At 45.9% G+C, this 144179-nt stretch overlaps 1 protein-coding gene across 1 annotated transcript; it reads left to right on the forward strand.

The window, feature by feature from the left end:
• The first annotated feature begins 637 nt into the window (after window positions 1-637).
• Window positions 638-105007, forward strand: LOC146870881 (butyrophilin subfamily 3 member A2-like). The gene is made up of 4 exons (XM_085599718.1): window positions 638-749; window positions 32827-32961; window positions 62996-63343; window positions 100775-105007. The coding sequence occupies exons 2-4, from the start codon at window positions 32889-32891 to the stop codon at window positions 101083-101085; spliced, it is 732 nt and encodes a 243-aa protein (XP_085455844.1). The 5' UTR covers window positions 638-749; window positions 32827-32888; the 3' UTR covers window positions 101086-105007.
• Window positions 105008-144179: the final 39172 nt, after the last annotated feature.

Here is a 144179-nt window from a genome sequence, read left to right on the forward strand (position 1 = left end):
TTATTAATGGTGTTATCTGTGGTCAAGTCTACTCAACGTATTACTTGGTCTGGTTCAACTCTGTTTTTCGCACAAGACTATGCCAAGGTCACTGCTAACAGACTTAAAGCTTTCCTTGACATGAGACCAGCTCTCCGATCTTTGGGTGCCCGCTACGGTCTTTCCCACCCATGCCTGTTTAAGGTTACATACAACAACAGAACAATTACATATGATGACCCAGCAAGGCTGCAAAGTTTCATTAACTCTTGCAATTCAAATGCTATGGATACTCAACGGCCTTCCTCTTCGAATCACAGATGACTCTATGATTTTGCTGGAACAATATAGGGCCCAACTCATGTGGATTAGTTGTTACAACTCCTCTTAGTCTTTACCTAGACTATGTTGCTTGTTATTTGATGGTTTGCTATGTTCTCATTGTTCTTTGTTCTCATTGTTCTCTTGCTCATATTGTGTTTCAATAATCTCCTCCTTTATTGCCGCCTTTTAAGTTTATGGATGACACATTGATGACTCGTTTGGTCTAGTTTGCCAGTTTACTGCTTTCGTTCCTGTTATTGTTCGGTCCAACATCTGCCCTTTTGTATGTTTAATTATTTATCCTAATCCTTGTTATTCATCGTCCTTACAGATTCCCTATCCTGACATCGTGGTTTCTCCTGGGCCCTCCGTTCGTCTCGTCCCGGACATGTCGTTTTCTCCATGTGGTTCCATCCCCCCTCACGTGTTCCCTGAATCTTCCTTTTGTAAGTACGTTGTTTGTTTGTGTATTATTTGTTCAGTCCTTTGTTTTATGTTCTGCAAATTCTTTATTTATCTTCCTGTTCTATCATTACGATTTCACACTTATTTCTTCTCAGGTGACTTACTTTCTTTTCCATTTTCGTCTCTGCTTTTCTATTTTCTACATTTCTCATTTTCCTAAGCTCGTTTCATTCCGCCTATTTTCTTATCTCTCTCTAAATATCTTTCAACTTTTTTGCGTGGAATTGAACTTTAACACTACAAGTTTGGATTCTTTTATTGCTGACCTTTCCACTTTATTGAATTGGAATGTTGCTAGGAAATGTTTCTTGTATTTTGATTTAGTATGTCATGCCACTTAAATTAGTTTCATGGAATATTAGGGGTTTAAATTCTCCTATCAAGAGACAGAGGGTTCTGTCACATCTAGCTAAGTTAATCGCTGATATTGTTTTCCTACAGGAAACACACCTTACGGAAAGTGAGTCCTTGAAACTGAAAAGAGGTTGGGTAGGGGAAATTTATTTTTCTCCCGGGGATGGTAAACGCAACGGAGTTGCAATCCTATGCCATAAATCTCTTCCAGTTACTTTACGATCGCAGGAAGCTGATACTGATGGGAGATGGCTTATTGTTCAATTATTACTAAAAAGGGGGGGAGGAGCCTAGCGCTTGACCAAGATGGCCGCGTGAGCTTAGAGCTCCCGAGACCCTCGCGCCCTCCGTCGACTATCCTGTCTCTAATCCTGATTGTATGCATGGCATCGTGTCGCTGAGTTGCCAGGGAGGCGATTGATGCTGCCTGCGGTCTGATCGTCCATCGGGAACCGGACTTATGACTGGCGAAAGATTGCGGCCTAACTCCCGGAGATGCCAGGGGCTAGAGTTGGCAGGATGCCCGACTCCTAGTTGATCAACAACGGCCTGGTGAGGTGTGAACTGTCGGACGGAGGCCCTCGCTCTTTCACTTTCGGTTTCGTTCCCTTTGTCTGCCCGGACACTGTAGTGCTCTGGGTGGCTTTATAACCCCGGGGACGCTCGGCGGGCTACTTTGGAAGAACAAGGCGGACCTGCTCACTCTTTATACCTCTCTCTGAGAGGGGACGGTCTTCACTGCATTGGACTGCCTGGAGTCCATTATGTCGGGCAAGGCAGAAGGAGATCGGCTGAAGACTAAGTCCACCAGGCGGGGAACGTATTCCCAAGTCAACAGTATGGACCGATACGCCCTCCTGAAGACATCGCCGAGTGGATCGAGCCAGGCGCCGGATGCCCAGAAGGAGGACTCGCCTGGGACACCGGAGCTCTCCCTGCAGGATGTCATGGGCGCGCTTGATGGGATGCAGACCTCGATGGGGCGGCAATTCGAGGCCCTGGCACATAAGGTGGATGCCATCCTGGTGGATGTCAACTTGATCCGCTCGGACCTGGGCAAGACAAACGAACGCGTTAAGGACCTGGACCACAAGACCACGGGCCTCACTGATGAGGTTGCGGATCTGCAGAACGAGGTCCGGAAGCTGAGGGCCGAGAGTGACCTCGCCGCCCGCCGGCTGGAGGACTTCGAGAGCCGGTCCAGGCGCAACAACGTGCGCGTCATCGGGGTCCCGGAGTCCTCAGATGAGGCTTCGGTGGACCTGCTTGTGGAAGATTTGGTCCTCAATCATCTGAAGCCTAAGGGCCTTGGAAAGTTTTTTGCGGTGGAAAGGGCCCATAGAGTGCCGGGCGGACGGCCCAAGGCGGGTGCCCCGCCGCGGCCGATTGTCGCCCGGCTCTTTCATTTCCGAGATCGGGACGCTATCCTGCAAGCTTCGAGGGTGACGGGCCCAGTCCCCTTCCAGAATGTGTCGGTGAATTTTTATCCGGACTTCACCCAGCAGGTGCAGAGACAGAGACAGAGCTTCCTGGGGGTGAAGCGAAGACTTCGGGAACGGGACCTAAAATATGCCATGCTTTTCCCCGCCAGACTACGGGTGGTGCATGAAGATCGGACATTCTTTTTTGACTCTCCTGTTATGGCCGACGAATGGCTGGACGCTTTGCCCCGGCGACGGACCGGGGACGACACAGCTGAGCATGGAGACAGTGGCCGGGATGGACAGGGCTGATATCTCAAAGCCGGCCTGACTTGATTTGACCATATTTGAAGATTTGAACAGAGTGCAGTAACTGTGGAGGGTTGCGGGAGGACGAGGGGTGCTCTTTTCCTCCCTTGGGGTACTTTTTGTAGATTTTTGTTTTTGTAGGGCGACAGGCACACTGCAAGTTGGGGGGGCTTTTTAAGCTGCAGCAGGGGTGCAGGGTGGGGGGAGTTATGGGGAGTTTGAATTTGTTGTTGGGGGGTTTATTTCTGCAAGGCATGATGATTATCCTCAGGGTTGTTCCATGGTGGCGCCTCGGGTGTGGGGTGGGCCTCTTTCCGTTTGAGGATGGGGGGTAGAGGCCTAAGTGTTATAAGCTGGAATGTTAATGGTTTGGGGATCGCATTAAGAGGGGGATTGTTTTGCAATTTCTGAAACGCTCAATGCCAGACGTTGTACTGCTGCAGGAGACGCATCTCATAGGCAATACGTGCTATGCCCTGAATAGGAAGGGGTATAAATTCATTGCACACTCGGGATTTTCTTCTGGGTCCAGGGGTGTGGGCATCCTTGTTAGAGCATCGCTGCCCTTTGAGGTGGACTCCACCATTGTTGACGATAGGGGGAGGTTTGTGGCGGTGGCGGGGCGGTGGGAAGGAAGGACTTTGGTTTTGGTTTCGGTTTATGTCCCGCCGGCCCTGCAGGCCGCCACATTTGCTGAATTGGGCAGGGCTTTGCTGACTCTCCCGGGGGGCATGCTGGTAGTGGGAGGGGATTTCAACGCTGTGGGCTCCGGACTGCTGGATAGATACCCGCCCAGGGACACAGGGGGGGCTCAGAAATGGCTTCCAGACCTCCTGGACACATTTGGCCTGATAGACTGCTGGAGGCTCCGGCACCCCACACAGAGTCAATACACGTTTCACTCCGGGGCGCATGGTAGCCTCTCCAGGATTGACTACCTGCTCACTCTGGCCGCACATGCCTCGTTGATATCCGAGGCGAGGCACATGGCACGTGGTATCTCTGATCACTCGCCAGTGTGGATCCGGCTGGATCTCGGTCGGGAGGGAGGAGGGAGGGTGGCCCCCATTAACCCATGGTATTTCCGAGACCCCAAGATGCGCAGCGCCCTGGTAAAGAAGGTAGATAATTACTTTAAGGACAATCTGGGAACCGTGGACTCGGCGATCTCGCTGTGGGAAGCTTTTAAGACCGTGCTTCGGGGGGAGGCCCTCTCCCTGGTGGTGACTGCCAAGAATCGGAGGGATTGCGAAGTGCGGCAAGTGGAGGAGGAGATTGCGGCCCTTGAGGGGGATATGGAGGAGGAGGTCACAGAGGCCTCATTGCATGAGCTTTGCTTGAAGCAGGCGGAGTATAGGGACCTGGTGACAGAAGCCGCCAAGACCCTTAGCAGGGAACAACAGGGCCGTCTGTATGATGTTGGAGATAAGGCAGGGAAACTCCTGGCGTGGCTGGACAGGAAGGAACGGGTCAATAGAGTGGTGCCAGAGTTGATTGGAGAGGGGGGAGAGGCGATTGTGGAACCTGAGGGGATTGTGGAGTGTTTTGCGGAGTATTTTCATAGGGTTTATTCCTCTGTGTCGGACAGGCCGCCCGAGGACTCGACTGATCTCCTCCGTGATATCGAGTTGCCCTGCCTCTCTGACATAGATAGGGACGATTTGGATGGCGACATCACGGTTGATGAGGTGGCGGGGGCGATTCGCGCGTTGAATTCGGGTAAGGCCTCTGGACCGAACGGACTGCCGATCGATCTGTACAAACTGTTCCCGGATAGGGTCGCCCCTCACCTGCGCGCCATGTTTTTGGAGGCGCGGGGGGATGGGATCCTTCCGTTGGATCAGCGGTTGGCGTCGATCGTGGTCATACATAAAGAGGGTAAACCCCGAGATAGATGCGCTTCCTACCGGCCCATTTCACTCCTCAACGCTGAGCCGAAAATTCTGGCCAAACTCCTGGCCACCCGTCTGATTAGGGTACTTGGCGATCTGGTCCACCCGGATCAATCTGGCTTTATCCCGCACCGAAACACAGCATTGAACCTTAGGCGTCTTCATGGCGTCATCGCCAGGGCGGGCACGCTGCGTGAACCGGCTGTTGTGGCATCTCTTGATGCCACGATGGCCTTTGACACGGTGGAGTGGGCATACTTATGGGCCGTGCTGGCCAAGTTTGGTTTCGGTCGCGGGTTTGTGAGTTGGGTCCGGTTGCTGTACGAGGGGCCACTAGCGAATGTTGTGGTGAATGGTCGGGCGTCTACTCCGTTTCAGCTTGGTAGGGGTACTCGGCAGGGCTGCCCCCTGTCGCCTCTGTTGTTCGCCCTCGCCCTTGAACCGTTGGCTGCGTGGATACGTTGGCACCCGGATATACGGGGCCTTCGGTGGTCGCCTGATCACGAGGACCGTATTTCGCTCTATGCCGATGATATCCTGTTGTATCTTGCCTCACCGAAGAAGTCACTTATAGTGGTCTGTGACGTACTCGCATCGTTCGGTAGGAACTCGGGGCTTGTGATTAATTGGGGCAAATCGTATTTGTACGTTCTTAGTGGCGATGTCCCACCGATCCCTAGAACATGTTCGATACAGGTTGCCCAGCAAGGTTTTGTGTATTTGGGGATTTTTATATCCATGGATCCTGTTGTGCGCTATGAGAGGAACCTGCTCCCCCCCTTGGCACGCTTGAGGCGAGATGTTGAAGGTTGGCGGAGGCTGCCGCTCTCCCTTGTTGGGCGTGCGGCCCTGTTCAAAATGATGTCCCTTCCCCGCTTCCTCTACGCCCTCCAGAACACCTTGGACTGGGTACCGGCCAAATACTTTCGGGAGGTCGAAGGCCTCCAAAGGACGTTGCTGTGGGATGGGCGGCCGCGAATAGCTATTTCAAAGTTGACGCTCCCATGGTACGATGGGGGCATTGCGCTCCCAGACATCCGACGGTACTATTGGGCCACGCAGCTGAGCGCGATCAACCATGGGTTTTACGGCCCTGCCCTTAGCCCTGGGTATGCCATGGATAGGTGGCTGCTGCGCGGAGGCAACTACTACAGGGCGTTGTATTCGCGGTCCCTAGACTCGTCCCTCACGGGGCCCACAGGTGTGGCGGTGCGCGTATGGAAGATGGCGACCGACTCGCTGGGCTGGAAGGATAGGCTCACCCTCGCTACCCCATTGTTTGAATCGGAACGGTTGGGAAGACTCTGGCACACGAAGGGCTTTGATAAGTGGGACCTGATAGGTATATCCAAGGTGGGAGATGTGCTGCATAAGGGGAGGGTAAAGTCCTTCGAGGAGTTGCGGACTGAGTTTGAGCTAGGGCCTTCAGAGTATTTTAGGTATATCCAGCTGCGTCACGCCCTCCGATCAGTCCTTGTGGAGGGTGAGAAGGTGCCGGAGTCCTCTCCCCTTGAGGACCGAGTTCTTGATGGTCATATGCCCGAGAGCACGATTTCGCTCATATATAAGAAGTTGATAAACGTCCGGGCAGACTTGCTATTGGGACTGAGAGAACAGTGGACCAGGGATGGCCTCGAGTTGGATAATGAGGACTGGCAGTCAGCGGTCTCTTCGCCTAAGGAGGTTGCGATCCCGTCGCGTCTGAGGCTGGTGCAGCTTAAAATACTGCACCGGGTGTATGTGACGGGGCCAAGGCTGGTCCACATGGGATTCTCGGAGGACGGCCTGTGCAGAAGGGGATGTGGTATGGTGGGTACTTTCCTGCACATCATCTGGGAATGTGGTGTCATTGTGGAGTTCTGGAGGAGAGTCCATGCAGTTATGGGGGAGGTGACGGGCATTGTGGTACAGCCGGAGGCGCGGTGCTGCCTCCTGAACGTCTGGGGCCCCACTGATCTCGATGAGGCGCAGACCCAATGGGTGACTCTGGGTAACATGGTAGCTAAAAGGGATATCGCGCGATTATGGGGCTCCTCAGGAACCCCTACACTGACCGCGTGGAAGGAGAATATGGATTGGAGCATGTTTAGGGAGAAGACGGTCTACTGCTCTAGAGGTCGCCCCCGGAAGTGGCATGCCATCTGGGGGCGGTGGAACCAATACAGGGGGGGAATATGTCTTGCCCCGGACCTGGAACCTCCCGAGGAACAGCTTTCCCCCTGACCTACCTTCCAGCACAGTTTGGTTTTGGTAACCGTTCTGGGCCTCTGCTGTTCCCCTTCTTCCTCCGCACACAGTCTTATACTTAGTAGATGAGTGGGGTCCTGCCTCCCCTGGGGGCTTTCGCCATGGGATTTCAATGTTTCTGCCTTGCTGGGGTTTGTTGTGTGTTTTTTCTGTGTTTATTTAAAATTGGACCTTTGCATTACTCATCGTACTGTATCTGGGACACATTACTGTATCTAACTTGCAATGCTGCCGAACCCTCGGGCTGTCGGCTGAATAGCTGTGTCCTGAATTTCGAAATAAAGGTTTTCAAAAAAAAAAAAAAAAAAAATTATTACTAAAAAATATACCAGTTTCTTTTCTTAATGTTTCCGCACCTACAGGTGGAGATGTTTCTTTTTGGCCTGTCCTAACAAAGAGAATTTCGAATTGTGTTGAGGATAATTTTATTTGGCTGGAGATTGCAATCAAGTATTAGACCCTTTTCTAGATAGAAACTCTAAAGTGGCTTTTATACCCAGAAAAACACATAAATCTTTTGCTCAAGCTATATCTCAATATAAATTGCTTGACGCCTGGAGCCTTTGCAATCCCACCATCAGGTAATATTCCTTTTATTCCTCATCACATCACACCCAATCAAGAATTGACTATATTTTTGTTTCCCATAATATTTCGCAATCCCTCACGTTTGCAGACATTGGTCCTATTCTCCTTTCGGATCACGCACCTGTTTCCATTGGCTTCAATATATTGCCTAAAACTAACTCTCCCAGAAGATGGCGTTTTAATAACGCTCTTCTCCTACACCCCAAATTCTCTGCATCTTTTATCCCTTTTTTTACCGATTACTTTGAAAGAGTCCCTATCACCCGCAATTATCTGGGACGCATTTAAGGCATCAGCGAGAGATTTTATTATAAACTTTGTTGCGAAAAATCGAAAGTCTGCACGTATGATTACCACGCCTCTACTACAAGATATTAAGGCACTAGAACACTCTTATTACACATCACAATTGGAGACTTGTTTGAAAGCCCTTATTAATGCTAAATTGGAATTTAACAAAAAATCAACAGAAGATCCTTCACTTTAATTATGAAAATCTAGTGCAAAATTTTATGGAGGTAAAAACAAAGAAGGGAAAATTTTAACCAACAATCTAAAGATCCGTCAAAATAAATTAAATATAGATTCTGTTTTTGGTGAGCACTCAGTCTTAAAGTTTAAAGATGTTGAAATTTTAAATGAATTCTCCCTTTTTTACAAATCCTTATACTCTTCAGAAACCCAACCCACGAATCATTCATTATGGCAATTCTTCTCTAATATCCTAAAACATCCACAGGCACCTCCAGATTTATCTCAATTAGAATCTGATCTCTTCCAGCAAGAACTCCTACATGCTCTCCAAAACCTTAAAGATAAAGCACCCGGCCCTGATGGTTTTACTGTTGAATTTTATACACATTTCTTCAAGTTTTTAATACCCAAATTGCACTCACTTATAAGCTTTTTTTCTTCCTCAAACAGCTCCTCTGGCTCCTTCTCGGAAGCCCACATATGTCTTATCCTTAAGGAAGGTAAAGACTCCAAGCACTGTAAAAATTACAGGCCTATCTCATTGGTTAATATTGACTACAACATTCTTTCCAAAGCCTTAGCCATACGCTTGGATTCCTATTTACCAAACCTACTGGGGAAAGAACAATTTGGTTTTGTTAAAGGGCGAGTTATCACGGATAATACACGGCTCTTTTTTGATGTTTCATCCAAATCATCACATCTTAATCATTCCTTGGCGGCAATAGCGTTGGATGCCGAAAAGGCTTTTGATAGGGTTGAATGGAAATCCCGACCAGAAGAATCTATTCCTGCTTTTTTAGAGGAGGTGCAATCCTATTCTCTCATTTCTGGATATAAATTAAATAACCATAAATGCGAAATATTGCCCTTAACAGAATACACTTTCAGTTCAGATTTTCATCCTTCCCGATTTAAATGGATTCCAAAAAGCATTAAATATCTAGGCCTACATTTTACGCCCTCAATCTCAGAGGCAGTAACATTATGTATGAATAAACGTCTTCAAAAGATCTCAGAATTGACTTCTAAATGGCACCCTCTGTATCTGTCATCGTGGGGCCGTTTGGATACAATCAAGATGATGTTATTACCCATAGTTTTATATACCATTTTGAATATCCCAGTCCCAATCACAACCAAGTTATTTAAAAAAATCAACTCCACTTTCTCCTCTTTTTTTGTGGTGCCATAAAAAACCCCGTATGTCTTTGCTAAAATTAATCCGCCCTAAGTCAGAAGGAGGAGTTAATTTCCCGGATTTTCAGGTTTATCAGAAAGCCTTCCTACTGCGCCAGGCACCTCTCTGGTTGCTTGATTCTACAGATGACTGTCATCTCTGGACTTTAACCGAGCGCCTTTTTTGATCTCCTTATACATTTCGTGAATATCTCTCTTTCTCACGCAAACCACAATCCATTTCAAGTCCTGTAATAAAACACACTTCAAAATTACTTGCTTTATTTCCTCAATCTATTCATGATTCCAGGGATTCCTTTCTTAACTCAACAATTTGGCATAATAAAAAATTGTTGGTCCATGGTAAACCTTTTTATTGGAGGGCTTGGAGAAAAAGGGGTTTGGTTTGGATCCACCAACTATTCTCAGAATCACAATTTATACCTTTTCTTATGCTCAGACAGTTATTTAATCTGCTGACTTCTTTTAACCATAAATATGCCTTACTCAAACACACTGTGATGGAGGCCTTCTCCCACCTTTCTACTCTGCCTGCAACCCCCAATACCTCTGACTCCCCTTCTAAACTCCATGCCTTGTTAGCAACTACACCCAAAGCTTCTATTATTTATAAATATTTGCAAGACACAGCTACTGTAAGACAGAAGACAAGAATTGAAGAGGCATGGGAGCGTGACTTCACCACTTGCTGGCCGTTAACTCTTTGGGAGGGTATATGGACCAAACTGCGTAAAGCCTCCAGCGCAGCAAATATCACTCAACCACTATTTTCTGTTTATTATAGACTTTTATTTACACCAGCTATTTCATGTAAACGTTTCCCATCCAGCACGGATACATGTTGGACTTGCTCTTCCCCTAACGCTGATTTGTTTCATACGTTATTCACCTGCTCACATGTACAAAGCTTTTGGAAACAAGTATGGTCTCAAATCAATTTAATGTATAATACAAACTTTTCCTTTTCTTTTACACACATTTTCTTGTGTAGTCTCTCTTCCATCTGGAATGATGTGACACTTAATGTCAAGATTATCGATTTGTTACTAGCAATCGCCTTCCAACAACTTACTGTCAACTGGAAAGATTTTTCGAAAATCTCATACAGGGCCTGGTGGTACTCTGTATGGCATAATCACAGACTAGATACTGCCTTTGTTTACCCATCTCAAATGGCCTCAAAACGTGTTGATTTATGGTCGCCTGTCACGATATTTATCGATATTAGTGCTAAACATCATTTCCAACCTTCACAACAGGAGGTCTCCAAACCTCCCTGAATCCCCTAATGGTTCCATTAGTTTCGTTCTAGTACTTAACATACATATGTCTCTTTTGATATGCATTCTTTTGTTTCCTCTTTGTATAATCCACCCAATTCTGCTACTCTCTATGTAAGGAGCTTGGATTATGATGTTGTACAATTTATACTGTATATTGTGTTGGTCACCTCAATTCTCTCTCAATAAAATCATTTGAACTTAAAAAAAAAAATTAAATCTGCACACACATGGGTGCAGATTTACAACTTTTCGTAATTCACAAACATTTATCGATAGTATTCCTAGGAAGCAGCGCTAGTCACAAGTCTCCGGTCTACTTCCAGAAAGTATTTGTGAATTCCTCGTCACCGCTGTGCATTGAGGATTGTGCTGGAAAATATTTTGAATCCTTACAATGCACCCTCATGAATTCTGGAAACGTTTGCTTCTAGTTTACACCATGGGCATGGTTTTACTCCTGCCTTTGTAAGAAGTAAATGAAAGGATTTGAATAGCACACTAACATACATGACAACATTTTAGAAGCGGAAAGTATTTCCCCCATTGACTTCTATTGAAGCAGAGTAAATTTCAGGCAGTTTACAGCCAAAATAAAGCCATGTTTGCCCTCGAAAATCGTGAGTCTCACGCCTGTATCGGGTCTTTTGGCATTTATGCACCATTTGTGTGCTGGAAAGTGGATGGAGGGGAGTTTGTGAACGCCCACAAATGCCCAAACGTATCAGAGAAACCTCCTCCTCCTGGAAGGCCCGTTGCCCACGGCTTTAGTAGGACTTACTCTGGCGCAATATTGTACAATCCTGGGATGGTGCTGTGTTTGACAAATGGTTTTGATACCTTGGACTCATAGGGCTAGCCATTTTAAGCCATACTTATACAAGACAATGGCTTTGTGTGTCTATCACCTGTAGAGTTTAACAGGACATCTTTACTGTTACTGACTTTAAGTACTGGTGCTATATAATGAAGAAGCTATTAGGAAATGCCTAAAGGCCCATAGGAATGAATGGGAAACCATTCGCAATTTGTGATTACCAAAGAGGTAATCGCAAATTGTGAATGCAATTTTAAGGGTGATAGGGGGCCAATAGGCCACCCTGATTCACCCCCAAAACTGGCATGTGTGCACATGTGGCGCACACATATGCCCTAATTTTGCTATTACCTGTTTTGCGATTGGGTTTTGGTTTAATGCATCCCAAAAGGCAAAATACCGGTTGCAAGGGGCAGATTCTGCGAATCGGCCCGTTTGCGACTGGTATTTTGCTTGATGCATGTGCCCCGTAGTCTATAGTACTCATGCACCTGTAGGATCTCAAAAACCGAGTTGTCAATTATGGTCTGAATGGACTTCAGTACGTGTTTCCTTGAGGTTTTATCCAATTGTTTGCTTAAGTTGTTTGTGGGTAGACAGCCAGTGGGGGGTCAATCCTAATTCTCACAAGTTAAAATTCCTGCAAATTATTTAGTGGTTCACTTGGTCAGATTTTCGCTTCTCTGGCTCAGCCTTTTCGCTCGCGCTGAGCTGGAGCTGTTGAAGTAGATATTAATCAAAAGAATCATAATTAGGGAAGATGTTGTGATGAGTCTTTCCAGTGGGAGCACTTGAAGCATCTCATCTTGATTTGCTATTTCTGTCACTCTTAGTTTCAGGTTGACATAAGTTGACCGCCCTCCCCCCCCCCCGGCCTCCCAAAGATAGTATGTTTTCCTTGCTGCTTGATGCACCCCTTGGAAGCCAGTAATTGTTAGGGGTTAGTCACCATGTACGCAGAGTACGTCAGTTGCCATTAGGGGTGATTTTGCGTATTCAGATTTTAGTCGTCTTGATAGCCCGGCGACATTCCCTGTCAGGAGCTTTATGGGTTCTTGTATCTTGGCTGAGCGCGTCTTAATGCTAGGAGCGGTTCATTGCCTCTCTGGGCAGGTGAGCGGAACCCAGCTCCAGTCAGGTGTATGCTCTCCCCCTATCTTTCCTGTCGCGACTTTACTGGTGGCGCCCCTTGTTGGTGAGTATACAAATGCCCAGTCCCCCTTAATACCTAAAGGGGCAAGTTTTTAAGTTGGGTGGGTCTTTTGACTTTTTTAATGGTGCAGGATATTTGGGCGCCCCTCAAGAATAGGCTTTGGTTCCAGTATAGCTTCTGCCAGTTGGTTTGTTTTTAGGGTTAAGACTATGGCTTCCGTTTCTACACTCTGGCATAGTTTTGAACTCTATGCTTAGAATGTCTTCAGGCATAATTTTTAACTGCTTGGGGATGGCATGAAACAGCCGTAATAGGTTGGAATGGTTCACGACGTCGTGGCTCCCCTCTGAGGGGTAATGTGGGATGAGTACCAGCTTTGTTGGTTTGGCGTCACTTGAGTATTTGCCAAGTTGGCCTTCATTGCAAGCTCGGGCAAGGATGAAATGGTCTAAGGAGGTTGATCTACTCCTGTCAGGTCATCATTTTTATTTGCAGAGGAGGTTACATCCTGCGCAGCTACTACCGGTGCCTGACCAGATGGTTGCTGCACCCTCTGTGTGTAGCTATTGGTCGCTGTAGCTGAAATTAGGTAGCTTTGACTTGTGGTGGAGCCAGTGTTTTGTGTGCATGAAAAGAGTGCTGATATCTTGGTACCAGGGAATAGGGGGGCTGTCGATTGAGCTGGTTCTTTCTTCTTGTTTCCTTCATTTATTGGCAGAGCTTCCATCTGGTCCTGGATGCGTTGTTGCGGTGTCCTCTGTAGATGGGTTGCTATGCTTCATGCCTCACTAGGGTCGGTGTTAAACTTAGGTGAGGTGGGTGCTAAGGTCAGAATTGTATCGAGTGGAAATGCGGTCAATTGCGCTGGTTTTCGTTCGCTCTTCTCTTTTTCGCTGCCTTTGAACATTGGGTAAACGCTAGGCGTATTTTTGTCAGATGTCTTTTATTTGGGATGGGGTGAATTTGAGAGTCGTTCTTTCTCAGCTTTGCTTCTGGCCTTCTTTTGTCTTTTATTTTGCTCTTTTTGATAAGGCGACAGACCATTGGTTTTCTCTAGGAGTTGTGCTGTCCTTAAGATGACCATGGGGGATTTTGTCCATATCTTCTGAGTCCTGTTCCTGCTCTAAGGGGGGTTGTGACGCATCCTCATTGATGTTTCCTGTTAGGGTGGGCAGAGAGATGTTTGGGGAGTTTTTAGGGGGTGGCGTCGTGCTCTGCAATGGGGATGTTAATGTGATTATCTTGCCTACTGGCTCCAGTGTATAAGCTGCTTTTTGCTAACTTTGCCCGGATCCCTTGTCTGTTGGTTTTGTGTCTGGCCTCCTAGGGCAGCTACATATTTGTAGTTATAGGGACGATTTTATGTCGGTTATTATTAGATTTAGGTCCTCTGGCAGAATGCAGAGTTTCTCCGCAATCTGGTGGCAGATACGCGAAGAGCACGATATGGCCTCCTGCATAACTAATGTTACCGCCTGCCCGAGCTGCAGGGTGGGAAGGGCTTTGTCCTCGAGTGGGGTACATGCTTTCTGCACATCAAGGGTGGTGAAAGCCTTTGACGCTCACCACCTTGAGGACTGTAATCACTAGCCATCCTGGGAGGGTAGAGGAGTGACCTCCTTCCTGCCATGGACTTTTCCTCCATCCTGGGGAAGTGCTAGCACATCCCACCTGGAGGGCAGATGCTTGTCATGGCGGCAAAAGGCTTGAAGAAGCCTCCCAAGACATTGGAGCATTGTATCTCAGGGAGGCACTCACGTAGGGTGGAACCTCGGTGCATGCCAGCTCACCCTCAACGTGAAAATAATGTTGGAGATGAAAAATCACAATATTTGATGCCAAATATTACACATTTCGGTCGTTCCATAATGGAGCTGGCTATCTTGAGTTGGCCTGGTAGCCAGCGCATGTTACTCTATGGAAGGCTGGTCACTTACAGTAAAACCGTGTTTTACAGGGTTACTGCAGAGGTATATATGTGGGAACATATATATCCACACCGTTAATATAATGCACTCTACCCCCTGGGCTCAGGTGGGTAACCTTAAGAGCGACTTGCATATAATTAAGGTAGTGAGATTGGCTCTGCCGCACGTGATGTGTGCCAAGACCTTCTCGAGCAGACTGATACCAGTCCGTCAGCACACTAGACGGTGGTAAGTATTCCAGGGGCATCTCTATGGTCCCTTCTGGGTGCACACCATAATAATTTCAATACTGGAATCAGTATGGATTTATTAAGACCATGTGTTTGTAGCAAACAACATTGTTTTTAGTGAAGCCATCATGTAGCTGGGGAACTCGTAATGACCAGTGCCCAGTACATACACTTAGGATGGATTCTCTGTTCACTTGCAATACCTAGTAATAGAACTAGACATCACAGGGGCATACCTGCTCATGCAGATATGTCCTCGCATGTAATATTATGCCCCCTTCCTTAAGGCTATAAGGCCTGCTGTAGAGGTGACATATATATATTACCTACTGGCCAGTAGCTGGTTATAGTTAGAACCTAGTTTCCATAGGAAATGCAGATTTTGATTTGCTAATAACTTTGGTGTCATTTGACAAATCTTTGTGAAATTCTCTAAACAAAAAAGTCTATCCAGGTCAGCTCCTATCCTGAAAGTTTGGGGGTGATTCGCGAAGCGGGGGCTGAGAAAAAAGGGGGGGTCCCAAAACGCATTTTCCCCATGTTAATTTCTATAGGAAATTTTGCGTTTGAGCTACAGCCTGAACTGCTGAACGGAATTACCCCAAATTTGGCAGAAAGGTAGAGCTTGGTTCAGAAAGTGACCTTTTTTTCAAATGGTGTAAATCCGTTCAGTCGTTTTTGAGAAATTAAAAAAATAAGAGTCAAAAAATAATTTTCCCAAAGGAAACTTTGTGCAAGGCTACAGCCGAAACTACTGAATGGAATTACCCCATTTGGCAGAAAGGTAGTGCGTGGGTCAGAAAGCGACCTTTTTGTTTTAAATGGTGTAAATCCGTTCAGTAGACAACAGGATGTGGGAGCACACCGCTGACCTCTCACGCAAGGTTCGCCCCTGGCATTCTGGGTAATGCAGTCTCTTGTAGATCGCTCCGATATAGTTGAGTATTTCGCCAAGGTTGGCGCAGATAGTGCTCATCTCTAGACTCGTGTTTCGGGTTAATTAACCGTCATCAGTAGAGAATACAGTCTTTTATTTTGGGGTTTCCTGAGTAGGCTGCCAAACATTATATCAGGTCCGATACCTCTCACTAGTACGCAGGTGCTTCATCCACGAGCTCGTCAGCTCAATGACTCACGGGAGTACTTTAAATAGACAACAGGATGTGGGAGCACACCGCTGACCTCTCGAAAGAACTTTTGTGCAAGTACACACGCTTGATGAACTGCATACACAATAATGCTTAGGGGTGAACCCGCTGGGAGGTAAAGTAGCGTGATCCCACATTTGTTTCCTAATTCCGTTCAGTAGTTGCTGAGAAAATAGAAAAATAAAAGTTTCAATATCTGTGCGGAGCCTAAGTGCCGTGCACGAGCTTCACTGTGATTGGTTGCGAACACTCCAAACCAGGAAGTGTTGGCAGCCATCTTGCTAGTCGGTAGAAGCGAGTCGGCAGAAAACAGAGAACCAAAGGTACAAAACAAGAGCAGGGGGCAGGGTAGAAACACCCTGACCCCCTAGGCCTAATCAGGGGGTCCCATAAGAACCCCCAGGGCCAAACAAACATTTAAAAAAAAAAAAAAAAAGAAAGTGCAATTCGCACTGGGGTCGCAGGTTCCTGCGTTTTAGTTCAATGAGACAACGGGGTGCGGTAGGTTTCGGGGGAATTTTTTGAAAAATATAGCAGGGGCTCACTGGGGTTGCGGGGGCCCGCTCTAGTCGGAACAGTCCCGGGGCTCGCTGGGGTCCCTGCAGTCCCGGGCCTTTACTCATGTTGCGAGGGGTGTTGCGCTGCTCCTCTCCTGGAGCCCGCCATGTGCTTATAACTTTTTGTGGATTCCTGCGTTTTATTTTCATGAGATCCCGGGGTGGGATAGGTCTCCGGGGAATTTAAAAAAAAAAAATTGCAGGGGCCCACTGGGGCTGCGGGGGCCTGCTGGATTTCCTGCAGACTCGGGGCTTTACTCATGTTGGGAGGGAGTTGCACGGGCCCTCTCCTGGAGCCCTCCATGTGCTTCTAACTTTGGCGTCGTTTGACAAATGTTTACGAAATTTTCCAAAAAGTTTTTCTCTTTTTTGATCAGCTCCTATCTTGAAAGTTTAGGGGTGATTGGTCAAGGGGGGGGTTGAGAAAAAAGGAGGGTCCCAAAAAGTGTTTTCTCAATGCATTTTCCATACAAAAGTTTAGACAAGGCTACAGATGAAACTGCTGAACGGAATTACGCCAAACTTGGCAGGGGTAAATGTCTTGGTCCAGAAAGCGCGCTTTTGTAGAAATGGTGTAAATCCGTTCAGTAGTACTTTGAGATATTCAAGGAAAAAAATATATATGTCTGGACGGTGCCTGACTTCTGAGCACGAGCATGCGTCTGATTGGCTGCTGACACTTCAAACCAGGAAGTGTTAGCAGCCATCCTTTGCCTCACATCGAGTGAAAATATAAAAGAAAGGTTCCGGGGTCAATTTAATATAGCGGAGCTATATGTAATGATGATTTGGACGCAGTTAAGGTTTAAGATTTATTAACAATAAAGGAGAAACAGGTGAGCACCAGGTAGTATGACTTCCACTTCAGGACAGCAGTAGGAAGATAACCCTTTCACACTTCTTGTGCCAAACACCACCACTTCGCAGCTATGCCATTAGAAGCCAGTCCGTCGGCTCGCAGCTCCCTACCTTTGCAAGCTAGTACGCTGCTGTGCATGTACCTCTGCAAGCTACTATGCTGCTGTTCCTTTGGGAGTGGACGGCTCGTAGTTCTGCGTCTGTGAGTCGAGCGGACGGGCCGCAATTGTCCCTCTGTGAGCCTGGGTTCGAACTGTTCATAAGTCACACTACATAAGCATTGAAAAGCCATTTTGTGATTCAGTCCGTCAGCTGGCATCTGTCCGAGGCATTTCTGAAAACATACCGGACTTTTTTCTGTGAGAGATACCCCTTTCACGCTGCCTCTCCCCACATCAGCAGGTAACGCTCCCTCTTCCCACATTACCAACATACCCCCAAGAACCTTCTTGGGCCCGGAAGTGTCCCTGTGCAGTTGGACAAACAAGAATCTTAGTCATGTATAGATTTACATATAAAACATTTTATTTAAACAAAACAACAACAAATAAAACTGAAGTCTGGTGCTGTGGTCGCTGCCACGAAGTTGGGGTCACTGCCATTGAGGACTCAGGACACAGTTCCACATGTGGGATCGGCTTGTGTTGAACAGTGTTAGTTGCACCATGTGTCGTGCCTTGTGTTGTACAGGGTTAGTGGCACCACGTGTCGCCGGCCTTTGCATATGGAAATATGCCTAACTGATCAAAGGGAGTCTGGTACTGTGGTCGCTGCCACGGACTTGGGGTCACTGCCATGGACTTGGGGTCACTGCCATTCAGGACTTAGGACACAGTTCCACATGTGGGATCGGCTTGTGTTGAACAGGGTTAGTGGTACCACGTGTCGCAGCTTGTGTTTAACAGGGTTAGTGGCACCACGTGTCGCCGGCTTGTGTTGAACAGGGTTAGTGGCACCACGTGTCGCCGGCTTGTGTTGAACAGGGTTAGTGGCACCATGTGTTGCGGCTTGCATTGAATTCTGTCTCAATAAGGCCACGTGGCGATGACTTGTGGTGCAGTGAGTTAGAAGTACCTTTGGCGCTGAGCGTGTCCGTACCCTGCGATGATGCTTCATCCGAGCGGGCTGCACTGGGAGAAATGTCTTTTGCCTACTGAATTCTGCCTTAATACGTCCATGTGGTGATGACTTGTGGTGCAGTGAGTTAGTGGCACCTGAAGCACTCAGCGTGTGCGCACCCGGCGATGATGCGTGGTCCGGGCGGGCCGCACTGGTAGCAATGTCTTTACATGCATTGAAAGAATCTTCATAGCAGTCAAAATCTCCAAGTAATTCCATTTCAGTCCGCCAAGGTTTGAAGAGTTGCAGAAGAGCTAAATAGAAAAACTCTCTCTTATCTGGATTATCACAACTTAATTTCCTGTGATTAATCAAATTTCCTTTGGCATTCTTTACGAAACATCAATGAGATCCAATTACAGCATATTTCCCTTCATTTATTTTTTCTGTAACATTTTTTCTAAAACTATAATGTTGCAGTTTTTCATATACACATATGTTTTCCAGGTATGGACTTCTATTTGGATAGTATGCGAGGAACAGGAATTGAGTTATCTGCAACATATTGTATGTCCATATTTGCATTCCACTTCTTCAAAATTACTGGATTGTAATCATTAATGTACTTCGATTCTTCTGTTCTTTTTATATTATAAGTATTTTTGGGTGATTTTCGAGTGATAGTATGCCTCACTGCTGACATAAAACTGTTCACTCTTCCTTGCGATGACTTATGGTGCACTGAGTTAGTAGTACCTTTGGCGCTCAGCGTGTACGTACCCTGCAATGATGCGTGGTCCGGGAGGGGCGCACTCGGACCAAAGTCTTTTGTCTATTGAATGCTGCCTCAATAAGGCCACGTGGCGATGACTTATGGTGCACTGAGTTAGTGGTACCTTTGGCGCTCAGCATGTGCGCACCCTGCGATGATGCGTGGTCCGAGAGGGCCGCACTGGGAGCAATGTATCTTGCGTACTGGACTGCGTCATGTGCAATCGCTACTCAATGTGAATTGTGATGCCTGCTGTTTGCAGTGCGGATCGACCTTCCTGAGGCACTAAATAAAATAAACTCCCATGCGCCTAAACTTGCCAGCTTTCGGTTGTCAAGCCTTTTATATGCAGACGACCTGGTCCTTTTAAGCAACACAAAAATAGGCCTGCAAAGACTAATGGATGCAACTGCTGAGTATTCTATACGGAACGAGCTTCAGATAAATAACAAAAAAACTAAAATCTTAGCGGTGCGTCCTGGTAGGCCCCGGAAGACGGCTTGGTTTTCAAACATGGAGAGAATTGAAGAAGCACCTTGTCAAAAATATCTAGGTGTCTTTTTTTAACAACAACGGCGGCTACAAAACTCAGCTAGAAGAGCGAAAAAAAGAAGGGAGTAGCACTTTCTTTTGCTCTCAGCTCCATCTATAAAAAACAGTTCGGACCAACTTTTACCCCTATTTTGCAGACAGCCCAGGCAAAAGTTATTCCCACCCTATCATATGGAAGCGAGGTTCTAAAGGGGCGGGACAGTGGCAACTTGAACACAATTATTGCAAAAATCTTTAGAACAGTGTTTAAGCTTCCAAAAAACACCTCATCAGCACAGATCAGGCTTGAATTGGGCCTCAGCAATCAATCTCCGGCGAGACTAATGAGTTTTTTAATAATCTGTCATAAACTAAGGTCATCAAAAGCCGGGAGTCTGGCACAATATCTTTGGTCTACTATATCCACAAACCAATGGCATTCGGGGCATGCATATTGGGCCAAAGGCCTGGCAACTTTGAACTTAATTGAAGCATGGGATTTGCAAATCAGCCAAGGCGAATTTAAAAGATTGGCAAAAATAAGTATGAAAAAACTCTCTATAGTAGAGGACAAATCAAGCCTTGCAAAAAGGTCACACGGCTGGCTAACTCTCAACACGTACTCCAATCTGTCTCCCCAGGGGTACCTATCTTTACCATTGTCTGCACATACCAAACTTCGTTTTCTAAGATTAAGACTGGGAGTGTCCAACCTGCTTTGTCATCTGCCGAAGTGGAAAAGAGACCAAACACAGCAGCTATGCCGCCTTTGTGGGAAACACAAAGAAGATATAATCCACATTCTCTGTTTATGTACAAGCCTGATGCAGGAAAGAAGGTCCCTCCTAAGGAAAACTTGGAACAAAATAGAAATCAGATCCTGCAGAGCTGCAGTTTTAGCAAGTTTTAATTCACAATACCCGGAGTTAAATTATGCCTTAGTAAGGTTCATGGAGCAGGCCGGCAAAAGAATAATGAAAGGGTCAAAAAATTGAAATCATGATCATGGACCTAGTTGGTATGCTGCCCCTGAGTGGTGAGGTCAAACGTACTTTAAATCAGCCCATACCAAGACCTTGCGAAATTAATTTTATAGAAATTTGAAATTGTTTGAGCAAGAGCGAATGGAGAATGGACTCCTAACCTGATAGGCCATACTTTTAAGTTACTCAATGCACTTTATTGGTTGTACAGAATGCCATTTTAGAACCTGTACTGTCTTATGGTAACATCGCAACTTTTTAACGTATTTAATCAAATCTTTTAAACAAAATGTGTTGCTTATCTACCTGGGTTTATGTCACTGTACAATGTAGTGGACTGCAAAGGTTTTTATTTAACTAAGCAATAAAGTTTACTTACTTACTTACTTACTTACAGTGCGGATCGAAGCCAGTAGTCTGTACAGACATAAGTCTGCGGTGCTGTGCCGCTGGGTTCGCAGGGGGCCTGTGTCGAGGAGACCCGCGGTAATGGCGGCAGCCTCGTGGCAGGATGAAGCCCGCCGCTCTAGCAGTCGTTGGTCTTCACAGTTCACAAGTGAACTATGCCCAGAGCCCTGGCCTATTTATTCACACTCCTACGCTGAAGTGGCGTACGTCAGACCAGCCCACTCCGGTTACGCTTATGCTTGCAGGGGGGGCGATACAGCTACATGACTGAGATCTTCCCTAGTGTTTGACGTAACATAGTTGGGTCCACTGTCCACAAAACTACAAGCACCAGTAGTATTTTTGCACATGGAGAGGTGTGTGTTCTGCTTACTGAGATGTGTCCAGCACATCACCGCTACACTTTTCATTGTGTGCATTGTTATTCATGGGTGAATTGCTTCCTTCACATATAGTTTGTTCACACATGTCCCAATATTCAGCTATTGTGTGGATGAGGGGCCGTGCCGTTTTCGGAAAGTTCGCTGTCTTGTTCTGCGCTGCCTCGGTGGGAGGGGGGGTCCTGGGGGTGGTGGTGGGTTTTGTGGCGTTCTTGGGTGTCGAAGCTGCTTGATCAGTAGGTCTATGACATGTGTTGGTCTTCAGATGTTGCTCTGGGCTGGGCTCCCTTTCATACTGTATGTAGTTGTTTAATATTTAAAAAAACAAGAAGACATTATATAGTTTAAATAAATAAAAAAAAAATACAAAAACTATTTTTAGAATAATAAAATTACAAAATATCACATTTTTTTTCAAAATTACTGAGAAAACATAGGTTTTATGAACATTAAAGTTAGAAATTAGTATTTAAAAAAAAACATTCAAATTTACTGAAAAAGCGATTGCCACATTTCCCAACATTGAGCTATAATATGGCTGAGGGACCATGCCGTTTTTGGAGGGTTCGCTGTCCTTTTCTGCACTGCCTTGGTGGTAGTAGGGAGAGGGGTGGTACGGGGGGAGGTACTGAGGGTTGTGGCAGTGGGTTTTGTGTCCTTCTTGGGTGTTGGAAAAAACTATAGGTTAAATGAACATTATAATTAGAAGTTAGCATTAAAAAAACATTGAAATTCACTGAAAAAACCATAGGTTTCAGGCACGTTATAGTTAGAAATTAGCATTTTAAAAAAACCTTTGAAATTTACTTAAAAAACCATGGGTTTCAAGCATGTTATAGAAGGAAATTAGCATTTAAAAAACCCTAGAAATTCACTTAAAGAACCATAGGTTTCAGACATGTTATAGTTAGTTGGACATTTCACTAGAACAAAACCATAGAAATTGCCCTGTTATAGTTAGTTCAGCTAATTATAACCTGCGCCCCTGCAATGCACTGCTGATGACGTCACAGATTACATCATTCATGACATGGTCAGTGATATCACTGATCACATCACTGATGACATCTCAAATGACATCACTGATGACATCATCGAGTGACTGTGTTTCTATAAAGTTTAACCTCTTCTGTGCCCATGACGAGACTATCTCGTCATGAACCCCACCCACTAATGTAACGCCCAGCACAGGAGGGGGAAAGGGCGTGGCACAGAAGGGGTTAAATATGGTTTTAAAGACATCAGCCATGCAGCACCGGCAGCGTTCCAGACCAACAGCTGGCCAGCCTTGTGACACTGGGAGGAATAGAATTTAGGGATGGGCTTCACATTTGCCTTGTAGTCTGAGCACATACATGTCCCACAGTGTGGCAGTGTTCCCGCCCCCTCTTGCTCTACAGTCTTGCATCATGGCGTCAGCCTCACAGTCATCCACTGGAGCATGACTTTGGGCCAACAATCACTCAGCAGAAGCTGTCCCCCTTTCCAAGACATGGCTATTTTTGCCTCTTGAAAAGAACCGTTGCCAGATCAGCAAATTTGAGCGGATCATTAGTGTGTTTGGAACACTTCGTGATCCCTAGCAAACAAAACATGGGATCCAGTGGAACAGCCATCCCCAGTATCTCTGATATGTGTTCCATGACATGCACTCAGCTCTGTGCCGTATGTAGGGAGGTCGCATCGTGGTAACCACACCAGGGCATGTCACGGCCACTCTCTAAAACATCTTGTGTAAGCGGTGGGGTGTAAGGTATGTACAAATAACTGAAATGGGTCAATTTCAGTCTCATGTTTCGGAACACTCGTTTGACTTGCTCTAATGCCAACCCCATTGTTTGTCAGTCAGGGTAGTGCCCAGGCTTTCCTCCCACCTGGGCTTGTCCAACAACGAGAGAGCAGTATCCACAGTCTGCAATGGTGTGTTGAGAATCGTGACTGCTCTACGGCCCAATTGATGGGCCAACACACACTGCAGCCCATGATGCAGAGCTGCAGCCTCCTGGCCCGCGCTCCATATGCATCTAGGTACCAGCACAAGAGCATTATACGTCAAAAACTGACTGGCTTGTAGGACATTAACGTCCTGCAAATCCTGGAAGGAGTGCATGGTTCCATTCTGATAAAGGTCCCCTAGGGATCAAAAGCTCTGCCTCCCGCCATGGCCAGCAGGGCCTTCAAGCTGGGCATACACCAGATCAGAAGGTGTGGGCATATAGCGGTGTCGCTTGCCGCAGCTGGATATATCTATTCCAACAAACCTTGACAACCCGTGCCAGTCGGGCAGCTCGACATGCCGATGCGCCTCCTGGTATACTGCAAGCAACTTTGGTGCAAGGGTCGTCCGTTATACCCCATAAAATTCAATCGAGAGTCCATGAGTCCCCGGAACTTTATTCTTAGCCATCTGGCTAATAGCAGGGTGGAGTTTCTCCTCCTGCAGGGGTTACTCAAGCTCCTGAAATTGTAAAGGGCTCAAGCGAGGACGGGCAGCCCTTGCTATTGAATGCCGGAGGTGAGCAAAGGTGGGATCGGCCGGGGGAGAATACAACCATTCATAATACTGAGCAAAAGTCTCACAGATTTCAGCTTGGGCATTCACCACCGCTCCCTCTGGGGCACGAATTGCACAGATAACTGACTGGGGCTCTTCTGAGTGTAGGATCCAAGCCAAAGTGTGGCCGGCTTGTCCCTGTCCGCATGCTGCCTTGCAAGGGATTCCCTGTAGTCAATATTGTGCACCCCGCGCGTTTTGTCTGTATGCTGTCCCCCAAGAAATTGTAAACAAAAATCCATGAAAATTTGCAAACAAAATGTCACAGCCTTGCACCTGCCCACTGCTGCTATTGATGTCTATAACTGCTGCAGAGCATGAGAGATGTTGTACTTCACTTTAAAGATTCTGTTTTACAGGTAATTTCAACTTTCTTCATTGTCAACGTGTATGATGTTTAGAAAGCCCTCTCACCCCAATGGGAATTGTGCAACTGTGTTTTTACAGTTCTCTGACTGGAGTTTAGATCATTGTTGTGTTAAGGTACAGAGGGTTTGTCTCATTGATTTTCATTCTAGGGGGCACGTTTGTTGATGTTATATGTGGTACTTTGTAAGAGTTTCTGTGGAGCTGTGCCCATTTGAGAATGATGAAATACTTTTTGGTTCCTGTTAATGGGTGGAGATCTTTGTCAGTGTTTGTTTCATGCTTTTTGTTGGTTTAAGTTGGACCTCATTGGTGAAGATATGGAGTATGGGAATAGAACGAGCGTATGTAGTGATAAGGCCACTTATATCTTCAACATTAGTACTGTGGTGGGGGAAGGGTGATGATATGGTCATGGGTGTTTATTATATTGTAACGCACAAAAGTAGATGTAAGGCTGCTTGCAATGGGTTTAACTACTGGCCACAGCTCAGGGCAACACTCCAGCCCACTGTTCTTTTGCTCACCATGGCATGTACGTTTGGACCCAGCCATATGCAAATCAGGCTTGACCCTGCTCCCCATGGGAGCGGTCCAGCCCGAACTGCCAGGCCAGGTTCTCCCTAAACCAGTACTCAAGCAACCCAGGACCAGTTTTGCCCTAGTATCCGGCTCATCAGCCATGTGGCGCTTTCTTCCAGTGACACAGTGAGCACGGGACCCATGTCTGGGCATAGCTATTGCCACTTAGAGTGGTACGTTATAGAAAAGGGTATACCCAAAATCACTGGGACCTGGGTGAAGGGCAGTATAGAAGGGTGTGGTCCCAGCACTTTTACATCAAAACAGTGTAAGGTTATGTTAAAGCAACATACACAGAAAAGATATAACTAAAGGATATTTAGCGCAAGTGTTATTTAATCACACCAAGCACCTGATATTCATGAATAAGTACATAATTTTCAGCAAAACGTAACGTTGGTGTGCCCAACTGAGTGAAGTAGGAGAAGGGGGGTGATTCGTGTGAGATAGAAAGGCAAGTGACAAATATTAAATCTAAAATAACACAATCAAATTGTTTAGCACGCTATTCAATTGCTGAAAATGATGTACTTATCCATGAATATCAGGTGCTGGGTGTGATTAAATAACACTTGAGCTAAATATCCTTTAGTTATATCTTTTCTATGTATGTTGCTTTAACCTAACCTTACACAGTTTTGATGTAAAAGTGATGGGACCACACCCTTCTTTACTTAGAGTGGTACATCAAAAGGTGACAGGAGTCTGATTGCAATAAGTCTAGTCACTGGCAATAGCAATGGGTGTTGTGGCTGTTGTGCCTCGGTCATTTCTATAACAAAATCTATTGATGTCTTCCCTCGAGGTTTGTAAGACCCATTGGAAATTTTACCTCTACAGATCCCTGGATGTAGCTTTCGAATCCTTTGTCATCTCTTAGATAATCTTAAAGCGTGAATGTTCTGACAGATACTTCTGGGCAAACTGGCAGCACTTAAACGTTTCCTCTTGGTAAATAATTCTCAGGGATTCTGGGCGGCCAATGAGAGACACTGTAACGCGTCACGTCAGCAGTTGACAGTGTCCACACAATCAGCTGTTCGGCTGGTGCATGCCCTTCATTGAATTGTTTCAGTCCACAGTGGTTGCCTTATATTTAAGGGCCTTGTGTTTTTTAAGCCCTTTATTAGAGCCTTGTCATTTCAAACAGTTACTGTTCAATCTTCTTTAACTTAATTACCTCCCTTACCCTTATAAATGTATAATATATTTATTTTCCCTCATTATAGACTAACATGTCTGATCAAGAAGGAGAAAACCCTGGGATTTCACAGGGAAAATAATCAATGAAGTGCTGATCAAAAAGCATATACAGCATGAGATGCGTATTTGTGTACCCTAGATCGGGTGATGGTTACGAAAGGATTTAGAGGATCAGCTAATGGAAATGACTATTGGACCATTTCAGGGGGAGTATCCGATTACGGCGACGAAGGGGGAAAGAGAAAGAGAAAGTCTAGGCATATTGAGAAAGGGACAATATCCTTCAAAGAGATGGGAGGTCCACGCACCTCAAGAAAAGTGGGAGGCTTAAGCACCTCAAAAAGAATGGAATGTCTAAGCACCACACAAAGCATGGGTGTCCTATGCAGCACAAAATTGAAAGGAATCGGATGCGGCACAAAAGAATCAGGAGTCTGTTGTGGTATTAAAAATACTGAATTGGGAGAGGAGGAACCACATAGCGAGGCCCCCTTAGACAAATATGTTTTAGTCCTTGATGAAGGGGATTTTTATGGGGACGATCTTTTTGCGGAGGATGAAACCCCTTCTACCTCGAATAATGTAATCAAATATCACTTAGGAGAGGAAATGTTTTTCACACACAGCATTAAGCACCCCAGGAGTGCTGAGTGGTGGCCCTTTGACCATGTGACCAAGTTCATCAAACAGTGGATTAGGAACCCACTTGAGAAGAATACCGGGAATGTTTAAAAGGCTGAATGCTCGAGGTCTGTTATACATGATAAGGTGTGCCTCACCCCTAACCTAGACCCCGGGATTATCACCTTCCTTTTTAAGTTGGGTATAGACCCTAGGAAGAGGCTTGAGAGGTCCCTTAAGTCATGCCAGGACCGCCTCCTTGACGTCGTAGGAACCCTGGCAAGAAATATTGACATGGTGGAAGAGGCACATATCAATGAGCTCCCACTAGATTTAGATCCCCTCCAGAAATGGGGCCAAAGGGCTATGGTCCTCCTCGGAAATGCCAACGCTGTCCTTAACGTCAAGAGGTGGAGAGTGGTGCTAATGAAAATAAATCTGAAACTTGGAGATCTAGCAGAGAGAGAAGCCTCCAAGAACCCCAAGGGTCTTCTCTCTGGGAACAACATGATTAAAACCCTAAGCAAATATGTTGCAACCTTTACTGCCCTTGACAAGGCCCAATCTAATATGCACAAGAGTTCTCAGCCCAGGTGTTTTTGGAGGGCTCGGCAGCAGGGGATTTTCTGCCAGCCGCGGCTCCCAGAGGTCACACTTCTTAAATAACAGTTAGCAAAGAGGCTTTGGCAGAAGCTATCAATCCAGAACAACCCCAACCTTCTATCCCCAAAGAGGACGCGTTCTTCGCGGAAGACGGAAAAGGTCACGTGGACAAAGCTCAGCCAGATACCAGGGTGAATGCAATGATGGCACCTTGTGTTTCCCTGGGAAGGGTGGGAGGTCGCCTCAGGATCCTTGGGCCTTAGAAACTCCAAAGGGAGCTGAGTTTGACCACAGTTCAACAGGAAATTGTAGAAGAAGAGGTAAAACATTTGTTACCAACGGGTGCCATTGCACAGGTACCTTTAGAGCATACTGTTCCTAGTGGAGAAGGACAAGGGGTGAAGGCCCATGATAAACCTAAGAGATCTGAAGAAATTCCTTATTTACAGGCATTTCAAGATGGAGGGGATCCATCTTTTAAACAATACTTTGCTATGGAAAGATTGGTTGATGAAGTGAGACCTGAACGATGCCTACTTTACCATTACCATGGGAGGAAGTGTCAACCTTACATTTAGTTTACCTGGTGGGTCGACTTTAACAATTCTGTGCGCTCCCCTTTGGTCTCTCATTGGCACCATGCTGCTTTACAAAAGTAATGAGAGCTGTAGCATCTTATCTCTGAGAGAGAGAGAGGTGTGTGCGCATGATAATCTATTTGGATAATAGCCTCATCATGTCCCAATGCCAAGCACAGGTTTTGAAGGACTTGGACATGGTCATGTCCCTTCTGGAGAGTTTGGGTAAACAGAGAGAAATCTGCTCTTACCCCCTCTAGGTCTCTAGAGTTCTTAGGCTTCACAATAGATTCAGTGAAAGTGGCTCAGCTCTTGCCATTAAAGATGATTGCCAAAATTCGAAAAGAGATATTATATGTTATCAAACAATAATCTTTAACTCTGAGGGAACAAACCAGGCTTCTAAGTCTTTTGTCTTCTTCTATTCAGGCAATTTTACCAGGCCCATTAGATTTTCGGTCCTTGCAGAGGATAAAAGCAAAGGCCTTTCGGGGAGGATTGTGGTATGAAGAAAGGGTGTCCCTAGATTGGGGAGCCAGGTCAGAATTACTTTGGGGACTAGAGAATTTGGACGTTTGGAATGGCAGAGCGATCTTTGGACATCTCCAGACTTCATTCTGGAGTCGAATCCGAGCTTTTCCGGTTGGGGTGCACGCATCGGTGCACAGAATACTAGTGACTTGTGGTCACATGCAGAGAGGTTGCATCATACAAACTATTTAGAGTTGTCAGCAGGTCTTTATGCTCTTATGAGTTTCAAACATTATTTGCAAGGCAGAGTCGTTTTTGTTAAAAATGGAGAGTGTTTCTGCAGTAGCGCATATGAATCGCTTGAGCCGAGAAGCTCTGGCTATTTTGCTTGGAGCTCAAGATCAGCCCGAAGGCAGAATATTTGCCTGGGAAGGCGCATGTTACTGCAGACTGGAATTTAAGGTTTTTACGAGATTTACGTCACTGGAAATTGAACAGGGTCTGTTTCAGGAAACTGTCTTGGGGCCCACTGGAGTTAGATCTCTTTGCGAAAAGGCTGACCTTTCAACTGAAGGGATATTACAGTTGGATGCCAGACCCGGGTGCGCTAGCAGTCAATGCATTCCTTCAAACTTAGAAGGAAACCAATGCCTGCTTGTTAACCTATCTTTTGCTGTGAATCTGAGAGTTCCTGCAGAAGGTGAGCCAGAAGAGCTGCTCTCTGATACTAATAACCCCGTTTTGGGTATCACAGGTGTAGCTCCCAATGACCTTGGAGCTAGCTTGCGACACTCTTTTTTCTTCCTGCAGTGGAGGGTCTGTTGAAAAACGCAGATGGAGAAGAACAACCTTCTGATTGGAAATGCAAAAATACTCTAAACAGCGCTGGCCACAGGTTCAGCACATCAATCCCTATTTCACAATTATAAGAGTCCTGTGCAAAGCGCCTCCGGAACCCGCCGCAGTTGGGCCCCACTGGAATCCAGACAAGAACAGTTTTTTGATCATGGAAGGTGCACCAGGAAAGAAGTAAAAGTGAGTCCTTTAAATTTCTTTATTCTTCTTCGTAAAAAACAGAGAATTGGCATCAGCCAACGCGTTCTTTCCTATCATAGGAACTTCATCAGGGCTGAAACAATTTACACAAGACACACATAATAATTACAACACAAAAATGTACAACGAATGAATCAACATATATATAAACAAATACGACACATATTACAAAAAAGCGTATATATGCATTACCCAAAGACATCACTAAATGTACATACACAGACATCACATTATGAAACAGCCCACAATAAATATAACTTAGTGACATATATATAATTTACAAAAATACATATATATTAAAAGTGGATTGCTAAACATTCTGATTTCAAAGTCCAACAGTTGAACAAAATGGAGAAAAAAATTAAGATTGGCTAATGTGATGCCATCTTTGCAGATCATTGTGGCTGGATGTGACTTAATTGAACCCTTATTGTGGGGCTCCTTCTCGTACTATTCTTGAACCATATTATGATCACACTGGAAAATCCTTGGACTATTTCACCTAGTATACATAGGTGAGATTTAGTATTTTGCTCTTTGACCTCTAGTCTTAACTCTGTGCATCTTACCTTTTGTACCCTTGCTCTCTCGCCCCCTGTTTTTAGTCTATCTCATGCCTCTCTCCCTAGTAAATTCCAGTTGAATTTGTCGTTCTCCATTTTGTTCGAATGTTGGACTTTGAAATCAGAATGTTTAGCACTTCACTTTTAATATATATGTATTTTTGAAAATTATATATATGTTACTAACTTATATTTATTGTGGGCTGTTTTATATGTGATGTCTGTGTATGTACATTTAGTGATGACTTTGGGTTATGCATATATACTCTTTAGTATTGTAAAAAAAAGAATATTTTCTTTGTAATATGTGAGGTATTTGTTTATATGTTGGTTCATTCGTTGTACATTTTTGTGTCGTAATTATTCATGTGCTGTCTTGTGTCAATTGTTTCAGCCCTGATAAAGTTCCTCTGATAGGAACGAAACGCGTTGGCTGATGCCTAATCTCATTTTTTACAAAGAAGAATAAAAAAATTTAAAGGACTTGCCTAAAAGACTTTGGCTTCTTTCCCGGTGCACCTTCCATGATCAAAAAACCTTCTGATTGGAACTTTGAGCCTTGTTGCTTGGGGAATATCAGGCGATCTAGAGAAATGTCAGGCCTTTCACGAAGAGCTGAGGAACTCCTGGAGGAGTCTTGGGCTCCAGGAACCCTCTATAGGTATTGAGGAATTTGGAAGAGGCGAGTACGTTGGTACTTGGAAAGGGTCTTGGGTCCCGTGGAGGTTTTTATAGTTGAAGTAGTTAACTTTCTCGTAGAACAGTTTGATAGGGGCCTTAGTCATAGAACGATAGACTGCAATAGGTACGCAATCTCTGTGGGGCACAGTCTGGTCAATGGTAGGAGTGTAGGAAAGAATGTTTCAGTTTGTAGAGTCCTTAAAAGCATCAGGTTAAGGAGAACTCCTAGATCTAGGTACGATATCCTATGGGATGTTAATTTAGTTCTTTCTATGTTTTCCTCTTTGCCTGGTAATAGTTGTTTGGACCTTACTTTGTTAAATATCTTTTCGATGAGTGTCGATGTTAAAGCTTTGGAGTTAAGTAATAGTGTTTACGATGCGTTTGGGGTTACATTTGAGATAACTAGAAGGACAAAAACGATGTCTGGCACTATATTTTATCAACATTTTGATTCATGCAGAAAGCTGTGTGTTGTCAATTGCATGAGGGAGTACAATTTTAGAATGAGTGAGTTTCATCATAATGGTACTGACCAGCTTTTGATTTCCTTTGTAAAACCCTTTAAAGCTGTTATCACTTCAACTATTGCTCAGTGGGTGAAATGGACTATGCAGCTAGCTCGTGTCGATTTGCAGACGTTTCAAGCACACTCTAGGAGGGGTGCAATGGCTAGTCAGTCCTTTTTTAAAGGTGGCAGACTGTAGGTTATTTAGAGAGCCACTGGTTGTAAAGGTGAGTCTTGGAGGCAGCAAAGCTAAATCCAGGAGGTTCTTTATTCAAAATCCACAGACTCACAACACTTTGCATGCTCTCAGCTTGGATCCAGCAGCTTACTGGTTCCATTAACGGGAAACAAACTAACTACACACAAAGCGCACGTGGAAGACATTGCAAAGGAAAACACTGCGATCTACCAATATGACACGAGCGCAGATTCAAAGACAAACATAGCGTTCTACAGTGATACCATGAGCGCATGCGCAGACATCACGCGCTGCATGCATAACTTGGGTTGTTGACATTTTAAAAGATGCATTAAAGAAACTCTAAAGAAACATTGCATTATATTACACCGGTCTAATTCCTCCACCTTTACGAAGCATTACTGCAAACCAGTTGAACGCGTCTGATGTGGTATTAATAGGCTAACAACTTGCATAAGGGCAGCCTCTGGTCTTGGAATGAAATAGCGATTCTCCAAATTAAATGTCAAGAGAATCTGAATTTCATTAAAGACACGGAGGCTGACATTATCCCAACCTCCCATCCTGTATTATTGGGATATACCTATTTTAGGATAATAGAGCATAAAAAAATACCAAAAAGGGGAAGCTGAAAAAAGATGTCATTGCTATAGAAGGAATTTTTAATGATTGAGAGCCTTGTTTATTTCTTGTTCTTCAGACTTGCATAAACTGGAGGTTTAATGCTTCCCTTTTTCATTCCAGATAATAACCAATAGTTTGCTTGCTATAAGGAGCTTCAGTTCGCTTGATATAAGGAGCTTTGTTCCTCTGACTTTTTTTCGCTTACTGTGCATTCTTTATCTTTATTCATGCTTGAAGAAGGGAGCTAGTTAGGCATTTAAAAGAGGCAGATTGTTTAAGATTGTTTACTACACAGATTTATCATATGTTTTGAATGTTCTGTTCTATAATGTTTATTTTATGATGTAAGCTTCTTTCAAGTGCTCCGTGGAGTGGTATTAAAGGAATAATGCAGAATCTTAGCCTCAATGTCTTTAACGAAATTGAGATTCTCTTGCCATTCAATTTGGAGAATCGCTATTCTGATTCTTATAAACAGTTGACCGCACAACTTGATGATCAAACAATGATATGCAGTCGTTTATTGCCATCTAATTCTAATTATCCAGTATTGAAGCAGTAGGGTGCGCCTACTTAACAAGCAGCGCTTCTAAGTATCATTTAGTAAATGACGACATAGTGAAATTTGTGTCTGTTATTTGTGACATGATGTTACATCTATCCACTGTCCAGGACTCAGTGAAAAGTAGACAAACACTGGATATGTATTATTGTGTAAAACCAAATAATGTTAAAAGGGTGAGCCTTCCTTTTTGCATCTGCACGTTTCCTCATAATTTTATTTAATTTATCACCAATGTCCCTATTATTTCTTTCTCTAAGAAAATTGTAAATCATTTTTTGCTATCTTTTCTTTTTAGGATTATTTAGATGTCGGATGCGCATTTAATACCACTTCTTGCAGTGAGAGCTGTCGAAGACAATGAAGACTCAAAGCTTGACGATGATCTACTTTCTTATATTCTTTCTCCTTAACGTCACCCCATCACTCCAAGGTAAGACCACAAGCTGGAAATAAGGGGGTTGTCATTGATTTACTGCTAAGTCTTCACATCAGGACCTTCTGGGTTTCTAAATCAATAGTGTGAGATATGTTTATAAAAGGGTTATTTTTTAACTAGTGCTGTATGCTTGGATGCAGTCATCTGACAAGTTTATTTTCATAAAATGTTGAATTAAGTAAAGTGCCTCAAAACACCTACTATAAAATCTCATCAAATCTGAACACGCCGACATCTTGTTAAAACACATAATAATAGCTCTATGCGTGTACTTAGACTGCAGTCTGAACATGGAAGACCAAGAACCATCATTAGTAGATAAGATTCATAGGAGTAGCAAGCATTGTTAAAGCCCACAGACCTGGCTTTCCCATTGTGCATGCACAGGCACACTTACTGGCAACACATACAGGCACACATGCATTTGCCGCAAAAAGTGCAATATAAGAACACAGACTGCACACACAGTCACATACACAACCCCCCACACACAACCCTACTACACAAGCCCAACCCCACATTCACACATTCACACACTCATATAACCAAAACACAACCCCACCAACAGACACAACCCCAACCACTCACATAACTCCCCCACACAGTGGCACAATCCCACACACAGACAATCCCACAGACACACACAACTCCAGACACACACCCACACAACTCCACACTCATAGATGCATTCACACAACCTCACAACACAGGCACACATATCCACACAACTCTACACACATAACCACAGAACTCAGCACACACTTACTCACACACCCATTGACACAGGCACCCACTCAACCACACATACACCTACATACACACTTATAAACATACACACATTCATATACATACACATATCTCCTATCTCTCACACACACAAATACGCACACACACATTGAGACACACAAATCAGCACAAACATACCCAAATGCTCGCTCACACTGATGCACACATGCCCATAAACATACAACCTAACACACACCTTCACACACATTCCCTCACACATATACATACTCACACACAAAACTATTCCCACTCACTCAGGCAGACACCCACACTGAGACAAATACACACATGCACAGGTACCCCCACACATCAACACACACACACAGACTCAGTAACACACCTGCACAAAGACTCACAAACAATTACACCCACACACACACCCATAGAGATATACCTACAAATTCATTTACAAACGTACACACACACACGTCACAAACATACCCATACAAAATACAGCCTCCTCCACACCCCCACACACAATCACACACACACACACACACCTCCAAATCCACACAAATTCCCTCACACACATGCATTACATACAGACACACAACTATTACAATACACTCAAGCACACTCACTCCTACACAACTGCAACCCTTCATATTCACTCTCCTACACTGAGATACACACATTCACTCACACACACGCACACACGCACACACACATACACACATACACACACACACACACACACACACACACACACACACACACACACAGACACATTTACACAGACCACAACACACATTCTCTTACATGCACACAGACATTCACTTATGCATAAATCCAGACACTCTTGGGTTCCATTCATTTTTTTCTAGTTAGATTAGATCTGCGGATCTGGTAAACAAATAAAATTAATTTTTCACAAAAGAAAATGCTCTTGTGTTCACTGGGTGGCTCTATAAATTGTCTTTGTGGTAATTATACTCTTATATGTAGGACCTGAATGCATTCCTTGATGTTGTTAAAGAAGGTCTGGTTCCCTTCTGCTGTGAAATGTGCTCCATTCTTTCGGTATACTCCTGGCATGTCAAAATAGATATTATTTTATTAACTGGCCACCGCCCAGTGGCCCTGGAGAAATACTGAAATTATTTTATTAACCTGTCTAATAGATTTATCTATCTTTGTGCAAAATTGAAAGGAACATTGCCACTTATGCCTTTGACGTATGTTGGAATTATACGTAGGCTGATTGAGGTAAGAGATTCATCAATGTTGCCAATGACTCCTTCAATTCGATTTCGAGTCCAACCACTGTGATTCTGCCTAGACCGTTGCCGCCACAGTTCACTATCATGAGGTCTGGGCGCTAATCCGAAATGCTGTGAATCATAGGCTACAGCTGAAGCCACTTCCTACCTCCGTGGCCAAACCATGTGATGTCCACTTTGGAAAATCCAAGATCTCTGTCAATACCACAAATGTTGGCTCTCTGGCCCGAATTAAAACATTGTGGCCCACAATCCACACTCTAACCAAGATGCTGCTATGGAGTTGGTAGCAGAATGTGACATTTTCCAAACAGCATGGAGTGTGAAGAGAACTAAAAAACAGGCAGTGCACATGTTAAGGTTGGCCGATGTTGGGGTACTGATTATTAGGTTCAGTTGTCAATAACTGCTATTTGTATTGTGGTGCAATATATCATAACGATTATGTTATTTGTAAAACATGTATATATTTTTTTTAAGTAAAAGGTAACTTCCAATGAGAATCCTAATCAGACTTGCAGAATTGACAAAGGTTTATGAACTGTTAACCTTTAACTGGCTCGTAAGGACTTTCAAATCAATTGCCATGGAAGCTGAGGTTGTGAAAATGTGTATGGGGAGAGCACACATGTATATTGCAAATGAAGCACACTGTGCTGGTTAATTTACATGTAGAATTAGAACACATAAAAGTAACTTCTGCCATACCTTTCCCTTAGTCTTTTACCTTTTTTAAGGGTGTTTTGCGGATCCGCGGATCCATCGCGTTATATGAGGGCCACACTGATGCCGTTAATCTTTTCCCTGGTTTAGAGCCATTGGCACTGGCCATTCGTGCGTCTGCGCGATCCTGGGGCATCCCAATGGGCACAGACTTGCATGCCATTTCACTATATGCTGACGTCATTCTATTATATATCAGGGATGTTCTCTCTGGCCACATGTGCACTTTCAATGCCAATTTCAGGGGTGCATCAGAGTGGCCTGTGGCCCCCAATGCACCCTTGAAATTGCATGTGCAATTTGCGAGTACCTATTTGGTACTCGCAAATTGCGCATGGAATTCCCATTCATTCCTTTGGGCCTCTGGGCCCATAGGAATGAATGGGAAGCTTTTCCTTAATTGCGAATCGCAATTTGCTATTTGCAATTAAGAAATATGTAGGAATCGCTAATATTTTAGCGAAACCTACATGCATAGGCAATTGAGATTCCATAATTGCGGTTCCTTAATTATAGCAATTATGGAATCACAATTGCCTACCTTGATGCATGTGCCCCATTGTTCCAGCTGAGAGGACATATGTAAGAATGTGAATTCCATATGGTCTGTATAATGCTTGCGTGATTTTAATAACTTTGTATATTGACAAAAAAGCTTAATAAAACAGACCAAACAAAAAAAATGAGGGCCACACTGACCCCCTCGATGGATTCTCCGATACCGAGGAATAAGCTTCTCTGAGTGAAGTTTACTGGTTGGAAATTCACAGTAGACCCCCAAATCCAGTGTAGCATTTAACCCCTTCAGCGCTCATGACGGAACCACTCCGTCATGAGCCACGGGTGCCGTGTGCTCATGACGGAGTGGTTTCGTCATGCTGCGGCCGTTGGCCGCCGCTCCGCCCACGCGGCGCTAATTCCCCGCATGTGCGGGCGATTAGCGCAGTGGGCGGAGTCGTGACGGAACCACTCCGTCATGAGCACAGCTCAACCGTGGCTCATGACGGAGTGGCTCCATCATGAGCACAGCGCCACCGCACTGCCCCCAAACCCCCCCCCAGTGCTGCGGCGGAATATCCGCCGCAGCCAAGGGGTTCAAGAGGGGTTACACTGTTCCCAATACATTTGTTGAAAAATGCTGTTTTGTGATTGGGTGACAGGTTGAATCCTGCAGATACATGTACCTCAGGCACAACCTGTATCTCTTGAGTTTATTGCTGGCTGGTGAGGCGGTGCCGAAGGTGAACGCTTTTGCTCGGGTTTCCAGAGTGTGATAATCTGAGTGTGGTACAAATCTCTTTATTGAACTACATTGAACCAACAGCTTCTTCTTCAGGTATTTCTTCTGAGGATACATTCTGTATGCTCTTGTTAATGTGTACAGTGTATAATATGTTGATTGTGGATTGAAATGTTTTGTGCATCTGAAAAATGATGGAGGAATCCCTAGATCAGTATACGTATGCATTTTATGAGCTTGTATAAGTGGTTGCATATTGTGGACGTGGTGTAGCACTTTAGATGAACAATTAAAAGCTAACATGTTCACATATTTATTGTATTTCAATGCTATTGATTAGAATTGCTGTTAATTAATAGAACTTATTCAGATGAATCCCCCACAGCATACACCACCTTTTGGTACCTCAAGCCTCTCCTACATGGAGTTGTCTCTCTAACAAAGCTCTGCAGCAGGTGGCCAGTTCCCCACCACTCACACCACTTTTTAGTAGGCCAAGTGTCATACAGTTGTCCCCTAAATAAAACTCAAAATCAAAATGCCAATCCCTCACCAGACACATCAACTATTACTAGGCCGAGCTCCAGGAACAAATGTCAGCTTGAAGACTCTAATTGCTCACCACACATATCATGTACTGGTAGGTCAAGCCTCTTTATAGCAATATAACAAGGGTACCCCTAACTTAGTTTCCTATATCAGGGTTTTAAAGCAAATATTTATGAATAATTATATAGGAAACAATTCATAAAAAGGTGAGGTAATATACAAACATAAGAAAAACTTTATAATCCCATTGACCAAGTATGACCACAGAAAGACCTAATTTCTATTCATTTCTTTATTTCTTGTTGTTTTATATTTTTGCAATAGAAAATCATTTCATTTTTGTCAGTACTCTTATATTTCAAAAACTTGTACTATTTCATTGTACATTTCTCTGAGTCTTTCTTTACAAACATTTACTTTTATAAGTATTATGTCACTGCATGTTTGGTCAGATAAATACATTACAATTCACATTCAAACAAAAAAAGAGAAAAAGGGGTGATTATTGAACATGGCTATTATTCGGTCTACGCGCGTTTCGGCGTTCAGCCTTCCTCAGGTAGCCATAAATTCTTAACTCCTATAACATAATAAGAAAAAACAAACTATAATTGTTTGTATATACCAAATCACTTAAGTGCACATTTTATTAAAAAGATGTTTCCCTCCTTTATACAAATCCTATTCATATATACAATTCTATACAATTTATTTACAAAAAATATAAACAGAAAACACAGTCCATCTCCAATTGCGCTATCAAGTCCAAACTGTTTTATAGGTCATAGTACTTGGCCTGCTGTGAAATTCTCTGCATACCATTATTTATTTCTAGAGAGCTCCTACACAGCAGGTGTACACAAAAGTGAATGCAAAAACCGCCTACCTTATTTTTGTCAATCTAGCATTCAAGATTTGGGTTCGTGGGTATGAGCTGAAATTGTATAGTGTAATCTTTTCTTTTTCGCTAAATCATCACAATCCTTTCCAGCAAGTCTGTAAACAGAGAAACCGACCAACTATATTAAATACTCCTGGCCTTTTTATACACAAAGTAACTTTACCAGCAATGCGGGTTAACTTAATTCATATCCCCTTGCTACATTTGTAGCCGCAATAGCGTGCTACTATGGTTACCTTTGTTTTTTATGTTCCAGGTTCCGAATGGGATGAATGCAAAATCCTCCCTACTTCATTAAGATATCCTGTTGCTTTGTTTTATGGGTGGGCGTCTCTGTAATTAGCTGGATCCAAACGTGACTTTTAGGCAAACACGAACCAAGCGGCTCAAATAGATCTAAGAAAGACGGAGATAAACAACGAAAAGTATGGATGAAACCTTACTGGGGGTGGGACCCATGATAGCTACCTCTATAAATGGGGTGCTTTTACACTTACTAGTAGACGCTGGCGTATTCAGAGTATTCGTCGTCTAACCGTTCCCACCAAATTCGCAGCGTGTGAATCAACACTCGCTTTTCAAAGATATAGCAACGCCATCTAAAGGAAAGCGCATCTAACTAATGCTACTTTTAAACGAGGTCAAGCCGAGAAAAAGGTTTCTACTGCACTGTCTAGAGAGCGCACCGTCCCCTCATACTCACCGGGTAGCATTACTTTTTCTTCCGTTCAGATTCAAAATGAAAAGTCGAGGTAGAAACGAGACTAACCCTTGAAGAGTTCTATATATGTCCTAAACTCTTTGCTCATTGGTCCGATTTTGTCGACATGATTGTGAAGCCTCCAATGGCGTGCACCCAGAATAGATGCCATTCATTACGTTAAAGACATATACACGACAACAATATCTTGTGTGCCGATCCTTCGTATTAGAAAGTCGTATTAGAAAGTCATCAGATATTATCGAACCTCTCCATACTTTGTTGTTTATCTCCGTCTTTCTTAGGTCTATTTGAGCCGCTTGGTTCGTGTTTGCCTAAAAGTCACGTTTGGATCCAGCTAATTACAGAGACGCCCACCCATAAAACAAAGCAACAGGATATCTTAATGAAGTAGGGAGGATTTTGCATTCATCCCATTCGGAACCTGGAACATAGAAAACAAAGGTAACAACAGTAGCACGCTATTGCAGCTACAAATGTAGCAAGGGGATATGAATTAAGTTAACCCGCATTGCTGGTAAAGTTACTTTGTGTATAAAAAGGCCGGGAGTATTTAATATAGTTGGTCGGTTTCTCTGTTTACAGACTTGCTGGAAAGGATTGTGATGATTTAGCGAAAAAGAAAAGATTACACTATACAATTTCAGCTCATACCCACGAACCCAAATCTTGAATGCTAGATTGACAAAAATAAGGTAGGCGGTTTTTGCATTCACTTTTGTGTACACCTGCTGTGTAGGAGCTCTCTAGATATAAATAATGGTATGCAGAGAATTTCACAGCAGGCCAAGTACTATGACCTATAAAACAGTTTGGACTTGATAGCGCAATTGGAGATGGACTGTGTTTTCTGTTTATATTTTTTGTAAATAAATTGTATAGAATTGTATATATGAATAGGATTTGTATAAAGGAGGGAAACATCTTTTTAATAAAATGTGCACTTAAGTGATTTGGTATATACAAACAATTATAGTTTGTTTTTTCTTATTATGTTATAGGAGTTAAGAATTTATGGCTACCTGAGGAAGGCTGAACGCCGAAACGCGCGTAGACCGAATAATAGCCATGTTCAATAATCACCCCTTTTTCTCTTTTTTTGTTTGAATGTGAATTGTAATGTATTTATCTGACCAAACATGCAGTGACATAATACTTATAAAAGTAAATGTTTGTAAAGAAAGACTCAGAGAAATGTACAATGAAATAGTACAAGTTTTTGAAATATAAGAGTACTGACAAAAATGAAATGATTTTCTATTGCAAAAATATAAAACAACAAGAAATAAAGAAATGAATAGAAATTAGGTCTTTCTGTGGTCATACTTGGTCAATGGGATTATAAAGTTTTTCTTATGTTTGTATATTACCTCACCTTTTTATGAATTGTTTCCTATATAATTATTCATAAGCCTCTTTATAGAGCCATCACCTTAAAGCTCAGGATCAAGAGACCAGTCCCAAATTAGACACAGCACCTTTAAAAAAAAAAAAACCTTCATGTATTAATTTTTCAGAACAGTAAACATGATATTCAGTGCATATCAACATGTGCAGTCAGCATGTTCTCCATCCAGCCTCCCTGTACCCGACATGTAGTCCATAATAAACGTCATTACAAGCCGGCCTAGCCTATGCATCGAGTGCATCCACACTAGATTACCCCATCAGATGACATCAATGTATCCTATATAGGGCTTAAACATCCTATTTACTCTGGTCAGTCAGAGTCTCTGGCTCCATATGTATTAATCACATCCAACATCTGCCTCCAAGCCTCTACTGCTTCGGGAGTCCCCTCGTCATGATGCTATTCCACGGTCCTCCACTACGACATATCTCAAACCCAAAAGTCTACGCTCGGCACCTGGGATCCCATCAAACCTATTGCAACTCTAAGCTCAGCCGGGAGCAATGCAAGTTGCAGAAGTTTGTAGGATATTTTGCATCTTCGGGGTCTCTTTACCATACCCAGCCAGCATGCCGCCAGCACGCAAGGAACCTCTATGCTTGTGACTTCGCCCACTCTAGGGATCACTTCCTTCCAAAAGCATTAGACCTCTGCACATCACTATGCCAAATGCAAAAAAGTTGGCACTCTGCTCCCCACAGTGAACACATTTCGCTGCCCTAGTAGTGTAGGAAAGTGCCGCTTTTTGCATGGTTACCCCCCACTTTTGGCCTGACGTCTGATGCAACTTGACTTGATGTGCCCTGGGTCCCTGACAATCAGGGCTCTCAGGGTCTGAGTTCTTTCCCAAAACTGTACCTTTGTCCCCACAATTGGCACATCTCTGGCCACAAAAAAGCCCCTTGAAAAGGTACCATGGGTACCAGGGGCACTGTGACGATGGAAGGCATCTAAATGTTGTAGACTTGTAAATGTTGTAGACTTGTAAAGCGCACAGCTACCCCAGCAACGGGGTGTCCCGGCGCTGTAGACCGCTGGAGAACCCGTCCTGGCTATCCCTGTGAGATGGTCCTTTTCTGGGTATCTCCAAGGTGAAACCAGGCATCCCCGGCGTCTGTGGGGGGCCGTTGTAGAGATGAGGCAAGCTTAATGCCCAGAGTTGCCGAGTGTGTTCCTGGTTAGAGTAGGTACCGAGGCGAGAATTATCGAGTCCGTTTTGACCCTGGTCCACGACCCTGCCGCGTCGGGAATTGAACCCTGGTCCCTGGCCGATTCTCAGCTTACGGGTCTGCCGCCTCTAACTAGTGAGCCACACCTCTCCACTAAATCCATCTAAAGACAGCAGCACCCATTGTGCCACCCTTGGAGGCCCTGTACCTTAACACACACACACTGCCATTGCAGGGTGCATGTTTTCGTGCAGAGAAAAGTGAAGAGTCGACATGGGGCACATCCCTGTGTTCCATGCCTGCAACCCACTGCCTACGGCCTAGTTAAGTTACCCCTCTAGCAGGGTGCACTCAATCAATCAGGGATTTGTGAAGCACGCTAATTACCCGTGAGGGTCTCAAGTTGCTGGGGGTAGGTTGTGCAGCTCCGATTCAGCGGAAGAGCCAGGTCTTGAGGATCTTCCTGAAGGTGAGTAGAGTGGGGGAGCGTCTGATGTTGAGCGGGAGTTCATTCCAGATCTTTGCTGCGATGTAGGAGTAGGCTTTTCCACCCGTTCTGGCTCTGCGTATATGCGGAGTTTCATCGAGGGCGAGGTTGGCGGAGCGGAGGTTTCTCTTGGGTGCATGGAAGGAGACTCTTTCATTTAGGTATTGGGTTCCGGTGTTGTGGAGGGATTTGTAGGTGTGAGTGAGTAGCTTAAAGGTTACTCTCTTCTCGACAGGGAGCCAGAGGAGGCATCGTAGGCGCTTGGTGATGTGTTCATGTTGTGGGATACCGAGGACAAGCCTGGCAGTTGTGTTCTGGATGGTCTGGAGTTTCCGGAGCCGGGATTGTTTGATTCTGGCATAGAGGGCGTTTCCGTAGTCCAGTCTGCTAGTTATGAGTATGTGTGACGGTTTTTCTGGATTCGGCAGAGATCCACTTGAAGGTCTTGCGAAGGATGCGTAGGGTGTTGTAGCACGAGGAGACAGTGTTGATCTGTGGGGTCATGGTGAGGGTGGAGTCGAGTATGATGCAGAGGTTGTGGGTATGGTCCGTGGGAGTAGGGGTGCTGCTGAGGGCGGTGGGCCACAAGGTGTTGTCCCATGCTGTGGGGGGGGGGGGGTCCAAGGACGAGGACTTCTCTATTCTCCGAGTTGAGCTTCTGACAGCTGCTGCTCATACAGGATGCAACATCTTTCATTCCTTCCTAGAGTTGAGTTTGGTCATGTTGAGCTGGGTGTTGTCGGCGTAGGATACTTTGTTGAGTCCATGTTATTTGACAATAGCGGCAAGGAGGGGGCCATGTAGATGTTGAAGAGAGTGGGGCTGAGCAACGATCATTGGGGTACTCTGCAGTTGATCTCTGTGGGTTTGGAGAGGAAATACGGGAGTCTGATTCTTTGGGTTCGGCTGGTGAGGAAAGAGCGGATCCAGTCGAGGTCAGTTCCCTGAATGCCAGTGTCGTGGAGTCTGGCGGTGAGATTGCGCTGGGAGACAGTGTCGAAGGCAGCAGAGAGGTCAAGTAAGATGGGGGCTGCCATGTGGCCCTGGTCGAGGAGAGTACGGATGTCGTCTGTGGCAGCGAGGAGGGCGAGCTTGGTGCTGTGGTTGCTGTGGAATCCGGATTGGGAAGAGTCGAGTGTGGAGTTGGCTTCGATGAAGTTCATGAGCTGGCTATCCCTCAGGTGAGGGTACAGTGGCATGAGCCCTGTACCTCTAAAGTGTCTAAGTCCAAAGAGTATATGGTCTGGGAGTTGGTCATTACGAACTCCACAGCTCCATAATGGCTTTACTAAAAACTGGGAAGTTTGGTAGCAAACCTCTCAGCACATTACACCCACACTGATGACAGTGTGGTATTTAATGAAAAATGCACACAGAGAGCATCTTAGAAATGCCCCCTGAAAAACAACCAGCTGCCTGCCATTTGCCACCATCTGACAGGTTTCTGGACCCCTGAATAGAGAGCCTCCGCTCTCTGGGTCCAGAAACAAAGCCCATTCTGGGCAAAGGTGTCATGCCTTCTCCCCCAGGATGGGGTGGGCCCACGAAGGGTAAGCTTCAAAGGCCTGCCACCTTTGTAAGCTGTCCCTGCCTTTTGTTGCCCCCAGCAACTCTCCCCCACCTGTTCTGCCCCCCCACACTTTGGGTGGGAGAATAATCAGGAAAACCTAGCTAGGAGGACAGGTGTGCCCACCTTTGCCAACCCCACCCCTCAGGTGGGGGAGTTAAGGTGAAGAACACATCTCAGTCCCCTCCATCTTGTAGATGAGGGGACCCTACCAATTAGGGAAAGGCTCATGCCCCCCTCCCACTGAAGGGTGGCATAATAGTGGGTATTACTCACACCAAGGAAGGGGCCCATAGGTTCCGACCCGCACACCCCTTTAACACCCCTAAATTTAGTATTTAGGGGTGGCCCTGATCCTTGCCTCCTCAGATTCATGGAAGAAAGAAGGACCAAAGAGCCATGCTGATCCAGGAAGAAGAGGACACCAACTGCTTTGGCCGAGCTCTACCGGCCTGTCCCGACTCCGACCTAACTACTTAGAAACCTCTGCATGTCCAGCATCCCCCCAGAAACCCTGAGGCCCTGCACTGCAACCATCTTTAAGACTCTGTCTCCCGTGAGGACCGGATTTGCTCAAGCAAAGATTCACCCACAGAATCTGGATCCAGGCGGCTCCACGATTTTGCACCACTCAGCACCGGACGCCTACGGCCTGAGTTTGAGTGGCCCAACACCACGAGGAGGTTTCTACTGTATCCTGATCTGTGATCCCTGGCCTCCCTCAAACTTCGAGTTGACGCCTGTTGCCTCAAGCTGAAGGGTCCCCCCGACCGCGACTGGAGCTGGTAAGAAAACCCGACGCCAGAAGACAGCCCTGCACCCGACGCCATACAGCCTTGGTTAGCCCAACCAACGGTGTCCAGGCATCCCCCAAGATCCCAACTTATGTCTTCAGCCAGTGGTCGTCTCCAGGAAGCCTCCCTGCCCGAGCCTGCAGCATCTTTACCGAACCGGAGATCCTCATTGAAATGCACAGAGCCCCTGACGTCGCTTGGCACACTGCACCCGGCTGCCCCTTTGCCGTTGGTGGTGCAGCTCCTGTGGTGTTTGTTGGCCCCTGCAGTGCTGATCTGTACCTCAGGAGCTTTGCTCCCACAGCCTAGTGGCCTTCACGCTAACAGTCCCTGACCGAAGGCCCCCTTAACCCCATTGGCTAACATTGGGCCCCTGCACTTTGCACCTGGCTGCCCTAATGACGCTGGTGGTGCAATTTGAGTGCCTACCTAGCCCTTGGGGAACCTTGGTCCTAACCCCCAAAACTCCCACTCGTAAGACGTTTACTTACCTGAGTACCCGCTAACACTTTTCTCCCATAGCAACCCATGTTACGAGTGTTGTTCCTGAAAATGTTGTGTTGAGCTGAACTTTGTATGAAAGAAAAAGTAACTATACTGCAAACCTTAAAGTCTTACTTACCTTGTATTGTGAGATTCCCGGTGTGGTATCTATGCATACCACCCTGAGTAATTGATGTAATCCAAAAGTAATCTAAAAGTATTCTAAAAGTGATTTCTGTGTAATTTTAACTGTTTTTAAACCTTAATCAAACCGGTAACGATTGCAGATCCAACCACAACTGAATTTCCTTGCAATGTCTTGCATTTGAGAGTATATTTCACTCGCCTGTGCCAAGTCCTGCATGGTTCTAGAAATAAAACATAAGTATAACTTTTTTATACTTACCTAATTGATCTGGATTCAGTCACTGAATGTGTGCCGTCAGTCTTGAGTGAATTAATACAATAAATACTTAACACATCCTCTGGATAAGCTTAACTGCTCGCCCACACTACCACCAAGAGTACTTACCTAATTTAACCTCTGCTATACCTCTAGGGACTCCCTGGACTCTGTGCACACTATACCTACCTTTGGTATAGTTACAGAGCCAGCTTCCACCAAGTGGGGTCTATTCTGTGAAGCCCCGCTGGAGTTATATGTGAGCGATGTAGAAAATTGAAGTGCAGCAGTTGGAATCTGTGATTGCAGGATGCCCTCTTCACCAGACCATATGCAAGATTCTAATCCGAGTCCTCGATCGGGACCTCCAGGTCCACTTCCCATGCTGCCCTCCCCATGGGGGATTTTAGAGACATCCTTTCTGAGAGTTTTATACAAAAGTGTGATGAGGTGTCTGCATCGGCCCCACCTGATCAAACCGCCCAATGTATGAGAAGGCAGTGGAGCTGCCAGGTGGGTGCACCAGATCTCTTTGGCTTTGTTTCCTAGCTTGCCATAGCAGAGGAAGTGACTCTGCCCTATGTCGAAGGGGTCCTGTGTATCTTTAAACATGAGAAAGACCTACCCCCGCAAAAGGTCCCCCCTCTCTCCATCTTTCCATAGACATATCTTGCTCTATGGACCGAAAGGGTTCGAAGTCCCAGATCTGCAATTCCCTGTCTAAGGGGGCCCTTCGTAATACCTTCTTCACTGCCAGCTCCCACACCCGGGCCGTGTGCTGTACCAGGTCTGGGACCGGTACGTCCGTGCGGCCACCCCTCATCAACACACGCAGAAAGGTGTCTTTACCGATCATACCCTGCAACAACCATTTCTCCCAATTGTCCTTGTCTGTTAGCAATTAAGCAGCATGCAGAAGGTGTGCTGCGAAATAGTAGAGATGCATATCCAGCAGCGTCAGTGCCCCCTCCTCCATGTCCCTCATAAGAACCGACCGTGAGAACTGATTGCTTTGCCCTGCTCACACCAGAGAAATCAACAGGCTATCAAGGCGAGGAAGTCCCTCCCGAAAGAGAACAGCGAGTTCTGGAAAAGGTATAGATAGTGAGGAAGGAAGAAAATCTTGGAAATGGCTGCCCACCCAATCACCAACAGGAGCAGCATCTTCCAAAATTCAATTGACCCAGTCAGGCCTCTCAAAGCCCAGTCCACATTGAGGCGCCTGCAGGTGTCCTCTGTATGTGCAACCATCGGTCCCAGGTAGTGATAGCTTGTCCCCTCCCATCAAACCCCAAGCTCTGGCAATTGTTCAGGCGTTACCATGGCCAATCTTCCCAATGGTAACAGTAAGATCTTTCAGATATTGACTTGTAGGCCGCAGTCTCCACCAAAAGCCGCCCCATGTCTCATCAGGGATGCCACTAACTCATCTGGAGACTGGAGATAGATCAATGCATCATCCGCATATATAAAGACGATGTGATTCTGCCCACCCTTGCGCAGACCCCAAGGCACTGATTTCCTGTGCAATGGTATTGCCACTGGCTACTGGCTCCACAGCTACGGCGAACAGGAGTGACGAAATGGGACAAGCCTGTCGAGTGTCCCTCTTGACAGCCCATAACATAACACGTGTATTTGTAAAGCGCACGTTCACCCCAGCAACGGGGCATCTTGTTGCTGAAATAACAGAGGTATATTGTTACCCAACTCAATGTTACAAATTTAATCGACCTCAAATGGATGAAAGGCTGAGTGGACCCGCCGGGATTTGAACCTGTGACCATGAGGTCGAACACAGGCCCCTGCAGTGGATGCATTAGTCCACTGAGCCACCAGACCCGGCCATGCCTCTGACACCTCACCGCCTACCCGAACCATGGGTCATTCATAGCAATTGAATCCAGCCCAGGAACGCCAGGCCAAAGACCATCCCCCAGAGCACTGCAATGAGATGGCTCCAGTTGACAGTATCAAAGGCCTTCTCTAGGTCGATTGATACAAGCGTCATATGTTGGTCCATTCCGGTGTTCTTGTGCAGTACATGTGTTAATTGCAGAGATTGGGTGCCATGCTACGAGCTGGCATGAACCAACCCACGCACCACCCTCTACAACTGCCTCGCCAACAACTTACAGAGGATGATAAAATCAGAATTGGTCATAGTAAGAGTGTGCTACGAGGAGGGATCCTCTGGGGCACCCTCCGGCTTCAGCACGAGACAAATGATTACCTCTCGCATAGGTAGGAGTCAGAGTCCCAACCATACAAGCCTCTAAAAATACTTTCAATAGTTTCTCCATCATTTTCATGAGGTAGGTTGGTAGGAAATTGGTTGGGAAGCCGTCAACCCTGGCGGCCTTCACCATATTTAGCTCCAGCAAGGCAAGCCTAAGCTCCTTTAGTGTGATAGCCTCCTCCAAGTCATTTGTCCCGTCTCGCGAGAGACGAGGCAGGTCCAGTTCCGTAAGGACCTCCTCTGCCAGCTCCAGCTGATCATCTACCCTGGCTCTATGCACACCCTGAAAGTGGTCTACTAAGACCCTGAGAATATCCTGATGTTATGTCACGCATCACCCATCCAGCGACTGTAAATGCAATATAGGTGAGATCTCATATTTGCTCCTCAATTTCCAGACTAGTAATTGACTGAACTTGTCACCTTCCTTGTGCAGGCACTGTTGCTTGGCAATAAGTGTGTGGTGGTCCAGAGTCTCTTACTTCTCGTTCAAGGAGCGCTGATTTCCAAGAATCTACCCGTGGACATATGAGAGTCCGCCCACCCCCGAAGGTCGGTCCACAAACGCTCACATGTGCCGAAGTCTGTCAATATTGCTAAGGAACACCACATGTGATCCCTATATAGAGCCCTCAGACCACCGCATTAAGAGAATCCCATTGATTAGCCCTAGAGATGGTAGTGCCCCATTTGCGTTCCAGATACTCCTGAATTGCAGTTGCCAACCTTTCTGGGCTAGCTGGATTCATCAGGAGTTCAGAGGGCATACTACATCTCCTCACCGTCCGAGACCTCTTCCCCAATGTAGACGTAGAAGCACCGAAGAGTGGTCTGAGAAAAACCTCCCTAAGTGATCAACCGCCCACATCATCCCGGGCTTTACCCCGCCAGCAGCAGTCCATCCAAGTGGCTGTATGTGCTGTGTGTCAATGAGTTACATGTGAATTCTGCTGAATGTGTATTGATCTACACCTTTGTATTCCACCCTGCTCTTTTGTTTGCCACTCCATTCTCACAATCTCCTCCTTGGTTCTCTAAACCAGTAACTTTTAGCTATGCTGAACAGCAGCCAAGCTGGTGTACAACATGGCTAAAAAACATTGCAAAGCCAATTACTCTTGCATAGGTGAGACCTATTGGCTTTGCCGATGCTTGTTCTAATTTAGGATAACCATGAGTATATGAAGATGAAGTGCTATCCCTACAGGCTGCATGAGGATTGTAAGTTGAATTAGACAACACACACCTACATGAGAGCAAACCAGTTAAACTCCTGAAATTATTAACAAGTTCTGAGTGGTGTGTACGCAGGGGTATATTTACAAGGAGCTAGCGCAGCCGCATCTTCATTTTTTTGATGCAGCGTTGGCGCAATCAGTGCTCCACGCTGCTCCATATTTACAAACTGACGCATTGAGCCCCCAGGACACTTTTATATAACAGAAGGGGCTGCCGATGCTGGAGCAGAGTTTTCTGTTGAAAATTTATTGAGTTTTAAGCTCCAGTTTTGTTTATATGTTATGATTAAAATTACTAATTTATAATCACTAATTATTAGTTTCGTTAAAAGTCTTGATTAACCAACATTACTAATGAGAGAAACTACACGTGGGAATGCATATATGTTGCTTAATAATATGTGCAATTTAATTAAATGAGTATCGCAAAAGTGCTATTTCTTTCGAGTTTGCGCTTTAAAAATAACGTGTGCTAATGCTTCTTTGTGTTGCAGACGGCTAGGTAATTACATACACATAAGGGTATTAGTGGGGATTAACACTGTATAATCATTATGATGTGGTAACGTTGTTTTGTGTTTCTTTTAATTAAGATGGTCCGTTTTGGCCTAAACAAAGATGGCTGCTATTTACAGCCTGCGCTCGAGTGATTGAGATGTGACGAGAGGCCTTGCTGAACATGGTTGAAAGTCACCTGACCACAGCCTCTGTCTGATTTAAAAGTTTCTGTGAGGACAGCAGCTCCGGGCATGCTGCCAATTGCCCTTGGAAAAGAATAAAGCCACAATGAACAACGATAAATCTGCGGTGGCTCTGCTATGGTACCAAGGAAGAGCATTCATAAATGTATCGCTTGCAAACTCGAGTTTCCTTCTTCCGTGTTTTTATTTTTGTGATTTTTCCTGAGCGGAGGTTTTCTAAATGTTGCCAAGTGACATCCTTTCCTGCTCGCTCTGCTCAGCGGCTCAACGGACATTCAAAATTTGTTTGTTACTTTTATTTCGCTAGTTTTGTTATAAATATTACTAGGCTAGAGAGGGTCTGTAGATTTTTGAGGCCACTTCTTCCTGAACCTATGCTGAGGACGGCAGCTCGAGACTTTACTGAGAGACCTGTCCTGACCCATTTAGCTAGAATAGGTAACTATGAGAATAATGATTTTGCTATTGATTGACTTTCATTTGAACTAATTTAGATAAACAACCATTTGTTTGAATTCCAGTGTCGGGTGGTTATTTCTTTGTCATTTATTGAGTTTCAAATGTATTTACTATGTTTAAAATCATGACTCAGGACAGTATCTTTATGGTCGCATTGACCTCGTTTTAGATGCAGATTGGTTTAGGTTTCTCTCCTGTATTCAGTGTGGATAGAGTAATAGTGTGAATTTTAGTGTGATAGGCCCTAGCGTATGATGAGTGGATGTGCGTGCGACTGTGGATTTACTCTGTCCGTGGAAGTAGGGAGAATTTATATGCGCCGATCTGCAGCAGTTTCCTGGTAGCAGTATGATGGTTTTAGATTATTGTCTTGATCTGATAGATTGCTTGTACATAGGCTTTTGATTCATTGGTTTATTGGTTGATGTTGGTATATGTACTAATACTATATGTTGAGGTCGTCGTATTGAGTTCTATGTAGTGTGTACGGCTTCTGGAACGTGGGGAGCTGGTGACGGTTCCGTAGTAGGGCAGAGGGAAGTGAGTGCTGCTCTCGGGAAAAACGGGATTGTTGGCCCTGTACGTATGCGGGGAAAAACGTTTGACAATTGAAGTTGCGCGTCACATTGTCTGGGTTCGGAATCAGTGACATCGTCGTGTGTTACTATTAGAGATATATTTCCGGTATAAAAGGAGTGTGTATGGTAGCGAAGGTTATCTGTGAAACTCTGGTCTTAAGTCCCAGGGATCCGTAAGGTTCGCCGTTAAAGCTTATCGCTGGAGAAGTAATGGGTATTCTCTGAGCTTGTCTGTAGGACTGGGCAGAGGTAAGCGCTGCTTGGTTAACGTGTGTTATAATTCTGTAGTGGGACAGACTGTTCGCTGTTCTCGGGAAAGGCAGGATTCTGTGTGGTAGTGCTACATTTTTCTGGTGTGAAAGTGCGTGAATGTATGAGCATTTAATTGATTGTGAGACTTTTAGGAGCAGTCCTAGAGGAAACAGTTAATGGATGCATGTTAGAAGGGCAGAGTAGAGGGATGTGCTACTGTGTCAAAGTAATTATTCCGTAGTGCAGCAGAGGTAAGCGCTGTTCTAGAGAGAAGCGGGATTCTTGTGAGAAAGAATTTCTTTACTATTCTGTGGTTAGCGAAGCAGACAATGGAGATGTTTATATGTTGTAACTAATAGCTTTTGTAGAATCTGAAACGAAGTCTACTGAGAAGGCTTTGTACAGGAGGGGTAGACGAGTGACAGAAGACAGGAGCAGAAGCGACTGCAGCGACTATTGACGTCAGGGCGTCATACAGACCGCGCTGTGATTGGGTAGTGGATCAGAACAGTGCTCGCGCTGGGATTGGTGCGTTAGTGTGAGCTCGCAGGGATTGGAAGGAGTACAGGGTGACGTAGACGCTCCAGGATTGGTGCGTTGGTGTGAGTCGCGCTGTTATTGGACAGAAGATCGTACAGTTGCGGAAGGGACTAGAGAATATTGGTAAACGTTAAAATGTATTACCAACCTGAGGAAAAGAAGAAGAAATCCTTGTTCGGTAAAATTTAAAGGTGGTTCGACAAGGATAAAAACATAATAAGTAGAGAGGGTGAATTGCTACCTCCAACGAGAACTCCTGCATCCTTCATGGTTGCGAAATATGGGTATCATACCTGTATATGGTTAGATAACTGGGCTAAGTACACTAAGGGCGATGGTGTTTTAGCGTTCCCGGAACATGGTTCATTTAATCTGGCCGTGTTCAGAAATTTACGGGAAAAAATGATGTGTCTAGAGCCTAGACCAAGGCCGACACAGTTCGAGGCTTTGGTAGAATGGGAAGATGAGGTGCATGAGCGAGAAAAGCAGAGGAGTGGAGGCAACTATAGGTATATGTTCGGGAGGAAATATGATCGTGAGACTCATCATGATCGAATGAGGAGATGGCGAGATGCTAGTATGTCAGAGGGATTATATCCTATGAGAACTGTTGAAGAAGCGGAAGGGAGGAAAGGTGCAGAAAAGGTGCCTGATACAGAAGTGAGAAGGTATGGGCCTAATGATTACGAGGATGAGGTCTTGGATGACATGATTTACAAGAGACCACCTCCGTATAGACCAGAACCAGAGGAGAGCACGCCAGTTGCTACTCCAATAAGAGATACTTTGCGAATTGTGAAAAATTGTCGTTACCCAAACATTTGTTTGTACATATGTTTTTATCGTGATGTAAATGTCTCAGATGTCGATTTGTGTAATTTCATGGGCACTTTTAAATGTTGTTGAAAATTTGTTTTGTCTGTATGATTTACATACTATATGGTCATCTGTTCATGTTGTAAGTCCTGTGCTCTATGATGCTCTATGATTTATTTGTAATATTTATGTTGTTTTATCATGTTACAGCCCTGATGAAGTTCCCCTTGAGGGAATGAAACGCGTTGGCTGACCAATCTTTTTACCTACAAAATTTAAATGAAAATTAAAGAGGACATTTAGTTAAAAGAATTTTTTGACTCATTGGACTATCTTATTCTTGCACCACCATTTTTCATTTTCATTTTCAACTGAGGTTATGACACCTGATCTGAAAAGTGATAGCTCTTTCACGGAAAGGGAGAGAGAGAGAGAGCGAGAGAGAGAGAATAGAGTCAGTGACGAGAAAACACGAGAATTAGCCAGAACCATATCTGAGCTGACTGAGAAAATTAGAGAGCTGACGAAAAATCTGGAAGCTGTTACAGTGCCTGTAACGATGGGTCCGGTTGTGCCTATTTTTGATAAGCAAAGAATGGGTGAAAATGGTTTGACAGTTCCCTATGTTGGAAATGGTTTGGTTGGTTCTTGCACTTTGGAAGAATCAGGAATGAGGACGGGTGAAAATAATTTGAGGCAGGAGGATCAGATGTACAGCCTAATTCAGGATTGAATACTGGTTGTTTGGGAGGAACGATTTTGGAACCACAGAGGATGTCAGAACAAGTGGGTGCAGTGAAAAAGTCTACTGAAATAACAGCTGAAGATTTGAATGATTGGTTGAAAGTTCTTCAAAAGAAGGATAAAGATTCACATGCAATTGATGTAGCCAGGTTGCGCATAGAATTGGAGGAGCTTATTGCAGGAACAATTCCTACAGATATACTGAAAAACCATCATGATGGAGAGTTGTTATTCATGTGCAAGAGTATCACCTGGAGGGCTAAAAGTACACATGACAGGTTAAGGGCAATAGCGAGTGAACAAGGAGTTGACATGGATAAGGTGAAAGTTTTGCAGAAGCCTTACAGGGTGGATTTCTCTGACAGAACAGGACAGATTAAGGAAATGATTGCCTTATTGCGAAAATGGGGTGATGTGGAAAAGTGGAAGGATAGGTGGTACAAGAAAAGGGAAGATTCAGTGGACAGGACTTACTCCGCTTTTCCCATGAGAGAAAAAGAGAAAACCGTGGATGCTTATCCTATGAGAGAGATTCCTGGAGGAGGATATGTACATGTCCCATGGACTAGACAGGATATTTTGTCATTTACGAATGATTTCCCTCGACTGAGAGAAAAGCCCGTCGAGTGGTATAGGCCGGTAGACAGGTTTGTGAAATTGTCAAAAGTGCTGTGGATTGACCTGAATAGTCTGTTTGATATAATTGTTCCAGCAGACTTGTGGGCTGAGTGTAAAATAGTTGTAGATTGGCCTGCTAAAGAGTATCCAAGAGATCCGAAAACAGGAGCACCAGATCCAGAGGTCATGAGGAAATAAGATCAGGTAATTGTATTCTTGAAAAATAAAGTACCCCCAAAGGAGACAGACTGGGTTAAGATAGATCGAACACATCAGGAAGCAAAAGAATCAGTTCATGCTTTTTACGAAAGGCTGATACTGGCTTTTAAACAGTTCAGTGGAGATGAACACCTGGGTGATAAGGATTTGAGTCATTTTGTATACAGATTTGTATATGGCCTGAGACCTAAAATCAGTGAAAGAATACGTGAGCATACAGTTGATTGGCAGAGTAAAAAGATTGATGAAATCTTGAGACATGCAAAGTACTTCAGTGATGAGATTGAAGCAAAACAGAGAAAGCTGAAAGAGAAAGCAATGTGGGCACAGGTGAAGGTGGCTGAAAGACAAGAAGCACAGATGGTGGAACAAGCAAATAATCCAATAAATAGACTCAGATATGCGGAAAAAGGAAAGGGGAATCTTGAAGAAGCAAAGAAAAAGTTCCCTTGTCACAACTGTGGCCAATTGGGGCATTGGAGATCCGAGTGTACGAATCCACCATTAGTGAGTAATGAGAATAAACCCTTAAATCAACAGGTGCAGAACGAGGGGTGTAATCATCAGCAGCAACAGCAGAAGGTTATCAGACAGCAGAGTCAAGAGCCAAAACCGCCCTTGCCGCAGAATAGAGGGTCCCAAAAGTATAACCAGGACTCAGGATTCTACAATGATGAGCAGGTAAACAAACCGAGACGTTCTAACCTGGTACAGCAGTACTGGTTAAAGAATGAGGGGAGTGAGTCTGAAGGGGACTATTGACGGTGCCGAAGAGAGGAGGAAGAGTGCATACTTGGTGCAACTCTAGAAATAGACCAGGCAGGACCATTTGTAGATGGGAAAATAAATGGGGAGAGTGTTACATTTTTGGTAGACACAGGGGCGACGAGATCAACTGTCAGGTCAGCAGATATTAGAAATCTTCCTCTCTCGGACGGAGCAATACAAGTGGTTGGTGTAGCCAATACACAGATTAAGACTCGTTTTACCGAACCAGTAAGGGTAAGAATAGGGAAATTTTCAGACATGCACAGGTTTGTAGTCTGTGACACTAGTCCAGTGAACTTGTTAGGTAGGGACCTATTGTGCAAGATGAATTGTACAATTTTCTGTACTCCGGATGGAATAGCTTTAGAGACACCAGATGAGGATGTTTTGTACCAGATGACTCTAGATAATAGAGAGAGTGAGATTGTTGGTACATATGCTGTGTTTAATCCAGATGATTTGCCTCAGGAGTTGAGACACACCGTGAAAACAGCCGTTTGGGATTTTACTGGAGAAGATGTGGGATTGATGAATAATGTAGATCCAGTGAAGATTTCAGTGAAAGAGGGGATTGTTTATCCTAATATTCCTCAGTACAGATTGACACCGGAAATAATTGAGGGAATAACTCCTATAATTGACAAGATGATTCAACAGGGTGTTTTGAGAGAGTTACTGAGTAGCCCGTGTAATTCACCGATAATGGGGCTAAAGAAACCTAATGGAAAGTTCAGGATTGTACAAGATTTGAGAAAAGTTAACAAAATTGTGGTGGCATGTTGTCCCATTGTGCCAAATCCTTCAGTGATTTTGTATCCGATTCCTCATGATGCTGAGTGGTACACGGTAATTGATTTGTGTCATGCTTTCTTTTCAATTCCATTACATCATGACAGCCAGCCGATTTTTGCATTTCGGTTTGGACAGCGTATTTTAGCATGGTGCCGAATCCCACAGGGGTATACAGAGAGTCCTTCGATATTCAATCAGTTATTGAAGAAATCATTGGAGAGTTTGATCATGCCTGAAAGCTCAGTACTAGTGCAGTATATCTATGACTTACTTGTGGCATCGAAGACACGTGAAGCTTGTGAAGTAGATACCATAGCTTTACTGAATCATCTGGCAGATGGAGGTTTAAAGGTATCTCCAGCCAAATTGCAATTTTGCAAGAAAGAGGTGCATTATCTTGGACACAATATTGAAAAGGGTCTGAGAAAGATGACTGATAGGATCAAAATTATCAGAGGAATGAGAGCCCCGATGACCCAGAGAGAGGTGAGGATGTTTCTGGGGATGGTGGGTTATTGTCGTCAGTGGATAAGTAATTTCTCCCTGATAGCAAAGCCACTGATTAAACTGACCAAAAGTGAAGTGAAAGACCCATTGGAATTGGATGCAGACCAAATGGCAGCATTTGAAGAGTTAAAGAGCAGAATGTGTGAAGCCCCTGCTTTGGGAATACCAGACTATGAGAAAGAGTTTGAGTTGTACTGCAGTGAGAGAAATGAATGTGCACTTTCAGTGTTAATTCAGAAGCATGGACACCTGAGAAGGCCAATTGCGTACTTCTCATCGACACTTGACCCCGTAGCTGTGGGTTTGCCAGGTTGTCTGAAAGCAGTAGCTGCTACATGCAGAAGCTTGGAACAGAGTGCGGGCATAATAATGGGATATCCTGTAAGGGTATTCGTACCTCATGATGTGGATATTCTTTTGACAAAAAGCAGGACTCAGTACATGTCACATAGTCGGTCGACTAAATATGAGAAAATCATTCTGGGAGCATCAAATGTGACTCTTGAGAGATGTGTGAATGTGAATCCAGCGACGTTGTTACCAGATGCTGACAATGTGAATGTGGGAGATGATGTTGATCATGATTGTTTGGATGTGCTTGATTACTGCACAAAACCCAGACCAGACTTAAGAGATTTGCCGTTGCCTGAGAGTGATCATGTGGTGTTTGTGGATGGATCATGTCTGAGGACTGATGATGGTGTGCTGAGTGCAGCATATGCAGTGTGCAAGGTTTCAGAAGTTATGGAAGCTTTGCCTTTGAAAGGAGTGAGATCTGCTCAGGTGGCTGAATTGGTGGCATTGACGAAAGCTTGCAAAATTGGGAAGAATTTGAGAGTGACTGTGATGACTGATAGTCAGTACGGATTTGGAGTCGTTCATGATTTCGGCCAGCTTTGGCTACAGATAGGTTTCTTGACGTCGAGTGGGACTCCAATAAAGAATGCTGAAGTGATTGGAAAGTTGCTTGAGGCGATACAGCTGCCTAAAGAGTTAGCAGTTGTGAAGTGTGTTGCTCATGGACAAGGAGATGATTTTGTTACTCTTGGTAATCGTTTTGCCAATGACATAGCACAGTATTGTGCAAAGAACAATCATTCTATTAACAGGGGACGAGAAAGGGAGATGTCTTTTTGTTCTGTGATGTTTACTAATGTCCTAGAAACGTGGGATGAAGTGAAACAGTTGCAGGATGAGGCAGGAGATGAGGAAATGAGAGATTGGATCAAGGCAGGTTGTGCCCCAAGAGAAACAGATCATGTTTGGATCTATAGAGATGGTAGACCAGTCATGCCTAATTCCATGTTGTCGACAATGGCAAAAATGTATCATGGCCAGGGACATTTGGGAAGGGACGCAATGATTAGGTCCTTTAAGCAAACCTGGTACAATGCAAAGTTCAGGTTGATTGCAGAGAGCATCTGTCAAAGATGTTTGATTTGTCAGCAGTTCAATACTGGGAAAAAGACAGTGGTGAGTCTAGGAACAATAGGCAGAGAAGGAGGTCCTTTTACCAGAATGCAAATAGATTTCATTGAAATGCCCCAAGTGAACAGATTGAGGTATGTTCTAGTGGTAGTCTGTTTGTTCTCAAGATGGGTGGAGGCCTATCCGACTAGGAAAAATGATGGAATAACAGTTGCAAAGTTACTGTTAAGAGAGTTGATTCCTAGGTACGGGTTCCCAGTGACAATTGAGTCTGACAGAGGTGTACACTTCTACAATGAACTCATGGGTTTAATTTGTGAAGCATTGAGCATACAGCAGAAGCTACATTGTGCATACAGACCAGAGGCTTCTGGCGTCGTTGAACAGATGAATGGCACAATAAAAAACCGAATTGGTAAGATGTGTTTAGCCACTGGAATGAAATGGCCTGACGTCTTGCCTCTAGTGCTTATGACTATTAGGTCTACTCCAGATAGAACCACAGGGTTGAGTCCGCACGAAATATTAATGGGACGTGCGATGAGACATGCATTTGGGCCTGTCAACAAGTTGATGACAATAACTGATGACATGATTTTGGATTACTGTAAAGGCCTGGCTGACGCAGTTCATTCTGTGTTTCACCAGGTTGGAGAAGACGCTACCACACTTGAGAAGAAGCAAGCCCATGATCTGAGTCCAGGGGACTGGGTGAGGATTAAGGTGCACAGGAGAAGAAATTGCTTGGTTCCAAGGTGGGGAAGGCCAAGACAAGTTATTCTGACTACAACAACTGCAGTAAAGTGTGCTGGTGTGAAAAACTGGGTGCATGCAAGTCATACTCTGAGAGTTCCAAATCCAAAGGATGGGACTGGTAAGGAGTATTTTGAAGAGTCAGATTCCAGTGATGATGCAGAAACTGAACCAGTGAGAAGAAAAAAGAATCCTGAAAGGGGTGAAGGAGAAAGAGAGTCAGGTGATTCTTTTTTCTTTCCAAGAGAGGCTTCAAGAGAAACATTGAGAGTCTCAGAGGAGAGATCGGATTCTGTAAGAGTGCCTGAAGTTCCAACAAGCAGTGGAGAAGAAAGAAGAGAAAAGAGCAATTCCACAGAGACTACACCTGAATCAGATGAGGAGGTTGAAAATCCACTTGAGATTACACCTGAAGAAGCAGGGTCAGAAGAAGATAGAGAGGGACAGATTGCGGAAGACCCCCGAGGAGGTGTAGGGAACATTCCTGATAAGCTAGGTGAAGGGACAAGTAGACAGCAAGAAGATTGCGTGTCGGAGACCCGAGGAGGGACAGAATTAGGGAAAACTCAATCGGTGGTGGAAAAGACTGTGGAGCAAAAGAAAATTGTTGAAGAACAAGAGGCAAATGAGATAGAATCAGATGAGAGTGAAAATGAGAAATCAGAGGGTCGAGTTCTGAGAAAGAGAACTTGGATCGGAGAAAGAAATAATAAAGACGTGAGACCAAAAAGGGTTGTAAGAGGAGATCTTTGGCCTAACAGGATAAAGAGGCTGAGGTACAGACTGACACGAGCAAATTCATCGAAAGCTGAACAGGTGAACGAGGTGTCGAGTCAGAATCAAGCAAAAGGTGAAAAACAAAAGGTCTCAAAAGAACCAGAGGAGATCAAGAGAATCAGGAAACCTAACCAGAAGTATAGGTCACCGGAATGGACGTACGTGGCACTGTCTGAAGGTGAAGAGGCAGAGAGTCAAGGAAATCCAGAGGGGACCATACGTGAAGTGGTTGAAGAGAAAACTGTTGGAATCCTGAAAGTTATCTTGACTGACATTGGAGAGGAGTCAGATGCTCAGGATGTTGTTGAAGATCTGATACAATTTGATGTTGCTGAAGAAGAAGTGAAAAGTGATGAAAGTCCAAATTGAGTGAACTAAAGGAGTCACTTGGAGAAAAGTGAAAAGAGAAAATCTGAAATTAGCTGTGTGAAATAATCTAGAGTTCTAAAACTCAGTAGTGGAGTAGAAGAGGCTAAGTCAAAAGACACTGCCAAAGTAGTAAAATGGCTAACACAGAGAATAATCAAAGTAGATGTGCCTTTTTGAAAAGATGGTGTAGAATGTGCTGCTGCTGTACTGGATTATTAATGCTATTATGGGGTGTACTAGCTTTATTAGTTACTTTTAGAGTTACAATAGACACTTTTGGAATACAGACTGAGAATGTGACCAATGTAGAGAAGAGTTCACAGAGTAGTTCCAACTAGAATTAGTAACATTTACATACATAAAGATAGGTCGATTAATGATTTTTCTAGCAATGTTTTTTCAAAGTTGTTGTATGAATACGTAAAGACAATGGAAGTTAGGGATTGCTATGTTTGTATGCAATTACCTGCATCCGTTTCAGAAGGTGTTACTTATCACCATTTACCGGCTACGTATGGAATTTCATGTAGTGTGCTAAGTAGTGTTTTTTATTTGTTAGGGAAAATAGATTATGGGATGTCTAACAAAGATAACATTTTTTGGCAATTGCCTATGAACAAAAAGTTGAATCCAGCTAAAGAAGCTAACATTTTTGTGAGATTTTTATTGAGAAACAAGAATTAACATTAGATTACATTTTTAGAAACAATTTAACTTGCAGTTTGAAAGAGGAGGAGAAGGCTTTCCTAGACATGGTAGAGGAAAGGAGAATGAGCATGCATGAAAAGTCAGGGAAATATAAAGTGAGTGAGACAATATGGGATATTGAGATGGGAAAGGAATTGAGGAATGGGGCTAGTCCAACTTTGGCTTTAGATGCACCACAGAAGGGTAAACTATGCATTACCAGAAAGAAATCCCAATATGATAATTATTTTGTTGGGACTAGTGAGTGTCATGATACATACTTCATTGCGACAGGATGGGGTTTTAAAGGTGGAGAAGATCCAGTTTTCCCAGGAGTGTATTATGTTTGTGGGAACAAGGCTTATTACAAGTTGCCTGACCATTGGTATGGCACGTGTTATGTGGGCCTGGTCTTTCCAAAGATTTTCCATATAGATAGAATAGAAGATGTAGAACACATTAATTTACTAACACGTTTTAAGAGAGAAACTTTGTCAGAAATTGTGGGTGATATTTTTGGAGCTTTAATTCCAGCAGTGGGAATTTCTTTAAATGCATATGGAATTCTGAAACTGTCAACAGTGGTGGATCGCTTATCGACAAGTACCGCTGGAGGGTTTCTTTTGGTAAATACGGAGATGATTGCCGTACGTGCCATGTCTATGCAAAATCGACTTGCCCTTGATATTCTATTGGCCAAGGAGGGTGGAGTTTGTGGAATGCTGAAGGTTCAACATTGTTGCACTTACATTCCTGACGAAAGCAGAGATCTAAAGGTCTATATCAAAAATATTACTGATTTGCATGAAGAATTAGTACCACTGGAAGCTGAAAGTATCTGGACTAAAATAGCTAATAAGATAGTTGCTGTTAAGAGTTTTATTGCTAAGATAGGTAGTACCATTATTGGTAGGATATTATTTCCATTGACATGCGTAATTGTTGCTTTATTGATACTAAGATTGGGGTGTTTGTGTTGTAAAAACAGGGGAGGGAAAAAGAGAATAATTAGAGGAAATGCTGAAAAGAAACAAAAGAGGTCAAGGAGAGACCCACAAGAAATAGAATTAGAAGAATTGAGGGAGAGTGTGTACTTGGAGTCGAAGAGGGATGATGTGAGAGAGTCTGGTGTTTAATGTTGTGCCATAAAAGACATTTTCAATTTCTCCTAAAAATTGGGACAACATTTTTTTTGGGGTTTGTTTTTGTGGTGATAATATATCACCAAATGGGGGATTGCTGGAGCAGAGTTTTCTGTTGAAAATTTATTGAGTTTTAAGCTCCAGTTTTGTTTATATGTTTTGATTAAAATTACTAATTTATAATCACTAATTATTAGTTTCATTAAAAGTCTTTATTAACCAACATTACTAATGAGAGAAACTACACGTGGGAATGCATATATGTTGCTTAATAATATATGCAATTTAATTAAATGAGTATCGCAAAAGTGCTATTTCTTTCGAGTTTGCGCTTTAAAAATAACGTGTGCTAATGCTTCTTTGTGTTGCAGACGGCTAGGTAATTACATACACATAAGGGTATTAGTGGGGATTAACACTGTATAATCATTATGATGTGGTAACGTTGTTTTGTGTTTCTTTTAATTAAGATGGTCCGTTTTGAGCTAAACAAAGATGGCTGCTATTTACAGCCTGCGCTCGAGTGATTGAGATGTGACGAGAGGCCTTGCTGAACATGGTTGAAAGTCACCTGACCACAGCCTCTGTCTGATTTAAAAGTTTCCGTGAGGACAGCAGCTCCGGGCATGCTTCCAATTGCCCTTGGAAAAGAATAAAGCCACAATGAACAACGATAAATCTGCGGTGGCTCTGCTATGGTACCAAGGAAGAGCATTCATGAATGTATCGCTTGCAAACTCGAGTTTCCTTCTTCCGTGTTTTTATTTTTGTGATTTTTCCTGAGCGGAGGTTTTCTAAATGTTACCAAGTGACATCCTTTCCTGCTCGCTCTGCTCAGCGGCTCAACGGACATTCAGAATTTGTTTGTTACTTTTATTTCGCTAGTTTTGTTATAAATATTACTAGGCTAGAGAGGGTCTGTAGATTTTTGAGGCCACTTCTTCCTGAACTTTTGCTGAGGACGGCAGCTCGAGAGACTTTACTGAGAGACCTGTCCTGACCCATTTAGCTAGAATAGGTAACTATGAGAATAATGATTTTGCTATTGATTGACTTTCATTTGAACTAATTTAGATAAACAACCATTTGTTTGAATTCCAGTGTCGGGTGGTTATTTCTTTGTCATTTATTGAGTTTCAAATGTATTTCCTATGTTTAAAATCAGGACTCAGGACTGTATCTTTATGGTCGCATTGACCTCGTTTTAGATGCAGATAGGTTTAGGTTTCTCTCCTGTATTCAGTGTGGATAGAGTAATAGTGTGAATTTTAGTGTGATGGGCCCTAGCGTATGATGAGTGTATGTGCGTGCGACTGTGGATTTACTCTGTCCGTGGAAGTAGGGAGAATTTATATGCGCCGATCTGCAGCACCGACGCTTATGCAGCCCCTTCTGTAATACCGTTAGTGCTGGCGAACATAAAGTGCCATCCCCATCTTCAGAGGGCGTTCCCCCACTTGCATGGGGGCGTGCACCATGCAAATGAGGGAATCCATTCGCCTCTTCGCCTGCACTGTATTTCAGTGCGACTTGACTGCAGCCTTCTGGCCGGGGGGCAGGAGGTCTATTGTACCCCCCAGATATCCACTTGCAGGCAGGTACTGCCCCTGAACTGCACCTGCCTGCAAGGGGATCGCTAATCCCCCTTCAAAGTGCAGGCAGGTTGCCGCCTGCACTGTGGAAACATGGAGCCGCTGCAAAGCAGCCTCCGTTTTTCACAGGAATGCACCGCCTCCAAGGCAGCGCAAGTTCGCGGCTGCCCTGGGGGCAGTATATTCACCATAATACGGCGTATTTGCCTTGACTGCGCCGGGCGCACATTTTAAAAGGTGCTCACTAGGAGAGATAATCTGCAGCACATTTGAGGATTATGCCCCAATTTACACTTTGTATGTTTCATCCTATGTGTTTCTTCTCTTAACAGTCTACATATTTATTTTTTCTCAGGGTTATTTTCTGTCATTGGACTGGACCTGCCCCTGGTCATCCCTCTTGGACAAGATGCTGTGTTACCATGTCACCTGTCACCCCAGATCAATGCAGAGAACATGACTATAAGGTGGTTTAAAGGCAAATACCAGGACCTTGTCCACTTGTATCGGAAAAGAGAGGACCAGTATCAAAATCAGATGGCAGAGTACAGAAGCAGGACAACCCTTGTTAAAGACGGCATCAAAGCCGGCAGCGTGTCCTTGATGATACACAATGTCCGGCCTTCTGATGGTGGCTTCTACTCATGTTTCTATGATGCAGGATTCTTCTATGAAGAGGCAGTGGTGGAATTGAAGGTGGCAGGTCAGTCACATGTACATTTCATTCTAACAATATTGTTATGATCACCCTGTTCAATCATATTCAGTATCTCAGAAACTTCACAGAGATGCGAGCATACTAGGAAGAGAAACGCCCTTCTCAAAATGTATAGCAGTGTTCTTTAAGTTCAGTCATCATACAGCTTTAGAGACTAGGGGACTGGTTTAAACACAGCGGCGGCTACTCCACCAAGGCGGAGAAGCGTCGCCCCACTGCTTTGAAGCAGTGAAAGAAAGGAAACATAAAATGATAATAACTGGAGGCCCCACTGCTTTGAAGCAGTGAAAGGAAGGAAACCTAAAATGATAATAACAGGAGGCCCCTCTGCTTTGAAGTAGTGAACGAAAGGAAACCTAAAATGATAATAACTGGAGGCCCCACTGCTTTGAAGCAGCGAACGAAAGGAAACATAAAATGATAATAACTGGAGGCCCCACTGCTTTGAAGCAGTGAACGAAAGGAAACATAAAATGATAATAACTGGGGGCCCCGCTGCTTTGAAGCAGTGAAAGAAAGGAAACCTAAAATGATAATAACTGGAGGCCCCACTGCTTTGAAACAGTGAAAGAAAGGAAACCTAAAATGATAATAACTGGGGGCCCCGCTGCTTTGAAGCAGTGAAAGAAAGGAAACATAAAATGATAATAACTGGAGGCCCCACTGCTTTGAAGCAGTGAAAGAAAGGAAACCTAAAATGATAATAACTGGGGGCCCCGCTGCTTTGAAGCAGTGAAAGAAAGGAAACCTAAAATGATAATAACTGGGGGCCCCACTGCTTTGAAGCAGTGAAAGAAAGGAAACCTAAAATGATAATAACTGGGGGCCCCACTGCTTTGAAGCAGTAAAAGAAACGAAACATAAAATGATAATAACTGGGGGCCCCGCTGCTTTGAAGCAGTAAAAGAAACGAAACATAAAATGATAATAACTGGAGGCCCCGCTGCTTTGAAGCAGTGAAAGAAAGGAAACATAAAATGATAATAACTGGGGGCCCGACTGCTTTGAAGCAGTAAAAGAAAGGAAACCTAAAATGATAATAACTGGAGGCCCTGCTGCTTTGAAGCAGTGAAAGAAAGGAAACCTAAAATGATAATAACTGGGGGCCCCGCTGCTTTGAAGCAGCGAACGAAAGGAAACATAAAATGATAATAACTGGGGGCCCCGCTGCTTTGAAGCAGTGAAAGAAAGGAAACATGAAATGATAATAACTGGGGGCCCCGCTGCTTTGAAGCAGTGAAAGAAAGGAAACCTAAAATGATAATAACTGGGGGCCCCAATGCTTTGAAGCAGTAAAAGAAAGGAAACCTAAAATGATAATAACTGGAGGCCCTGCTGCTTTGAAGCAGTGAAAGAAAGGAAACCTAAAATGATAATAACTGGAGGCCCCACTGCTTTGAAGCAGTGAAAGAAAGGAAACCTAAAATGATAATAACTGGGGGCCCCACTGCTTTGAAGCAGTGAAAGAAAGGAAACCTAAAATGATAATAACTGGGGGCCCCACTGCTTTGAAGCAGTGAATGAAAGGAAACCTAAAATGATAATAACTGGGGGCCCCACTGCTTTGAAGCAGTGAAAGAAAGGAAACATAAAATGATAATAACTGGAGGCCCCGCTGCTTTGAAGCAGTGAAAGAAAGGAAACATAAAATGATAATAACTGGGGGCCCCACTGCTTTGAAGCAGTGAAAGAAAGGAAACATAAAATGATAATAACTGGGGGCCCCACTGCTTTGAAGCAGTGAAAGAAAGGAAACCTAAAATGATAATAACTGGGGGCCCCAATGCTTTGAAGCAGTAAAAGAAAGGAAACCTAAAATGATAATAACTGGAGGCCCTGCTGCTTTGAAGCAGTGAAAGAAAGGAAACCTAAAATGATAATAACTGGGGGCCCCACTGCTTTGAAGCAGTGAAAGAAAGGAAACATAAAATGATAATAACTGGAGGCCCCGCTGCTTTGAAGCAGTGAAAGGAAGGAAACCTAAAATGATAATAACTGGAGGCCCCGCTGCTTTGAAGCAGTGAAAGAAAGGAAACCTAAAATGATAATAACTGGAGGCCCTGCTGCTTTGAAGCAGCGAACGAAAGGAAACATAAAATGATAATAACTGGGGGCCCCGCTGCTTTGAAGCAGTGAAAGAAAGGAAACATGAAATGATAATAACTGGAGGCCCCACTGCTTTGAAGCAGTGAAAGAAAGGAAACTTAAAAAGATGATAACTGGGGGCCCCACTGCTTTGAAGCAGTGAAAGGAAGGAAACATAAAATGATAATAACTGGGGGCCCCACTGCTTTGAAGTAGTGAAAGAAAGGAAACATAACATGATAATAACTGGGGCCCCGCTGCTTTGAAGCAGTAAAAGAAAGGAAACCTAAAATGATAATAACTGGAGGCCCCACTGCTTTGAAGCAGTAAAAGGAAGGAAACCTAAAATGATAATAACTCGAGGCCCCACTGCTTTGAAGCAGTGAAAGAAAGGAAACATAAAATGATAATAACTGGGGGCCCCGCTGCTTTGAAGCAGTGAAAGAAAGGAAACCTAAAATGATAATAACTGGGGGCCCTGCTGCTTTGAAGCAGTGAAAGAAAGGAAACCTAAAATGATAATTATTATGATCGTTTTATGTTTTCCTGCTGCAGGAGGTTTGCAGGCAGGCCGGCTGCTCGGATGACAGAGGAGCAGGGGGGGGAGTGTGTTTTTTATTTATTTAAACCCCCTAACCCCCTTCCTGTTTAAACATTAAAGTATGGAAATTACTCCATCGGGGCGACTGAATAAAATGCTCTGTCGCCTGATGGAGTAACCATGCTCTGAATTTAGACCAGTGGACATTTCATAACTTTGGCAGGAACCACCCTCATGGAGGTTCGTGTCAATATATTTAAAGTTTGACTGACAGTATGCTCAGCTCTAGGATTGCTTTTATGTGAGCTGGGAGTGCCAAAATTACAAGCACGTTTCCGTTCATAGATGAACAGATGCTGAACTCACTAGTGGTCCGTTGAGAAGACGAAAGACCAGTAACATTCTCTTCTCTGTGCTAGCTTGAGAGCACCGTTCTACAGGAACATTGAACATGTAGCTTCAGGGAAAAGTTATAGTGCTGTTGGCACATTAATGACGGGCTCTGCTGTATGCTGGTGATAGAAAAACCTTCATAAATAAATCAGTGGTGAAAAAGGGAGCTTTATCCCATGGTATGGGGGTCATTTAAAGTTTTTTACTATCCTTTACTGTCACTTTTTTCACTGGGATAAGGGAGAGTAAAAACAGGCTTTTTGACTGCCCGCTCTAAATCGCGCGGGCGGTAGAACGTCCAAACCTCCGGCAGCCATTGTGATGGAGTTCCCTCTCCATCAAACTGTACGTCAGCCCCTATCTGTGGGGGACATGGAGTAGTCCCGATAGCTGACATACTTAAAGTCCTCCCATCTGAAAATCAGGTGGGCAGCCCAGCAGTTTGGCAGACAGGGTACTCCAGCGCGGTTGCAAACTCTGCCAAACTCTAAATCAGCCCCTAAGTGTCCTGAGACCAAGTTCTGACGCTGTTCAAAGTAGCTAGAATCTCTGATTCCTCTCTTTGCTTCCTTGGTTTGGGATATTTCTTTCCTGCAGCTCTAAAACTGAAGCAATGACCCTTCTCCACGAACTCCCACCAGGTCAGTCATGGATTTCACAAAGGTTCTTTCTTCCTCCCATCTCGGTTGGCATGGATCCCAGGCCCATCGCCAATGAAGAGAGGCAGGTAGGTGCCAACATGAGTTTATTAGCTACCACGCAATCACCTCTCTCTGTCCAGAGCAGCAACTGCCCAGAATGGCATTCGCCTTCAAACATAAGGGGTGAGCACAGAACTATGGCTCATCAACACTTTGCCACATCACCAAACCCACATCCGTCCATCCATCTGTATGTTTGTTCTTCCTCTTTATTTGCACCTCACGGTCTCATTTAAAAACAATCCAACTCCACAGCGAGACTGTCAACTATAGTCTAATATTGTTAATTTCTTAAAGATGCTATGCAATCTATACTGGGATAATGCAGTGGACATTCTCTAGTATCTGAATAAGCTTCTATTGTCTGTTCCCAATAGGACCTTTGGAGTCAGCCTGGTGTCTGATTGAATGGCTTTGTTGTGTATGTCATCTGCATGCTCTCCATTCGGTGGCATTTCTCCTGGTTTTTGTGTTGTCCGGCCTGGGTATTATCAGTCTCACAGTATTCTGATTGGTTGGCTTGTATCCTTCCTCTGCTGATGTTGCTTAAATTCAGGTAACTACTTTTTCAATATGGCATTAGCCAAGACCTTTTGATCTTATTAAAATAATATATGTAATATACATACATACACATTGGGTCATTGGTTAGCCCACATCAGCCATTGACTAAGTTCACTGAGACTGATAGCAATCTGCCCTTTTACAAGGAGCACATCCACACACAAAATAGTTTCTCTAAGTGCTAGGGACTACTACAGCAGTCTGTGTTTTTTTTAAACAAACAAATAATGTTTGTGTCATATTTTAATGCAGATACACGTGCTCTGCATAGTTCTGCCATCCAGTGTTGGGCTTGAATGTTTGCTGCTTGATTTTCTTCAAAGAAAATATTTTTAATTCTAGATTCCACTGTGACTCCACCCTGAGCTGGCACTGCACATGTTTACCTACTCAGGGTGTCTTTTTCTGACAATTTGAACAGGTACTAACAAGTCTCTGAGAATCGATGTGTCACACACCTTTCCTTCAGGTCCCCACGGTCAAATTTGACACCCACACAACTTGAGAAAACCTTTGTGGTCTGCACTCTTCTTGACAACACCATTCAGAGACCCACTTTTACTGATCAAATTCCAATTGCGAGGGCCTGGGGTCCTCTTCTGGCAGCCAGCCCTCTTGTCTTTTACGATTTCTCTGTGGATAATGCTCACAGGGTGATGGAACAGATGCCTCAGTGCCATGTCAAATATCTGTGGTTCGTCCACTACAAGGTCTGTAATCCCTGCCTATCCCCGACTATGACGATACTGTGCAAAGTCTGTCTCTACTTTCGGACGGAGAAGACCCTCCAATACAGACGGAAAAGGCATTGGGGACGCCAAAAGATGCAACAACAATCCTCCGTCAACAAATTGCACTTTCTTTGGCAGACATGCCTAATCTGGCACCGAGGAGGAAGATCGTGGCGTGCCCTTGGGCATTCCTCCCCACCAATACTCATTGAGTCCAGAGGCGGTCTTCTCCCTCAACTCAGACCAGGAGGAAGAGGAGTAGGTTCCCGTGATCTCTACAACCAACAGTCATCGAAACAAGACCTCAGCAAGGGTCGCGAGTATGGTTGATGCCAACACACATGCACAGCCAACAAAAATGTCCCACACAAAGGTAGAGCACCACCCCCGAGGGCGTTGAGACCTATGTCTAAGCCATACCAGCTTTCAGGGCCTCCAACACATTCGGACTCTGGTCGGCCCCAACCAAAGGCTTTGAGCTGACAAAGCTCCTGCCTAAGAGCACCGATCCTCCACGGCTGTCCTGTAACCGCCACAACTTTACTCGAAGCTGAAAACCCTTTTGACGCTGGCAACTCCAAAGCCCTCTTTCCAAGGCCTCTGTTGATGGTGACGACTCCATCGATGACTGGCTCTGGTGACTTGGAGCAGCCAATCCTTCAGAGACTGAAGAAAGAACTTGATGCAAGGCAGAGTAGACTCTTTATTCATCGAGACTCTTCATTCTTCCATAAACAGAGCAGATTTCTGCAAAAACACTCACGAAACCTGTTGAGACTCAAAAGAGGAGAATGGCCTTTAATGAGGTGTCTGCTTGGGAGACCCTCCATACTTGCAAGGCCAAAATACAAAGAGACAGGGCCACCAGCCCCCCCCCCCCTTGTTTCACTTCCACCTCTTCCTCCTCCACCGTCACCTCCTCCAACACCACCATCCTCTGCCCCCGCACTCACAAGATGATTCCTCATATAGTATAGGCATCCACCCTGCTAACCCCTAATACATGCCCTTTGAGCCAGCACCCACAGACGACCTTTGGGATGAACATAACTTTCATCCTTCGAGAGATCCGGACATGGATCACTACCCTGTTAGAACCTGTTTGCAGATAAGGACACAACATACCTCAAGGTGATCCAATGGGTGGCCACCTTCCACAAGTTTGACATGCATGTCCTCCACGAGGGCAATGACTTCCTTGCGGAGTCATTGTCCAAGTCGAAGGGGATAGTCAAATTCTTGCCCATGCAAGTTAAAATCAGTTAAAGCTAGGGTGGTAACACCAAGGGATGAAAAGAAAATTACTTTTTCTTTTTTTCCTGACCATTGGTGCTGCGAACAAAAGAGTGATGTTACGTGCCACTACCCACATGACTAAACCTAACCCAGTTTTTATAAGTGTTGACATTCCAGCAACTCTTTCTTCTTTTGTAGATCAATCGCCAAGGGAAGACATGACTTGGCAGTTTGGGCTGGACTGTTCCCATGAGGCACAGGGTCAGACTGATTTGCATATGGCCATGTCTGAACTGGGGTGGCAGAGTGAGCTAAAGAATGATGATGGATTAAACCCAGATCAGTTGACTGGGGGTGAGTGTTTGCAATGTTCAACACTCCGTCCATCATCCCCTTTGGTTTGAGGAAAATTAGATAGTCAGAAGGCATGTTCACTTACAGGCTAGTCACACCCCTAAGGTGTGCTACCTGAAGTAAACAACAAGGGAAAGGTTTCACCATTCTGGATTTGATGTAAATCGGAACTCTGGGTCAGGACTATGCCCACTCCTTTCAGAAAGTGGTCTATGGCAGCTACCCCACACTCCCCTAAGCCCCCCTAAATTCAGTATTTAGGAGTCCCCTGACACCAGTAAAAAATATTTGTCTGCCTGGAAACAGAAGAAGTACTAAGGAGAGCTGAGGACCTGTGGGCCAGCTCTGAAATTGTCGCCAAACCCTACCTGGCTGCTGCAGTCCCAACAATCGACTAATCCTGAAGCTGCACATACTCCTAACGCCTTGGAGGGCCACCAGTACTTCGCCAACCAGCCAGCATCTCTCTTGGGGTGAAGGAGCTACTTCCCTGCAAGCTGCCGGCACCAACCTCATCTGCCTGGTACACTGTTCTGCTGACCCCTGGATCCACTGAGGAAGCAGCACCCCAGAATAAGGTACTCATGACTCCAAGAGTTTTGAGATGCTAGACCCTCCAGGAGCCCTCCAGCACCAATACCTTGACTACCGGCGCACTTGCAGCAACCAATGCTTGTTGAGTGTCCAGTCCAGACACCTGTGCCACGAAAACCAACCTATCAATGAGGGACAGCAGCACCAATGAGGCCATTACCGGGTGGCCCTGTTTTGTTGTTTTCTCCCCATCTCCATGTTGATCCAAGAAGTGAAAGCCTCCAACTCAAGCGACTCACTGGACAAAACACCTCTGCACCGGAGCCTCACAGCCCGAGTATAGGTTAACCTATGATTTCACCTTGCCCCAGAGACACTCAAGACCCGAGCCCCCTTTGAGTTCTGCCTGACTTGACCCCAAGTCCCCTCTTCCAGCCTTTCTTGTTACAGGTACTCTCCATTGACTTTACCGCATAGCGCATTTCAGGCTACCATCGCGACCAGCACCTCTGCACCCAGACACCCCAGGGCAGGAAAAACCAAAATGCTGCTGATTCTATGGACCTTAAGTCCAAGTGATCAACCCTGACAAACGCTTGCAAGTATATATATGCAGTGTATGTTTCTCCTATACGATAGCATTACAGCGTTCGAGGCTCATACCTCAAAACCGGTATTTCTGCATTTTACCGTTATTTTGTAAGATCGATAACTCAAAGTACTTATCTGATTCTGATGATCTTGGTGTCTAAAATAATATAAAAATCTGTGTTATTTTCTAAATTGATCTCAAATTTCTTCTTGCGTTTGTATATCATTTATTGACTGTTTTCAACAATCCCCTCAAATAAGCCTAAAATGCTCAAAAACACTACCACTAATAAAGCACTTGGGATTATTGAAGAAAGTCCCTGTAAACCTATAAGGGTCGTCTGGACTATCTGCATGGTGTACCCCTACATTGGTACACCAAATAAAGAGCCAGCTTCCTACATGGTGGAACAACAATTTGTTGCAGTGCAGGCTTTTCCTAAACCACATTCCCCAAATCACCACAGACGCCTTCCTCGCCGGCTGGCAGGGGCTTATCTCAATCACGTAACCATACATTGCGTATTGGCCGCTCATCATCGGGGCGACAAATCAGCTGTGTGGAGCTACTTGCTGTATGCCTTCCTCTTAAAGCCTTCCTTTCAGACAGTCGAGACAAAGTAGTCCTAGTCTAAACAGACAACATGACCCCATGTACTACATCCAGAAGTAAGGTGCCCAGCTATCCGCTCTAGCACAGAGGCTTACCTTCTGGAGGAGTACCTTCCAGAAGTGGCGAGCAACTTGGCTAACCTTTTCATCAGGATACAACAACAAGTCCAAACCTAGGGAAATTTTTCACCTGGTAAAAAAATGCACTAGACTAAACACAGCTACACCTCTGCCAAAAACGCAAGATCAGTGCAACGAGCTAGCGGAATTCTTTCACGATAAAGTCTCTCGGATTTATTCCTCTTTCTCGACAGTAACCTCAAATTCTGGAGGTGCTGAGGAAGCACTCTCGATACATCCCATCCTCCCAGGCCAACCAACTCTAGAACATTTCCCACCTCTAGATCTCGACATCTTGAACATGCTGGCTTGGCGAGTCAAATCTGGCTCTCCACTTGATCCAGCTCCACCGGAGATCATGTTGCGGGCAAGTCTAACCACTTTGCCCGTAATCCTGGATCTATTAAATTCCTCGATCTCATCCTGTATTGTGCCCACTGTTTGGAAAAGAGCCATGGTACGGGCACTGTTAAAAAAAACAAATCTCGACCCAGAAGATCACGCCAATTATCGCCCCATCTCATTGCTCCCCTGGGCAAGTAAGATCCTGGAAAAATACATAAACACCCAGCTAATTCAGTTCCTAGAGAACAACCTATTACTAGATACGACTCAGACAGGTTTCAGACCCAGGCACGGAACTGAAACTGCGCTGCTGGCAGTCACTGAAGAGTCACGGAGGATACTGGATCAAGGAGGATCAGTGGCAGTGATCCTCCTTGACCTAAGTGCTGCCTTCGACACGGTCAGGTATACCACCTTACTGAACCGTCTCCTTGACATCGGGGTAACAGGCAATGCACTGAGGTGGTTTGACTCTTTTTTGACTGACAGATCGTTCCAGATCTTTGACGGGGACACAGTGTCAGTCAGCAAATCACTGAGCTGTGGGGTTCCGCAGGGTTCCTCCTTGAACCCTGCGTTGTTCAACATATACATGAGACCGCTGACTGGGGTCGTCGAACCGCATGGTATTAAGATCATATCATATGCGGACGATACCCAGCTAGTGGTGTCATTGACGCAGGAGGGCAACAGGCAAACCTCGTTCGGCTTGATGAAATGTTTAGAGGAGGTTAAAGGGTGGATGACAGCTTCCTCCTTAAAACTCAATGGAGACAAGACTGAGCTCATGCTCTTGGGACCAGCTTCACCAGTACCATTTATCTCCCTATGGCCCTCATGTCTGGGTACTCCCCCTATCCCCAAAGAGAATGTAAAGAGCCTGGGAATTTGGTTGGACAAAAATCTTACATTTACCCACCAGGCCACCAAGCTATCTGCCACATGTTTCGGCCTGCTCAGAACACTCAGAAAAGTTCTGCCCCTTTTACCAATGGAGGCCAAACAGGTGGCAGTACAAGGCCTGATACAGTCCCGGCTGGATTTTAATAACGCCCTCTACGTGGGAGCCCCAGAGCTGACTCTACGGAAGTTACAGGTGGTGCAGAACTGCGCAGCCCGTACCCTGCTTAAGATTCCACGTACGCAGTCAGCTAGACCTGGACTAAAAAGTCTACACTGGCTGCCGGTGAAGCAGAGAGTGGCTTTTAAGGCATTATGTATCTCACATCGTGCCTTCTGGAAAACAGGTCCAGCAATAAATGACAATCTAGTCACCCGCTATCACCCAAGCAGGAATCTACGCTCCACGGAAGCCTTCTTGGCCGTGGTCCCGAAGGTTAAGAGAGCTAGAACTGGAGGCAGAATGTTCACTCTGAACGCCTCAAAACTGTGGAATTCACTCCCTCTAAAACTCCGGTCCAACCCTAACTTGCACTCTTTCCGCAAACAATTGAAGACTCTTCTGTTTGCTAGGTCCAACCTGTCCTAAAACTTCTGCTGTACCTCCCAACTCTGTCTACATCCTCAGCGCTTGGACGCCCGTGGGGCAGCAATCGCGCTATACAAATCGATATACAATACAATACAATACAATACAAGTCCACACACCCACACTCCATGGACAATGCACTGTGGGCAAAGTAATCAGGGATTTTTGCATATGTTTTTCTGACTCCCCCACTCCTTCCCTATGTGGTTTAAAGGATGCAACACATATTCTAATTGCTTAACCTGGCTGTCCCTACGTGGCCAGACAACCTTAGTACTCAACACTCATTGAGATGTCAATCAGTCCCCACGAGAAGCTCCCCAACGGGCTGGACCGTCTTATACTGTACCAAGGCCAGGTGGGATACCCAGAACCCAGGCAGCTCATTCTAGAGATCTGGCACCAGAGGTCCTAGAGTTCAGATACCTGTGTCTTCCCCATAACTGCTTTGACATCTTATGTGAGTCTTGCATTCCCACCACCTAGGCCTGCTAGGTTGCAAATGAAAGATGCTTGTCCATTATTGTATCTCCAAACACTTTGACCCTCTTAAACCTACTGTACAAGACATTATTTGTTACCTTCTTCATTTATAAAAGTCAGGCCTTGCCTGTACTTCTGTACACCTGGATTACACTGCCATAGCTGCCAGTATATGCAACACATATCGGGGGCCCCTAAGTCCTTTCCTGTTGAATATAAATGGCCCTGTATGTACAGGTGGGATAATGTGTTGAATACAGATATATCCCAAGACTGGCACAGGCTATAGCCTAAACTAGGAATGAAACATACATAGTCCAAAATAATGTGCAAGTGGTACTTGACAACGTAAAAACGTAACAACATTTTGTGAGAAGTTGGCCTGGCATATGCTGTCCACTAATTATAGTGGGCACCCTGCACCAGTCCAAACAACCCCTTATTGATGATTAGGTTAAAGACAACCTTTATTGAAAGCTATCCTAGTGGTAGCTATGGAGAGCAGCCTTCAGGCTAAGTCTTGAAGGAGTGTAAAGCAGCTTGGTTTAGCAGGCTATAATCTTTTGAATGACCAAATGAAAGGAGAACCACACCAGGTATATATATAAAATATATGTATTTTACTAAACACACCCTGCTAGTCTCTTTATGAGGCTAGAGGTCAAAGCACATATGTTACACTTAAAATATCACAGTAAATTAGCACAATATACGTTGGGCCCTAGGGGCAAACCAAACCATATATTAAGAAAGTGGTATAAGAACCACGACTTGACACAAGGCCTAGAGCCTGTGGAATCTCTGGGACCCCAAGGAACCACCCAAGGTAGTGACACAAGGGACCCACGGGGGACGTGTGCAGTGTGTAAACAAAGTCGCGAGCTCTGTTAGCTTCTATAGGGAAAATCGCGGTTAGAATTTTAAAGTTAAAAGACAATTAGAAGAGGACTTGCAGCAAATCCCTTTAGACTTAGAGGGATCTAGGGCCCACACCCACGGGAGCACTGGAGTATTTGAGTTACCTCACCCAGGGAAGCCTGGTGCATATGTGTCAAATGGTTTCGGGTCGCATCATCGTTTTCATTGGCGACTGGCTGCAAAGTACTGCTACCGGGAAGAAGAGAAGTGTCCAGTGTGATACAAGCCTGGATCAAAGATCGGAAGAACCTGAAAGCAGAGGGGACAGAGTCTGGGTCAATTTCCAGTGACCAGGGGCACGATAGACAAATGCCCACCGATGTTGGGTGTTTCAGGTGCGAAGAGGTGTAGCTTGACTCTTCAGCCACGAGGACCAGGAGGCATCGACAGTGACCAGGAGCTGGATTTGAGCTGTCCCACGAGGGACGTCGAGTGCTGCGGTGTCGGTTCCCGGATTGGACCCAACAAGCCTTGGCAACAGCAACCCACTCAGAAGGAGAAAAGATGCTTCGGTGCGGACCAGCAAGGTCCTGGGGACTCCCCAAGCAATGGAGAGTCAGGGCACGTCCAGAGCAACCAGGTATGCCCAATCAGAGTAAGAGTTGCCTTTGCAGGGACCCACCAGTCAACCAGGGATCGCGAAGGGACCTCGAGAGGAATCACACAATACCAGCCCACGGAACACTCGGAGAGTGTAGGCCAGTAATCTTCGGTGGAAATGCTGCTCGGGACGTGGACTACAAGTAGCCGAAAGCACAGCCTCCAGGATCGACAAGAAGCATATGCACTTGCAAATGTGCACGGTGTCCAGGGGTTTCGGTTCCATGGTCCTCACAAGGGCTACGGGTCTCAGCTTTGCTGGGAGCTTGGGTCAGTCTCTAGGAAGTCTGGAAACCCACTTCCTGTGTTGCAAATTCTTCGGAGTCCGGCGGGTCTTCGGAGATGCAAAATGGTCAGATGCGTTTTAGGTGCCTGCCTTGCAGGGGAGTAACTCCTTTACTCCGAAGGAGATTCTTCAGTCATCTAGTTCAATGTAAATCGCCGAAGTTCCAGGATTCAGCCTCAGAGTTTCATCCAGGTAAATCTAAAGTCCTGTAGCCAGGGGTTCCTACTTTATACCCAAGGAAGGGGTGGGACAAACTCTAGGGACCCACCTATGGGAGGGTCAGGAAGGAGGGGTGGCTACACCCATTTCCTTTGTCCAGTTTCGCGCCAGAGCAGGGGCTGGCAGGCCCTGCAACCAGTTTGAGCTGGACTATGCACAGGGACACCAAATGTGCCCCCAGTGCAGACTTCAAAGCACTCTTGGAGTGCACCCACCCAGCCCCAATACACTAAAGCCTGTCTGCGAGGTGGTCACACCTCCCTGTGACAGGAAACCTATTGTCCAGGCCTCCCCTGCCGGAGTTTCGTCCAGCAGCAGGAGGTCAGACTCGTGTCTGTAGCTGCAGCATCCATTTTGTGATGCCAGGGCTCTTTTAAGTTGGCACCGGGTATACCGGTTGTGCCATGTCTCTCCCTCTAGAAGGGTGGGATCATACTTTCACACCAGTTACTGGTGTAGGGGTATGATTCCAAGGTGTCTGACACCAAACACAACATGTTTCCATGCAGCCATTCCAAAGTTAGCATTTACCGTTATAATGCACTTAAGAGTGTATAGTTTGGCTGCATCACAAACAACCCCGGAATAAAAGGTTCCAAAAGCTGCAGAGGGGCTCTACTCATGCATGGGCACCCTCTCACATGAAACCAAGCACCCTGCCTTCAGGATTGTTAAGGCCTGCCATAGGGGTGACTGATAGGTTTACATGTGCAGTGATATGGAGAGATATAGGTAACCTATATCTCAGTACACCACCTAACACAGGCTGCTGTAGCAGACCTGTTCTGTCATTTTAAAAGGCTTCCCAGGGGTGGTATAATACATGCTACAGCCCCTGGTAGGCCTCTGGGGTACCAATGCCCTGTGTACATAGTATACCATATACTAGATACTCATAAGGGTACCCCAGAATCCAATCTGGAGTGTACCTAAAGTACATGCAATCAATTTGGAGAAGAAGCAGCTAGGCTGGGGTCCTGGATAGCAGGGCCCCAGCCAGGCTAAAAAAGTCGAAAAACCGTGAAACATCAGCAAAAGGTGGGGGTAACTATAAGAAGCAGATCCCACTCTCCTGCACATTTCCCCTAATATATACAGTCGATATTCTAAGGGATGTGGGGAGGAGGGCAATATTTGCACGTATGGTGAGCATTCTGGAAACAAATATTGAGTCATATAGAAAGTAACGGGTCTACTGATACCATAGGGTCCTGTTACGGTCATACCTGGTATTCGCCTCTGCAACTAGGGTAAATTGGGCATGGGGGAATGGACAGTGATTTCACACATGTTTCTAGTGGCCACACAATACCTGGCAGAACATTGGAAGTAAAAAATCCTGGATAGTTCAATGTGGGCACGGCGCCTGTCGACATTGATGAAAATGTTAACCTATGACCTAAGAGACATGAGAGAGAAATTTGATGCAATTTGGAAACTAGTCATTGACCACTTTCAAGAAGAATCATTAGCTTAATGTTTTTCCCACATAAGGTATCCAAATTTGCGTGCTTTATGACGGCTTCCTTATCAAGCCCATCAAAAAAGATAAACCTAAGAATTTTTTCAACTCATCCAGATTTGTAGGAGTCCACCGGGTACTCTAGAATGGGGCTTAAGTCTGGCACTGTTGTCTTTCAAATACTGTTCAGCATACAAATTAGTCTGCTCAACAATCTCATCCAAAAATACATCGTCCATAAACAGCTGGAAAAAATGTACAGGCAAAAAGTTTTCAGTATCCACTCTACATCCTTGCGACACCAGTAAAGGCAGAGCCCCAAGCTGCAAACCAGATGCCTCTTGCTGCACTATTGCCACATGAGTGTCCTCCTCTAAAATAGGCACTTCATCCGCGCTGAGAGTAGCTTCATCCGCACTGAGAGTAGCTTCATCCGCACTGAGAGTAGCTTCATCCGCACTGAGAGTAGCTTCATCCGCACTGAGAGAAGCTTCATCCGCACTGAGAGAAGCTTCATCCGCACTGAGAGTAGCTTCATCCGCACTGAGAGAAGCTTCATCCGCACTGAGAGTAGCTTCATCCGCACTGAGAGTAGCTTCATCCGCACTGAGAGTAGCTTCATCCGCACTGAGAGTAGCTTCATCCGCACTGAGAGTAGCTTCATCCGCACTGAGAGTAGCTTCATCCGCACTGAGAGTAGCTTCATCCGCACTGAGAGTAGCTTCATCCGCACTGAGAGTAGCTTCATCCGCACTGACAGCAGCTTCATCTGCACTGAGTGAAGCTTCATCCGCACTGAGAGAAGCTTCATCCGCACTGAGAGTAGCTTCATCCGCACTGAGAGTAGCTTCATCCGCACTGAGAGAAGCTTCATCCGCACTGAGAGAAGCTTCATCCGCACTGAGAGTAGCTTCATCCGCACTGAGAGTAGCTTCATCTGCACTGAGAGTAGCTTCATCTGCACTGAGAGTAGCTTCATCTGCACTGAGAGTAGCTTCATCTGCACTGAGTGAAGCTTCATCTGCACTGAGTGAAGCTTCATCTGCACTGAGTGAAGCTTCATCTGCATGCTTCATCTGCACTGAGTGAAGCTTCATCTGCACTGAGTGAAGCTTCATCTGCACTGAGAGTAGCTTCATCCGCACTGAGAGTAGCTTCATCCGCACTGAGAGTAGCTTCATCCGCACTGAGAGTAGCTTCATCCGCACTGAGAGTAGCTTCATCCGCACTGAGAGTAGCTTCATCCGCACTGAGAGTAGCTTCATCCGCACTGAGAGTAGCTACAAATCATTGCCAAAGTCAGCAATGCCCATGCTGCACAGTACCCACGCTGCTATACAGCACGGCTACAAATCATTGCCAAAGTCAGCAATGCCCATGCTGCACAGTACCCACGCTGCCATACAGCACGGCTACAAATCATTGCCAAAGTCAGCAATGCCCATGCGTCACAGTACCCACGCTGCCATACAGCACGGCTACAAATCATTGCCAAAGTCAGCAATGCCCATGCTGCACAGTACCCACGCTGCCATACAGCACGGCTACAAATCATTGCCAAAGTCAGCAATGCCCATGCTGCACAGTACCCACGCTGCCATACAGCACGGCTACAAATCATTGCCAAAGTCAGCAATGCCCATGCTGCACAGTACCCACGCTGCCATACAGCACGGCTACAAATCATTGCCAAAGTCAGCAATGCCCATGCTGCACAGTAACCACGCTGCCATACAGCACGGCTACAAATCATTGCCAAAGTCAGCAATGCCCATGCTGCACAGTACCCACGCTGCCATACAGCACGGCTACAAATCATTGCCAAAGTCAGCAATGCCCATGCTGTACAGTACCCACGCTGCCATACCGCACGGCTACAAATCATTGCCGAAGTCAGCAATGCCCATGCTGCACAGTACCCACGCTGCCATACAGCATGGCTACAAATCATTGCCAAAGTCAGCAATGCCCATGCTGCACAGTACCCACGCTGCCATACAGCACGGCTACAAATCATTGCCGAAGTCAGCAATGTCCATGCTGCACAGTACCCACGCTGCCATACAGCATGGCTACAAATCATTGCCAAAGTCAGCAATGCCCATGCTGCACAGTACCCACGCTGCCATACAGCACGGCTACAAATCATTGCTGAAGTCAGCAATGCCCATGCTGCACAGTACCCACGCTGCCATACAGCATGGCTACAAATCATTGCCAAAGTCAGAAATGCCCATGCTACACAGTACCCACGCTGCTATACAGCACGGCTACAAATCATTGCCAAAGTCAGCAATGCCCATGCTGCACAGTACCATGCTGCCATACAGCACGGCTACAAATCATTGCCAAAGTCAGCAATGCCCATGCTGCACAGTACCCACGCTGCTATACAGCACGGCTACAAATCATTGCCAAAGTCAGCAATGCCCATGCTGCACAGTACCCACGCTGCCATACAGCACGGCTACAAATCATTGCCAAAGTCAGGAATGCCCATGCTGCACAGTACCCACGCTGCCATACAGCACGGCTACAAATCATTGCCAAAGTCAGCAATGCCCATGCTGCACAGTACCCACGCTGCCATACAGCACGGCTGCAAATCATTGCCAAAGTCAGCAATACCCATGCTGCACAGTACCATGCTGCCATACAGCACGGCTACAAATCATTGCCAAAGTCAGCAATGCCCATGCTGCACAGTACCCACGCTGCCATACAGCACGGCTACAAATCATTGCCGAAGTCAGCAATGCCCATGCTGCAGAGTAACCACGCTGCCATACAGCACGGCTACAAATCATTGCCAAAGTCAGCAATGCCCATGCTGCACAGTACCCACGCTGTCATACAGCACGGCTACAAATCATTGCCAAAGTCAGGAATGCCCATGCTGCACAGTACCCACGCTGCCAAACAGCACGGCTACAAATCATTGCCAAAGTCAGCAATGCCCATGCTGCACAGTACCCACGCTGCCATACAGCACGGCTACAAATCATTGCCAAAGTCAGCAATGCCCATGCTGCACAGTACCATGCTGCCATACAGCACGGCTACAAATCATTGCCAAGGTCAGCAATGCCCATGCTGCACAGTACCCACGCTGCCATACAGCACGGCTACAAATCATTGCCAAAGTCAGCAATGCCCATGCTGCACAGTACCCACGCTGCCATACAGCACGGCAACAAATCATTGCCAAAGTCAGCAATGCCCATGCTGCACAGTACCCACGCTGCCATACAGCACGGCTACAAATCATTGCTAAAGTCAGCAATGCCCATGCTGCACAGTACCCACGCTGCCATACAGCACGGCTACAAATCATTGCCAAAGTCAGCAATGCCCATGCTGCACATTACCCACGCTGCCGTACAGCACGGCTAAGAATCATTGCCAAAGTCAGCAATGCCCATGCTGCACAGTACCCACGCTGCCGTACAGCACGGCTACAAATCATTGCCAAAGTCAGCAATGCCCATGCTGCACAGTACCCACGCTGCCATACAGCACGGCTACAAATCATTGCCAAAGTCAGCAATGCCCATGCTGCACAGTACCCACGCTGCCATACAGCACGGCTACAAATCATTGCCAAAGTCAGCAATGCCCATGCTGCACAGTACCCACGCTGCCATACAGCACGGCTACAAATCATTGCCAAAGTCAGCAATGCCCATGCTGCACAGTACCCACGCTGCTATACAGCACGGCTACAAATCATTGCCAAAGTCAGCAATGCCCATGCTGCACAGTACCCACGCTGCCATACAGCACGGCTAAGAATCATTGCCAAAGTCAGCAATGCCCATGCTGCACAGTACCCACGCTGCTATACAGCACGGCTACAAATCATTGCCAAAGTCAGCAATGCCCATGCTGCACAGTACCCACGCTGCTATACAGCACGGCTACAAATCATTGCCAAAGTCAGCAATGCCCATGCTGCACAGTACCCACGCTGCTATACAGCACGGCTACAAATCATTGCCAAAGTCAGCAATGCCCATGCTGCACAGTATCCACGCTGCCATACAGCACGGCTACACATCATTGCCAAAGTCAGCAATGCCCATGCTGCACAGTACCCACGCTGCCATACAGCACGGCTACAAATCATTGCCAAAGTCAGCAATGCCCATGCTGCACAGTATCCACGCTGCCATACAGCACGGCTACACATCATTGCCAAAGTCAGCAATGCCCATGCTGTACAGTACCCACGCTGCCATACAGCAGGGCTTCAAATCATTGCCAAAGTCAGCAATGCCCATGCTGCACAGTACCCACCCTGCCGTACAGCACGGCTACAAATCATTGCCAAAGTCAGCAATGCCCATGCTGCACAGTACCCACGCTGCTGTACAGCACGGCTACAAATCATTGCCAAAGTCAGCAATGCCCATGCTGCACAGTAACCACGCTGCCATACAGCACGGCTACAAATCATTGCCAAAGTCAGCAATGCCCATGCTGCACAGTACCCACGCTGCCATACAGCACGGCTACAAATCATTGCCAAAGTCAGCAATGCCCATGCTGCACAGTAACCACGCTGCCATACAGCACGGCTACAAATCATTGCCAAAGTCAGCAATGCCCATGCTGCACAGTAACCACGCTGCCATACAGCACGGCTACAAATCATTGCCAAAATCAGCAATGCCCATGCTGCACAGTACCCACGCTGCTAGACAGCACGGCTACAAATCATTGCCAAAGTCAGCAATGCCCATGCTGCACAGTATCCACGCTGCCATACAGCATGGCTACACATCATTGCCAAAGTCAGCAATGCCCATGCTGCACAGTACCCACGCTGCCATACAGCACGGCTACAAATCATTGCCAAAGTCAGCAATGCCCATGCTGCACAGTAACCACGCTGCCATACAGCACGGCTACAAATCATTGCCAAAGTCAGCAATGCCCATGCTGCACAGTACCCACGCTGCCGTACAGCATGGCTACAAATCATTGCCAAAGTCAGCAATGCCCATGCTGCACAGTACCCACGCTGCTGTACAGCACGGCTACAAATCATTGCCAAAGTCAGCAATGCCCATGCTGCACAGTACCCACGCTGCCATACAGCACGGCTACAAATCATTGCCAAAGTCAGCAATGCCCATGCTGCACAGTACCCACGCTGCTATACAGCACGGCTACAAATCATTGCCAAAGTCAGCAATGCCCATGCTGCAGAGTAACCACGCTGCTATACAGCACGGCTACAAATCATTGCCAAAGTCAGCAATGCCCATGCTGCACAGTACCCACGCTGCCATACAGCACGGCTACAAATCATTGCCAAGGTCAGCAATGCCCATGCTGCAGAGTACCCACGCTGCCATACAGCACGGCTACAAATCATTGCCAAGGTCAGCAATGCCCATGCTGCACAGTACCCACGCTGCTATACAGCACGGCTACAAATCATTGCCAAAGTCAACAATGCCCATGCTGCACAGTACCCACGCTGCCAAACAGCACGGCTACAAATCATTGCCAAAGTCAGCAATGCCCATGCTGCAGAGTAACCACGCTGCCATACAGCACAGCTACAAATCATTGCCAAAGTCAGCAATGCCCATGCTGCAGAGTAACCACGCTGCCATACAGCACGGCTACAAATCATTGCCAAAGTCAGCAATGCCCATGCTGCACAGTACCCACGCTGCCATACAGCACGGCTACAAATCATTGCCAAAGTCAGCAATGCCCATGCTGCACAGTACCCACGCTGCTGTACAGCATGGCTACAAATCATTGCCAAAGTCAGCAATGCCCATGCTGCACAGTACCCACGCTGCCATACAGCACGGCTACAAATCATTGCCAAAGTCAGCAATGCCCATGCTGCACAGTACCCACGCTGCCATACAGCACGGCTACAAATCATTGCCAAAGTCAGCAATGCCCATGCTGCACAGTACCCACGCTGCCATACAGCACGGCTACAAATCATTGCCAAAGTCAGCAATGCCCATGCTGCACAGTACCCACGCTGCCATACAGCACGGCTACATATCATTGCCAAAGTCAGCAATGCCCATGCTGTACAGCATGAACAAAAGCCACTGGCAGAGCCAATAGTCTCAAATGCAAGACCTATTTGCTTTGCCAATGCTTGTTAGTTCTCGGCGCAACACCCCTGTGATTCAGAGCAAATCAGTTAATCTCCCCATGCGTGAAAAAGAAAACAAATTTGAAACTTTTCAAAAAGATCACAAAAAGAAAGCCATGTGTTAGTCAAAACGCATTTGGAAGCAGAAAGCATCTGTTGGCCCAATAAAAGCAGATAACATCTGTTGTAACAATAAACATCCATTTCAGAGTAGAAAAGGGCTTCTTTGAAGTAAAACATATCTACAAATGGCAAGAGGTTCAACAAGGATGACGGGGAAGAATTAAAAATGAAAGTAGTGCCTCGATCACAGCTCAATCAGCGGAAGGACAGCAATCAACCTGAAGCAATCAATACTTGATCCATGCTCCAGCCAAAAGGAGAGGAAGTGAAGCCAGCACACATTGGCCAATTAGAAGGCATTAAGAGTGATAATTAATCCAATCAATGGTAAGCAATGGGTGGGCTACAAGCCCCCTGTTGTATACAACATAGTACATGCCCTGTCGCAAGCGAGACATAAACAGTGACCTGGCCTCATCTCCTTCCTTGCCAACAGATGAAGACTCTGCATTTATTACCATCAACCTCATCTGCAAACACTTCAGGATAAATTCAAGAGGTTGCGCAAAGGATAAAGATCAAGAAAGCTGTTCAGTGATTGAATTGAATTGAATTAAATTTATAAAGCGCAGCATATACCCTGAGGTGTCTTGGCGCTATACTTGATAGAGGAACAGTGCGACAGAGAGCACAGGTTGTCATCCGGTTAAGCGGAATTAGATGGTTTGTGTAAACAGACCTGTTTTCTGGTCTTTCCTAAAGTGAAGAAAAGAGGAAGCGGATTTTAACGAGGTGGGAAGTGTATTCCAGAGCAAAGCTGCAGATCTAATAAGACTCCTGCCGCCCAAGTTATTTTTTTAAAAGGGGAGATAACCATGTTCCTGGCTGTTCCAGACCGTAAGGTCCTATTGGGAACATACCATTTTAGTTTGTTCCTGAACTGCGCTGGTCCCAGATTATGAAGTGACTTAAAAGCCAAACATAGGACCTTGAATTTACATCTTTGCCTGACTGGAAGCCAATGCAATTTCTTTAAGGCTTCTTTGGCTGAGACGTGCTTGGGGATATTCATAATGAGGCGAGCCACCGCATTCTGTACCACCTGGAGCCTATTGATCAAACCTGAGTTGATGGTAGAATAGAGGCTATTACAGTAGTCTAGTCGGGAGAGGACCAGAGCCAAAGTTACTGTTTTCAGGAGATCCTCTGGTATGAAATGATTTATTTTGTTAATTAGCCTAATGGCACAAAAAGAGATGGCTGTGACTTTACTGACTTGGGCTTTAAAATTAAGTTCTTTGTCAATGATGATACCCAGGTCCTTGGTTTTGGTAGCGAGTGTTGGTAGCACCCCCAAGGCCGCTGGCCACCAATTTGAAGTCCAAAGGGCACGTTTGTGACCCAAGATGATTACCTCTGTTTTTGTTGCATTCAGCTTCAAACAATTGACATCCACCCAATCACTCACATTCTTCATGCAGATTTTGAATGCCTCGCCCGGTTGCTTTTCTTCCTTGGTTAGGGACACAACGATCTGTGTGTCGTCAGCGTAGGAAGCCAAAACAAAGCCTGCTTTTTTTGCTATTGAGGCAAGCGGTGCCACATATAGATTGAAGAGCGTAGGGCTCAGGGCTGATCCCTGCGGCACTCCACAAGGTAGTGAAAATTGTTTAGAGGATGCCGAGCCTAATGCTACATTAAGTTAACGATTGCTCAGAAAAGATTTCAGCAGTTCGAGTGCCGAGCCTTTAATTTCTGCCTCTTGCATACGGTCAGCCAAAATCTCATGGCTGACCGTATCAAAGGCCGCCGAGAGATCCAACAGCACCAGAGCGGCCGTACCCCCTATGTCTAAGATAGACCGAATGTCCTCAGTAGTTGCAATTAGGGCCGACTCTGTGCTGTGATTCTTCCTAAAACCATGTTGAGTTTCATCTAGCAGGGCGTTGGATTCGATGTGCTGAGTTATTTGTTTATTCATTATGTTTTGTGATGGAGACAGGGCACAGGCTCCACTTGAGCAGACTGAATAATCAATTAGAACGTCATAAATAAAGTTATCACATCAACTTTTCTCTCTCATGACTAAGATGGCAGAGACCTCTTTAGAAAGCAAGTGCTGTTATATCCTTGACCCATTTACTTGTACCTTCCTGTACCATGTGGCAGCCAAGGACCATGTGCTGTCCAGCCCAGTTCTAAGACAGAGATGAGTCGCTCTGCCAAACATAATCAGGATTGGTTAGCAGTGCTTATTAACTGAAAATATAAATTACACAGATGACCCACTGGGCGTGTTAAATTTAATTTCTCTGCATTATCACAAAAATGCATATCTTGGGACTTCAGAGAGACATCGTAGTACCTTGTGTATATATTAGTGGATGCTGTAAATTAAGCCCTTCTTCTACGTTTATAGTCCTTTCTATGATTTTCTTTTTCATACGAATATATGGTCACCGTAATAAATCCCATCTCCCTGCTGTTTATCTCGCTCTGACCTCCTTGCTGTTATCCACCGTGTGTCTCTCCTAGAATACAACAGAGAGCAACCAGATTACCCACTGCCAGCCCCAATGGTAGCGGCAACTTCTCAATCCCAGGAGCCAATGGCCGAGGCAACACTAAACCTGGTCCAGCCCACATCAGAAAGGGTCACAGTATAAGCACTGCCTAAAATATCCCACCCCACTCCAAAAAGACATCTGTCCCTCTGCCCCACTTCCACATTTAGCCGTGTAACTCATGTTCCACTGGCACCACCCTGCCCGCCCGTCAGGCAGTATGCATTCTATTTTAATGCTCCACCCGCCCGACCTCCACCAGAAGCTCCATTTCGCGAACAAGGATCCTGCAGGCCACATGAGAAGCAGATGCAAAATTACCCGCTGGGGCATGCACCCGGGAACAGATCTGGCCCCCAGAATGTCTCCAGCAGCCTTAAGCAGTTGACATGAGGAACAGCAGGAAAGGAAACAAGGGAAAGTGAAAGCGCGCCATGCGCGCATTGTAGGCACGCCATGTGCATGCACATTGGCTGTCCGGGCGCAAGCTCAAAGACACGCTCCTACGGCAGCACGGCCAGTGTGACAGCGGCCGCCAGGGCCGAGAGATACACTAAGCAACCTGTGAGCTCTGAGGACACACTGAAGGGCATCGCTCTGAAGCATGGCAGAACAACGGTAAGGAATGCGGGGAGAGAGTAGCTGTATGGAGAGGGCGTCCGGGGCTGAAATGTTCTGAAGCGATGCCTTAATCCTGGCGGGGGAAGGAAACGAAGTGTGTAGTCGTGGAGGAATATGATGGGGGTTGGCAGATGGCGCATGGCTGGCTGACACTGGAGGGGGTGCAAGGACAGCTGGGGATTGTAGATTTAATTACACGCTGGCCACACGTGTTCACATAAGTGCGACGCACACAGACAGGAGATGTGCATGCGTATGATGCCAGCAGGAGTTGTAATAACACCGCGAGCCATAAGCGTGGACAGCTCAGGTCTTGCGGTACGGTCGTGCACAGGTCCTGTCCCGCTTCTGACTTCAAGTTGGCAACAATAGATCTCGCCGATAGCAAGCAGCGCTTTGCGCTGCTTCCCTAGGCGAGACCTAACAAGGGTCACTTTGCAAGAGTCTGATGCATGTCACACACGGCTGTAGTATCTAATATTGATGAGGTTGTCCTCAGTGATACAAGCATTGGGGTACGGAATGATGTTGATGCTGTGAGGAACAATTGTGACATGAGTTATGTGTGCAACATAAAAAGAAAATGAAGAAAACCTTCTAATTGTAATGTACGTCCTAATGGCATAGTGGGCCAGGTAAAGTCATAGGGTCGGAAGCATTTAAGATATTTCAGTCTCTCAAATTAATATCAAATGTAAAAATATTTGCCTATGGGAGAGGGACGATGAAACTTGAAAGAGAATTTGACTTTCAGCTCAAATTCAAGCATCCGTAGTTCCTAGAATATGATCATTTGCACTATATGAAGAAAAATATGGATTGAACCTATTAGGGTGAACTGATTCTGAGTAATTGATTTAATTTTTAACCCTAATCATCTGTATCGTGCTATATCTAAATCTCTTTTGTTTAATACCATGTGTGGGATCTGCTTGAGTGTGTCCTCCAATGAGCTTTTTGATCCAACAATTTCCCATTTAACAAAAAACTGAGCAAGTTACCTGGGTTTCAGCACAAAATCGTACTCAAAGACACTGCCAAAGACGATGGCTCACAAAGTACCGCTACGCTTGAGGGATGAATTACAATGTGACGTAAACCGCTTGGGCTTTCTTGAGATTATAGAACCTATTGAAATTTGTCAATGGTCGGTTACAATTGTTGTTGTTCATAAAAGCCACTCTACTTTTATGTTGTGTGTAGATTTATGCAATTTATGCTGTAATATTTGGGTGGATTGCAATTCTGTACCAAGTATTAGTGAGATGCTGTAACCTTTGAAAGTGGGTACCATGTTTACAACCCTTGATATGTCTGTGGTTTACCACCAGATAATTTTAACAGATGATTCATGAACTCATTCATTTCTCATCCTTGAGGGAGCATTTTGAAATGCATGCCTTTCGGCCATGTGTCAGCTTCTTCAGTTTGGCAAAAGCTTGTGAGGACGAAATTCTAGGGCTAGAATGAGGTCATCTATTTACAAGATGGCATCCTGATGTTTGTAAGCAATGTGAGGGAGAACTCAAATTCTTAATTTCCAAGCAACTCCTCAAATGGCAAATCATAGTCCCTCTCAAACTCCACCAATAACTGCTGACCCTTTAAAATCAGCACATAGGCACTACAGACAATGCATAGCTCAAGAGTAGCTGATAATACTTAGTTCACTCTGTAGCAGAGGTTGGCAGGTAAGTGTCAACATAGCAGTTACTTCTATTCACAATTTCCTTATATTCTGCAAGCAATTTAACATAAGTATTTCCCTAAAATTTGCAACACAAACATTTCTATGATTTTATCTACTAACGTTTGAAGAATTACTGTGATATAAATCACCTTCATCCTCAGAATCATACCCAATATGAGAGTATAAACCCAATAAAGAGAAAATCAAAACAAACAAAATGAGAATCATAAAAACTATTTTCAAAACCAAGCACAATGTGTCACAAGTAGACATCTTCTCGCTAAAAAAAAATCTCAATATCTAAGACAAATTCTCAGCAAAGGTGCAAACGTTTCAAGAACAAGTTCTTCTAATAGTTTAGATATCCTGATGTAATTATTTTCAGTTCTCAAAATAAATTGATATAACCAGATACAGGCATATAATTCAGAAGTACAGTTCACCTCGTTAAATGTGTATGCAAATCTATCCTTTGCAGGAAGGAAAATACTTTATTGTTGATTAATAAAAATCATTACAAGCAAGGTGTATAAAATACATTAAATTGTGCACTAAATGCGGACTATCTTTTGCAGGATACCCAAGGTGCAAAATTGTCTTCGAAGCAGGCATAAATTGTTACTTGTGGTCATAAAGGAAAATTCTTAAGTCAGTTTCTAACCTAGAGAATTGTGTAGGCACGCTATGAAAAATTAAAGGTTACAAAATTCAGTTTCATTACCGCATCAGGAAATTATTCACCGTTATTCTTAGTTCAAGACTAGTTCATGGAGGTTCTTCCAACAGATCTATAGCCTCTCAGATCCATGTCTCTTTCTTCTGGTTCAATCTTTGTCAGATATATTCAGACTCTCCCTCCTTCAGATCAGTTACTGTTTGCAACACTCTTCTTTCCTTTCTCACACTTTCAGATGAATCATCTTGCATCAGGTTTTACTCTTCAGTCAGATTTGGCCCATTTTCATCTTCATTATTTCCACAAATTTGTATTACTCTTGAGGTTTTCAGAATACAAGCTTTTGAAGTGTGACTTTTGTGTTGTTCTCTTTGTTGTTTATCTTGTAGTTCTTATACTCTTTGTAGTCTCTGTCCCCTCGAGTTCTCTTCTCCTCTCTCGGGATCCATGTAGCAAACTCAAGCTTGACTCTGTGAAGTAGTGGTTTGTATCGCCACTTCTTCAAGCACAGCGCTCAGTTTCTTTGTGTGAGATGCGTGGATCCACTGTGGCAAAGAACAATTCAAATCAGCACTCAACACCAATATCGCTTGATAAGGCCCCTTCCATCCAGGTTCCAAGCATCTCTTCCTGACTTGCTTCTTCATCATTTATGCTCTATCAAAAATCTAACACTACTAATGAGAAGCGTGTTTGTGAGATGAGTTACGTGGAGAATGTAATGGAAGGAGAGTGAAAATTAGTAGGAATGCAGAATAAGCTAGAGAGATTCAATTGTAAGAAGCAGTTGAGGAGAGAGTTAGAAATTCCAAGATTCATCCTAGACTTAGAAAAAATCAAGAGAAGAAATGTGGTATTTGTATCATGCTTGAGAAACATGATGGTTCGGAAACTTCAGAAATGATTGCATTGAGTGAGTGCACTTTTAGTTATTTAGTTAACAGAGATTATACGTTGGTTTGGATTATTATTTTATATTTAGAGGCATTGTCATGTCTGTGGTAAAACAACTTATTTTTACATTCCAAGTAACCGGATAGATTCCTCTTACTCACCATCAGTCATGTGGGTGAGTTAGATGAAAAGAATAAAATGTATCTTAAAAGAGTGAAATGTGAGTTTGTGCTTATGGGTATATTTAGTGTGTTAATTCCTTCTATTTGTGTGACTTTGAATAATGTGAAGATGAGAAAGCTGTCTACATTGATTTATTGACTACACACTAATACTGCAGGTGCACTAGCCAAGATTTTACGATGAGATGCTTGCCCTCTGTGCGATGGTCACCCAAAACCAAAAGTATTTTGATATGTTACAAAATAAGGTGTTGTGTGCCATGAATAAATGGCCAGCAGTGTTGGACATTTTTGCCTGCTAAAGTGCGAGCTAACGAATGAATGTATTAATGACATAACTAATGTTTCCCATGGAGCCGAAACTTTGGGAATGTCTAGTGCTTGGGAAGCAAATTGGTTCATGGTTCAGTATGACTGGTAAGGAAATGGCAAGGATTCGTGAGTGGTTTGGTGATGTGGGTGGAGGTTTCATGAAGAAAATACTAACAACTACTATTTTTCTTGGTCTAATTGATTTATTTCTTCTGCTAAAACTATTTGAAGTTGTTTGGGAGGAACTAAATTGTGCTTGTGAAATAAATTCGAAATCCAGGAAGAGAAAGTGAGAAGAGATTGAACTTGACTACATCAAATCAAATTTATACAATGAGTTGAAAGCTCTGGAGAAAATGAAGATGAAAAAACTGAAAGCAATGAATTATTTACTGTGGAGTAGCGTAGTGTGTTTTGTGTTGAGTTACCAAATCATCACTGGGTGGGGGTTGTTCAGCTGATTTATTAATGTAGTGTTTAATTCTGGTTTGTGTGTGATTAAGTTAGCATACCCAGACCATAAAGTAAATTTACTAACCCTTTTCAGGTCAAGCACGACGGCGCAGCTGTCTTTTCGAGACCTGCTGTAATCGATCTGTGGGCATCAAGTTCATCCCCTTTCTTGCCATTACTTTTCATTTGTCTATGTCAGTGTCCTTCATAAATCCCTGCTTACTAGTGGTCAGTCCTGCCTCTTAGTCCCTCCTTTCTCTCTTCTGTTCCTCCCACAGAGCAGGGAACTGGCACTGTCTCATTCCATTATGGTTCTTTATCTTTTCTCTAGGGGACTATGTTTTTATTGGTTTCCTGTTCTGTACCTGTGTGTGTTTAGCTTCCTCCTTCCCACCTCTTGTTAATGCCACAGCTGTGTTACTGCTGCCTGTTTTTGCTGCTGCCTCATGCACCATGGCTCCCACTCATAGTTTGTTATAATAAGTGTGGAAAGGCCTGTACTGGTTTAGCTTTCATTCATGTTTATTTTCTCTGCTCTCCCTTGCCCTTCCAATCAGTCATGGGGCTTCAGTCCGGTCTCCTTAACAGCAGAGCAGGGGAGCCAGACGGAGGAACATGGAGGGCTGTGCTGATAGTTTACAATGCCCTCCCCTTATGCTGAAAAGCTGGAGGCAGAGACTGTTGTCCCTGCCTCCTGCTGCTGTAATTAACTGTAATTGGATCATCTGTGCTGTTGGACTTGGCCCTTTGTGCAGGGTCATCCCTAAACTTTTTGCCTTCTCCTAGCATTTTTTCTGACGTGGTTTTAGGCCTCTGGGCACTTTAGCACTGCTGTCGAGTGTAAAGTGCGTGTGCTGTCTGTGTTAAATATGGTAAGATTGGTCCATACCTGTTTGGCCTATTTAATTTACCTGCCAGTCCCTTGTAAAGTGGTATCTCAATTACCCAGGGCTGGTAAATTAAATGCTACTGGTGGGCTTGCAGCGCTGATTGCGCCATCCACCAAAGTAGCCTTTCAAACCTGTCTCTGGCCTCTGCCTTTGCAAGGCCTGTGCGCGCAGTGTGACTGCTGCTGTGACATGGCACCTAAAGTGTGTGCCACGTCTGTGACCCCCCCTTTTACTGCATGTCAGTCACCCCTTTGGGCAGGGTGCATTGTAGGTAAAAGATAGGACATGTACCTTATGTGTGTGACGTACTGGTTGTGACAAACCATTTGGTTTGTCACTACTGTGGGGCTGCCCTCCCATAGGAATGCATTGGGGATTCCCTGATAAGGGTTTCAGAGGTAATTCCTGATATGGGAGGCGCAGCGTGGTCAAGTTTGGTATGTGTGGAATAGTGATAATAATTGCTACGCAATGGTGTGCACAGATTTATTATGACTATTTTAGAAATGTCACTTTTAGAAGTTGGCATTTCTGTGTGCTATATTTCTGCCTGCCTGATGGGAATTGCATGTCTGGCTTGTGAGTGACAGGGGCTGGGAGGTGTGTATGGCTCCAGGAGGGGCAGGGTGAGTCAGCGCTAGGCTGAATGGGACATCTGCATATGGAGTGGTGGGAAGACAAGTCCCTGGTCCCTGAATAGGATGGTGCCTGCCCTAGTGAATGTTGGCTCTGCCCCCCTGTGGTGTGTCTGATGACGAGCCCCCACCTGACAAAAGAGGGTGTGAGCACTGTACACAAAGTGCTTCAACGTCCCCAGAACCAGTTGGAACTGGTTCCCCCAAGCCCTGTGCTCTGCAGAACAAAGAGATTGTGTGGTAACAGTATAGGGGCTGTGACCCCATGAAATTGTTCAGTTCTTGTGCTGTCCCTGACGTGATGGGGGCCTGCTGCTGCTGGGACCCAGGAGGAACCGCCATGGGGGCTTGCCTCCCTGCTGGAGGGCCCTGTGTGCTGGCCTCCCTGGGCCCAGCTATGCCCCTGGCCCCTGGAGGACTCTTGTGCCCTGGGAGTGCTTTTTCCCAGGGCCTTCAGGACTAAAATGCAGGATTCTGGCTCTTTCGCCCTGTGAGCGCTGAAATTCGGCTCCTGGAGGAGCAGTGGAGCTTCGCAGCGCCGAACTGCATGTTGTCTGAGGGAATCCCCAGTGTAGGGATTCCCTTGAATTTGCTGGGTGCCGACCCCGCATGCACCTGCTGCTTCGCGGGTGCCCACCCCGCTTTTGCCTTTTATTTTATTGCGGGAGCCCACCCCGTTTATGCGTCTATCGGGGATGCCCACCACGCATCTGTGTTATTTTAAATAAGCTGGAGCCCACCCGTATTGCGGCCGAAGGAGAAGGAAGCCGCCAGGAGAAGTCACCAGGCCGCTGCCCAGCGTGGCCCGGAAGCCAGGCAGCCTTGCCTGGTTGTGGGCGGGGCCTCTTACGGGCGGCTGGAAGTCTGCGCGGGGCTCCCATAACCCTGGGAGAGCCCTGCACATCCGAAGGAGAGAAGTCCCGGGTCCCAGGAGGGGACCCGGGTGAAGTGGGGAAAGGAGCGGGCGAGGCGAAGCAGACGAAGCCTCCCCAGCAAGACAGGAGACCAGGAGAAGTGGTGCATGTCCCACGTGTTGCTGCAGCAAGAGATGAGTCCAGAGGAGACTTCCCCCCACAAAAGCCGATGAGTGAGGGCTCTATATGGGTGGTGCCAATCGAGGCACGTTGACATGGCCTATTTGCTGAGCGGACCCGCCGTTGCGGGACCGCTCCAACGAGGGGGCAATTTTATTTAGCTATAGGCCCCAAGGGCCACAGTGAGTTGGTGCATTTCGAGGCACATTGTCGGTGCCGGAGCGGTCCCGCCGTTGCGGGCCGCTCCAATGTTGGGAGGCCAATTTTATTTAGAAAGGCCCAGTGGGGCTGAAGAGGAACAGACGTTCCAGGGCCCCCTTTTACTTTGTTTGTTCCCAGCTGACCTGCGAGAGCGCAGGTCGGCGGCAACAATTGGGCATATTTGTTTAGAGGGCACCCAGAGTGCCCATGCCTACAGAGAGTTTCACAGCTGCCCAGCAATTAGTGGGCAGCTTCAGCGTTTAGGCCTGCACCATTGCGCACTGTTGATGTTGCTGCAGCGGCAGCCGAACCCTGACATTGTGGACAGAGGGCGTTGGGGCCCCCTATGAGAGGCCAGTTAGCCTGGGGTCCGTTTTGGTGATGGGTAGGGCGTAAAGCGCTACAAGGATTGCGTAATGTTTATGCCTGATCTGAATATTGCCAAATGTGATTCCTTCGCCATGAGTGTTGCATAATGTGTTTATGCTAATGCCATGCTATGATGTTTTGGGGTAGTACCTATTAGCGTAATGTGGTTATGCTTATGAGGTTATCGCATAACGTGTGTTTATGCTGGTGAGGCCCATTGCGTAATGTGTTTATGCTGATGAGGTTTGGGCCTAATGTGGATTTATGCTAATATGATAATGCTTAGGTCATTATTGTATAAGTAGTTACTGTTTGTGGTTTATATTTACTTACCTGTTCTGATGGTTCTGACCATGACCCGGTTGGCCTGGTCCGGTATATAATCTCCTGTGAATATTGCCTAGTGCCAGTTGGCGCAGTGTAAGTGTGTGATTATGTTTCTAATGTGTTTATGACAATACAAAGGCTATTTTTGATATAGCCTTGTGTGGAGTTTCTTTTGTGGTGTGCCTAGTGTGTTGCTGCTGTGTGTGTGTGTTGTGCAAACGCTTTACACATTGCCTCTTGGATAAGCCTGACTGCTTGTGCCAAGCTCCCAAGAGGGTGGGCAGGGGTTATCTTCAGCGTGTAACTCCCTTGCCCTGACTAGAGTGGTGGTTTCTGCCTGGTTTTGGCGCAAGCCCTAGCCAACCAGAAATCCCATTTCTAACATGTCCTGAACAGAATGCTTCATTTTTACCCTCTCACGCCCCTGGAAGACCTCTCTTTGATTGCTTGTTTATATTGGCAAGTGTATGGCAGCCTCCCAAACATAACACTGTACAAAGGAGGGAGTGGTTTGAAGAGGAGGGGGCAGGGGTTCATCATATTTTCATATAGATTTCGGCTATAAATGCAAATGATATCCTGCTGGGCCCTCTTTCGCTCCCATGGATAAGACTTGCATCTGGAAATGGTCCACCTTTCTTATCTCTGTCTCTCCCTCGCGATATTTGGATAAGCCTTTCGGGGTCAGACGCCCCTTTCCTCCTTCATGTGAGCTGGGAGGATAGGAAACCCCGGCCCCCCCATACAAACATGTAGTGAGGGGAGGGGCAAGGGGGCAAATGGCTAGCCCTGTTTATTTTCAGAAGGCCGACCCCTGTCTCCACTTTTCATCATATACTGAGTTTTGGAATCTCTGAAGCTAACAAGCATTTGCAATGCAATAGGTCTCGCTTTTTTTTAGAGTTAGAGCTATTGGTGTTGTAATGGAAATGTGTTTTACTTATGTGAAAGAGAACACGAGTGCGGAAGTGGTAGAAATGGAGAGTGAGAGGTTATATAGAGATAGATTTATTTGCATATATAAGTGAGAGGTAGCACAAGAAGAGAGAGAATGAGATAGAGAGTGAAAGCTACAGTGATGCACATATGGCATTGAAGAAACTGGGCATACCAGGTTGTAGGAACTGTAAATTCAAGTTAGGGAGAGATAAGGCACGAGCAAGTTCATCCTTACGTAGAGGTCCCTAAATCAATCTATCAATCAAGCATTTGTAGAGCACACTACTCACCCGCGAGGATCTCAAGGCGCTAAGGATGGGGGCGAGGGGGAGCTGCTACTGCCCGAACAGACAGGTCTTGAGTAGTTTCCTGAAGGTCAGCAGGTCTTGGGTCTGTCGCAGGTGGATGGGGAGGGTGTTCCATGTCTTGGAGGCGAGGTGGGAGAAAGATCTGCTGCCGGTGGTTGTTCGGTGGATTCGTGGAACGCGGCGAGGGCAGCGGAGCGAAGCCGGCGGTTGGGAGTCTAGAAGGTGAGTCGTTTGTTGAGGTATGTTGGTCCGGCGTCGTGGAGTGCTTTATGTGCGTGGGTGAGAAGCTTGAAGGTGATCCTCTTGTGGACAGGGAGCCAGTGCAGGTCTCTCAGATGGGCAGTGATGTGGCTGTGGCGGGGTATGCCAAGGACGAGGCATGCGGAGGTGTTCTGTATGCGCTGGAGTCTGTTCTGGAGTTTGGCCATGGTTCCTGCGTAGAGGGCATTGCCATAGTCCAGCCTGCTGGTGACGAGGGCCTGGGTGATCGTCCTTCTGGTTTTGGTGGGGATCCATCTGTAGATCTTGCGAAGCATGTGGAGGGTGTTGAAGCAGAAGGAGGAGTTGCTGGGTCATAGACAGGGACAAGTCCAGGATGAACCCCAGGTTGTGTGTGTGGTTGGTGGGTATCGGTGCAGCTCCCAGCGAGGCCGTCCACCAGGAGTCATCCCAGGCAGAGGGGGAGGAGCCGAGGATGTGGACCTCCATCTTGTCTGAGTTCAGTTTCAGGCGACTGTTCTTCATCCATTCGGTGACGGCCTTCATTCCTTCGTGGAAGTTTGTTTTGGTGGTGGCGGGGTCCTTGGTGAAGGAGAGGATCATCTGGGTGTCGTCGGCGTAAGAGACAATGTTGAGGTCGTGCGATCGGACGATGTTGGCGGGCGGTAGATGTTGAAAAGGGTTGGGCTGAGGGATGATCCTTGGGTTACGCCGCAGGTGATCTTGGTGGCCTCGGACCGGAATGGAGGGTGGCGGACTCTCTGGGTTTTGCCGGTGAGAAAGGAGGTGATCCAGTCAGGGGCTTTGTTGCGGATCCCTGCGTTGTGGAGGCGTGTGAGTAGGGTGTGGTGGCAGACGGTGTCGAAGGCAGCCAAGAGATATAGGAGTATGAGGGCTGCGGTTTTGCCATTGTCCCTCATGGTCCTGATGTCCTTGGTGGCGGCGATGAGGGCGGTTTCAGTACTGTGGTTGCTGCAGAATCCAGATTGGGACGAGTTCAGTGTGTTCTCTTTGAGGAAGCGAGTCAGCTGTCTGTTGACGATCTTCTCGATGACTTTTGCCGGGAACGGGCGCAGGGAGATGGTCCGGAAGTTCTTGAGGTCCTTTGGGTCCGCCTTGGATTTCTTGAGTAGGGCGTTGATCTCGGCATGTTTCCAGCTCTCCGGGAAGGTGGCGATCTTGAAGGAGCTGTTTATGATCTTCCGGAGTTGGGGTGCGATGATAGAGCTTGCTTTGTTGAAGGTGTGGTGAGTGCAGGAGTCTGACGGGGAGCCGGAGTGGATGGTGTTAATGGTTTTGATGGTGTCTTCATCGTTGACGTGGTTCCAGGAGAGCAGGAGGCCGGTGTGACTGGGGGCAGTGAGTCTGAGGTGTCAGCGGCTGTCGGGGTGGTCTGAGTGTTGAAGCTGTTGTGGATGTCTATGATCTTGCGGTCGAAGAAGGTGGCTACAGAGTCGCAGAGGTCTTGTGAAGGGATGCCGTTGGAGCTAGAGCTGAGGGTGGCGAGTTCCCTCAAGATGTTGAAGAGCTCATTGCTATTTTGTGCGTTGTTGTCGATGCGTTCCTTGAAGGAGGTTTTTTTGGCGGTTCGAATGAGTTGGTGGTTACTGCGGCTGGCGTTCTTGAGAACTGCGTGGTTGTCCGGTGTCTGTTCATGGCACCACTTTTTCTCGAGTCTTCGGCAAGTCTGCTTGATGTCTGGAGGTCGGTGGTGAACCAGATGACCCTTCTGTCGGTGCGTCTGTTTAAGTGTTTCTTGATTGGGGCAAGAGTGTTGGCGCAGTTGTTGATCCATTGTCTGAGGTTGCGGGTGGCTGTATTGGTGTCGGTGTGGTCGGTAAGTGGGTCTCAGGCGAGGGTGGCGATTAGCTGGTCTTCGGTGACCTTGTTCCAGCTGCGGTGGGGGATTCGTTGCGGGTGGTTGTGTGTGGTGTTTTTCTCGAAGGAGAAGTGGATGCAGTGGTGGTCGGTCCAGTGGAGTTCTGTGGTGTGGCTGAAGGTGACGTGGTTGCTGGCAGAAAAAATGGGGTCAAGCATGAGTCCGGCAGAGTGGGTGGATGTCGTGACAAGCTGTTTGAGTCCGAGGTTGGTGAGGTTGGCGAGCAGGGTGGTGGAGTTGCTGTCATTGGCGTTCTCAAGGTGGAAGTTCAGGACTCCGAGGAGGATGTAGTCTGTGGAGGCCAAGGCGTGCGGACTGACTATGTCTGTGATGGAGTCGCTGAACTGTAGCCGGGGTACGGGTGGTCTGTAGACTAGGGTTCCTCTGAGGGTGGTGTTGGGATCGATGTGGAAGTGCAGGTGTTCGACGGTGCTGAGTGTGTCTTCGGTGCTGGTCGAGATTCTGAGGGTATTCCTGTGGACGATGGCGATTCCTCCTCCTGGTCTGTTGGTGCGGTCCCTGCGGGTGATCTTGTAGCCATCCAGGATGGCTATGGCAATGTCGGGTGCCGAGGAGGGGTTCATCCAGGTCTCAGTCAGGAAGGCAATGTCCGGGGAGGATGAGTCGATCAGGTCCCAAAGTTCGGCAGCGTGTTTGTGGATGGAGTGGGTGTTGAGTAGTATGCATCTGAGATGGCTGCAACCTGCCCTGGTGGGAGGGGCAGGATGTGCAGGTGTTCATTGGCTGGTGAAGCTGCAGTTTCGGCAGGTGAAGGGTGCGTGGGTGAGCTTCGGGGTTGCCTGGAAGCAGGTGGTTGATTGGTCGGCGTTGAGTGTGTGGAGGAGGTTGGCGTCATAGCGGCGTCGGGGGTCTGGCGCTGGGCACGGTCCAGGCACAGACTGGCGCAGACGGGCTTGCCTTAGGCATGCCTTTGGCACATCAGCGGCGCGTCCGCCATTAAGAAGGGGAGGTGGAAGGGAGGAGCAGCTGGGAGGCGGTTGTTGGTGAATGGGCGAGCGAGGGGGGTGGGGCCGCAGGGAATGCAGTGGCGGAAAGGAGAGCGGGACGGAGGTGGCCAGGAAGGGCAAGAGGGCGGGACTGCGCTGAGATACAAGGACAGAGAAGGCAAGGGAGCAGCAAAATAGTGAAAAATGGCAAAAGTAATTAACAGAAAATAACAGCAGGACAGGTGAAAGAAGATAAAAAGGCAAAAAAATAATTACAGAGGACAACAGTGGAGATGTCCAGGGAGAGTCCTGGCGGCGGGAACTAGTGGCAGCAGCAGGGCGGGAGACACGGCACAGTCAGGTGGGGCTGCGCGGCGTGGGGAGCGACTTGCCTGAGAATCTATATGCCATTCCTCTCCGGTACCAAGAATCTATATACCATTCCTCTCTGGTACCAAGAATCTATAAACCAATCCTCTCTGGTACCAAGAATCTGTATACCATTCCTCTCCGATACCAAGAATCTATACACCTTTCCTCTCCGGCACCAAGAATCTGTATACCATTCCTCTCTGGTATCAGGAATCTATATACCAATCCTCTTCGGTACCAAGAATCTATATACCATTCCTCTCCGGTACCAAGAATCTATACACCATTCCTCTCCGGTACCAAGAATCTATATACCATTCCTCTCCGGTACCAAGAATCTATACACCATTCCTCTCCGATACCAGGAATCTATATACCATTCCTCTCCGGTACCAATAATCTATATACCATTCCTCTCCGGTTTCACTTTTCCCTCTTCTGAGCACTACCCATTTGGGGAAAGATCTGATAATCCCCAGGCTTTTGCCAATCTCCTGTGTGACAACTGTGCATCAGGAAATAGTCGATTCTTGACAAGCTGTTGTGTGCTCCTGAGTACAAGGTACACAGCCTTTTCATGGGTTTTTGGCTCCCCATACATATACCAGTGAGGCTCGAGGCCTCCAGGAATTGCGGCAGCCAGAGGTGCTTATGATGTAGACAGTCTAACCTGGTCTCAGAGTCGTGTTAAGAAAAGCTGTCTCTAAATCCAAAATGCACATGGTTTTGGTTACCAGAAATAATGACCATCCGTCCCTGACGGAGGCAGATTTATTGATAGCAAACTATTGTGCAAAGACCCTTATTATAAGTATTGGGAGCTATGAAACGTCTGAAGATGTTATCTTTTTTTCATATTAATTTTCGGCCTCATTTTACCCGAAGGTCAATACCTCAAAATCCAAGATTTTGTCTTTATTTAGTCTGAAAATATCTCACCTGGTTCCCAGTTGCAAAAACGTTTGATTTCATTACAATTTTATCGAAAGACGTTTGGCTCCACAATGGTTTCATGCACAAAGAATGGAAAATATTGTATCAAATAAATCCGGAATTAATATAGGAAACCTGGGTTCACATTACAACTGGAGAGAATTAAGGAAGTCAGTGGAGACAACAAATGGACCTTGTGGAGTTCTTGGGCCTGAGAATAAAACATGTGACATGTTTCACAGTAGGACTTGATTGATAACAGACGGTTAGTTTATTTTGTGAAAAATAAAAACACACTTTTAGGTGGGGATGGGACTGTGTACAGTTCACTAATGCACAACCGGGAATTATTGATTGCACTGCTTCATCCGATAATACCATCTCAGTACACATTGGTATATGCACAGCAACCATGGCATAAGCTCCCTTTTAAGTACTGCGACCCAGTCTTCTCACAGACGAGTAGGACGTCCACACCTGACCTTCCATAAACCTCTTGATTCCATTCTAGCTCTGGGCTCGAAGCCGCACATCCATCTGGAAGACTTGCTACATGGAGGAATCGCGGTTGTGTGTGAATCTTCGGGCTGGTATCCTGAGCCAGAAGCACTCTGGAGAGATGGAGACGGGAATAACATATCCTCATCCAGTGAAGTGAAGGCTGTGGATGGCAGCGTCCTGTTTCATGTGATGGCGACGCATATGTTCAATGGTCATCCCAGCGCATTGTCCTGCTACATCGGAAACCCCATCCTGAGTGAGTGGAAGCAATCTACAGTCAACATAACAGGTGAGAGCCAGACCAAACTACATGTGTTCTGAAGGTACAACATGTGTATATTTATTTATTTAGGAGTAAGAATGGCCATAACATTTCAAACAGAAATGTTTATTAGAGTACTAATGATGGTACACAGATGTGATGGTCGGGTGTCAACCTTAAGCCACTGAAAAGATTTGCTACATATGTTCAGGCCATATTGCTTGAACATTACAGTGAAAGACAGACACACACACATTCCACACATACATTTGTTACTATTGATTGAGCTGGAGTCTTATCTCACTTTATCTTGTCTTTACTAAGAATCCTCAGGTCGACTGGATCTTTTTATCTGCTAAATACTGTGAAGGGGAGAAAACACATTCAGTCATTGTAACCAAATCATTCTTTTTAACCTCCCAAGAACCTCTGATTCCAAATTAAGCTTTTAAGGAATTTATTACAAAGCCAAAAATAAACTGGACATACAAGCACCTCAGCACGAGGTTCAGAAAAAAAAGAGGCACTAACACAAAAAGTAACCTACGGAGGAGTCTCATGCGACTCAAAAGAAAAAGAATAGTCAACTCAAGAAGCATCAAATATGCAATAGTTGTTCCAATTTCTACTTTAGATCTCATTTGCCTAGAAAGAAAGAGTTAGGCCATCCCTACACTACATCTATGGTGACCTCCTTACTTATCAGTTCACCCCGAGCAAGAGAAGGAAAAAGGTGTCAGTAGCGAAGAGTTCCTAAGAAGTACACTCGCTTTTCATTATTCGACAGTCAAAGCTATTGAGCTCGCTCTAAGCCGCTCCTTCCTACCTAAGTCCCTCTCTCCACCCTTCCTTCTTGGCTGCTCCTTCTCAAATCTTTACAGGACTGTCCAAGACTGCTCTTCAACCCTCGGGGCACTGTCCCTAATACAAAACCCAAAAACAGTCAAACACGCCCTTTACACGCCCCCTTCAGCAAGGTCTTCTTTCTGGATTTTTCCATCGAAATTCTGACTTCATCCAAAAGCAGGTGTGATGGCCTTGGACACCAGGCACCTTCTCCGCTCAAAGTATCATATCTGCATTCCGGACTCTCCCGTGTCGGCATCTCCTACCATCCTAACTCCTGGAACAAAGGGTTAGTCCTTTCCACCGAGACAAACGCCCCTGCACCTGCAACAGACGCTCATTAATGTGAATCTCCTTTTTACAGGAACTCGACGATTACCAGAGAAAAGCGTGTCCAGGAAAAACATTTTCTGGCCTACAAAAGTAAGCGAAGATAAGAACGACTAGGCCTGTCTTTAACGTATATGCGATCAGGCCTTCACACATTTAAACACATTCTACTAAAAGCATCGCTTTAAGCCTTGATTCCCATTATTTTTCACACATGAATAACCACATCTACTTGTGCAACTTTAATATGGTGCACGTTCAGACCCAAAGCGTCACATTACACGCAAAAGAAACTCATTGATGCATCTTTTAAACACACTTTCTATGGAGCACTACATTGGGTTACGTAAATGACATGATTACATTTTTTCACACCTTAGTACATTCAGTTTCAATCACTATAATTGTATGAAACTCTCTTATAACACACATTGGTGCTGATTACACAGGAGTATGACGCACCCCTACAAATTGCAGAATAAAATAACGTTCTATCACTATTAAGACATCCAGGTGTGAAAAGTACATATTTACTGCAGTGTGGGGAGAGTGGGGTAGAATTCTGATTTGTTTCTTGGACTCTGGAAGAGAGGACCTGCGCTGCCCTCTGGTGGCAGAGCTCCAGTGAAGCAGGGGTAGAAGATGAAAAGACTGGGACTGGAAGGTCGCGGATAGTGGCTTAAGGGCCACTACCAGATTAAGGACAGCCAATCTTAGGGTCAGGGCTCTCCCTCCCTCTCCTGTCCCCCCCATCCCTTCCTCCTAGCCTCCCATCATCCCTCGCCCTCCTCTCTCTCCTTTCAGGGTCGTCTCCACCCATGATCCTTCCTCCACTTCTCTTTCACTCGTCACCCTCGGTGCTCGCCTCTCCTCCACTCTTTTCACCTTCCCTCTCTTCTTCGCCACATTCTTCATCTCTTTTTTTCCATTTCTAGCTCATTGACACCTTTTTGTGCAGCTGATAAGTAAAGCGCATCTATAGTTCTTGGTGCTCAAGCGCTATATACAATTGTTAAATCAAATGTAGGCATTTGGGGGCCCCACAGTTCTCTCCTTTAAATATGTCCGGCAGCAGCTTGTACATTCTCAGTTTGCAGCTGACAGCCAGGCAGCTCTGTGGCAATATGACGAGGTGGGAGTGTGCTCGGTTCACGTTTGAAACTTTGGGGGTTCTTCAGAGTTTGGCAGACATGTGACCTATTTGATACTGTGCGGACGTGGCCCATGTCGATTATAAAATATCCCATTGTAATGGATGGGCTGGAATAAACCCTACCGCTTGTGGCAGAGCAGGTGAAGTGCAGGTTGTTGAGGAAAATGAGTTCAGTCGGTTCTAGAGACGGGGGCTGATGAAGAGTTAATGTTCAGGACCTTCAAACTAGTCCATTCCTAATGTGTGCTCAAGAGTCCGCATATTAAGGCAAAGTACCATGAATCAACGCTTTGGAAGGAGTGTGTTTGGACAAGAACTACAAGTAAACAGGACTACATGGCCATCAAAACCCATGAGTAAATTGGCGGTCCAAGGCAACATGTTTAATCTGCTTCTCTACCATCGGCGACTAGGGTTACACCTTGAGGGCTTGGCAGGTGGCATTCTTTGCACATGCACTGACCGCAGCAGAAGAAGCCACAACACTAGAGTTTGCACCATCATCGTTTTGCCATGCTCAAATCAAGGTCTGATGCCTCGACCTGTCTGGAGATAGGCTTCTTTAGCTTTCCCAGAGATTGTCCCTGACATGGTTGTTGTATGTTGCACATTGTGCCCTCCAATGTTAGGAGGTGGGTTGCTCCTGAGGTCCCTCCTCGGTTGAGGCACATTCCTGGCGGGGGTGGGGAGGGTGCATGACTTCCACACATGCGCCATGGAGAGGTGACGCAACAATGATGGCTTTACTTTGTCTGACAGTCCTCTGTTTTGATAGGATGGTAATCTTTACACTGATTGTGGACCTGTGTGTACGCCATGTAATTTCTTTCCTGTAATTTCAGGAAAATTGCTCAAAGTGTCTTAAACATTTTGGACTGGAATCGTGCGTGACTTTGCTGAGCGAGCGTTACTTGAGGTACCACTGGAGACAGGTTCCAGCAGAAAATGTGACTCCGCAAGGCATTTTCTTCCTGAACCAGCCTTGCGGAAAAATTGATGTGAAATTTCATGTTAAGCGAAATGGAGAAACTTTAGCAAATGTCATGTAATTCAGGCATTATTCACAATTTTGTCTGCATATAAAAAATTCTGCACAAGCCTAACTAAGGGTTTTTTCACCTATCATTAGACTGTTTTCTGGTGGCCTTGTTGATTGAGTTGCATAGACCTACAGGGATCTCACATCTATGGCATAAGAAGTGAACTATCTCGAAGGGCCACCTAATGTCCATCTGTCTCTGGGACATGGGTGTTTGCCATCTCTTCCAGGGCAGCCACCAGCCCAAGGTTTATTTAAATGACTTGTAGGTCAGAAGAATGGCTGCTACCCATCCTCCACCACCACACCTGTAAGATTCTGGAAACTGGTCATCTTGTGATTGACGCTCTGGATCTTTTCTCCCTCCTCAGGGGAAACATTAGCTGCCTGGAACTTTCTGTCTGTGACGTAGCAGACATGCCAGTACTTATGGTAATGGGCACATCATTCCTGCTGTCGCTTATTTCCTGTGTCGGTGCTTCTGTGATTTCTTGTATCAGCAAAAGCGTCTACCCATCATCATGGCGCGGCGTGTTGGTTCATTGTTTGTGACATCAGGTGTGGCGTCATCACCTGTGTGGCTGCTCCTAGACAGAAATATCCTGTTACCCAAGAGTACCCTGTGATCCAGCTCTGGGCCGACCCTCTTACCAATAGTCATCCGGTGGACCTTTTCTTAGTCAACTAAAGATAAAGGGGTTAGAATGGATTCAACACATTTAATTTACAGTGTAACCCATGTGTTCACGCAAGGAGGATAAGAACGCAGAGAATAAAGTTAAAGGGTTTTACTTCAAATTAGCCGTCAGGTTCAGGTAAACAAATCTCAATGCCATGCTGTAGATATACAGAATTAGAACTGTGTTACCCAATCTCCTAAACAGATGTAGGCGCACCATAATAAGACCAACGAGCAGTCACAGCAATTCAGAAAATGAGTAACAGCATTTGGTGCTCAGTAAAGAGTTTCTGATTCTTTCATCTAAACATGAGTAAAGTCTAAAGTCACTAATCTCAGATCTGAACCAATAAAGTTCGGAAATCTAAGGGGATCTAAAAAATTGGGAAAATGCAGAAAAATAAGGAAATGCTGGAAGTTGACAGGTTTGCAGAAGCTGAACCAAGAGTCTTCTAGGGCACAGGGGAACAAGTGTTAGCCTCAGCCACACTTCAGCAAAGAGTCAAAAGGGAACCATAGAGGCCTGAACCTCTCACCGTCCAGGGGATAGTGACCTAAAGTATCAATTAGATTCCACTGCGGAAAACAGAGGGGGGGGATTGGGAGCTGTATTAGAAGGTCCCGGCCCCTGTGTGTCAATCAAGGACGCAAACATTGGGCTTCTCTTCCTAAGGAGGGAGAAAGAGTATTCTAAACAAGTGTGTCTAGACCAGGATCATGAAGACAGTCAACTAGACTGGCTCATGTTGCCCTCACCCTCCCTCCCCCCCCTCCCCCCCGGGGGATGTCATGCTACATCATAGGGCGGTGCGCCTCGTCGGGCCAGCGCTGAAATGCCCTATGGGTCCCCATTGCCCTTTCCATTCCCACGTTATGATCTGCAACATTTGCAGATTTTCCGAGACAAAACCTGGAACGACATTGTTCTTGGCTCCCTTTCGTGCTAAACTCGGTGAACAGAAGCTTTCAGTTTGTGCTTTGTCTCTCCATGTTCCTAGTCAAGGTCCTTTTTTCAGACTCTCTCTATCACTAATACAGTATTGTATCTATTCCCAAACTCACAAACCATATGAATGTAGGAAAAGACGCATGCGGAAATGGGAAAACAGCATCTCATGTAGACAGGATTACAGGCCTAGTGAGGGCAAGTTAGCATAGCATATGAAATCAGTGGTACGCAATTAATATGCGTGTGTAAGTGCAACTTACAAGTAAAAGAAAGCGTGAGTACGTTAGATTAATGTTACATTTTCATAAAGTAAAATAACTACATACATGCGTATCAATGTGACTAAGAACTACATTATAAATGCATATGCGAAACATTAGTACACACATTATATTATCTTTCTCATTTCAATGATAAACAATCTTTTGGAATGTAAGGATGGTTTTATCACATTTCCTAAGACCGCAGTCCATGTTAATAGCATTAAGGCGCACAAAGTATATGAATCTCTATCACTATAGTGAATACATGTAAGTGCAACACTTTACATTAATAATGTTAGGGCACACAGAGTACATGTGCTAAATGCACGTAAATATTGCATATTTGTGATTTGTAAGGGTGGAGCCAAAATTATGCTGCTCCAATTGCATTTACGAACCTCTGGCTGGAAGAGTCAAGTTGTGTATCTGTGTCTCTCTCTCTCGCTCTCTCTCTCTCTCTCACACTCTCTCTCTACCTTTCCCTCTCTCTTTCTCTCACTCTCCTTCTCTCTCTCTCACTCTCCTTCTCTCTCTCTCCCACTTTCCTTCTCTCTCTCTCTCTTTCTCTCCCTCTCTTTCTCTTTCTCTCCCTCTCCATCTCTCTCTCTCTCGGTCACTTTACTTCTCTCTCTCTTTCTCTCCCTCTCTAACTTCCCTCTCCATCTCTCTCTCTGTCTCTCCCTCTCTCTTGTTCTCCCTCTAGCTGTCTCTTTTCTCTCCCTCTCCCTCTATCATCTATTCCCATGCCTTTCGAGGTAGTACTACCTTCAGCGCCAGCTGACATCGTTCGCAGGTGTAAAGTCCACACCAAGGCGCGAGGTGGGTTATCGTTGAACTCACTTCGTAACTCTGGGGCATATTATCAAGAAAGGGCGTTACAATTATCGCCGCTTTAGTGGCAGAAAACTGCCGCTAAAGCGGGGATAATGGGCTTGATAATAGGCCCTTGAGAATTCCAATAGAAGCCCATGTTCTGGTGTCAACATGGGCTCTTATAGGAATTCTCTGCGGCATATTATCAAGCCCATTATCGCTGCTTTAGCCGCAGTTTTCTGCCGCTAAAGCGGCGATAATTTTAACGCCGTGCTTGATAATATGCCCCCAAGATCTGACACCAGATGATCATGTAGGTAAATGTAACCTTACACTGCGCTGTTCGTCGATGCACGAAGCGGACAGCACAAAGCTCACTTTCGTTAGTTTGTGCAGGTGACGTCATCCTCGCAGTGTGATGCAAAGTTACTTTGCCATGCAGTGTTGTGCTGTGCACAGTTTCTAAAACAGGGCCTGAAAATCTGTGCTTCGAGCGAGATCCTGGAACAACGTTTTTGTCGAAATCCTTTGTAGGACGAGGGAGTGGCCGGGCTGAAGACAGGCTTGGGCGACACCATTGGCCTTGCAGGGTGGTTGCTTCTCAGGCTCCGCGTTAATTTCAAGCTGTTGATGGAGGAAATAGTGCCCATTGTTTTATCAACAGAAACGCTGGTGGCGGTCCTGAGCTCAGCCACTTTAGAAAGTTGTAGTGAGAGGAGCACAGGTTTGAATATTCAACAAGCATTTGCAATGCAATCAGTCTCGCCTTTGGGACCTTATAAGTATTTAGCCGTGCAGCAGATTATCCTGGGTGCTGCGACATGGAAGCTTAAACACTAATAGTAACACCAGTGAAACGTTGCAGGCTTTCAACACACTACAGATCAAGCAGGAACAACACTAGATCTACTGATGACACCAACGTGAGCCTACTGGAAAGAAAGGAGTAAGTAAGAGCAAACTCTGAAGCATTTGTAACTTAGTGTATTTTTACACTGCACCTCTAATTGCCATGTGGTCAAGAGCAGGAATGTGCCACAATATCTGTCTAAAGAAAGAGAGTGCCTGCAAACACGAGTATCTAGGATTCTAGCGCAGCATTATTGAGTAATATATGGCATAACCTTCTGCATGCCCCCACCCCTTTAGCCCCCTATACCTCCGCTCACCCCATGGTCCGTCACCCCTCTCCTGCCGGTGATCTCCCATGACAAATATGCAGAATAATTAACGTGTAAGGTTAACTGTGACAAGAACAGTAACTGTGAGGATCGTAAGTTAACTTCGAATACATAGTTAAACAGGTCAATTCAAGTAAATGAAAGCCTGCTGTATGAGTGCTAACAAGTGAACGCACCCCCTTACATTTGTCTCCACTGTAGGCTGTGGCAGAGGTGCTTGCTGCAGATCACTGCATGCTCCACAGTGTGCATCGCTGCGCCCTAACCCCCAGCACTAGGCGGCGAGAGGCGGCTGCAGCAGCCCTTCTAGTAAGAAGCCGCTCGGATCCATCTCACCTGCTGGCCTCTGCTCTGTGCGCTCAGGCCGCCGAATCGCGCACATGCAAGAGTCTAGGTCAGGCAAAATAGAGTGCGAATGCAGCCAGCCAATCAGAGGGGAAAAAAGCATTTACAAATGCAATAGGACTCGTATTTACGTGAGACCTATTGCATTGTAAATAAAACTGAGGTCGTCCAAGAAGGCAGGAACAGGAGTGGGTGGGGGGGTTGTGGTGGGCAGAGAAGTGACAGACTGCGGGAGGGAACGGGGAGGCAGGGGAACAAAACAGATTTACAAGTAGGGGCTGATAGCTATGGAAGGAGAAAAATGACGACATGGCCGTCAGGAGGCGGGATTTAACTTGAGGAAAACCAATCAGATTGCAGCATTTAGGAATTCGGCCAATCAAAAAGATAGCCGGAAAGTGGGCGGAGCTTCCCTCACTATACTGTGTACAGCATCTTTTGACGAGACAGCGCATGCGCTGCCTAGGCGAGACCTAAAAAGGAACCTGAGTTATATAAACGTGGTCCAAGTTCTCTTTAAACGACCTTATTTAGGCCTTTTAGCAAGCAGCTGACTCCTTTTACCCAACTTGCCCTGCCCTCTACTGCTGCATTTAAGTCACGGGTTGTGAGTTCATAACTGTTTATTTATTGTTTTTTAACAATTCTTTTCAATCTGCCTAAAGTTTGAGTAAACCAAGTTTTATTAGGTTCTAACACAACATCAAGTTTACAGTTATTTTATGTAAGGAGAATGTTGCACAGATTGAAGCATTTTTTTTTATTATGTACAGTGATTTGAACACACAGACATGTGAGTTAAACTATTCTCATACAGTTCAATATATAGTGAATAAGAATAAACAACTTATTTGTAAATGATATTTGAATGTTAAACAGAAGTAGTAACCTAGAAGAGTTTCCTGTTAAACAACCGTTGCCAAAGCCAATTGGTCTTGCCTATCCAAGAGTGTGAGAAAGTGGCTCTGTATATACTGTTCCCTAATAGGTACAGGGTGTACAGAGTCCACAGTCCCCTAAGGGCTGATAGAGGTTAAAGTTAGGTATAACCTTACTCTCAAAAGTGGTAGCTTGGTCGAGCAGTAAGGCAGTACCAGAGGACAGTGTAAAGCATTTGTTGTACACACTCAATCAGCAAATGGTCTCACACACTCAATAACTGAACTCTAGGCCAATAGTTTATATTTAATATATGTTCCTTCATGAATAAATTGTACAATCCAGTAAAATCCTGCACACCATGTCCAGCTAACCAACCATCCAGTGTCTTCACTGAGAAGTCTACAGAGTCAATCCAGGACTGGGTCTGGGTTTTGTGAGCCCCCTGAATCTAATTCTATACTCCTCAGTAGTGAATCCAACTCCCTCAATTAGAGCTTTCTTCATGAGGTCATAGGATCCTGCTTCTGGCCCAGAGAGAGTCAGAAGCCTGTCTCTGCAGTTACCAGAGAACAGTTCCCACAGGAGTGCCCCCCAGAGAGGTTTCCTTACTTTTCTGATGTCACAAGCCCTCTCAAAGGCTGTGAACCATTTGGTGATGTCATCACCTTCCTCACATTTAGGGACAATCCCTTTGGGGATTTTAGGGTCAGAAGTTTCCTCCCTATCCTTGTTTTTATTATTGCTGCCACCATTGATGGGTGCTAACCCCATCTCTCTCCTTTCTTTTTCTAGAGCCAGGAGCCTGGACTCTAGCTCTAATCTCTTGGCCAGCCTCACAAGGCTGTCCTCTTCACTGGGGGGTCCCCCAGTGTTCTCTCTGGTACCAGAGCCACCTGTGTAGTCTCTAGGTGCCCAGATGCTAATCCTTGGATTGGAGGGTATGGGTGCCCTCGCCTCCCTAGGGAATAGCAAGGGGGGGGGTTATTGTCAACCTCCTCTGCTTCCCTTTCCTCATCTGACTGGCCATCACCATGTTCAGATGGGTGGTCCTTAGCATACTCAGGCAAGAGCTCCTGGAGCCCTAGTTTGGTTGGATGCAGGCCCATTTGTATATTTTTGATTTTACATAGGGACCTCAATTCCTTGAAAGACAAGTGTAAGTAAGGTGTGAGGTCGAGCTCCTCCACCAGGTCCATGTTATTATTTTCACAAATAGCTGGGTTTATTTGAGACATTCTAACCTGACAGTTCTAACCCTCTACCCTGACTATAGTGACTTTTATTTTTCTAAAATTCTAATGGGACTTAAGCAAGGCCCTAGCAAGACTTTTAGTAATTTTGGAAAATACCAATCAGAATTCTAAAGACATTTTTAAGAGTTCTGTCGTGTGATCAGATGGTAACCAAGTAGTCCAACAAATGCAAGTTTGTATCCCACCGTTGATCCACCAATGTGAGAAAGTGGCTCTGTATATACTGTTCCCTAATAGGTACAGGGTGTACAGAGTCCACAGTCCCCCAAGGGCTGATAGAGGTTAAAGTTAGGTATGACCTTACTCTCTAAAGTGGTAGCTTGGTCGAGCAGTAAGGCAGTACCAGAGGACAGTGAAAAGCATTTGTTGTACACACTCAGTCAGCAAATGGTCTCACACACTCAATAACTGAACTCTAGGCCAATAGTTTATATAAAAAATATATGCTTGTTTTATTTTTAGAACCACAAGTGGAATATAAATATACTTTCTCAGAATGAGAGGTTGAATATAAATACTTTTGCAATAAGCAATTGATTCTTGTAAACAGTCACAGCTGGTTGCAATAAACAATCCTATTTCCTAAACATAACAATGCATAGAGCTCAATGGTAAATTCAGGTTATTTGTAATAGATTACTTTTTAGATTACTTTTGTAATTCCAGGACTGGATCCTAGATTCAGTCCTGGGTCAGTATTCAGAATCAAGTGGTGAAAGTCGACTTAATTACTGTAATGATTTCTAAACAATATTTAGCTATTTCCAAAGTTGACACTTAGAAAATATTTCAACGAAAACATTCAATGATTCTCTATGGCAAGAAATTCAAATTGCAGGTAGAGTACGTTATCGTTACTTTTGTAATCCAGTAGTGGGTACCTGGACTCAGTACTGGGGTCTTTATCAAAAACAGGTAAGTAATTACGTTTGCAGAAATTGTACGATTTTAGAAGAATATTTAAAGATTGCAGAAATCGACACTTAAAAGAAATTTCATAGAAAAGCAGTCAATGGATTCCTATGGGAGAAAGTTGGGTTACTGGTAAGTACAGATGTGAGTATTCTTCCGAGCCAGTGCTGGGCACCAAGATCCAGCACTGCGAGGTCACCCGAGAATAGGTGAGTTTTTGCGTTTTTGTCGCTCGGCTGATTTTTAGTGAATATTTTAAGATTTGAAAAGTCAACACTTAGACGAAATTTCAAGGGAAAGCCAGTCAATGTTACCCTATGTAGAAAATAGAGTTAGCGGTTTTCAGGTAAGTTCTCGACTGGCAAAGTTGAGGTTCTGGGCATAGACTCAGGAGTCCCCCAAGGTCAGATAGGCACAGTTAGTTCACCCTCAGCGGCTCTAGGGCAGCCGGGTGCAGAGAGAGTTAGGCCCAATGTTAGCCTATGAGGAATAGGGGGGCCTGGTTTGGTGGCTGCTGACTAGCAGGCCACGCCGCTGTGGGAGCTGGGCTCCTGGTCACTCACTCAGGGCAAGTGGGGAAGTAGGCTAGTGTAGAGTTGGCACTGCCACGGCCACTCGGGCAGCTGTGTGCAGGGTGCTTTTGAGCCGTCGGGCGCTCAATGGAAATCAATGGGAATGCTCCGGTTAGGAAAAAGGCTGCAAGCTCGGGGACGAGGATGCTTCAGGTGCCACCACCACTTCGAAAGGTAATTTGGGTAGTTGAAGGTTAGGTGGGTACCCCGGGATTGGACACAGGGGGCCGCAGGGCGCCGCGTGCAGGGGTGTCTTTTGGTGTCGGGAAATCTTACCCTCTGTTGATCGCGGTTGGGGGGGCACCTTGTTCTGAGGCTGTAGGCTTCTTCAGGAGTGTCGAGGGGGGTCCTTGGGTGCCGGACTCGGGGTCACAGTCGCCGTGGGGTCGTCCTCGGGGTCTTTGTCCACTCCGGCACTGGCCAGGCTTGGCTGTTGCAGAGTGTGCTGGGTTCGCGGTTCCGGGCTGCTGCCAGGGATTAGAAATAGGTTTCTTGAGTAGAGCCTCTACTCATCGGAGTCCCAGGGGCATAGAGCCAAAAGGTAGTCAGGTCCTCCGGGGCTGGTGAGGTTGCTGGCCACGAGAGATGCCGCGCTGGAGCAGGTTCGAGAGTCGACAGGCCGGTAGGGCTGGGGCCAAAGCAGTTGGTGTCTTCCTCTCTTTTTAGCAGCTGCAGGGCAGGTCTTTGTTCTTCTTGCTCTTCTTGTAGTTTTTGAATCTAGAATCTGGGGAAGGAAGGTTCAGGGTGCCCCTAAATACTAGATTTAGGGGCGTTACAGGTAGGTGAAGGCCAGGGAGCAATGGGTCCTTGTCCTGGGGTGGGTACACCCCCTATCCTGCCTCTCTCCTGTGGGAGGGGGGCAGTAGCCTAATCCTGATAGGGTAGGGACTCCCATCTTCAAGATGGCGAGAGCCCGGAGATGTGCTTCACCTCGCCTCCCCCACCTGAGGGTGGGGTGGGCAGGCTGGCACATCCCCTGTCCTTGTATGGGGTTTCCGGCCAAGCTTCCCGCCAGAGTGGGGGGTTGCAGTGGCCTGGGGAAACTCCAAGAGGCGGCATGCCTTTGAAGCTTCCCTTTGCTCAACCTGGGGGAGGAGATTTATCACCTCACCCAGGATGTGCATTGTTGCAGGCCCGGGAGAGCAGGGGCTCTCCCACCCAGGGGTCCAGCAACGTGTCTGCTGTGTGGCAGCCTGGGCAGCCTCAGAGCAGACGTGGATTGTAGGTTAGTTGTAAGGGGGCATCTCTAAGATGCCCTCTGGGGTGCTTGGTACATTAAATCCCACACTGGTATCAGTGTGGGTTTAATGTGCTGAGAAGTTAGGATACCAAACTTCCCAGTCTTCAGTGTTGCCATTATGGTGCTGTGGAGCTCCTGTTTGACGAGCTCTCAGCACCATGTACTCTTAAATGGCAGCACTGCACTTACAGTGCCCAGGAATGGACCTGGGTACTGTAAGGGCACAGGGCTCCTGCTCCTGTGCCCACACCATGGGCATAAGGCACCCAGCCAGAGGGGTGGCTGATATATGCCATGGCAGTGTAGGTGAGGGGCATGGCACACAGAGATGTGTCATGTCGACTCTTCATTTTGTCCTGCACCCAGACACTCATCCTGCAAGAGCAGTGTGTGTGTGTAAGGGTACAGGGCCTCTAAGGGTGGCACAATGAGTGCTGCAGCCCTTAGAGGCCTTCCCTGGTCACAAGGCCCTGGGTACCTAGGGTACCATTTATCAGGGGCTGACATGTGGCCAGGGATTGCCAATTTGGAGTTTGTGTGGTTTAAGGAAGGAACATAGGCCCTGGGCACCTGATTGGCAGGAGTCCAGGGTACACTCAGTAAAAGTACATTCAGCAATTTAGCAAAAAGTGGGGGCATACCATGCAAGAAAGATGGCACTTTCTCACACAGAGCTATTAGCTATGTCAGTGTATTTTAGACATATTAAAAAGAGCTATGACGCAGCCACCGCTGGCCGCGTCATAGCATATTTTTCTAATGGCTAATGGGGGTGAGCAACACGGACAATAGAAGGGAGGGTGGGAAGGAACGAACAACACTGACAATACGAGGGAGGGAGGGTGATAGGAAAAAGGCAATAGGGCAAAATAAAAAATAAAAAAAAGAAAAAGGAAGAAAGAAGATAAAGGGTATCAACAACCTTATCAAATATACTAATAAAATATTTCCATCAAAAAACAATATAAAATTGCAATAACAATATATTGTCAGTAAAATATGAACAGTTATAAAGGAATAAACGCAGTACTCACGGCGTCTGAAAAACATAATTACTATCTTTGGTACGTGAGGCTGAGGAGGATATGTAATCGGTAAGGGGAGACCAAAAGGCTTCTTTTCGAAGAAGTTGCTGCGAGGTAGTTACAGAAGCTCTATCAAGCCTGTGATGATGGCATAGAAGATTCCACCAAGCAGCAAAAGACACCTTGGAGGCGTCTTTCCAATTGGATGTAATTGCAATGGACAAATCAACAAATGAGCCCAATTTGCGAGCACCCAGCCAATGTATGGAATTTCTGCCCAGAAATATTGAGTAGATTTCAGAAAGGAAATTAGTGGAGCAAATGGAGGCGATTGATTTACATACTTTTGTCCAGAAAATAAAAATAGTAGGGCAGAGAAAAAAGGAATGTATATATGTGCCAGGTGTATTCTTACAGGACCAACAATTAGGAGATTAGTCAGAACTGAATTTGGAGACAGCTGGTGGGGATAAAAATAATCTCTGATAAAAATAATAGAGAGTTTGAGTGGTGCTAGCCTTGCATGAAGTGTGGTAAATCTGATCCCAAATAGAATTCCATGTGTGTATAGAAAGAGTACGTTGTAAATCCGTTTCTCATAAAAGTTCAATTTTGCTTTTAGGGCGAGTGGGTAGAGAAAAATTAAGATATTTATATATGTGGGAAGCCCAGACAGAAGGGGAAGTAGGTAATGGTTCTGACGGAGGGTCAGATGAAGTGGAGGGAGACTCGGAGATAAGAGAAAACTGTTGAGTTAAAATCAATCTTAAAGATTCAAACTTAAGGAGGGAAGTGACGGGCAGACTAAACTTAGATTGAATTTCCTGGAAAGACAAAAACTGCATATTCTGCATTAGGTGTTTGACCCAAATAATCCATTTGTCAATACAGTCCCTCCAGAAAATAGTACAATTAGAAATTTTAATGGACTTATTATGCCAGATAGAGGAGTCCAGGAATGTCTGTAAAAGTGAATGCGATTTTGAAAGAACCGGATAAAGGGTCGATATGAGTTGTTGAATAGTAGGGGATAGAAACGAGCGAGAAGAATGAGTAAAACTAGCTAGTGAGGAAAAGGGAAGTGGGTAAATAATGGACTCCTCCAATTTATACCATACGGATACAGGTAGGTCATCCAAAGAAGAGAGATAATGCAGAACCTAACGTATTAAAAAGGAGGAATGGTATTGTCAGAAATTGGGAAAGTTAACCCCACCCCTATCTTTAGGGGCAGACAAAGAGATACTAGCTTTCCGGTTATTCCAAAGGAATTTACACAGAATTCCATTAAGAGTTTTAAAATATTTTAGAGGAAGTCGTTCTGGTAACATGGACAAAGAAAATTAATTACTGGAAGCATCATCATCTTAGAGGTATCCAGCCTGCCCCACCAAGACAGAAATAAAGGCGACCATTTCTCTGCCATGCCAGATATCTTTAGTAGAACATCATCCAAATTTAGTTGAACTGTTTTGACAACTGAAGAAGAATATTTTATCCCCAGACAAGTAATGCAATTGGTATTCCATTTGAAATCTGTCCCTTCGAACATACTTCTTAGACAGTGTTTCTTTGATGGAAGGATTTCAGATTTAGAAAAGTTTAATTTACAGCCGGACAGGGCAGCATAAGAAGATAAAGGATCAAAAAAAGCGGGTAAAGAAGTAGAAGGATCGGAAAAATTTAACAAAATATCGTCTGCATAAGCAGTGAACTTGACTTCAATAGATTTATGTGTAAAGCCCCGAAAAGCAGAAGAATGTCTTAGGGAGTGAAGAAAAGGTTCAAGAGACAAAATAAAAGGCAAAGGTGACAAGGGACAACCTTGACGAGTGCCTCGTTGAAGAGTAAAATAGGGAGATTGAAATCCATTAACAAAAACCGAGGTAGTAGGAGAGGAATATAACAAAGCGATAAGAGATAAAATAACAGGACCAAAGCCATGCCACCTAAGTGCGCGCATCATAAAAAGCCAGTGAATGCGGTCAAAGGCCTTCTCCGCACCTGGGGTGATAGCCGCATCAGGAGAGGAACTTATGGAAGCAAGATGTACAATATTTAAAAACGTTCTAGAATTATCTGCAATCGTTCTACCCTTGACAAACCCTGTCTGTTCATAACCAATCAAATCAGGAATAACTTTATTTTTATGAAGAGCGAGAACCTTAACAAAGATCTTGCAGTCTAAATTAATTAAAGAAATAGGGCGATAGTTAGCACAAGAAGAGGGATCCTTGCCCTTCTTAGGAATTCAACAAATCATAGCTTCAAGAAAGAAGCCATGATCCTCTTTGTGAGAAATAAAATGTTGGAATATAGATAAAAGGTGAAGAAGAAGAAGAGTCTGGGAAAAACATGAGTAAAATTAAGCGGTGAAACCATCCGGACCAGGGGATTTATTCTTTGGTAATAGAGCGAGGGTTGACTTAAGTTCAGAAAGGGATAGATCATTTTCTAATAAGGATCAATCAGATTAGGAAGAGGAACGAGGAGGTAGCGCATCAAAAAAAGAATCCAATGCATCATCAGAAGGAGAAGATTCTGGGGTGTATAGTGTCTTATAAAAATCTGTAAAACAATTTAGTATTTCGTCGTCCCTGAAATGATCAACACCACTATCATCAGTAATTTAAACTATTTTTGGCTGTGACCACTTCACTGTTCTTGGGGATGTAAATTTCCATTTGGAAAACCTGGAGTCAACTGAAACTCTATCCCTACTGGATATCTTCTCTGGGTGTGGGTTGACACAGTTAGTTAAAGGTCCTACCCATAAGGCTGGTCATACGCTTGATGGGGTATTTTCCAATGACACTCGGTTGGCTACTGAGATGCCCTTCCCTCTCTCATGGTCTGACCACTATGTGATCCCTTTGGTTTTAACGACTGCCTTGGTCAGCAGTAAGGGAAACGAGTCCAGCAAGATGGAACCGAGACGTAATTTAAAAAATCTAACTAACAATGTGCTCTCCCCCAGACTATCGGGGCTACTGATTTCCCCAGGGGAGGATGTAACATCTGCAGTAGAGAGGTTGGAGAACGGTATTAAAACAGCTCTTGATGAACTGGCACCGGCCACATTGCGCTATTCTGCTAGAAAAAGCCCCTCGGCCCCATGGTTCTCTGAATCATTAAGACTTCTTAGGCAGGGTCTACGGAGACAGGAACGTCTCTGGAGGACTAGCTGGGATTTGCGTGAGAGGGATAGTCATAAAATCCTTCTAAAGAAATATAAGAAGGAGGTAATAAGAACTAAACAAGAGTATTTCACCTCTCTTACTTCCTCTCTCTCTTCACTGAAAGACCTTTTTAATATGGTAGACACGCTTATCTCATTAAAGACGCCTGACCCGGTGGTCAGTTCACAGCAGCTCTGTAATGATATTGCACAATTCTTTAATTCTAAGATTGTGGATATACATTCAGCATTAGAGTTTCAAAAGGTAACTCTATCTACCTCTTTATGCACTCCTGTCACTCTGTCACCACTTCCAGGGTGTTTGTCCAGTTTTCCATCCCTCTCCTTACTGGAACTCGAAGTCCTCCGGTCTAAGATTAGGTCGGGGTCCCCTCTAGACCCCTGCCCTTTGAAACTTCTTAAACAATGTAAGGATTGTTTCCTGCCTCCCTTATTGGGTATTATGAACAGGGCAATGAAGGACGGGATTTTCCCCTCTCAATGGAAGAAAGCGGTGGTTAAACCCCTGCTAAAAAAATCTACACTAGACATTTCGCTGCTCCCAGCTCCTGCCAAGATGCTGGAAATTCATCTTTACCAGCATCTTGCAGACTTTCTGGAAACCTTTGATCGGTTAGACCACTCGCAGCATGGATTTAGGAGAGAGCACAGTACCGAATCTGCCCTTACTATTGTGCTTGACAACATCCTCACCAGAGTAGATAAGGGTCAGACTACTCTCCTTATCCTGCTGGACCTCTCGGCTGCGTTTGATACCCTATCTCCCTCAGTCCTAACATCTAGGCTGAGAGAGATAGGGGTAGAGGGGCCCACACTTAGCTTGCTGGCCTCTTTCCTGAACCAGAGGGAACAGAGAGTAAAGCTGGGGGAGTTTTTATCTCCATCCCTTCCTGTGCATTGTGGGGTCCCTCAGGGGTCGGCATTAAGTCCGACCCTCTTTAACATCTATGTGACCCCACTTGCCAGGCTTATTAGATCTTTTGGGATGGAGGTAATCTCCTATGCCGACGACACACAGATATTGCTGTCTTTCGCCCAACCTGCCATCTCTGCTGCCTCCAATTTTAGGAATTGTATGAAGGCAGTCGCTCAATGGCTGATCTGTAATTCATTGAAGCTTAATGGGGAAAAGACAGAGATTCTAGTGTTTGGTGGAAAGGAGGATATTTGGTCGGCGGACTGGTGGCCCTCCTCTATGGGTGTATGTCCGACACCGACGACCCTGGCTAAAAATCTAGGAGTCTTGATTGACCCCTTCCTGGGGATGGACCAACAAGTAAAGAGGACCATCTCCACTTGTTGGGGCCTTATAAACATCCTACGGAAGATCAGACACTATCTGTCCCTTCAAGCTAGGAAACAAACTGTCTTGGCATTGATAGGCTCCAGACTTGATTATTGTAATGCTCTTTATCTAGGCATTAACAAGGGCCTGTTAATGCTCGACGTAAGGAGTTCCTCTCATTTCATCCTGCTCTTCGTTCCATGAATGCTAGATATGGCCTTGTCCATCCCTGTTTTTTTAAAGTTACTCACAAGAAAAGGTCTTACTCTTTTGACCGCCCAGAGGACTTAGGACAGTTTATTCTTCGTCACAAAGGAGAGGAGATGAAGCTTGGGAAAACATGAATATTGACTGCTAAACCAGGTTTTACTTCTTGTTGCTCAGCTTTGACTACTGCGTTTTAGCTCATTTTTGGCTTACCCTCTCTCATTTTACAGGTTTTTGAGTGTTTTTGCCTCATTTTTGCCTTTATCGGTGTTTCTTTATTTGCGTATGTTTTATATTTAGTGTTTTCATTGATCATTATTTGTCTTCTCAACTAACATTAGCAGACATGGTAAAAGGAGAAAACGTTAAGCAACAAAATGTACAATTTCTAACTTATACAACTGATAAATAAACACATGGAAACTTGTAGAGCAATATGCAAGAAAGTGCATATTAGAGACCAATATGGAGGAGGAATAGAGAAATAGTAATAAATAGAAAAAAAAGTCAGAAGTGGAGGTAATCAGAACATTGTGTGCTGAACTTCTGACCTCTCTGCTCACACCAGTGTTCCATGATCTGTTGCTATGGTAGCAGGCAGAAGTCATGTTGGGGGTAGGAATCATTTGGAAAGGGTTGAATGGACACCCTACACTACAACACAACCTCATTTATCAGGCCCAGTTCGCTAACTGGGCACGGGCTGTCAGTGTGTGCATCGCCGCTATACCGACCAATCAATGTTTAGCCGCGGCACGTACACGACTGCAGCGGTGTTGAGGGGTGAATTTGCGCAGCTCGCGCACTCCTCCGCCCGCTTCCCTGCCGACCGCTACTCAGCTGTCGGGTCTAGACCTCCACTTGGATGCGCTCTTGACCGCAATGCTTAGCCTCTCTGCTGACCGCTGCTCCGCTTGCTTATCTATACCTCCACCTCGATACGCGTTCCTAATTGTTACTCTGTACAGTAAACACTCGGACGGGGTGAGAGGAGCAATATGCGCAACATTACGCAGTGCGGCCCCTGGCATATATTTACACTGGTTCGATTGGCACCATGCGCCCCTACAAGTCTGTTGTCTATCAGAATCAACTCAAACCTTTTAGGGTGATTTGGCATGACTGACAGGGTTCCACTTCTCGTGATACCATGCACGGGACCTTAAGCGTGACACCAATAGACACGCCGTACACTGTATGGTACCTATACTGCATTACCTTTGTGGTATTGGTGGGTAGATTGACGTAGTACTGACCTACTAATTCAGGAAGCCATGCACTAGGACAGTCGCAGCAGAGCATGCAGCCAGTTCAAACCGGCAATAAAACACATATCTCAGGCAAATTAGGGAGAGCCCGCCCAGAATCACGTACTGTGGACGCGACCTCGCGACTCGAACCCTGGTTTCCTGCAATCCGCCAACACGTATGCAGCAAACCGAGGATTGTGGAGAGTGCGGGCATCGATCCCGCTACCTCTCGCCTGCTAAGCTAAGCAATGCTCTGCCGTTTGGAGCTACGTCCCCTGCACCCGGACCCAACTTGAGGCACGGGGCAATATATGCTTTGCCCAGACTGACAGGATGGTGACGCGACACCGGGGCTTGCAGCCCGCGTTCTCGCCATATGGCGGCAATATTAATGTTGTGCCGCCGCTGAGACCATTGCGCCACTGCCACGCCTCCAACCCTGGACCCCCAGACCAAAGTCGCACCTTAATCAGCTTTTTTTGTTTTTTTTGTTTTTATCATCTCACTGCCCTGCAGTGAAAATGCACTGTACCCGCGCTGTCCCAAAGGGGGGGGGCGAGTTAAATGGTGACGCGACCACGAGGCTCGCAGCCTGCTTTCCCGACCTAGGGCGGCAGGTACAAATTTGTGTACCTGCCCGGCTCATTCGACTATGAAGCAACTACGCTTATCTCCTTCATAATGAGGACAACATGTACAACGCATGCCCCCATACATCAATCCTCCCGGTGCAATCAAGATTGTGAGCTTTAAACCATCACCCTGCGTAGGATTGCTGAACCAGGAGGGGGGGGGGGGGGTTGCCGGGATAAATGATCCACAAGATCCCATGCCGGTGACCCGACCGCGAGGCTCCCAACTTTTGTCCTGCCGCCCCGACCACGAGGGGTTAAATGACGATAATAAACCACATTTGTGCAGTGCGAACCATCACCGGTAAGGTTTTCTAGGCGCTGGGGGCCGTTGGGAAGAGTACGCAAGGTATTGCCCAGAGTCACAGACCCGCTGTGAGATTCCGGCGTGGGTCGCCCTGGCCGCGGAGCCACACCTCATCTCAATGATCCGGCCCAGTAAGGTGACCCGACCACGAGGCTCGCACACGCTTTCCCGCACTTCGGCAGCAGCGCAGCCGCGGACCACATCCTCCATGCCCACCCGGTCCCTCCTCGGCGCCAAGGGGGATTTAAATTAATGACTTGCCCAGGAACACTGGATGATGAGCCCCCCTCCCCGCCCCAGGCTCGCAGCCTGCATCGCCGCGCCCCTGGCAGCAGCGCAGCAGACCGCCCAAGGCCCCACTGGTTTCCTGCATCAGAGGCGGCAGCGCAGCCGACGGACTATATCCTCTCCCCTCATTGCGAACACATCTATATCATAGGCAGATTATGGAGAGCGCGCCTAGGGTTCACTCCTAGCACCAACCCGTGTAAGAAAGATAGAAGCTTTTCACTGGGTAGGACTCTATGTCAGGGCTGATGGTGCGATACAAGGCGGGAGAATGAAGTGTGGTACCACGCCTTTCATTGCGATTATATAAAGGGAGGACAAAGGAGGCTACCGCTTGCGGAGCAGACGACGAGGGTTGGGGGAAATTACCTCATGTTAGTAATCCTGCTATAAATATATACTCCTACACAGAGTAAATCGTAGTGAATAGCAAACAGAGGCTTACACATCCCAAATGTGGTTTCTAGCTTTCCAGTGATCTGATTTAACCCAGCTACCATCCCTTTAAAAGTTACTGTCACACTCTAGCTCCCCTCCAGCTCGGAGTGATAGGTTCACTTGCCAAGGTTAGACATTCGAGACACTGCCAGGCTAACAGCCTGCGCGGCTCAGCTTCCAATGAACAAACCCATTCAGTTGGGGCACGCGCCTCCCCGCCCCCCAGGGGAAAAAGACCATGAGTCACAGCCCCCATGAATGACCGCTCTGAAAGGCTTATCAACATCCGCCGTCAGCACCGCTGTGTTTTCGATGGCCGCGTTCATGGAACGCTGCCCGGGAACCCGTTCACGGTGTAGACTAGCACGAGGCACACTTAAGCAGAATGCCATGGGCACAATACCTCGACCCGTTGGTTGTCCTGCTTGTACATTAGTTGTTCTAAAACGATAAAGATTTACCCCGATATTGTTTTTGCTTTCGAAGTATTTCTTTTACCTGGGACTGAATATAATAGAGCATAGTGCAGGCGAACGCAAGCCAGGCTCATTAAACTAATGGACAATCCGGGGTGTGTCTTAAGGAGCCCATCAATGACCTCTCGGCGCTCAAGCCGGGGGTCTGGTCTAAGGTGTACCCAAGTTGCGGGAAGTGAGTGGATGCCAGGCTGGAGGGCTCCGGCACTGACTGATGCCCGTGCCCACTGGGGACCTCGCTCAGCAGGAGGGGGAGGCTCTGTCCTGGACCCGAGCGACAGAAAAGTAGCTTAGGGTCATTTCACGCCACTTTTGATGTGATCCTGCGGGGGCCGCGGTCAGCGGCAATGTATTAGTGTCTGTCGCACGGGGTGCGTGTGTTTCTCAGCATGTGCATGCATGTGTGCCAGTTTGTAGTGCAGTTTCTATGTATTTCTGTATGCGGGGGTCAACAGGGGGTAAAGAGACATTGTCATTTACAACGCCATTACTTTTCTTTTTAGAAGTTGGTCAGCAGCTGTAAGGCAGGTAAGTAGCCAGATGACAGACCTCGTAAGGGGCTGATTATTGCATACTGCAGTCCCCCGTCCCCCCCCCCCCCCCTCCTCATATGAAACGTGAAGGCACTGCTGTGCCGGCTGCTCCGTGCTGTTTTTAGGTCGAGGACTACCGGTCTGCCGAAAGGCAGAACCGGAAGTCGGAGATTTAATGACTTGGAGAAGAGGGGCTTGAACCAGCCCCTCTTCTCCCCTGTTCTCCATTGGCTGGCCTCGTAAATGCTGGCCAGCCACTGGAGAAGAGGTCAGTCACTTCGATTAGGCCCAGTCCTTTTCGGATCGGGGGCGTGTTTTTTGCAAGAAGTCTCAAGGAGGAGACAACAGCAAAACACGCCCCCGAATCCGAAAAGGACGCTGCGTGTCTCCGAGGCATTTCTGCTCTGCCTCGGAGAAAGGCGGTGGTGTCTTCCGGTGCCCTCGGCTTGTTAATGATTGTCCGTGATGGTGAATGTTGTTTTCCTTTCTTATTTACCTTCGGGAGTGGATAGCGTGGTGGTAAGTTCGTGCCCCTGTTTCATGCGCAGAGTAAATTGCAGCAGAACAGAGCTGTGAAGTCAAATGGTTGACCCCTTAATCGATGCGCGCGTGACGTGCCCGCTACACTAGCAGAGAGCATTGAATTCTTTGCTGCCTGCCGTTCGGCCTAGTCAAAGCCGCCAAGAACAATATCCGGCTAAATGAGCCCTTCCTTTGCAATTAATCCTCTCCCTCACATCACCAGTGATAAGTGCTGCTGTGGAGGGCGCGCGGAGGGGTGGACCAGAAGGACGGGAAGGGGCGGCCCTCGCCGCCTCTCTCTGATTTCATATGCGTGGCCCCCTTTCGAAGAGCATGGTTTGCCATCTGCAGACTGAGTTTGAAGCAGACATGAGTGGCACACACAATTGTGCCAAACGTGGTAAAGCAGGCACATACTCCGTCACCTATGCCACGCAGATTGGAGGTTGATACAACTTCTGGTCAGGCGTGTCTGGCGGAAGTCTGCTCCAATAGCGGTCTATGCTGGTCTGAGCCCCATGCACGGACCGGTTACGCTTATGCACTAGTGAATCAGTGGACCAGGCATACCATTGCCCGCAACTGTCTGGTATTACCACGCAGATGAGTAAAACCACAAGTGTGAGACAACTTGAGGAATTTGCAACAAAAAAAAACAAGATCAGAAAGGAGGGCAATTCAAGAAAATGTACGTTGACCGAATGATCGATTAGTCTATGTTTTTGGTGTAAGTAGCTGATGCAGACTTAGGATTTAACTTCGAGTCATAACGTTCTATGTAAATTGGAGCACTAAGCTCAGAGCACGAGGCCAAGATTCATAGGCATGTAACCCGGAGACTGGCGTGAATACCAGTGGGTCCCTGATCGCTGCGCACCAGGACTCTCATGAGAAGCCCCGCATCTACACTTCCACTTTCAGTACACCTTCTGCATTTTATATATCTCGAACTCGACCGAAGCTATTGGAGCGCTTAATTTGAGCACCAGTTACGTTGCACATCCATTTTTGGAAGGCGCGGGAGATAAAGTGATTTGCCCAGAATCATAGGGCGTTGAGCCGACGCCGAAACTCGAACCTGGTTCCCCAGCTCCAAACTAGTCCGCAGCTCTGTCTGGCCGTTACGCCACATCAGAAATGTCCATATGTTCTTGTGGGATTGGTGATTCCTTTGTCATTTCTCCAGAGAGCTCCTGTGCAGGGCGGTACTTACTCCTGCACACAGCGCGCCACGCGGCAGCATTTGTGATGCACATTTTAAGGATTTCATTGAAAAGTTTAGGACTGCAGCTCTTTAATAAGATTCTCGGACTGGGAAGCGGAAATATGAATGGCAGTGAGCTGTGCGGGGGCGAAGAGCAGTCTGGGAATTGTGCGAGATGAGAACGCTGCAGGAAGGCCTCTGAAGTGATGGGCTGTTCGCTTCTGCACAAGAGAGCGGGCTGAAACCCTAGGGATTCCTCCTCCCAGCCATGTTCCATTTGTTATGTGGAAAAATACGGATTTATACAGAGAAATTATGTATAATTAATGTTAGCATAGAAGAATCTGGTGAAGTTGTCAGGACGAATTGTCAGCCAGCACCAGTGCTGACACCCAGAGGCGCAGTGCATGGAAGCAGCCACGCCCCCCCCCTCCCTCCCGTGCAGCACACGTGTTCCCAAAATAAGTACATTGGGGTACATATGTGTATGTTTTGCGAGTGAATTTCTGCTTTTTAAAGCGCATCCCTGTTACTCTATGTAAATCTGCAGTAGATGGTGAAGAGCTGGACACGGAGAATGAATATTTCATTGTGTAGCAAAAATGATTTATTCGGTGAGGAGCCAAAGATTGAATGGGTGATGACTTTCCTGTCTCCATCTCCTGTTGCCGCCATCCATTTGCACATCGCGCTTCATCTGTGTGTGTGCGTGTGTGTGATCGCGTGCACACGCGTGTGCTCCCACCGACACTCGTGTGTTTATAGGCCAGGTACATTTATCTATACCCGTGTCCTTCATAGGGAGCTATGTTGGTGTTGTTTCTTTATGTAAAGCAATCTTTTCCGATTTATCCGCATTGCTGGTGTCACAATGTCTACCAGGGCTCCTGTAGCAATACGAAAACATATTGTGTTGGTGCTTTGAACTTCACTCTGCAACTGCAGTAATAAAGCCGGAGCAGCCGCAATTAGCATTTCTAATTTTAAATTCAAATATGGTTAACTCTATTTACCAAACCATGTTAAGAGCAGCGTCTGCCAGTTCTTCTAATAAAAAACAGGATATATTTTGCTCTCAGATTTAGGATCTGGCTCCCTTCAAATTATACTTCACTTCCTGTTGTAAAAAAAAAATTACTCATAATCTTAATCTTCATAGAGCCTGTTGAGGGGTTTGTCAGTTGATCCTGCAAAAAGTAGATATGTGTTAAATTTTGAGGTTACTGTGTGGCTCTATGTGTGTGTGGGGGTGGCTCTGTGTGTGTGGGGGGTGGCTCTGTGTGTGTGGGGGGTGGCTGTGTGTGGGGGGTGGCTCTGTGTGTGTGGGGGGTGGCTCTGTGTGTGGGTGGCTCTGTGTGTGGGTGGCTCTGTGTGTGTGGGGGAGGGTGTGTGTGTGGGTGGCTCTGTGTGCGGCTCTGTGTGTGTGGGTGGCTTTTTTTGTAGGTGGCTCTATGCGTGGTGGGTCTGTCTGTGTGTGGGTAACTCTGTGTGTGTGTGTAGGTGGCTCTGTGGGTGGCTCTATTTGTGTGTGGATTGCTCTATGTGAGTGGCTCTGTGTGGGTGGCTCTGTGTGTGGGTGCAAATGCAATAGGTCTCGCATTTGAGAGTGATTAAGCTATTGACATTGTAAATAACAATGCCGTTTCTTTAAATGTTTTAAAAACAAAAACATAAACAAAAAGAATGTCATGAGCAATGCCAATAGCTCTAACTTTAACAAGGCCGAGACCATTGCATTGTAAATGCTTGTTCCTCATTATTGTTGATAGTGGAGGGAGCTCCCTGCAGAAAACGACAACGTGTGTCAAAAGCTAACATCTGGGAGCCAGTGTCCCACACCATGTAAACGGCAATTCATTTATGTTATCAGTTCAAAGCATGGGACGGGTGCAATCTACTGGAGCATATGGAATCTGTTTTTTTCTGTGAACTTTAATTTGACAAGGCTTGTAGAGGGTTTAATCTTTATTAAAACTCAAATAACACATCTGAAGGAATGCAGTGTTGCAAAACCTCACTTGGCTGGTAAATCAGAATATTGGTTTGATTTTTACGTGAAATTGAATTTGCGCTCCCTCTTTATGCGTCTGTGACCTGCTCTTCACTTCTTTCTCTTTCTCACAGTCTTTCTGCTCCCCTGTCTATTTCAAGCTAATTCACCACTTCGTGCACAAACTTCCTATGCCTCTCTATCTTCCTATCTATCCTCTGCAGCTCTCAATCCATCTATCCACCACATAATTCAACTATACAAATACACTACACGCCACACAATTCCACAACTAACAATTCCAATGTAACCCACATAATTTGACTCCACACCATATACATCCACTCCAAACCAAAACACAAAAGTAAAAAACATTGTCATTTACTACGGCAATAGCTCTAACTCTCACAAATGCGAGACCTATTGCATTGCAAATGCTTGTTTGTAGGGGCCCCTCTCCCACACTACAGCCTGTTTTCTCAGACGTCCTCCCATTTGGCGTGCTTGTTTTCCCAGGCAGCCCCCCTGGTGGTCCCTGCTCTGGGGGGCTGGAAAGCAGCCCCTTGCGGGCCAGACCCGGTGCATGTTGTGTGTGTTTTCCTAGAGAGGGATGGGGTGGGCTGGGGGCAGCGTGATCTCTGCGGAGATATGGAGGGCGCCCTGGGCTGCTGGTGACTCTGCTCTCACTTTGGCCTTTCCTAACCCCCGCCCCCTGTGCCGCGCTCTCCCTCCCGAGTCACTTTTGTTTGTGAAATGCCCCTAAGTGCGCGTCCATTCACACACACCCCCAGCCCTTGATGTCTGGGACAGCCCTGGGCAGAGGATGGGCTTCACTGGGCTGTGGAGAGAGCGCTGCAGCTGAGCTGCAGGTCTGGGCACTCGGGGGCAGGGAGAAGCAAGGCAGGGCACGAGGAGCGAGAGCAGAAACAGGGCAGAGGTAAAGGGCATGGACGGTGAGGGCAAACGGGGTGGAAAGTGATTAAAGGTAGCGGACAGGCATCAGAGAGGGGCAGAAACAGGAAGAGAGAAGTGTAGAGGTGCAGGACAGGTAGTGAGCAGAAGGGGCAGAGAGGTGACAGGAGCAGGGTGGGCGAGTTATAAAGTAGGGACGATGTCGTGTTAGGAGAGTTAAGAGGTAGACCTACAGGGCTTGGGGTAGAGGCTGACGGGACAGCGGAGGGTGCCACCTGGAACAATAAAATCATTATACAAAGAATCGTCCACTACACTAGTACAGGCTAGTGTAGTGAAAGGTTGTGGTGTCAAAAAATGTAAAAAGCTGTTCATTATGAAAATGTAAATCTCAGGACATTTACATTGGTAATTAACACATTGTAAAATGCAGAACATCTACACTAAAAGATTGTCTCCACGCTTTACGATGGTTACAGCGAAATGTTTCCCAGCAGGCAAGGTGAAAACGGCAAAGGAGGGGCTGAAGGAAAAATGTACGATGGAATGAGAGTTCTGGACGACAAAAGTGATAAGAAGAGGTACGGGGGGTGCGCTAGAGTTGGGAAAAGTTTAAAGCCATGTCAAAGGAGGCAAGCGGATTGCACGTTTGCCGGTGAGGTTGCCTCTGCCCACCGTGTATGGTGGTTTGAAGGCGAACAGGGCTGGTACAAGGGACAGAGGAGGTAGGATACTTCACCGCCCCATTACATTATTAAAGCTACAAAATAAAAGGGACATAATAGTTGAAAGTATAAAGGAAGAAAGCAGTAGGTACATGGATGGTGAATTTGGTTCTTATTTCTTAGTGAAATCCTGATGTGTCTGCTAAGAGTTGCTAAGAGTTTTTGGGGCTTTGGGCAAGCAATATTTTGGGGGCCCCTGTTAACAATTACCTTGAACTGTTTACACATTTTCATTTGATTCTAGTCCTGGTGATGCAAAAGCACGTGAATAAAATGCTGAATGTTCAGAAACAGGGGTATGCACAAAGACGTAAAGTTCCAGCTGTCCAGCGCTTGCCATGTATAAAGCATATATAAAAAAAGAAATTTGAAAATGTAAGAGGTCTCGCCTTTGATTAAGTTAAAGCCGTTTGCTTTGCTAATGCTATTGTCTAGCAAAGCAAATGGCTTTAACTTAATCAAAGGCGAGACCTATTGCATTTTCAATGCTTGTTATGTGTTGCTGTACTGCGAGACATGAAAACAATAATACGGTGCCTGTGACTCACAGTGAACCTACATCTCATTAGCTGATGTTGATGTATTTTGATGGTGGTACCTTCAAAGTGCTATTAGGGAGTGGCAGTTCACGGTATTGATATCCTCTGCATTTTCTGCTCAGTTTTTTTCTGTAGGTTTTCCTGTTTTGTGACGATTCAGTTACAGCTGATAAAATGACTTGTGGAGAAAACTGTGCAGAACCTGGAAGAACAACGAGAGCTGAGGATTTTCACAGTCCATTGTTTGGGGCGTCTTTTCAATTACCCCCCCGGCGAGAAGAAAGTCTCAGCCCAAGGTGGTTACTTGCAACCTTGACCAACAAAACTTTTCAGGGGAGTCTGGAACAAAATATTTCAGTCTGGATGTTGGACATGATCAAGCATGTAAATGCTTGCGACACAACACAGTACAATGTTGCCAAGTGAAGATGTTATAATGAGGAAGCCTCAACGTCTTCTGCTTCACTCCAAACTCACCAGCCCGGCGATTCTCTTCCCTATGAAGTTGTTTGCACTCTCATCCAAAATACCAACCCTGTTATATGAAGGTATTGCTTAATATTGTAAAAAATGTGTAAACATTGTATGTGCCGCAGGATTGCGGCTTTAGTGGGAGGAGGATCTGGGAGTACCGATTACATTGGGGATTCATTGTGGAAGGGACCCTTAAGGTATCCAGGAATACACTGCTTAAGTTGATAAACTATTATGTATTACATAGGGCCTACTTCATACCTGCACTAATCAGATGATACTTCCAAACAGACAAAGCGGCTTGCCCTAGATGCGGGGACAGAGAGGCACATATATTACACATGTTCTGGGGTTGCCCTGGCCTCCAGACGTTTTAGATAAAGAGATACCACACACACCAGGCCACTACTTGCTGAGCTGATTCCCACATACAGCTAAGACAAAAGTTACCGGGAGGTTTTAAGACCTTGCATATATATTAGCTAAGAGAGAAATCGCTAAGAGCTGGAAGTCAACAGGGGGACCAAGAATAGGGACTTGGAAAAGGGAACTAGAGATGTGAGCAGGCAAAGAAAGCAGAATTCTACTGAGAAAGATGGGACGGGGTATAGGAACACTGGAAACTGCAAGGGCTTGGGGGAGACTAGTAGATGACATACGGGCACTAGACTTGAATGAAACAGCAGCAACCCACTTGGGCCCACCGTCGCCAGACAGAGAAGAAGGCGCAACGACCCAAAGAGAATAGGAGAAGGAAAGTAGCACATGGCCTCCCGAGCTGTAGGTCAACTCCTAATGAGAGCAACGGTGGAACTAGTAGGAGAGTTCATGCACTGCTAGATACACCAAGCTGCAATTCAGCGACTCGTTTAGGGGGAGAGGGAGTTGAACTAAACTACAATAGAACAGAAATGAGGGAACTGTGAGATGGAAATGTGCTTATGTATCCTGAATACATGATAATAGCAATGTACTTAAGTAAACTGACAATAAAATCTGTAACTTTGTATGTGCCGGAGAACAGAGTACAGCAGCCAACTGTCAGTTGCTCACAAGCAAGCAGAGTGGAGAATTTTTTTTTATTTTTATTCTTTCGATCCAAGTTCAGATGCCCTGTTTTCTTGTTATGTTCAGTTGAACTCCTCAAAAATGTAAACATTACAGAACAAATAAAAAATCTTTACAAGGAGGAGCCAAGATGGCGACCGGAGCAGACGCTTGAGCGCCCGGCTCCGCCGGCCCTTGGCCTCGGACTATCATCCTGATTCCTATCCTCTCCGATTTTCGAGGTGCAACGTGCGCGACGACGCGCTGACCGCGCCGCCGCTTTCCCGGAGTCTAAGCCCGCCCGGATGCCGGAGCTCTTGGTGCCTTTGTTCTCCGCGCTGGACCCCTGCTCCATTGTGGCCTTGGCCGGCCCCCTGGAAGCTCCGCAGTCACTGGACCCCCGGCGCAAATCTGAGCCCCGCGGCCCCGATCCCGCCTCACACCACGGACTGTCGCCAGACGAGCCGGGGGAGAGACGCCCGGACACCTCCCTCACCTTTCACCTGACGGGCTGGAGCTATAGGGTAAGCCCCGGTGTGGCGGGTCTCCTGCCCCGCTCTGTGGCCCGTGCTGTGGAAGGCTGCAGACCCCCTTCTTCTATTGCCTAGTCGGCTGCAAAGAGAGTCCGAGGGAGGGGAAGCGACTGCTGGCTTTCACCTGTTGCGGCGCAGACCTGCGGGGAATTGCCTCCTTGTTACGACCCCCCCCCCCTGGCCACTGTACCGTTCAGCGGTAAAACATGGCGTTGATTGCCTGCTCGCTGCTGGGGGGTGATGCTCCGGTCTCGCCCACTGCCCGCTTCGCCCTCCCTCTACCAGACTCCAGCTCCACAGTGCCGTCCCGGATTGCTGCCGATGTGGGGGCGCAGCTTCCGCTGACATGCGGCTCCGTTCTGGCTGCCCTGCGGGACTTTCGTCTGCAATTGTGTGTTGGCTTGCAAACGCTGAGTGAGCGGTTCGACTCCATACTGTCGGCTGCGGGTCGTGAGCGCCCCGTTGGTTCTCAACAAGACGTGGGTCTGCCAGTGCTTCTGTCCTCTTGCGGGGACGCAACGACTGGGTATAATCGTGCTACACTGGTGTCTGCATCTGGCTTTCCCGGCACCCAGGATCAATCGATCTCCTGCTCAATTGTAGACACTTTGTTTCCCCGTTCATTGCTGCCTGCTTTGTTGTTGCCTGCCTCACCGCGCCCGCAAGAGTATCCAGCTGAGCGACACCTGACGTCCTCGAGGAACCGTTCACGGTGGCCTACGGCTTCTTTTATGTGGAACCCCTGTACTTTACAGGCCAGGTCTGGATTTTATATGGTGCACAAGGGGTCCTCAATAGATGATCGGCGGCCATTTTGTGACTCTACTTCTCCATCTTCTCCCAAGCGGCCATATTGTCTTTGTCTGCACGGGCTGCGGGGCCTACATGTGGGGGCTAGTCTAATCTTACGCCCGCGATCGGGCCAGGGCTAGATTGATTTCTATCACCATGGTTTCACGGATGGGCTGGACTGGGACTGGAACTGTCTGCATATGTTGTGCGCACTCGTCGCGATTTGTCTGCCTTCATTATATTGTTGTGACAAGTGATCTTCACACGACCGCCTTCGGGCGTAGTGGGTTCTCAGTGTGTGGAGGCGTAGTTGGCCGGTGGTTTCGGGCGCTCCGAGGTTACGTGGGCTCCTCCCCGCTTTCTTCTTTGTTTTCTTATTTTCTTTCCTTTATTCCTACTTTCTCTCTTGTCTATATTTCGGGTTCATTGGGCGACAGGCACTATGCTGGGGGGGGGGCAGGCCGTAGCCTCCGCATTGGTGTAGGGTGGGGGGGTAATTTACTGTTTCTTTTTAGTTCTATGGGCCTTTTCTTCTATGTCTCTGCGCTGTCCTTGTTTCCGATTCGGGGTCCGGGTGTGGGGTGGATTGAGTGGGGGCGGCTTTGGAGGGGTGCGTATTTACTCATGTGACTATCCTGTTATATAACTGCATCGCCTCACTGTCTGAGATTTCTATGGCCGTTTTTAATGATGCTGCTGCTCTCCCGTGTGATGGAGCCATCTTGCAGACTCGAATCTCCTTGGTTCTATCCTCTACTGACTTTTTCCTCGATAAAATTATTTTGAAAACCTTAAAATTAACCTTCACTTCTCCTTCCCCTGGTGTCAAGGATCTTTCCAGTGTATAACTCCTGAATCGTTGCCAATCTTGACCATTGATGCACAGGGGATGTAATGTTTGTCTCAGTGCTTAACTGTTTTGTGGCCGGCCTGATGGTTGTAGGCCCGTATTTGTTCTTTTGCTATGCACAAATAAAGGTTTTTAAAAAAAAAAAAAAAAAAAAATCTTTACAAAACAAAAACAGTTCTTCCTAGTACACCATTCCTGGATAAAAAATAGGGAGAAGTATATTGTTTGTCATGTCTATGTCTTATTAGAACATTGGAATGTTGGTAGCTCCATTGAAAACAATGGAGTGCTCCGGGCTTATAATGGCTGATATAAGCCCGGAGCTCCAACATTCCAATGTCTTTGTTCACAGCTCTGGCTTCGGCTCGGGCCTTTAACGCTGCAGCGGGCCTTTAATAGCCGGTATAGCCCGCTACGGCGGGCTATAAGGCTATATTAGAACATTGGAATGTTGGAAGCTCCATTGAAAACTATGGAGTGCTCCGGGCTTATAATGACTGATATAAGCCCGGAGCTCCAACATTCCAATGCTTCTTTATTCACAGCTCTGCCTGTGAACAAAGGCTTCAGGGAGCCTGAGGGGATTTGAATCCCCTCGCGCTCCCTGAAGGCTTTGTTTTATTTGTTAGAACATTCTGCCCTCTAGTGGCAGAATGTTCTAATAGCCTTATAGCCCTTCGTAGCAGGGCTATACCGGCTTTTAAAGTCCCTCTGCTTTGTTAAAGTCCCTCGCCTTCGGCTCAGGCCTTTAACGCTGCAGCGGGCCTTTAATAGCCGATATAGCCCGCTACGGCGGGCTATAAGGCTATAATGTTAACTCCTAAATTTAACATTTTTGGCACAATGTTGTGCAACATAGCCCAGGATTATTAACACTTTGCACAGGCTTTGTGTTACTTTCATAAAGCAAGCCTGGCACAAAATGTTGAGAACGTATTTACTTCCCAACATAAATCAAACTGTGTTAGAAAGTTGGCCATAGTAATACAAAGTAGTAGTATGTGCTATTTTGCACTGCTTTGTGTCAAGGAAGTGTTCCACAAGTGGTGCATGTGCATTTCCATGTAAACATTCATGGGTTTTGACGGAAATACCTATCTACTTATATTGGTAGAGAGGGATCTGTCCCACAAACGTATGCATCTTTCAAGAAGCTACAAGCAAGCATGCCTTACACCCAACATCACCCCAAGTGAGCGACCACCTCCTGCTGTGCAAGACCATTAGTCGTCTGCAGGTGGAGGGGTTGGCCACAGGGCCTGGCCTCTGGACTCTAGCCTCTATTGTACCCATCCCTGTACTGGCCATTGATTCCCCACTGTGCTTGGCCTTTGGCCATGCGCAGCTGGAGGGGTTTGGCTGCAGGGCCTAGCTAAAGCCAGGACCTGTCTCCAACCGTGCCACAGGCAGCCAGGCTCTGCACGCAGCCCTGTCATCTCCGGTCAGCCCTCCACAGGCACCCAACCCACATTTTCTTTTGTCTTTTTTCAACTACCATGGTACCCCCACAGACCCGCTGATGTACGGCGTCTCCCATGTGCAGTTACTTACGAGAGAGCTGCACTGGGTCCCAAGGACGTCAATGGTTCAGTCAATCAAATAGGATTTGTAGACTGCTGCTTATCACCACTGAGGGTATCCAGGCACTGACTGGGGATGCTGCTGCTGACATGAGTTAGTCGAAGAGCCAGGTCTTCAAGTCCTTTTGAAATCTTGCCGGGTGGGAGATGTACGGAGGGGGAGGCCGTTCCAGGATTTGGCCACCAGGTGTGAGAAGGCGCAGCCACCACTCCTACTTCTGTGGATACAGGGGCTGTGGGTCAGGAAGAGAGATGATGAATGAAGTTTGCGGGTGGGTTGGTGGAAGTTCACTCTGTGGTTGAGGTAGGCTGGGCCCTTGTTGTGAAGGGCTTTGTAGGCGTGGGTGAGCAGTTTGAACTGGCACGGTTTGCTGGCGGGGAGTCAGTGTAGGACTTTGAGGTGGGGGAGATGTGAGTCTGCCTCAGGAGGTAAAGGATGAGCCTGGCTGCTGACTTTTAGATGGCATGGATTCTGTTTAGTAGTTGAGTGGTGATTCCCACATAGAAGGAGTAGTAGTAGTCCAAGCAGCTGGTGATAAGGGCTTGGATAACGGTGTATCTAGTGTCTGAGGGGAACCATTTGAAGATTTTTCTGAGCAGGCGCAGAGTTGGGAAAGCAGAAGGATGAGACAGAGTTTATCTGCTTTCGCATCGAGAGATTGTTGTATAGTATTATTCTGAGGCGTATTGCGTGCTCTGTGGGTGTGGGTGAGGGGTCAATCTCCATTGGCCACCAGGAGGCATCCCACAGGAGGTTGCTCCTCTCGAAGATGACTATTTCTGTTTTGCCTGTGCTGTGTTTGAGGCATCTACTGTGCATTCAGCCTGCGACGCTGGTCATGCACCTGTGGAAATTAGATTTGGTGTTAGCCGGTTCTGAGGAGAGTGAGAGGGTGAGCTTAGTGTCAGCAGCGTAGGAAATTATGTTCATGCCGTGGGATCTGACCAGGGTAGGACTTAGAGAGAATCCTTGTGGGATGACACAGATTAGGTTTATGGCTTTCTCTAGCATCTTGGCTGGAAAAGGCAGTAGGGAGATGGGCCAGTAAATTTTTAGGTCCTTTGGGTCTGCCTGGGTTTTTTTAGGACCGATTAGATTTCTGCGAATTTCCAAGGTTGAGCATGTGATGGGGGCAGGGATCCTAGGGGGGGTCCTGAGTGGATGGAGCCCATGATGGCGGCAGTTGTGTCTGCAGAGAGTGGTACTGCAGTACCCATGTCCCAAATGTTTAAAATTCTTATTTTAACCTTTGAGTATTTCTCTGGACTCCCCCCACTACCACCACATGTCCCTCGAGTTCAAGGTGTCTCTACACCACCCCCTTGACCTTTTTTTGAAACTTTTCCAGAAGGAGGCTGCGTCTGCAAGTCCTGTAATGGCAGCTGGAAAATTTTCTTCAGTCGTACGCTACCAATCAGATCTCTTGGCACTTCAAGACCACGATAAGTTCGATGGTGCTGAAATGGCAGATAGGAGTAAAAGGTTCCTCAGTCAATCGAAGGCCCTTTTTTAAAATTTTCAGTACCAGGAAACTCCTGCAAGAACAACCATCCAGATATGCCTAACTTTTTAAACCATTCATGCCCGTTTTAAAAGCTAATTTCTCAAATACGACTGAATTAATGTACACCAAATCACAAAGACCATGCTTTCTGAGTGAAGTTCTGACTTTCTGATACATTTACAGAAATTCTGTTAAACTGTTAATTCTGCATTGGAGAGCAAAGTTTCCTATGGGAATTGGCATGGGAATTGGCATAGTAAATCAACTTTTTGGAAATCCCTGCTTTGTTGTCTTAGCCCCCACTTGACAGATCAGTGCAAAGAATTCCATGAAAGGCAATGATTGAATGTTCCTTCATTTTGGTAACTTTTATGCAGATTCATCAAATGGCACCAAAGTTATTAGTACAACAAAAAAAAGCTCTTGCTATGGAAACGCTGTCCTAATAAACTATACGGTGGCGACCAAAAGGCATAGGAGCAGGGTGAGCACACCTCAATAAGTGCCCACTCTGATCACTGCTGGAACTCAATTGTCTCCTCTTGCCTGCTTGCACCACCATGAACGCCAACTGCATCCTCTTCCAGCTTTTGACAACCAGCACTCCCTCCTATCTGGATGACAAGTATATCACCTCAAGTGGCTCTCGGGAAACCTGCTACTAGGACTCCATCTCTGCACCCAGGAAGGAGAACTCAAGCTATTTTTACCTGTATCCATCATAATACTCTTTATATAGTATTATATCTCAAAGTGATACAGTCCACTTCCCCTTTTAGAATTCAGCATCTCCCACCTCAAATCATACTGTTAGATTTTCCGACTTCGACCCTGTGCAGTGCTCAGCTGCCTTTTATGTATTATGTCAAATACAAATACCACATGTATAAATACAAACAAAGCTACGTTTTTCGTCATAGACTTCAAGGCATTTGCCAGTCAACACAAAGATACACTCAAATTCCTTATGCTCACAGAATTGTTGCATAGAAAAAGTTAATTGTGACTTAGAGACCACATTTGTAATTGCCTTCATCATGTATTGATGTGTTGGATGGACATATGGATCCATTATATGTTTGTTCAGACTAGACTGCACCGGCTAGAAACTGCTGATTTTGGTGTCTTTCTTTTATATATTAGTAGTTTTCCTAGCTTGCATTAATATTTATATTGTGCCTTTTCTAAATATTGACCTAGTCAACAAGATACCTTTATAATGTAATTATTCCGTGGGAAATGACTCCGGTATACTCTTAAGTCCCTCCAAGTTCCATATTAATTTAGTATTCTAATCTTGGTGTCTTTCTGAAGCCCAAAACACACATTTAGGTCTGTAAAACGTGCTTTCTGACCATTCTCATCCTCTCTTCAGTCTCCATATTCTGCAACATTCTCATGCTCTTTCCAGTCTTCACATTCTGCAGCATTCTCACCCTCTAGTCAATCTTCACGGTCTGCAGCATTCTGACCCTCTCTCCAGTCTTCACGGTCTGCAGCATTCTCAATCTCTCTCCAGTCTTCACGGTCTGCAGCATTCTCAATCTTTCTCCACCTTTCAAGTTCTGCAGCATTCTCAACCTCTCTCCAGTCTCCATATTCTGCAGCATTCTCAACCTCTCTCCAGTCTCCATATTCTGCAGCATTTTCAACCTCTCTCCAGTCTATATGTTCTGCAACATTCTGACCCTCTCTCCAGTCTTTACGGTCTGCAACATTCTGACCCTCTCTCCAGTCTTCACGGTCTGCAGCATTCTGACCCTCTCTCCACCCTTCAAGTTCTGCAGCATTCTCACCCTCTCTCCAGTCTTCACGGTCTGCAGCATTCTCAACCTCTCTCCAGTCTTTACGGTCTGCAGCATTCTGACCCTCTCTCCAGTATTTACGGTCTGCAGCATTCTGACCCTCTCTCCACCCTTCAAGTTCTGCAGCATTCTCACCCTCTCTCCAGTCTTCAAGTTCTGCAGCATTTTCACCCTCTCTCCAGTCTTCAAGTTCTGCAGCATTTTCATCCTCTTTCCAGTCTTCACTGTCTGCAGCATTCTCAATCTCTCTCCAGTCTTCACGGTCTGCAGCATTCTCACCCTCTCTCCAGTCTTCACGTTCTGCAGCATTTTCATCCTCTTTCCAGTCTTCACGGTCTGCAGCATTCTCAATCTCTACCCAGTCTTCAAGGTCTGCAGCATTCTCACACTCTCTCCAGTCTTTGCATTCTGGAGCATTCTCACCCTCTCTCCAGTCTTCACATTCTGCAGCATTCTCACCCTCTCTCCAGTCTCCATATTCTACAGCATTCTCAACCTCTATCCAGTCTTCACGGTCTGCAGCATTCTGACCCTCTCTCCAGTCTTCACCGTCTGCAGCATTCTCAACCTTTCTCCAGTCTCCATATTCTACAGCATTCTCAACCTCTATCCAGTCTTCACGGTCTACAGCATTCTCAACCTCTCACCAGTCTCTATATTCTGCCGCATTCTCACCCTCTCTCCAGTCTTCACGTTTTGCAGCATTCTCAATCTCTCTACAGTCTTCACGTTCTGCAGCATTCTAATCCTATTTATAGTCTCAATGGTCTTCAGCATTCTCAACCTCTCTCCAGTCTCCATATTCTGAAGCATTTTCATTTTCTCTCCATATTCTGCAGAATTCTCCCCCTCTCTCCAGTCTCGATATGCTGCCCCATTCTGACCATCTTTCCAGTCTTCGCATTCTGGAGCATTCTCAACCTCTCTCCAGTCTCCATATTCTGCAGCATTCTCAACCTCTCTCCAGTCTCCATATTCTGCAGCATTCTCACACCCTCTCCAGTCTACACGTTCTGCAGCATTCTCAATCTCTCTCCACCCTTCATGTTCTGCAGCATTCTCACCCTCTCTCCAGTCTTTACGGTCTGCATCATTCTGACCCTCTCTCCAGTCTTCGCGGTCTGCAGCATTCTCAGCCTCTCTCCAGTCTTCACTGTCTGCAGCATTCTCAACCTTTCTCCAGTTTTCACGGTCTGCAGCATTCTCACACCCTCTCCAGTCTACACATTCTGCAGCATTCTCAATCTCTCTCCAGTCTCCATGTTCTACAGCATTCTCAACCTCTCTCCAGTCTTCACGGTCTGCAGCATTCTGACCCTCTCTCCAGTCTTCACGGTCTACAGCATTCTCAACCTCTCTCCACTCCAAGTTCTGCAGCATTCTCACCCTCTCTCCAGTCTTCACGTTCTGCAGCATTCTCAATCTCTCTACAGTCTTCACGTTCTGCAGCATTCTAACCCTCTCTGCAGTCTTCACGATCTGCAACATTCTCAACCTCTCTCCACCCTTCAAGTTCTGTAGCATTCTTTTTTTTTTTTTTTTTTTTTTTTTTTTTTTTTTTTTTAGTCCTCATTTTGCAATACTTGTGCAGGTTTTGATATTGGAGACCAGAGCTGCTATTTCAACTGTCCCGGGCAACTCAGAAAACCCTCAAAAGAAAGTTTTTCCTTGCAGCTGGAAGCCAGTTATCACCTCGACACAACGAAGGGGGCCATCCACCCTTAGTTATTTAGTGTATTGCCTGGGTTAAATCATTGGACTTTAGTCACAAGGATTAGAGAAATGCTCCCAAATTTCCCAGAAGTTGTATTTTTTCCTGGGCTTCCCGCTTCTATCTAATCTGTTCACTCTACCAATGGCTTTCCACCAATCCAAGTGTTTAGGAGGTGTGGTGCAAACCCAGTTAATACATATTTCTCTACGTGCTAAAAGAATTAATACAAAAAGTAAATTCTCCTGTCTTAGACCTAAATTACTTGTATTTACAATTGTTTTGAAGATCCCAAAGATTACCAATTCCATACTTACAGTTATTTGTTGACCAAGAAGGTCCGTCAACGTCTTACCAACTTTTAGCCAGAAGTCTTCGAGATGGGGGCACTGCCAGAACATATGTATATCATCTGCCTTATCTTCGCCGCATTTTGGACATTTTTTCACTTGTTGATGACTTTGGAACTTAGAAAGTTTTTTTGGGGTCCAGTAGGCTCTGTGAATAGTGAAGATGTGATTTCTCCTTAGTGCGGCGGACTGAATGATACCCCAGCATTTCCCCATTGATACTTGCCATATGTCTTGAAGATCTGTAGTAGGCAGCGAGATCCCCCAGGTCGAATCAGGAATCGTAAAATGTTCTTCTCCAGCTGCTATTAGAGACCAGTACCACAATGATACTTCTTTTTTCTGGAGACCGACTCCAAGCATCTTGAGTTCCAGTTGCTGGTTACCCTTAAGTGGTTCTGTTATTCAGTTTATCCAGCTCAAAAGTTGGTAATATTTAAACTTTGATAGGCGATCTTCTGTGGCAGATGTTAACAGATCCCAACCAATCAATGTGTTATTTGGGATAAGTTCCCCCCAGTTTAGGATTCCTGCTCTCCTTAACGGTAAGGCCAGTTGATCTTTGAGGCAGTCCGGAGTTCCGGGGGAATCCCAGACTGGAGAGTATTTACTATAATAGGGGATCTTTAAAGTTTTCCTGATTTGCAACCATAACTTAGCTGCCGACAGGAGAATTTTCAGTTTAATCTTTTTGAAGAATTTTTGATGACCAAATTTAAATAGGAAGTGTCCTCCTGTGTCTACCATCGCTTGTAAGTGTGGTGGATATACTTCATAGTTTTGCAAGAGTATCCTAGTGTGTTTAAATTGAAAGGCCTTACAATACTCTAGTATGTCTGGACTTGCTATACCACCTTGGATCTTTGTTCTTCTTAGTTTTTTCCAGGCTATTCTCCGACATTTAGAGTTCCATATAAAACCGTTTAGTTCTCCCTGTAGTTTAAGTATAGAAGACTTATTGAATTCCAGGGGAATTGCGCTAAAAATAAAGGTGAATTTTGGGAGAATGGCCATCTTGATGATGTTAGATCTGCCTAAGAATGTTAAGGGGAGCCCGCTCCAGGTTTTCAAAAGTTTCCTTACTTCCGTTAGGACTCTGTTAAAGTTTATTTGTGGTAACACATCAATATCCTTGACTATGTCCAACCCAAGGTATCTGATCTTTGATTTCACCAGCTGCAGGTTGCTTATAGTGTTCCACTCCAGGATTTCTGATTTTGATTGATTTATCTGATAACCTGAAATGTAACCAAAGTCTTGTATCATTTGCTCAATTTCGGGGATTGCTTCAGCGGAGTTGTTAGTGAAGATCATTAGATCATCGGCATATAATGCAACCTTTTTGATCCAGTTTTTGTGGCAAAATGGTTTTATCCTTGAATTATTTCTGATAGAATAAGCAAGGGGTTCTATATATAGGTTAAAAAGTAGGGGAGAGAGCGGACAGCCTTGTCTGGTGCCTCTTTTAATAGCTATTTTTTCCGACAGGTTATCATTCACTAAGATTTTAGCTGAAGGGGAGCTATAGATGTTCCTTATGGCCTCCAGGAAATTGGGCCCTAACTTGAATTTCTCTAAGACGGCATGTAAGAAGACCCAGTTGACTCTGTCAAAAGCTTTGGCCGCGTCTAATGTTATAACAGAGAGGGGCACCTTTTGATGGACTGAAATGTCTATTGCTCCTATGAGTTGATGAGTGAGGTCTTGTAGCTGCCTGCCTTTTATGAAGCCTTTTTGATCTTCATGGATGATATTCTCTACACATTTACTCAGCCTCTTTGTGAGAATCTGTGTATAGATTTTATAATCACAGTTTAAGAGTGATATGGGTCTGTAAGATTCACATTTGGCTGGATTTTTTTCTGGTTTTAAGATTAGTGTTATTGTTGCTTCATTCCATGAGGGTGGTTGTCTCTTTTTTTCCAGAAAAATATCATTAAAGAGGGATGTTAAGTAGGGTGCTAAGGTTTCCTGCAGAGCTATATATAATTCATTTGGGATGGAAGTCTCAATGGTCTTCAGCATTCTCAACCTCTCTCCAGTCTCCATATTCTGAAGCATTCTCACCCGCTCTCCAGTCTGCGCATTCTGGAGCTTTCTCACCCTCTCCAGTCTTCACGGTCTGCAGCATTCTCATGCTCTCTCCAGTCTTCACGGTCTGCAGCATTCTCATGCTCTCTCCAGTCTTCACGATCTGCAACATTCTCAACCTCTCTCCAGTCTTCACGTTCTGCAGCATTCTCATCCTATTTATAGTCTCAATGGTCTTCAGCATTCTCAACCTCTCTCCAGTCTCCATATTCTGAAGCATTTTCATTTTCTCTCCATATTCTGCAGAATTCTCCCCCTCTCTCCAGTCTCGATATGCTGCCCCATTCTGACCATCTTTCCAGTCTTCGCATTCTGGAGCATTCTCACCCTCTCTCCAGTCTCCATATTCTGCAGCATTCTGACCCTCTCTCCAGTCTTCACGGTCTGCAGCATTCTCAACCTCTCTCCAGTCTCCATATTCTACAGCATTCTCAACCTCTCTCCAGTCTCCAAATTCCACAGCATTCTCAACCTCTCTCCAGTCTCCATATTCTACAGCATTCTCAACCTCTCTCCAGTCTCCATATTCTGCAGCATTCTCACCCTCTCTCCAGTCCTCACGGTCTGCAGCATTCTCACCCTCTCTCTAGTCTTCACGTTCTGCAGCATTCTCATACTCTCTCCAGTCTTCACGTTCTGCAGCATTCTCATACTCTCTCCAGTCTTCACGGTCTGCAGCATTCTCAACCTCTCTCCAGTCTTCACGGTCTGCAGCATTCTCAACCTCTCTCCAATCTTCACGGTCTGCAGCATTCTCAACCTCTGTTCAGTCTTCACGGTCTGCAGCATTCTCAACCTCTCTCCAGTCTTCACGGTCTGCAGCATTCTCAACCTCTCTCCACCCTTCAAGTTCTGCAGCATTCTCACCCTCTCTCCAGTCTTCACGTTCCGCAGCATTTTCATCCTCTTGCCAGTCTTCACGGTCTACAGCATTCTCAATCTCTACCCAGTCTTCACGGTCTGCAGCATTCTCACACTCTCTCCAGTCTTCTTATTCTGCAGCATTCTCACCCTCTCTCCAGTCTCCGCATCCTGGAGCATTCTCAACCTCTCACCAGTCTCCATATTCTGCCGCATTCTCACCCTCTCCAGTCTTCACGTTCTGCAGCATTCTCATCCTCTCTCCAGTCTTCACGTTCTGCAGCATTATCATCCTATTTATAGTCTCAATGGTCTTCAGCATTCTCAACCTCTCTCCAGTCTCCATATGCTGCCCCATTCTGACCATCTTTCCAGTCTTCGCATTCTGGAGCATTCTCACCCTCTCTCCAGTCTCCATATTCTGCAGCATTCTCAACCTCTCTCCAGTCTTCACGGTCTGCAGCATTCTCAACCTCTCTCCAGTCTCCATATTCTACAGCATTCTCAACCTCTCTCCAGTCTCCATATTCTACAGCATTCTCAACCTCTCTCCAGTCTCCATATTCTACAGCATTCTCAACCTCTCTCCAGTCTCCATATTCTGCAGCATTCTCACCCTCTCTCCAGTCTTCACGGTCTGCAGCATTCTCAACCTCTACCCAGTCTTCACGGTCTGCAGCATTCTCACACTCTCTCCAGTCTTCTTATTCTGGAGCATTCTTACCCTCTCTCCAGTCTTCACATTCTGCAGCATTCTCACCCTCTCTCCAGTCTCCGCATCCTGGAGCATTCTCACCCTCTTTCCAGTCTCCATATTTTACAGCATTCTCAACCTTTCGCCAGTCTTCACGGTCTGCAGCATTCTCACCCTCTCTCCAGTATTCACGTTCTGCAGCATTCTCAACCTCTCACCAGTCTCCATATTCTGCCGCATTCTCACCCTCTCTCCAGTCTTCACGTTCTGCAGCATTCTCAACCTCTCTACAGTCTTCACGTTCTGCAGCATTCTAACCCTCTTTCCAGTCTTCACGGTCTGCAACATTCTCAACCTCTCTCCACCCTTCAAGTTATGTAGCATTCTCACCCTCTCTCCAGTCTTCACGTTCTGCAGCATTCTCATCCTATTTATAGTCTCAATGGTCTTCAGCATTCTCAACCTCTCTCCAGTCTCCATATTCTGCAGCATTCTGACCCTCTCTCCAGTCTTCATGGTCTGCAGCATTCTCAACCTCTCTCCAGTCTCCATATTCTACAGCATTCTCAACCTCTATCCAGTCTTCACGGTCTGCAGCATTCTGACCCTCTCTCCACTCTTCAAGTTCTGCAGCATTCTCACCTTCTCTCCAGTATTCACGTTCTGCAGCATTCTCAACCTCTCACCAGTGTCTATATTCTGCCGCATTCTCACCCTCTCACCAGTCTTCACGTTCTGCAGCATTCTCAATCTCTCTACAGTCTTCACGTTCTGCAGCATTCTAACCCGCTCTCCAGTCTTCACGATCTGCAACATTCTCAACCTCTCTCCACCCTTCAAGTTCTGCAGCATTCTCACCCGCTCTCCAGTC

This window comes from Triturus cristatus, chromosome 1_1 (assembly GCF_964204655.1).
Source record: "Triturus cristatus chromosome 1_1, aTriCri1.1, whole genome shotgun sequence".
NCBI lineage: Eukaryota > Metazoa > Chordata > Amphibia > Caudata > Salamandridae > Triturus > Triturus cristatus.

Excerpts from the sequence above, each read along its gene's own strand:
- LOC146870881 (XM_085599718.1), top strand. The coding sequence starts at position 32,889 with ATGAAGACTCAAAGCTTGACGATGATCTACTTTCTTATATTCTTTCTC. Across the intron at positions 32,962-62,995 it reads CGTCACCCCATCACTCCAAG|GGTTATTTTCTGTCATTGGA; the intron begins GTAAGACCACAA and ends ATTTTTTCTCAG. Across the intron at positions 63,344-100,774 it reads GGTGGAATTGAAGGTGGCAG|CTCTGGGCTCGAAGCCGCAC; the intron begins GTCAGTCACATG and ends ATTCCATTCTAG.